The 119,600-nt window shown below is 40.3% G+C and overlaps 1 protein-coding gene across 1 annotated transcript; it reads right to left on the bottom strand.

Moving 5' to 3' along the window:
• Positions 1–6,979: 6,979 nt before the first annotated feature.
• On the bottom strand, positions 6,980–79,471 carry LOC310997354 (roundabout homolog 2-like; the record flags this gene model as incomplete). The annotated part of the gene is made up of 27 exons (XM_083987029.1): positions 79,375–79,471; positions 75,804–76,130; positions 38,318–38,475; positions 38,058–38,178; positions 37,771–37,909; positions 35,312–35,448; positions 33,617–33,628; positions 32,949–33,073; positions 31,917–32,088; positions 27,964–28,169; positions 24,733–24,814; positions 24,453–24,618; positions 23,928–24,094; positions 23,720–23,841; positions 21,668–21,899; positions 17,144–17,268; positions 16,864–17,035; positions 15,558–15,734; positions 14,574–14,600; positions 14,370–14,409; positions 12,646–12,773; positions 11,704–11,976; positions 10,683–10,845; positions 10,083–10,340; positions 9,078–9,286; positions 7,394–7,546; positions 6,980–7,254 (listed from the first exon to the last, which is right to left on the bottom strand). The coding sequence occupies exons 1-27, from the start codon at positions 79,427–79,429 to the stop codon at positions 6,980–6,982; spliced, it is 4,221 nt and encodes a 1,406-aa protein (XP_083843155.1). The 5' UTR covers positions 79,430–79,471.
• Between the last annotated feature and the right edge of the window lie 40,129 nt (positions 79,472–119,600).

Raw genomic sequence — 119,600 nt, 5'->3', positions numbered from 1 at the left:
TGTGGCTGAGTGCTGTGCGGCCAATGACAATGCCTCCTCTGACCTACTAGCTGAACTGCATCGCGTGCATTCTTGGTGTTCAATTTTCCCCCATTATCACACACCAAATGTTGAATCTTCGCATAATCCAAAATATTACTCTGCACTTGCTGTGGAAGAAGAACTGGCACACTATGGTCTTTTGAGCATGTACATGCAATCATTCAGGCAACAGGATTTTCAACATAATGAGGTTTATTGAGGATGAGCAGAAGCCAATGTTGCAGGAAAGAAGTCTGGAGGTGATGAAGACATTGATTAGCTTCGCAGCGGTGAATTAAACAGGTGCTGTCAGAGATAGGCAGCATTTCTCAGCTCCGAGATGCAATGTTTTCCTGTGTCATTGACGTCCCTGCAGGCAAGGAGGGCAGCAAGTTTGAGGACAAGGGGAAGAGGTGAGAGTGGTGTTGAGGAAGAAGTTTTGAGCTGAGGAAAGAGAAGTGGAGGGAGGGAGTAATTGGGGCACAAATTTATGATTTCAAATTTATTGGAGTTGTGTTTGAGGAAGATTACATTCTCTTAATGCAGGCAGTTGGCGAGGAATTAGGAGGTGTCAGAGATAATGAATGTGGTGATGAGGTGGAGCTCACTGCAGTGATGCTAAATTCAACTGTGTTTATGGAGATATCTCACTGTCTGTCACTGTAAAAGTTGACTGCAAATCAGGGTATGTGTCCTTCCTGTGATGATGAGAAGAGAACTCACGATGGCCGACATCAAAAGGTGCACTCAAGGCAAAGAGGATGATGTCAGGACTTTGGTTAGCATCAGGACAAAGGAAACAACCTTATCTTACCTAGTGAGATTTTCAACACAATGATAGAAATGAATGATACAAGGCCTATCAAAGATGATTTTCTGAAATAAAGGGGTATTTTGAGGTTGAATAATAAAGGTATTAAACTGGATGAGACACTGTTGTTTAAATGCAGTCAATAAACTCCACCATCATCACCTTCAGTGAGTGGTTTGTCATGTGGAGTTTTCATCACCTAACAATATGCCCATCATGTTTTAAGTCACTTAAAGAGAATCTGCTTTGCACTTAAATTGAGGTATTTCAAAATCCTGAATATTTTTCATCTTGCACCGAGGGTTTCAGATTTTCAGATTACACATGTGTAGCAGTTGTATATTTTGGACTATGATTGGTTTCCACACTTAACAAGGTTATGTAACAAAGTAACAATGAGCAAAACAGGCTTTTGACTTGGCCGGATGGTGTTGTTTCAGCTAAATTTGAATTTAAATTAAATTTCAGTCATTTCTTCTTAATTTAATAACTGGGTAGTAAATGCAGTGGCTGCCACTTTAGTTGGGATTGTTCTCTGATTGGTTTGAATTGGTTCAGTGAGAAGAAACTGTCGAAAACTACTTGGGCAATAGTGCAAAGAGAGGCTGTTTTAAGCACAGAGAGAGGCTAAACTAAACTCTCTTACTAAGGGGATTTCCAGTATCTACAGCTGGTTTTGGCTCTGGGATAAAGCAGCAGCTCAGGTCTGGAGTCAGATACAGCAGGTATGGATAAAGAAAAACATTAACATATAAATGCCCTGTATAAGAGACCTACATGAGAGGCCTGGCAGCTTCTATGTCAGTGGCACATTGTCAAGTGGTAACATAACAGAGGAACATGAGCCATTAGAGTGAAAAAGATGAAAATAAATTGGTCACACAGGGAGTTAAAGGCCAGGAGACCACTGGCCTTTAGCTTACCCTCAGGGTAGCTGAGCCAAAGAGTGGGACCTGCAGTCTCAGGTGGGGTGCACATACACCACCACACCATTTGAATGTTGCAATTAGTCATTTCCCAAATGTCATCAGTCACAAATCAGCCCTTCAAGGCAAGGTTACACATAATCATATTGAAAAGGTTGTCCACCACATGTTGGGAAAATCCTGTGCAAAACCAGTAGTTGATGCAGAATAGAGATCTAAAGGACGGATGGAAAAGAGAGTGAATAGCTCTCCTCCTTCCTCCATTACAGTAGCAATAATGAATATCTGCAGAGAAACAGTCCATGTAGCCTTGTGTGTAATAAATATAAAATCATCTTGTTATGTACAGTGTCAAAAGGCTAAACAGAATCCAGTATAATGAACGCAGTTCAGTTTCCTGCCTGATAATTATAAAGTGAAATATCCCTTAATAAATGGTCAACATTTCCTTTGAAAATCTATTATTCCAACACTTTGTGTACCTAGGCACTGCATATATAAATATCCCACATGCTAATATGAAGATTTTCAACTCTACAATGGCAAACTATCAAGCTATTTCTTGGTATGAACTATGCGGTTTTGTTGCTTGTGTTATCTGCCTCCAGAAGTTTCCTGGACATAATTCAACACTTACTCTATTCTTTGTTATGATTGTGGTTTATAATAAAACATTCAAACTGGCAAATCTGAAAAATACCCTGAAAGGTGAAACTGTCTTTTCCATTTCCACAGGAGTAAAAGGTTAGGGTCAGCTACAGAGCAGCGCTGCTCTTCCTGAGCTGGCTCACCCCAGGTCTTTTTCTGCATGAATATTACATTTAGACTGAAATGCTAACAAAAACACACACACAGACAAATAAACTAGGATATTGCACCTCATAATACAGCAGGCTCCAATCCTCCAACCCCACCGCAAGCCCTCGTTTAAATATTAACACCTTCAATTTTCAACTCAAATTATAATGATGAAAATCAATGATGTGTTCTGGTTTTGTGGCATTATAATTGCACCACCATAAAATGAATGCTCGTTGGTGCCTTTTTCAAAAACAACTGAATGAATGAGCCTTTTTGACTCTGGGTGCTTTTTGTTAAAAAAAAAGTTTGTGCGTTCCAAATATTTTCCAGTTGCTTTTAGCCGAGTCCAAAGTAGTGAAGCAGTCCGAGGCCAAATTGCTCTCTTGAGGGCTCAAAAACGTATTTCTGCAACAGATTTGTTACAGTAAACTGATTTCTCATCTTACCAAAACCCCAAGACCCTGTGAAGTTACCACACCACTCCAAGACCAGTACATTAAGCTATGTCTTTATAAGACAGAACTGCAGCTCTGATTGCAGGCGGAGCCTTGTAATTGGACTCTGTGGGCTCAGCTATGTATTTCTGTTCCTTCATTAAATTCACTTGTACTACCAGATGAGTAAATTGGGAGGAGCCTGTGTAAAACTTGGTCCTGGGATTGTGTCGGTGGGCCGGTCACTGTACTGTAATAGTGCTGTCAAATGGAGTTGAAGTGAGTACAGACGTGACTACATACCACCATTTATTCTCTGCCTCCAGAAACCCGACCAGTTGGATTTACAGTTTACATGGTGGATTGCACACTGTGCTCCTCATCTGAACAACAGCTGCAGACAATCCTAATCCCTGTCTACCTGTCTTCAGATACAAATATTGACAGGCTGTCCCACACAGAGCACAGCACCAATTGCATCATCACCCAAAGCTATCCTCCCCAGAACTGTCCTGATCTGTGCTAGCATTAGTGAGTTTATCTCCACGGAGCTGTCATGTTTCCCAGAGATAACGCTGATGCAATGAAGTTGAATCTGAGACTCTGGATCCATGAAGGAATCCATCCCTGACAAAGTTCAAGCAACGATTGAGACAAAATTTTTCTTTTTTGTTTTTATCTCCCACAATTCTCACATTCACAGGAAATGTAATATGAAAGTCAACACGCCCTTTACAGTGCGCTGGTGCATCTGTCAAATATAACTAAAGAAGTATATCGGTAACACGTGGTCTATTGAAGTGCATGCGCTGTCTTCTGGGTATAGTATCACACTGGATCAATATAGACCAACCCAGCCCAAATAAACTTTCATTAAGTCCTTAGCTCCTGTGTGACCAGATTTTTAAATTAATGTTCAGGCCTGATGGCGATGATTTATGAACTCCCTGGATGATTTCAGTGGAGAAAAAGTCACAGGAAATAGTACACATTACACATTCAGTGTAATGAGAAGTAAGACATACTTAAAGGCATACAAATCACTTGTAAATTACTGTAAGAAAGAATAAACACACTGTCTAATCTAAAAAAAAAAAAAAATCTGTAACATGAGAAATTTCAAAATTCCCCATTGAACCTTCAAAGATAAATGGAGACATGAAAGTAAAATGTGTGAGACTCACAGGCACTGGGAGGAGAAATCCAGTTCATTTTCACATACACGTTTTTATTTTGCATCAAAGTATTGAAAAACGGCCCTACTGTATGTGGCTGTGTATTCCTGAGGGCAAACCAATCTGGCAGGTAAAGATTCATCAAAGGGAGAACCATTCCCAGAACAATGATCACAACAGAACGATCCAAACAAGTGTAAAGACATTGCATCGTGAATCTCATTGGCAGGAAAAATGAATTGGCTAATTGGCCACTTTTTCAAACTTTTCCTCTTTAAAATTTAGCAGTCTTTCAAGTCTATAGATCTTTGTAAGATGATAGTGTAAATCCAGTGTAGTACATAGCAACAGATCTAGTATAATTTATTTGATGTTTAACATCAGATATAGTTGTCATTAAATCTCGCATCTTATTTGTCTTCAGGTGACATCAGGACATTTCAATGCATCCGTCTCTGCTCCACTAAGACTCAAAAACGTCCTGTGGCTCCCAACAACTCACTTACATCTTCTTATTTCCCTTTACTATCATATTGTCCTTTAATATTGCACTATCACCATCTCACTGTGTGTGTTGGAAAAGAAACAGATATATATATTATTAACATACTCTTTCAGGGAATGGCAAAGAAGTGACACACACCTATTTTCCTATGTCTTTGCTTTGGATATCACAACTGATGTGTTGCTTTGTTACCATAAAAAATGTTCTGGTAATCATTTGCTAAGAATCATTGTTAGTATAACGCATAATATGACTCCCAGAAACAAGTATGAAACACAGTTAGTTATTTTGGCATATTATTTCAAAGTATTTACCTGTGTTTTTTTTTCCTTGTGACTCTCCATATATGAGTATTTCTCAAAACAATTACAGCACAGCCAAGTTATATATCTTTTGTTTAGGTTCTGTTCAACATAGACGTCCCTCTTTGCCATTATGATTCTTCTCCTCAGCTCGGCTGACAATGGGTTTGTGCTTATTTTCACCAAAAACGCTCTGTGCAAAGTACAACAATACAGTAGCTTCATCAAAATAAGCTAACAGTTTGAGCATTAATGAAAAATGATTCACAGTAATAAAACACAAAAGAGACGACATTAGGTTTGGCTTGCATAGCAAAGCAAAAGAAAGAGTAAAACATTAAAAAATATATTTACAAATTATGCAAGTCCCTTTTTCATTTTAGTCATTTTGTGATTTTCTTCTTCATCTCCACTGTGTGAACTGTTGTACATCATGTGACAGAAAATAGAAGCGGTCAGTTAACATACTGTTTACTCTTTTAGAGATAGGGGAGGGGGATGAAAAAAAAAACAATGTGAGAGTGGTGTCTGTGTCTGTACATGACATTTACAGCTCTGCATTTTATCTCGCACTCCGTGTCTGTGTCTTCATTCTGTCTCGTCTCCGTCTTCCCGACATCATTCTGTGTCACTCGCAGAGAGAAAATCTCATAGCGCTTATAAACAAGGTGTCCTGGGACAGGCAGCAACTGCAGGGAACGATGCTTCACAAAGACTCTGAAAGACACACAGGCACACGGCACAATGTAAAGTCTGGATGACAGTGAATATTTCACTCTCTGCATCTTCATTTTTACACTGCCAGGGTGTGTCTCAGCTTAGATTCAAGTTAGAAATTGGTGGGATACAAGCAGATAATACGGATAAAGTTTGGAAGACTTTGTGCAATCCATATATCAAAACTGAGACGATAGTGGCATTTTCTGTAGCTACTAATCATCCACTGTATCTGCATGTCTTCACTTGGGATGGCCATGCTGGCTTAAAGCAAAGGGTCACTTAACCACTTTGAATTTTAACACCAGAAAAAAACAATCCAGAGTAATATGATAGTGATAGGTATCTGCTACACAGTGCATAGACATTTCATCAATAGCAATACGAAAAAAATCTAATAGTTTAATGGTTATGAACAAACCCAAAGCTTCCTCCCTGCCAAGCTCATAAACAGCCCAATCGCTATTGCCACAACTGACAGACAGCCAATCATGTAACAGTTGTTCTCACACTGACAACAACAGCAGTGCATGAGGTGAGACAATGGGTGCAGCCAGTGAAAATGGTGAGGAAATAAAAAAGATACTTTTTTACATCACTTTTGAATTATACAGTGTCGTCAGTTATGATCAACAACCACTATGTTTGAAGAGACACCCCACAGGGAGAGGTTCTCAGCAACACCCCATGGTAACCTGACTCATGCAGTGGTGTACTACTTTTCTCTTCCTGATATTAAAAAGGGGTAATTGAGGATTATCAAAAATAACTGATATCTAATGAGATGAAAATGTATATTGTGATTAATTCACAAATATCACACAGCTCAACTCCTGCCGTCAAATAAAAATTGATCTGAAACAGCAGCACAGTTTGGAATAACAGAGCTTTGTATTTTGATTCTTCTTTTATTTTCATGCCCTGTCATTACGTGTCTTTTATCTGTGTTCAGAAATACACAAATAACTGTACTTAAGTGCAGTCTCAACTGACAAAAAGGGAGACAAAACTGATTTGTCTGATTTTTGTTATTACGGTGACAGCGGCAAATTGGAGACAAGTGAAGTTCCACTCTTTTAATGCTGTTATTGAACATTTCGACATAAGTATAACAGCATGGCTTCTGATCTACACTTTGTCAGTCAGTTTATATCAGAGCAGAACTACAGAATGGGTTAATGAAAATGTAAATAAGGTGTGAGTAAAATCAGCATGTTGTTGCTCTCCACAGATGCCTGCTTGCATCAGGTTGTATCCATTATGAGTAATGTGCACATGGATTCCTCCTCATGAGGATAGACACTCACAGTGTTCCCTTTTCTCTGTGCTGTTTGTGGGAGGATGCCCGTTGTGGGAGGGATCTGTGCCAGGTCTCTTGTGGGAACCCCTACTCAGGGTGGCCCTGTTGGATGTTGTTGTGCCGCTCCAGGAAGCCATATGCTGCCGCTCCAGTGTCGACACGGTCACCATGCACTCCTCAGAGGGGTCTGAGCCTGCAGCTGCCCACGAGCTGTGCATGCGGGAGCCCACGCTGTGCAGGGACTTGATGGCCGGTGTGTGGGCTGTCGAGTGGAGGGGAGATAAGGATATTTGGCAAAGGACGCGATTGAGGCATCATGATATGGGCCCTTCTGGTTGGATTTACTCTAATTGAAGATTCTCTGACAAAGAATGGCTGAGAGTGTGAAAGACTTAACTTACTGTCTGTGTTGGTGTCTCTTCGTCTGGGCAGAGTCCCAACCTTTTCTGTTTGAGGTTTGAGGCCAGTTAGTGGTGCCCTCTTGTGGCCGAGGCTATGTGTGCCCTGGTCTGCCGTGCCCGAGCTTTCTGAGCGACCCTGCTGGGAGGTTTTACCTACAATGAGGAGCCGCAACAGAGAGTTAATGAAGCCAAGGTTGGCCTGGCTAAGCATTTAGCTCAATGACAGTGGACTGAGCCATACAGTACACTGAAGTGTGATGTGGATCAGGTCAAATCATAATAACTATGGATACACTGTGATCGCTCTTAGATGTTACTGAATTATTCAATCAGTCTCCTTTAAGAACCATTTTCTTTGCTGCAGGGATATGAGGACTTCGATCCGTAAAGGTTCGAAAGCTAGAGAAGTATATAAATGTTTTATTTGAATCAGGAGATTAAAGATGTATGAATAAACATGCCGTTTAAATCAATAAACCACAACTGTAACATGGCATCCCCTGTGGAAATGCTGCCACCATGCCGGCTTTCTTCATGCTTTGATTCACTGGACTGAAGATATTTCCTCAATCTCCTCGACTGCATTTCACACACAGCGACTTACAGTGTGTGACAGCTAAAAGCAAGCTGATAAAATGTTTGCATTGCTAATGTTTGTAAATATTTTTAGTCACACTGACCTGCATTTTGCCCTGTGGCGGGTTTTTAAGAGCGTTCAAGACACATATTCTCACCGCACCCTTAACCTATCAAACAATGGAGTCTATAAATGGTACAGTTGTGTCCCTGTGGGAGAAACTTTGAAGTTATTTCTTGAAATGTGAAACTGCTTTCAGACAGAACCCTATTTATAAATGCATCAAATTTTAAACGTTAGACATGTGACTTTTAAGTAGTGCCTTACTAAAGTTGGTGAGAGATTATATGTTGTGGTTTTGATGATACTTTGAATAGACTGACAGAACATCCCTTTGAAACAGAGTGAAAAAGGGCATCCTTCATTTACATTAGGATATCTGAATAAAATGAATTTGTGAGCTGATGAAGCTGTTTTATTTGACACAGGCTATTATTTCCACATCAGCTTTGAGTGTCAATCACTGTCCCTGTTGGTTCCATAAATGTGTTCCTGCTCTACGATGTAATTTCCCAAACTACAACCAGTACACTTGTGTGTGTGTGTGTGTGACTATTGTATTCCTTGGTGCTATGCAGCGTGTCCATAGGTGATAGTTCAGTCAGCCAACAGACTGCACAGTGTTTTCTGCCTCAGTGGTCCAAACCACACTGACAGGACAAATGTTGATGTTGGGTAATTCAGCAAAACCCTTGATTTTGTTAAAATATTACATCATTGATCAATTATTGCCAATGTTTTCAAAGACTGTTGTTAAAAATCAACATCTCAGCACATTAATATTTCCTTGCTACATTAAAAAAATATTTTCACATGTTTTAATCTGACATTCAATGATTATGAGAAGATGTTCTCTAAGCGCAGCTAACAATGTTTGTAAAACAGATAGCCATGAACTTAAATCTAGCATCATTTTAACATGAATAAATACAATTCAAATCAAAATACATTTTATGAAGGCTTATATCTTTGTGTAATTGAAGGTGTTTCACTTTGAGTGACAGGTTGGGTGGGCATTTGCATGAACCAAAGTCTTGGCAAACATACCTGAGCCCTCAAGGTTATCCACACTGTGACCAGGAGTGTATTCAAAGCCACACAAATTCTTTGACACCACAGCGTATCTTTCTTCCTCCTCCTCATCCTCATCGTCTTCGGAAAGGAGAGTGGCTCCCAGATCAGAGCCCAGTGTGCTGGACATGAAGTCCATGGGAGGGATGGGGGTCTTGGACACATTTGGACTGCCCTTCATGTGCCTAATTAATTGTTGGGAAATACTGTACATTAATGATCAAAACATATTTATTTTTTTAGAAAAAAAAACAGAGGTAAGATAATAAGCCCAAATACGGCAAAACAAGTTCCAGTATGCATAATCACTGCATATTCAGAAAGGTAGAGATGCAATGTGCAGATACTATGAATGCCTGCAGTGGTTTCACTGATTACTTTCTCTGCACTGGTGTGTGTTGTGCTAACACAATGGAGTTGTAATTGGACTGGATAAGGGATATCTGGATGGGCAGGGCTGTCACCAACATGCCTGTTATCTCCTCCACAGCTGTCCCCCATGATGGCTCACATCCCGCCATAGAAGAGATGCATGCATAATTACCAACTCTATTTACTGATGTCAGAACAGCATGTTAGACTAAACCCAGTCATTACCCTCCAACACATGTCGCCACTGACTTGTCAAGTTTTCCAATGCTCCATCAAAGGTGTAATCAATGGAGAGCTGTTTTTATCAGTCACAAGAAACATGGACCACAGGTTCCAGATGACACAAGTAAATACCAGCGTTACAGGACGTGCGCACGTAGGCTATTGATATGCAAAACGCAAACTATCAACTGAATAAAATGAATAAAATTACAGGTATTTCCCCTTTTGTGTCAAACACACATATTTGAAGAAAGTTCCGATGCGAACACGCACGACACATGACAATGACAGAGTTCGTTTTTTTTCGTAGGTCAGAAAGGACATTTAACGATATAGAATGAGGATGGTCTCAAGAAACAGTTAACTGAAGCTTTTATAGATCCTTACCACGCCTGCTTGGCCACCTCGTACTGGTAAGCTCTGGTCAGCTCGTCCAAGTGGGCCTGCAGAATCGACTGCATTTCCTCATGGTGGGCAGAGCTGAGAGAGGAGGACGAAGGCTGGCTGAAGGGAGCTGCTGCCGGAGAGGAGGATCTTCCTCTCAGAGGAGGAGTGGGACCTCTCTCGTCCTCTACCTCATTGTCCAAATTCTGGTGGTGGTAGGTCTGGACGGACATGGGTGGCGCCCAACTGTTGCTGTCATATCTGGCAACACGTACAGGAAATATGTAAGGATTTTTTCCCCAGGAAAAAATATTGGAACCACAAACTGGTTGTCACTATCTTAATATAAATCTGTGCAAACTGATTTCCATTTCTTCAATTTGCAATTTAAATGTGTAAATCAGCTTAACGCTGGAGCTGGGTTTGATAGGAAAAATACACAGCTTGAGGTCCATATGGGCTCTGATGAAAACAACACACACTCTGGCCACAGGTGCAGGATATTGTGACCTCTGTGTTTGCATGTGTTTCCTCTGTTGAGATGTAGTTTTGTTTGTTTGTGTGTTTCAGGGCAGAGATTGATGAGATATGAATGTATCTTACCCTCCTCCGTGGTTTTCCTGGGGGTAACGGTCAAGGTCAACCTCTGTACCAGGGAGTGGGTGCATGGGTGGTGGAGGCAGGGGCATGTTAGCCCAACACGTCCCATTTGATTTAGAGGTCTTCGTTCCACCCTTCACCTTCTTTTTCTTCCCAACCTTTGCACCTGAGGGTAGGCAGAGAGGAACAGAGGTTTAGCCTCTGATACACAACAGTAAGAAATCCCTGTGTGCTCACCACCGAATATTATTCCACACGGAATTCACACACACACACACACACACATACGCACTGCACTGATGTGAAAGCAATCTTTCTCTGGTATCTGAACTATTTCAAACCTGTCTCCCTCCCGAAGTTCATTATATCTCTTTTTCGTACGCTGACAGCACATTACGACATTTTCTAAATGTTCCACTCTAAGTTGCTTCCATGCACATTCCCCACTTGCTCCACTTTATCTCTGGAAAGCCTGACATTTAGCCAAGCACACAGCCTATTGTGCAAGACTACAAAAGTACAGGCAGAAATGCCTCCACGACTTTACCAAGTGTATATACGTTGCATAAATAACTCGAATAGTGAGGGATTTTCCGCCACCACTAATCAAGTTAACCCAAAGAAAAGCGTCACGATTGTGTGACATTTCTGGGCTAGATAAGCTCCCAGGGTAGAACTGTGATGAAGACAGAAGAGTAATTAAGAACATTATCCTAAGGGTCCATTTTCAGTGATTATGTAAATATAATATGTAAATAAAATCCTTTCCATTTTGCTCTTTCTCTAGTTTAGTTTGCCAGCACCCTTAAAGTACTTTTACTGAACAAAAACAACAAACAAAAACCTGGACATATTACCTGTCGTTTTACTGCATAAACATTTCTTTTACTGGGCATTCTGGCAATACTGCAGTCCTAGGAGACCCAGCATACATACACAGGAGTGCAAACATTGCACAAAAAAAAGAGTAAAAACACAAAGCAATGGGCTCTGTCTTGCACATTCTCATTACTTATTCTCTTACCACTGCCAGGGCGTCTGTCAGTTAGCGAGTAGCCCAGGTTTGCTATTTCCTGCTGGGCTTGGAGAGAAGCCTTCCAGCGGGGATCTGGCCTGTCCACCGCCAGCTCATGGAAACTGTTGGACTGGAGTATCTGAGTGGTGGCGTAGGGGGTGGGCTGAGTGCCTCGTGCTGGGCTGCTGTAGCCTGCCTTCCCCATGAAGTCAATACTGCTATAGATGGCACCATCAGACAGCATGGTGCCCGTCTTCTCCACCGCTGCAGACGGTAAAACATCTGAAACAATGGAGGAGAGTGACAAAGCGAGGAGGGAAAGGGATCATGGAGAGATAAGTTGACATGAAGTTAACGATCTTTAAGGTCATTAACACTCCCTGCTGCTCTGGCACTCCGTATTAGTTAAATACAGGTCTCAAATGGACTTGATATGAATGAAAGTGATTATCTACAACCATAATTAGCATGCAACAAGCTGTGGGAGCCCAGTGGAGTGCTCACAAGAGGAACACTCAAACGGCGCTAACCTTCAGGCTCTACTGTCTTGCACACATGAAGCCTGCAGCTCAATAGGGTTCCATTAAGCTTAGAGAACATGCAAACATACAAATACGCAGTGCAAGAAAAAAAAAACATATCCTTTGACTATCCACCTTAGACAACCTTGAAAAATGCTCAACGTCAGAGCATGAGATAGAATGACAGGCGACAAACACACATGCAAACACCACAATTTTAAGCCAAATATCAAGCCTGTCAAATCAAATTAGTAGAGTATGGCCCTCAAAGGCGCTTTTAATTTGTGTGTGTGTGTTTGTTTGTTTGTGTGTGTGTGATTAAGTCTGATGTCGTGTCACTGTGCTTCTCAAAGGATGAACATCAAAACCGTCCGACCAGGCATTGCTAAAGCTCTATCCTCCAACACCAGAGCCTGCTCATGTTTCTTACCTCCTCGGCCAAAGTTGTTGCCCCCCTTGGGACTCCCTAAGCCCCTGTTAGCCGGGAGGCTTGTGGAGGGCCAGGAGTCAGCCAGCCAGGGGAGGCCTGGGTCACCCGTCTTTAACAGCCCAGGGCGGCTGTTGAGAGGATGTTTGAAGAGAGACGAGGAGTGTGGGGAAAGACAGAGAAGTGGTGACATAGTTAAATACCCAGCCTGCACCTTAACAGTACCGCTCATTTTCTTCCTGCTGCATCAACAACAAATTGATGTGAAAACTCATTCAGCATATTCTCGCCCCTGGAGCAGCCCAATGCACAGGCAACAATAAACAACAGAGAGACATAAAATGGCAAGTCTATAAATCAGACTTCTGCCTCCCCTCAACTCCACCACCCCTAACTCTCCCTGGAGAGACAAGGCAGGCCTAAATACACACTAAATCCACTTTAGAGCCTTAGCACAACAGAAATTTACATTTTAAATTGAGAATCATGGACAGCCTCTGGCAGATCAGCTACACTGGTGCACTGTCTCCATGGCAACAGAGACAGCAAAAGCCCATTAGGTGGTTTAGGAAAGCTACCGTGTCATTTTGTCTTAGTGAAATACAACAGTCATGAATACAGGATTTGACTTCAAGGTAGGAAAGTTGTGGGCATCAATTCAGGGAGAAAAAAGAAGCACAGTTTAACAACCGCATTGTATCAGCTGCTATAAAAATGGCAAAACATTCACATGCCTCCTGCATCCGGTTTGCATATGTTTGCTTAATGTGCAGCCACACAGTGAATTTTCCACTGAGCCTGATTTGCCAAGTACCAGGGGAATTGTTCACAGCTGACTTGGTGATGGCTCAAAGGTGTTCAAACAATTATGTCAATAATTTCCCTTTAAAATACACAAGCACACACATACATTTGCATAGATTTACTGAGAAACACATGCGAGGGCCGACACATTGACACGTGTGCATATTCAGTGTGAGGAAACACACTCATGCACGCAAGAAACTGTTTATTTTTAGTCCGCAATTTGCAACATTTGTTCTTGCTCTGGGCTTATCTGCTTGCTAAGGTGTGACAACAAAAAAGGAAAGAGGGAACATGGAGGAATAAAAAGAAAAAATAAGAGGAGCTCCATTCTTCCACTTTCTGCAAATCAAATTCACCCCTTCTTCTTGTGGTCTCGCTACACTTTGATATTCAGTGGATGCAGAGGTAGGCTTCACCATGGGCATTTTGAGCAGGAAGGAGACTCTCATGGGCACCCGACTGAGTCTCAAGGTCCAATGCTTTGTTTCTGCATGCGCACATACGACCCCTCATGGCGTAATGTATGCCAAGCTTTTTAAGCAGCACATTCATCACCCCTCCCCTCCTCCCACGACCTCTCACTCTGCCAGCAACCTCAAATGAACTGAGATAGAGCCAGTGAATAAAACCGCAGCCACCTGCATTAATTGGTAGCACTCACTTCAAAGGCGTGATTAATGATTTCATCAAGTGTACATCATTGCAGATCATAGACTGATATGAGTAAGCAGTGGGGGAAAACACTGGAACATCTATGCAAATTATATTCATCATGGAAGAACTCTTCATTTCAGGTATTACAAAGGGCTGCTGTCATTGAAAAAGGCAGGGTTAACACTGCACCGCGGCCACCAAAATGTCAGTGGAAAAGCTTTAGTTGTATGGTTCCTTGGATTTTATAAGTTAATTTAAATTCTCACCTTCCATTTCTGATCAGGCCTCTGTCTCTTTGGAAAGTAACTGGTGGAGAAAAGAGAGTGGACGGAGAAAGAGAATGAGACAAATCATTTTGCCTTAAAATTGTGCTACCATCAGCTTGAGTGACTGATACATTATTGCTGTCAGAGTGTGGGCAGATAATTACTGTGATATTTTAAAGCATAATGCACAATGTAAAGGCATACCTGCACGGGTGAAGGTGAAGGACTGAACTGCAATTCAAAAAGACAGGGAAAGTGTTCATATGAAAGGGTAGATAACGTGTTCTGAATCACAAGTGAAAAGGTGCAGACATATTCTCATGCTAAGAAAAAAGCATGAAATCAGGTGTGAAAATAGGAATTAAGTCCTTTCGTTTTTGCTTTGTTTGCTCATCTATCACTGCTGAATGTCAGCACTGGTCAGGTTTTGATGGAGCTCCGTGTGGAAATGCATCACACCACTGCACTTCCAGCATTTTTTTTGGAAATTGCACTGCATGACCTGAGGGGTAAAGTTCAAATGAAGGTGTCACTGTTGACCTTTTACTCCCTTGAGCATCTTCATCATTATTTTATAGCCTCTACTTATTGAGTGGAAGTTTCTTAAAAAAACAGGGAGGATATTTTATATGTAAAGAAAGAAATTTTTGGAGTTGTGATGTTTTGGAATTGAACCCCTCAATTTGTTTTGAGAGAACGGATTAGAGAAGCAGCATTCAATCATGTAAATCCCTGTTGAATTAGAAAATCGCAGCTCCGTCTCCCCAAGTCACCACAATGAAAGCTGCCATACACATTATAATGATGGCACACAGCTATATGCTTGACTCATGGGATAAAAGAATATTTCATACCTAAACCTAGACACACCTCATGTTAATGTGCAAACAACACCAGCTATGGTCTGATAATGGAAGGGGATGTTAAATTACTTATCTCACATGAATGTATTAGGGTGTTGAGGTGCGGCGCTGATGGAACTCAGCACAGTTGATGCACATCAGTGCACAGTGAATTAAAGTAAATAGGGCCTATTTCCATCTGTGCCGAATATTTCCTTTGTTCTGCATTTTAGCCAGCTCAAATGGAGTGACATCTGTGATGACATCAGCTTTCACTGAAGGGACAGACCTTGCTGTGCTCTGAGATTCTGTGTTGATGCAGAACCATGTTAAATTGATTTTTTACCTGCATAGTTGCTGAGTCCCTTCCTCTTTTTTCTCCTCCAGTACAGCCAGGCACTGAAGCCCATGAGGACAATCCAGCAAGCCCCCCCTAAACCAGCAATGAAGGCCGGCTGCTTCACTACGTCTGAAATGCTATTGTTGCCCTCTGATCCCGTCATTACGTCCCTCAGTTCTGCACCTGGGGGCACAGCACACAAATACACACACGCATGCACACACGCATACCCAGGAAAGAAACAAGCGAATGGTTAAATGTCAATTTAGATACACGTGAATGAACAAATTAGAAATGAAAAATAATTTGAGCTAAAAATGAAGTAAGGACAAAACGTCACTTTAACATTGCTGTCCTCAGCTCACAATATGGCATGTCTGTATGCCATCAAAATAAATAAAAATTACGCTGAGGATAACGTGAATGAACACACAAACAAAAACAATACATTCAAACAGTGTTTGTCTAATTGTATGCATCGATTTAATTTTGGCTCAGATAAGGATATAAAGATAAGATCATTTAGGTGAAAATATAAAAAAAAGCATGGAATACTTTCATCAGACATCAGGCCACATGGACCACAGGAGCCAAAATGTGAGACCATGAATAAATGAAAAAACAACACACAAAGCAACTGTGAAAAAAACAAAAAAGAAAAGAAAACAGCATCAGTGCATCCAATATGTCGGCAGAGTTAATCAATTCAGCAGTGCACTTATCAACTTGAGCTGCAAGACACGAGATTGACAGAGCAGCTCTGACAGAGTTTGATTTTCTGTTGCGGCTACTGTGCTGTGAAATTAGATTCACAGTCTCCAGCAGGAAACTCCCCCCATCATTAAGCTTCAGTCCACATGCCTGTGTTTCCCCTTCTCTGTGCGTTAAGGGTGTTATTATCAGTCAAAAGTCATAGATGAAGAGCATCTGGCCAGGGCTCCCATATTGATTCTGGGCTTATATAAACCAGGCATCCTTTAGCTATTTGATAAGATGTGATAGGCTGATAAGCTCCAACAAAAACACTGTCTACACTGTCTTTGTTAGCACCAGCTGCCCACAGATTGAAGAGGATTATTGATATGGCTAACAGTACTTGGCACTGTGTTACCAGACTCTGCACTTAATGAACTGGTATTGATTTCTCAGTCGACGTCTGCGTTGTAAAGTGCAATCTTCTTTCTTCAAGTGCGATAAATTGATAAATCATTTTTCCAGACCCCCAATCTGTGATGGAGACCTGGGTCCCCATTATGAGGTCATTTCATTTGACTCCCAGTACGGTGCGTGTGAGAGTGGCTGAGTGGATTACCCAAGATGATGAGCTGGGGTTTGCTCTTGACCCCCACTCCTGCGCTGGTGCCCGCAGCCACCTCCACGCGGTACTGCACTCCAGTCTGCAGACCCCCGACAACCACTGAACGGATGGTTGCATCCACAGACTTATTGACATGAAACCGCGTTTCGTTGGCCAAACACCAGATCTGACAACGACAGAAGACATGCCAGACGGAATTCATTGGAAGGTGATACAGTACATTACTAAAACATTCAGGCTGGTATCGTGGAACAGGTGCAGGGTTTGATTCTACCTTGTACTCCTGGATGATGCCATTCTGTTGGTCGGAGGGAGGAGGGTCCCATGACACGCTGATGGATGTGCTGTTATGGCTCCCTACTGTCAACACTGTCACTTGCTGTGGAGGTGCACCGGGTGCTGATGGGTCAAAAAGGTGAGAATATTAAAGGAACATAGGGACTATATAAGAAATCAAAAATAAACTGATATAAAAGATAAGGGTGTGCCTCCTGTTTTTTTTTATGTCAAAGAAGGATTTGTCTCATCCAGTGCCTCGATTCATATTCATACAGCCAGTCATACAACAAGGTATTTTCTAAGCCAGCGTGACAGATGGCTACCAGAGCACTCCATATCCATTTCATTTTTTAATGGTAATTTTTTTTTCACAACTGGGATGCACTGGGACTGGAAAAAGTTCTTCCATTTTGTTGAATTTAACATAGCATTATATTACTGGCATTATGAGACACACCAAGCATTTGAGATCCAAACTGTGCTTTACTAATTGCACAAATGATAACCATTCCAAGCAGAGCAGAAAGTTTAGAAATGAGTGGAATTTCCCACTTCCATAACAGATTACTACCATTTTAAATGCTTCTGAGGTAGCTGTAATAAATTTTGCATGTCTCGATGATATGAAAATGGACAGTCTCCTGTAATGTTCTGTAATAAGTGTTTTGAGATGGTTTGTCTGTAGAGCTACGGCCTAACAGTGCCAATTTCAAAAACACCCACTGGAAGGGATGGTGTTTAAAAAATGTAGGAAATGGTCCTGATAACCTGCATACACAGATCAGAGATTTTAAGAGACTGCAGACAGCAGGAGGCAAACACCATATCAATGCAGCTGAGCAAAGCATGATCTCTAGTTTCTCATGATTCCCATTAAAACTATCATTATGCTGTGACTGAGTGGATGAAATAACCACTCTGAATCCAATTAAGGAGCTGCAAAATAATAATGTTATCTGCGGTGGATCCATGTTAGCAAGGAAATGGATGCCACAGGAATGCAGTAAAAAGGCAAAGCAGGTGGGCCATGATGGTAGTCTTGTTTGCCACCTGGCTGGAGAGGAACAAAAATACTATGACTTAAATTCTCCAGATGGACTCGTTCCTGCCAATGGCTGGTCAGAAAAGCAATAAACATGTGCACAGTGTGTTCAGCCATGTTCATAGTGCATGTATATTGGTGGGTATGATCTGATGAAGCCAGGCCATAATACTGGCACAGGTCCTTTATTGTACCGCTAATATTATTAGAGGTACAATAAAGGACCAGTGCCAGTTTTATAACATCTAAATAACTCCCAACATCTGGATCAGGTATCTCACATAATGATGATTTTTCTCTTTTAATCGGAAGATGAAACAAATCTCCCAGAATGATTTAACTTGTGCTTCAAAGAGATAATCTAAACAGATAGAGCACATCGGCAAAAATAGTTGACAGCCTGGCACTACAAAGGAATTAAATCAGCCATATGAGACACAGTTTATTTTTATTACATTTAACAAATTGACTCAACCTAGTTTGAGGGTATCTATATTCAGCCATTAAGACTGTATCGACTTTCCAAAACAATTACTGTAGAACCAAGTCTCACAGATGTGCCGTTACAGTATGATGATGACTTTTGAAAGTAAAATAAGGAGAAGCCAACTAAGATTAAAAACTAAAGAAAATATCCTATACCTACATTTTTGTGCCATAAATACAAATAACCTTAACTCCATACTTCAAACTCCACTTTTCAAAATGTCATTTCAATGTTGCTGCTTCAGCAAACTGATGGAGCTTGTCCAGTCAGTCGTAGGTTTACATTAGGAGAAGACAGAAGGCATCGAGTGTAGCACTGCAATTTCCGTATGTATGAAGGACAGGACATTCCCTGAGGATGAATAATGGCTATAATACCAGTAATGACTAAAGATAACATTAAAACAAATGGTCACAACAGATGAATGGGTCAAGAAGTAGGTTCTTAATAAAGTGACTAACACTGACAAATTCAGCCGAGAGAGAAGAATTTAAAGAATTTAATGCTTCTAATGCTGTTAATGTCCGGGGGAACGGTTCAGTTTTTACTCATCCTTGTGCATAAGATGTCAGGATATAAAACGGTAAAAAAACAAACAAAAAAAACAAAAACAAAAAAAAACGTTAAGCCCAAACTGCTGTCCAAATGGGATTGGGACCTTTAGAGAGTCCACAGGGCAAAAATGTGGTATTTTAACAATTTATTGACCACTGAACTGGAAATGTCCATGGTTTCGTTTCAGATATCTGGTCACCTTAGCAATGGTGGTTTCATAATTGGTCTCAAAGAAAACTCATCGAAGGGTTGTGGATATCATCAATCTTGGTACACAATTTTCAGCTGTTTTGACCTCAGAGACCCTTAAGATGCCCTCTCTGCTATTTGTCTTTGATTGATAATGAACGTGTTTTCTTGCAATTCTGCAGAGCAGCATATTTTCAGACTCTAAAGAATTAGTACATCAAGCCAGTTTTTCCTTTCCCATGATGCCTTGTCCCCAGGACCCCAAGTAACTAGAGCATGTGCCCCAGTCTGCAAAAACCTGCAGTGATCCTGTGTGGCGATTTTAATTGGACTCCAGTGTGGCGAGTTTCTCCTCTTCCACCAATTGCACCCCCTGTTCATAACCCCTTCCTCATGGTCTAAGTGGGAGGAAGATGCAGCACTCTGATGCTCTCATCATTAGACACTGAAGCTGTGGGCAAAAGTTTTCTCCTACATTAATGGCCGCATCATGACTTGCTCTCAGTGCAAGCCATCTTCCATACAGTCCAACTGATGCAACACCTGAATGTCGTTGCATGAGGAGTTCAATGTCCTCAGGGCAGATCGGAGGCTACAGTGGGTGGGATGGTACAGTGATGACACAGGCTGGGGCTACTGTAGCTGGTTAGCGTTCTAACTTGAGTGCAAGAAAAAACACGATAGAAACGAGAGTTGGCGTTGCTCTCCACCACTTGAGACGGCTCTATGTGAGTAATGGAATTAAGTTTGACACTGAATAGCCCCTTTAGGTAGAGGTTGTCTAATACTATTGATTCCTGTAGCCATTACAGATGACATTATACCGGCAGTTTATTCAACTACGGTCACAACGATGTTGTCTTTAGTTCACGGCTGTTAGTTAGTAGCTTTAACCAAATTAACTTTAAGTAGTTCCTGTAAAGAGCCCATGTATGCAACTATTACTTTGAGATGGAAGCAAACTTAAAGGGATAGTTCACCCTAGAATGATATTTCGCTCATTATCTACTCACCCTCATGTTGACTAAGGGCTGGAAGAATTATCAGAGTATATATTTTAAGCTTGTTTGTAGCGGAAGCTTCTCGTCTTCTTCTTCTTCTCCTCTTCCTGGTCCGTCCAAATATCGCGTGATTCGCAGTAACCGCACTGACGCCGGCGCAAATCACGCGATATTTGGACGGACCAGGAAGAGGAGAAGAAGAAGAAGACGAGAAGCTTCCGCTACAAACAAGCTTAAAATATAGACTTATTTAATTTTTTTTCGGGACAATTACGCAATTTGGGGCTTCAGCACAAGACGGACATTACATACGAGCATCATGGAGGTATTTGGATGTTTTTTTGTGTGTGTTTTTTTACGAAGAGCTCTGGTGTCCCTTTGCAACCGTTGCATTGAAATGCACTGCTACGCCGAGACCCCCTGTAACTCAGAGAAGGGACGGTGGACTCTGATAATTCTTCCAGCCCTTAGTCAACATGAGGGTGAGTAGATAATGAGCGAAATATCATTCTAGGGTGAACTATCCCTTTAAAGACATGATTATATTTAAGTTCAAGTGTATGAATGTATATCATATACTGTATTTGTCTTGGTTTTGCTTTTTGAGCTGAGAAGAGGGGAGTACATTTTTAAACATGGTGACTGTGAAGTTAACATATGAAATTACACTGCAAATTTCTCCACTTTGCAAATAAAGCTTGTCAAAAATAAATGTAGACAGTATTTCATTAATATATTCCATAAATGCTAAACCTTAGCAGTAACTGATCAATTGACTGGCACAATAGGAGGACAAGGAGGACACTACAGTAGGTGTTATCATTAATAAAGCTCATTGGAGATTGACTGTGTGTGTGAAGGCAGCAGGGGTCCACAGAGGAGCAGGGAAAGAGCAAAGAGCTGAGCGTAAGGAGACTGTTTCTGCCCCACCCCCCCTCTGCCCACCAACCCACAGAGACCTGGGCTTGTCACAGACCCCCACTGTGCTGTCTGGGAGACCTGTTTTCACACACAGGGGACGTGGCACTGCAGTAGTATGCGTGTGTGGGTGGGTGTACTTGAAATGCCATTATCCATTACTATCTAGCCATGAAGCCATTACCAGAGGCAGCTAAATATAAAAGTAGGTAGAATCATTTACACAAGAGCGTCTGCTCATGCATAAGTAACTAAATCTTACATTTCTTGCGACACAAACCCAGCAGACAAATTGATTTTTGTCAGAACTGTGAATTTGTCACTTACCCTCTTCCATGGTGCGCGCTGTCATGGATTCACTGTCTGCACCCTGGAACTCGTTGAAGTATGGCCGCACTTTAATCTCATAGACGATGCCTTTCTTCAGACCAGAGAGAGTTATGTCCCTCTCCGAGGCAACCTTCAAGTCCTGTATCTGCCAAGGCCCTGGGGAGGGCAGCCCTGATGTTTGTCGGTAAAGTACACGGTAGCCTTGAATAAACTGGGATGGATTCTCCACCTAAGGAGAGAGAAAGAGAGAGAGAGAAAGAGAGAGAGAGAGAGAGAGAGAGAGGGATGAAGACATCGTACATCTGTGTGAAAACTGCTTTGGAGCAGTGGATCAGCGTTTAGTTTATGCCCTCGGTCTGTGACAATGCACGCTTAGTTAATCATACAGTTTCATTAGCAGCAGCAGAGAGGCAAGGTACCATATGAAGACAGTTAGAGGATATTTGCCAAAGCTGAACACCACCCCCGAGTCAGACACCTCCAGCACAGTCTAGACTCAAAATATTGGATCAAAAGAGTCAGATTTTTCTTCTTCTTTTTTTTTCTTACAATTTTTTTTTAATCTATTTCGTTTTCATTGTTGCTAGTGGATTTCATGGGAAGCGTAAAATACATAACAGATATACAACTCCTACTATTGGCTTGTTCACAGGGACAGAAGCAAGAACAAAGCTTTTACAAGTGATATAAAGCAGCTGTTTATCATCAGGCCAGTCAAAATATATCAGGATACATCTCCCATCTTCTCTCTCTCTCTCCCCTTCTCTTTCATTAACAAAATGATTTGTGCATCTAAAAGCCTTATAAACAGAGGAAGTCGATCCATCCACATATTTTTTCCCGTATGTTACTTGAAACAGAATTTATGGTTGCGACTGTGAATCAAAATAAATTAGCCTCCACCGTGCTCACTTTCCTATTGTCTTAAAGGGTTGCTGCATCATTAATCAAGACCTGCAGTAGATCTACTGCACACTTCCCCTGCCATTCAGAGTGGCAAGATCTTGCAAAATCATACCAATCTTTTCATTATCAAACATGACATTAATAATGCTGGGCACATGATTGATTGATTGAATGATTGATTGATTGATGCAATAATTAAGTTGCTGAACCAGATTAACATTGTCGATTTACACCAATACTTAAAATATACAAATAAGTGTCTTATACAAATCAGTTTTGTTTTTTATATTTAGACAAAAATATTGCAATATCTCTTATTTCTTAAAACAGGAGGAATGACAAAGTCCCAGAAGTCTTATAGGAATCTCCCAGAAAAGCATACTTAGCTGTAATTAGTGAACACAGTCTGACAGGTAGTCTGTAGATTCTGAGTATAGGCAAGGATTAGGGTTTTTGAATTTGATATGACGTCTGGAATGAGGAGAAAAGGTACTTGTCATCTCTGTTTTATCCCCTGACACTGAGTGAGCATCACATTTAGTGAAATATAAAGTCAGACGCAGAAACTTTGTGCTGTCTATCAGAAAATGAATGCGTGTTTCTTCCACAAATGGAGCCAGGTCATCTCTGGACCCACTGGGATGGACCAAAAATACAGGTTTAACTTGTCACTGTGTCACTCTAATAGCAGCATCATAGTCAATAGTTGTACTGACAAGCATGTAATAGCAGACTGGTGTAAACCCAACCTTGGTGTGCCATTAACCTACAGCAGCTGGCAGCAGGGACACCTTGCCAACAGACAGGGATAACATTCCCCTGATAAAGGGCTGACTCCAAACAGACCACAGAAGTGACACATGTAGCACCTAATGGTGATGTATTTGTCCTCAACAGGAACATTACTCTTGATTCCTGCATCACCTCAACCCGTTCTAAACTAATGGAGCACCAGCTGTTCAGTCTATGAATGTTTAGCCGCTCCATAATGTTTAACGTGTGTGTGCCAGCTAATCCAAAACTAAATTAAAATTAAAAAATTCTCAAATAAGATTAGACAAGATTGGTTTGGCTGCTGTGAATGTAACAGTAGCACAATGACTATAAACCACAAAAAATGTTTGAAATAGAACGACTACTCACGGTCCATGTGACCTGCACTGAAGTGGAGCTGAGGACCACGGGGTTGTGCATACTGACCACCACATCCCCCAGCTCCTTCTGCACACGACGGTGGTCCACCCCCTGCGCAGTGGGACTGATGTCTGGGAGAGAGGAAGAGGGGCACTTAAGAGTAAAGTAGCGATGCTCATCGTTTAGGTTCCGTTACAAAACATTTTTATTTCTGTACCTTGTGTCCGCACAGGCTCGGACATGGGGCTGGGATCCCCAAGCCCTTGAGCATTAACTGCCCTGATGATGAAAAGATAGACAGTATTGGGTCGTAGATCCTTCACTGTGTACTCAGTGGTCTTCACATGGTCTGCCACTGTCTGCCAGCTGTTACTCACTGACTGACTGTAAAAAAAAAGAAAAAAAAGAAGAAGAAATGTAATCAGCTGGGAAGAATCTTTTCATGACTGGAGAAGAAGCTGTTTATTGGGGGCAACACTGGTGGCCTGTGCTCCTAGGGAGAATTATTTTCTCCTTAAGGTGAGTTTTCATTTTTACAAATAACTAGCTTTTAAATTTGACTATCAGAACATTTCTCATCCTAATTCATTGTAAGTGCAACTTGAATAGATAACATATCCAGAACATTGTGCTTGACATTGTCCTGGCTTGCTTGAATGCTCACAGAAATACCCACATCTGTTACTGCAATGAAAGTTTGGGGTCACTAAATGTAGCTGGAGGCCATAGGTCACAGACATACCCAAAGGCCTCAATGACATAGGAGGACACCGGGGAGCCTGCCTCTTGCCCGGGTTCCCATGACAACGAGATACTGCTCTTGGTAACATCGGTGACCTCTGGCTTGGAGGGCGGCCCTGGGAGGGCCGTCGCATTGTGAGACATGAAGTCTACGAGGTCAGTGGAGTCTGAGAAAGGAAGAAATGTAGAGAGACAAAATAAATACCCTCAAAAGCAAATGTTGTGATTAAAAAAAAAGCATCGTGTTAATTTTTTTTTAGATTATTTGTATTGAAGCAGACCTCTGACATCCAAGAAGGCACTCCATGAGGTCTCTCCACTGGAGCTGGTGGCCACACACGTGTACAACCCAGAGTCAGACATCTATGTGAGACAGATTAAGTCACCATCATTAACATTCAAACACACTATGCCAACTTCAAAACTCAAGTGTGATCTTCACTGTAACAGTTAACATGAACAGCTTACACTATTATCTGTATTCTTCGGGGCTTATTGCTTCAGCACATTCAACATGAGATAAAATAATGGATACTAAATTAAAATGTCACGCTTCAGCTTTAATTTGAGAAGGTTTAGGTTGACACTTAAAAGAACTGTGTGTGCAGTATTGCCCTTTAGCCCACACAGTGGTGGAACTGCAAGTGTCGAAAAGCAATTGGTTGCTAAATGTTTCTTGGTCAGCTGTGTATTGTTGATGAAGAGTAAGGACTTGCCAATTAGATAGAGGTGGAGTTATCTGTCAATATGAGGAATAATGAAGTGACCATGCAAGAGAGGAAGATAATAACGAGGCAAAAAAACAATCTATCACAGACATATCAGAGGTAGTTGGGCATATTGTAAAAAGCTACAGTAGAAAACTAAAGCGGCAGTGACCTGCTAGACTGGAGAACACAGGTTTTTTGGGGGGATGAGCAGAAAATCCTTTGCACAGTAGAGAAAAAGCCCTTTTGCACAACAAGCCAGTAATGCTCTGCAGGATGTAGCTGCACATGTTTCCTTGTTAATGATTAAGAGAAGACTTTATGGCCATAACCTCAGAGGATTCACCACAAGATGCAACACCCCTGTTAAGCCCTTCGAAAACAGAAAGGCCACACTCCGGTTCACAAGAAACATCCTAAAAAAAAAAAAAACTGTAAGAAAGTTCCATGGAGTGATGCAACAAAAATCAACCTCTGTCAAAATGATGGAAAGTGCCAAGTGTTTGGAGAAAAGGCAGAGCTCATGACCTAAAGCCACCACCTCATCTGTCAAGCATGTCAAGCATGGTGCTGGCTCTGTTTTGGCTTGGACTAGTGTGGCTGTAACCGGCGCTGGCACGGTGGAAATTTATTGACGATTTGACAAGTTGACGGAAGCCGCAGAATTAATGCAGAGGTGTATGGGAGCAGTCTGTGCTCAGATTCAGCCAAAAACATCAAAACTCATTGCATTGCATTTCATCATTCAGCAGGACAACGATCCTAAACATGCGGTCGTGGCAGCCAGAGAGGTTTTCATGGAGAAGTAGGTGGAATATGTTTGACTAAAGACTTGAATAGCCTCGAGCGTCCTTGAGCTGAATTCCACTTGCTGAAGATCAAACTCAAAGCAGAGAGACCCCACAACAAGCATGAGCTGAAAGTGGGCGCAGTGACGGCCTGGAGGAGCATCATGAGGATAGATAGTCTGCTGATGTGCATGGGTCAAAGACCTCAGGCAGTCAATGGCTACAAAAGATTTTCCACAAAATACTAAATATGATTTTGTTTATTTTGATTTATCTTTAAAAAAGTTTTGAACCAATAAACTTGAGTTGCTATTTGTACTATACTAGTATAGCATTTCTGACTGTCTGCAGAATCTGAAGAACTAAAGTATAACTGTTAAAACAAAGAGGTGATTCTGCTTCAGCGAATCTGGCCTATAAAGATTGTCTCTACTGAACCAAATAATACTACTAATACTCCTTTCAAGAGGCGGTCTATTACTGTGTTTGACTGAATCCAATAGCCTTTGTAACTCTGATCCCAGGTGGTTTCTACAAGCTCTTACGTCAGTCCGGGCTTTTGAAGAGGTTCACAGCTAGTAGTACAGTAAAAATGCATTAACCTCCACTGGCCTGCATTTGGCTTGAGAACAGCCCGAGAGTGGATGAGAGGAAATTCTAACACCAGCCAATGAAAAACAAAGAGCCCAGTAAGAGCTTACATTAATTTTCTTAATTGATTTCTTCCAATAATAGTCAGCCCACCCCACCCCATAACCGGAGCCATCAACATTATCATCATCAGTGCTGACGCAGGAAATAAGAGATATGACCATCTATTTCATATTGGCAGTGCCTCAGGAGTCACTCACAACTGTGCTATGTCTCTAGAGAGCGGGTGACAGAGAAAGAGAGAACACTTTGACACTGTGACAGGACACTGTATATTGCAGTTCCTCCATTATATTACCCCCTTTAAACTCTGCTTACTGGTCCCTGTCCTTGAGTCCTTGACTCTAACTGCTGCCGCAGAGATTCAGACTAAATTGCAGCATTTAACGACTTATAAAAGTCAATACTCACTATTCATCTTTTAAAAGGCAACCTGACTGCACTTGTCCATTTGAATTACATTCAGCAGACATCAGTCACCAGACGAAAGGATTTTGCTTTCCTCGTCTGCATGCAATGGAAGGGCAAGATGTACAACAAAAAACTTGACCCCTGGACATGTGTGTTTGAATGTTTGTGTTTGTACATGTGCACTGAGTGCACAATAACAATAAATGTGGTTCCATCTTTACAGACAAGGCATCCACCTGTCTATTGACAGTGCGTTGAAAGGAGAGTAATCAAACACAGACATACAGTAGAATGAGGAGCCTTAAGTAGAAGTAAATGTACATGGCACTGAATACATGTATAACTTGCATAATGTGAAATGGGTGAACAGTATGATTATTTACTGGTGTACATCTACAGGAGATTCAACTGATCTGATTTCCAGTTTGGTTTAAAAAGTTCTTTCAAATGTAATTTCATAATTCATATTTTGTTGCACTGGCTATAGCTTAACTCGAGATCAGTTAGTCAAATAATCATTCTGGTTTATTTCAGTATTGGATGGTGTAAATTTTCTACTAATATTACCAATGGGCACAATTGCTATTGGTAATAATGAGAGTGCACTCACCATCCACCGCTCCAGTTAATTGCCTAGATCTGAGAACACAGATGCTTGTTTAAAAATAAGATCTAATGAGAGTGTGAACATACATGTTTAAAACATGCGGGCTTGTTTGACACCTGGTTGTTTGTCTGACTGCAGTGGTGTCATGTTCCCAGGTCCCAGCAAGAGTATGCTAACTATGATGATGTCATATTTGCTACAAAATAAGGCTAAAAACTGTGAAAATAAATCATAACAAGGCAGAATTATCTTTGAATGGTGGTTCACTGTGCCACCTAATGTTACGTGCACGATCCCTGCATGCTTCGTATACTGTATGCATCTCTCTGTGATCCTCTGTAAACCCACCCTTGTATTCTGGATCTGAAGGCTTCCATGGTCAAGCAGAGAAAACCGCGGGTCCTTCCCGAGCAGACTGGCTCCATTCTTTCTCCAGGAGACCGTGGGCTCTGGCTCCCCAGATGCCTGACACCTGAGTAGGGTCACACCTCCTAATGCCTGTGTTTGGTTGGATGGACCCTGTCGGATGATGGGTGGTGGGCGGTCCTTCAGCGCTAAGGATAATAATCAAGGAACCGGTGTTATTATTTGAATACATTCTTAATAGTGTAATTTTGATGTCATGATCTTGGCAAAAAAAAAAAAAAAAAAAGATAACAAAAAGAAACAGAAAAAAACATGACCTTATCACAAGGTGTTAATTTGTGATTGCAGTAATTGCATTAGTGATTGCAGGCCCAATATGTTAGAGTTCAATCTGATGGATTTGTTGTGAGAGGAAGTGACTGTTTAGTGAGCCTTTTCCACAGTAGGGCAGTGCGCTCATGGCACTGCATCACACCTTTGAGCTTTAATTACTAGGTGAGGATTAACGACGCTTCACCCATGGTGCTAATTACCATACCTTCTTTATAACACCTCTCAACACATTCATGCCTGTCCTCTCTCACTACTCTGACTCAGGGCTGCACCTCCTCCCTCTTGGCATCTCTCACCCACCCAGACCCCCCCCCCCCCTCCACCTCCCATACACTAAACTAAACTCTGAATTAGCATGCCAACCAGGACAACAATACATCTCTTTTAAAGCTTTTTAAAGCATGTTATATCGCCCAGAAAACAGCCTCTGCACTCTGCAATAGTAATTTCTCGAGTGCTGAATCTCTCTCTAGGCCTTGTAACCAGCCCCCCGCTTTCAATTTCCTCACTGCTGCTCTCCACTGTTATCAGGTCTGTCTCCATTCGCACAAGTGTTTACAGCAGGTTCCTCCTGCCTTATCTTCCATCACACCTCCTTCAGCACAATGAGGAACACAGCAACACCGGCACAATGGGAGCAAAATCAGGTACAACTTGGTGAAGCAAAGAGTACAGTGAGGGGAGCCAAATGTGATCCTCTATTTTTATAGGAAGAGAATTGTTTGCATACATGTGGCGAAATAAACATTATTTGCTGCACATTATGCCGTTGAGAAGCATCTAATGGAACCTGACATATGACTGTTAGAAATGGCTTGCCATTTTTTTTAATATAATGTACTGTAGGTCTCCACACTTATTATAGACAGTGTGGTATAGCATTTTCAGGAAAACATCTACTGCACAGCAAGCAATCATTCTCCCAACTGACAGGAGAGCAAACACCAACACTATATTGCTGTTCCTGATTTAGTGGAAGTCTGGTAAAAAATGCAATCATGCTCTCCAGCTTTAGTGACAAAGGCAATAATAAAATGTTGTTTTGGAGATTGTTTGTCACTTCTCATGACCTATAGCTACCCAGGCGGCAAAATAAACTGAACTGTTTTACAGATTTTCAGGTAAAAGGATCCAGCTACTAACTGCACGCATGCCAAGTGAATGGTTATTTTAAGATATTACTGTAATTAGATGAGTTAACATAGAAAGATCACCAATTCCTGCAAATACCACCGCACCATGGCTCTAAGCTAGAGTTGAGAGGTAACTGTCAGGGTTCTGGTTGGTACTCTTTGATCAAGCATCACAGCAGTAGCCACCATTAGCCTCCAGGTATCCTCAGTGTCTGCAGGAATAGGTCAGACAGGTTCAAGCTCACCCAAAATCTATCTAGTATCAAAAACTCACCCCCTGTGGGCTTGAAATATGGCTTTGAAATATGTGCAGCTTGGAAAGCAGCGGCAGTGGTCATCTTGGATTCACTGCAGTTACAATGGGTTCTAACAGTGACCCAGTTTCACATCCACAGAAAATTGTCAGACCACTTCTGCGGTATCTCATCCGTCTGCGAGTATGCCCAGAAATCTCCAGCGACTTTCAGCAACACATGGCTGAATACAACGACTTTGTTTCAGTCCTCACACACAAGTTTTCTCAGCTCATGTGCTTGCTAGAGCATTTGGAGTGCACAACTCCTGGTTAGAACTGCATAAAGATTGATCTTTCATCTTCAAGTTCCTGTCAAGACATGTTTTGAACTGTGTAAAGAAAAATATTCTGCTGTGATTAACATTTTGTTTAACATGATTTCCTCCCCACATAAAAAGGGAAATAAATCAAAAGCTGGCACTGGAAGCACATCTTTGCTCACTTCATCAGTGAGAAATTCTGGATCAGGTCTTAAGCCCCACTCAAGGAGCAGCTCGCATCAAGATGAGGAAACATCACAGAGAGTCAGCATCTTTCACTTGTTTATCTTATTTTTGTTTTTTTTTAGCTTGCAAGTAGCAGTAGTTGATACGGTGTGAGTGGTTCTCCTTATGCAAACTCCTTCTCTTTACTGCCAAGGGTTTGGAGTTATTTTAACACATCCCCCACCACCACAAGTTGACAGGAGTGGTTTCTTAGGTTATATGGTTATATGAAATCCTGTCGGACTCAATCAGTTTTTATTGGACTCTCTGCAGGTGGAAATATATAGTCATGGTGTTGACTGCTATTTTTTCCTCTTGAAATATATTTAAAAACACATAATGTTGACGCTATCTGAGTTGAAACCTGACTTTTATCAGAGCCAGTCTTTCAGCTGATAAAGTGCCATTGCTTTAAGTCTAATTGGATGATTAATAAACTTGTTTGTCACACGCCCAATGGCAAGAGTGGAGCACATCAATATCTGCACCCTCCAAGGTTTTCTTCGTGTCACCCCAATGTGAAGCGATGTTCAAGCATCCAAAACTCCACTACACAAATCCCTATTCATCTTTGTTTATAGCCATCAATCACAGGCATTCCCCCATCCCCTGTGCTCTACACCAAACATTTGGATATTGATCCGTCTCCTCTGAGTGACAGAACAGAAGTCATTTCCTCTCCAAAAAAACACTTCAACAGATGTTAATTTAATAATGTGTGGGAGAAAAAGCCAAGAAACAAATGGAAAGAAGTGCATAAACAGCTCCCAGCTGGCAGTGGCTCAGCACTTAATGCTGACATTAAAGCTTTGTCAAAAAAAAGAAAAAGTGCAAAGTGTCTCTCCATCAAGGAGACAGCTTTATTCTATACAGTTTCAGTCTTTTCAGACCATTCACATTTGCCACAGTGAGGTGATAATAAAAAGGATGACTGTGGGTGACTGGCTTTTAGAACATACAGATGCATCTTCAGCTTTAAACGTGTGGGTAGATAAATAACCTGTGATATACTGGTATTGAATGTTTTATTAGGTCTGGATAATGCAACAAGCTTATGCCTGTGTGTTTTTCTAGATGATTCTAAAACACAGTATAAATAAACACAATATAAAAAAATGCACCAACATCAAATACAGAATTCCATTGACAGGGCTTTTAAAATATAATGCATGTTTTCGCTGACCCAGTTTGAACATTGCCCAAACAATGTGACTTCAAGCAGCTAAGTGAAAAATATGTTTTATGCTTCAAACATGTCTGAATGTTAAGTGAAAAACAGAAAGAGTGCTGCTCTAAAGAATCTCACAATATAACTTTTTAGTATCATCTACAAATCAAGTCTGCTGCAGACCAAAGTTTATACAAAAAGCTGTAGTGTTTGCTGTTTTTAGCTGTTTAGAGAAATCTGCCCAAATTATGAAAAAATGGCGTCATTCTGGCAAGATATGTACTGAGCCGTGCAATCATGCAATATTGTTTTGACTGTGCACTATGTGTATTCACCACTGTGATGTACAATGTACCTAACAGGGTGTTACAATAGAATCTGAGTATAAAAAATGTTGGCACATAACTGATACCAAGTAATATTGATGATGTTATGACATCATCTAAAAAAGGTAGTTTTTTTATATTTTAATATCTCACATTATTGATTTTATATTTTTAAGTGTATTTGTCCAGCCTTACCGTCTGCTACTTCAAGCTGTGCCTTGGCCATGATGCTGCCTGCTACAGTGAGAGCCTGGCAGATATAATATCCTGCATCAGAGCGCTGCACAGATGAAATCGTCAACTCTCCGTTCAGGGACACAGACACTCGGCTTTCACCCTGTATCGGCTGGTTGGGAAACAGAAGATCCTACAGAGGGTAAAAGTGGAAAGTACTGTTGAGTGATTGAGTGGGATTGAATTTGGAATCTTGACTTCAGAGACCGGTTATTTTTATTTCATTTTTCATTTTTATTAACATGCATATTTCCCATATGAATGTGAGAATCTCATAGCCGCCCTCTCCAATGTGTTGTCAGGAATTATTTTACCGAATGAACTGTTGATTGCTATAAAGATTATTTTGATGGGGGCAAACTGAGGTAATTGTATTTTATGTTACATCTTTGACCAATATAAATGACTTTGGAAGAAAAAAAAAACACACCATTGTGCTCAAGACATGCCTTCAACACGCTTACATATTCTGACAATTATGTGCAATTCGGTTAGAAAAGTGGGTCAATGTCTCTTTCCTACTAAGCCTGAATGGCAGTTTACCCCCAGAGTGATAATCTGTGCTGTGATAACCTGCAGTCATGGTCATGAAATTGAGGCATCAGCGTTCTCTCTCATTTCTGCACCCCAAGCAGACAAGCTGATGGGCAGCAAAGGACATTAGCCTGCTTTCATTATGTCTAATGACTCTAATGCAGCACATGACATTGTTTCTTGCTAAGTGATTTGGCTGGTCAGACTGGCGTCGATTGATGATGAATGACCACTTCATCTATATGTGGGACAGAACTATATCCTGCGGTCCCCTGCTTTGATCCTTTTAGTCAGCTCCTTGGCCATTATTCTATTTTACATATTTTATGTTTGATGTGCCTGCTGAATTCACATCTGAGAAATGCTTTATATTTTTTGATTAATAACTCCTCGGCATGAACAAATCCTCATAGACATACACACATACACAAGTATATTTGCCTGAATCAGTATCCTCACCTGGCTGCCCTCCCGTTGCCAGAAGACAGTGGGCTGAGGTTTCCCCCTGGTCTCGCAGGGAAAGGTAGCTGTTCGTCCTTGAGCCACAATCTGGTCCCGGGGTCGCACCACAAACTGGGGCGCCTCTGAGGTTAAAGGTAAAATAAACAATAACACAATAACAACACATTGGCACAGAGCTCTAAGTGTGTATTATACTGTAGCAGGACTGCTTTTAAAAAAACACTCTGGACATGAAGGTCCAGCTGCAAGCTAAAAGATTCATGCATTAGGTTTTAGTCATTTGATTTAGAGCTATTTCTTGATTATGCCAGTCACACAAGCCATTCATTCAGCTGCCACAACATCAGAATGAATGATACTAGCTAATTAGCAGGGTGCCTTGATGTCCTCAATTCAAGTTTTTCCTCTAAGGTGTATCATCCATATTTGGACCCCCATTTGGAAACGAAAAAAAAAAAAAAAGTGAGGTGGTAAATCCACTGCTGCTACTAAAGACTGCCAGGGGAAGTCAGGGGTTGATCGATCGTAACAATGTAGATATGCATGTCCAATATTAGTTTGATGAATGTGTTCGTGGAATGCCACAACAGTACATGCATACTGTATGTGTGATCTTAAACAGAAAGAGAGTCAACGCATGCACAATGGGATCAGCTCTTACTTACCAACGGGGCGAGCTGGTGACACAACAATGGTGTGGGTGAGATTAACACACGACACAGAGAGAAGGAGAGCAGAGGAGTAGAATAGAGGGACAGAAAAAGAAAAGAATGAAAATCAGAAATGAATGAGATGGAGTTGGGTTTCCATCCATGATGTTTCAAGGGGGAGGAGGGTAAATGCTCAAGTCACCAAAGGAGGTGAGTTCATGGGCCACAAGGAAATGGCACCTTGGCAATAGGGAGGAGGGAAACGATGCCAAAAGCCACGGAGCAGCTTGACTCATGTCATAAAAACAACACATTCACACAGATCTGTTTGTGTATCAAGTGCCTTACACCTGGCTGACCATTATATGTCATGTCACTGTCCTGTCTCAACACATCACAACAACACTAATATGTAATGTGATATATTTTGGTTAAGACCAATTTCTTTCCTTTGGCTAAGTTCACACTGCTAAGCTTTCTTTATAAGACTCTGAAAACAATCTGCATCCAGGCTGAGTGTCCTTACTAACGCACCTGAAACCACACATATAAATCACCATTCATGTACACCGGGCATGTACTGTAAGCAGGAAGCAGATTCTGCAGTTAATTAGTTACTGCGAACAGCACAACAGATGCTAGCAAAGACAACAAGGTCAGTAACGCTTGCACTTTGTTGTCTGTATTTCATTCACTACTGGTAGTTGAGGCTGTTGTGACAAGAATCGGAGATAAAACAGGGGTGTTTACATCATCGTTCCCATAGCTCTCCACTTTTGCCAATCCAGACTCCAACACGAGTCTGGAGTTTTCAAACTAAAATGGGGCCAGCAGCATTTCCAAAAGTCTAGGCATTTGAAAACTCTGGAGTAGTGGTGGTGTAAATGTAGAAAAAGTGATGTGTTTTAAAAATAAAAGGTAGTAGTGTGGACATAGCGTTATATATATATATATATATATATATTTTTTTTTTTGAAATACTGTGTTAGCACTATACAATTCTTAGAATATTTTACACACATACAATAACAGCCCTGGCTATAACTCAAAATGTGCCTTGACTCCAACACAAATCTTCTGGGTTTTTTCCAACATATGAGATAGCTCATGCATGAACAATAGGAACAAGTATAAAAATTTCATTATAATAAAGACAGAATGAACAGTTAATGTCGTGAGATCTATGATGTACAGTATGCATGGTGATGTATGAAACATTTATTCATACTGTATGTTAAGAATGCGTTACTGGTTGGTTCCAAGTGTTACTTAAGTTACATGAAAATGTTTTATATGACGGTTATGATGAGAACATACAGAGCAGAAGGCAGAGCGGAACATTTATTTGATTTTTATAATATGAACCTTTGATATGAAATAGCTTCCTCCCATTGATATGGTGTAAATATGAAGTGAGTGGGCTGCAGGGAGAATAAGACCCCCAGGAGAGGTCATAACAGTTCACTTAAAGCTGGTTAGATTGTTCATATCTGGGGCCTAGCTGGAGATCTAGGGCAATCAACTACATCAGCCCGATATATATGAAAGAAAAGCTGAGGCCAGGCCCAGCCTTTCAGCAGGGGGGCAATAACACTCGTAAAGTGGGCAATAAAGGACTGATTGTCCTGCGGCCTGCTTTGGGAGATACAAAAAAATATCAGGGATGGGTTATGAGCTTTACCACAAGTGAATCCACGAGCAGTTACCCACCTCTGATAGTCAGGTAGGCAGAGGCCTCCACTTTACCCACACGGTTCTCCGCCAGACAGGTGAAGGTTCCCTGATCACTGACGGATGCTTTTTTAATCTTCAGGAGGAAGTCTTCTTTTTCATATCTGATGTCATACCTGGCAACAAAGAGGAAGTGGAGTGACATTAAGTCAGGCAAAATGATCAAAAACAATTATGTGTGGATTAAAATTCACATTTGATAAACGTTTTTCTTTTCAAATATATATTTATATATTTTGATCAAGGAAATGCCTATAATAAACACTGGAATTAAATCAAGGGTGTGTAAACTTGTGTGATGTGTTTTTTTCTGTGCTTTTATAAAGGTTGTGTCATTTTTGATAGAACGAAGACAGACTTTCTAAGGCAATTAAGACTCTCTGCTGCACACACTGTGCTACGGAGGCAGAAAAAGGGGAGCAATTATGCTGAGATGAAGGCATGGCAAAATGAAAGGTGCTTTCAGCTGGAACCCTGACTGTTCCACTATTTCAATATTTATAAAGACGAGCCACCCACTGTGGTGCGGGCTGTGCACTATGCAATGCTATATGTGCATGTGTGAATGTGTTTGAATGTGTGTTTGTGTGTGTGTGTATATAAGAGCAAGCAAAAGGAAGGGTAGACGGAGACAGGAGGGGAGGAGGGGAGGACAAACACTCTGAGAGTAAGGGAGTGGCACAGTCTGACAAACTGAATTTGATGAATGAGCCAAGCAGTAAGGAATGACTTATTCATAGAGATGTTCCATGCATCAGTGTGTATCCACCAGTGCAGCGTACTGTAATGCAGCAGTGGTGCAGTTATATTGAGAGGAACATCTCAGCTACCAGAGTTTAGATAAGTGCCTCAGAGGGGCTACAAACAGTATGAGCATAGGAGGAGCAAGGAGTCGGGCTCGCCCTCTCTGGGGTCCCTTTTGGTTTGAGAGATCCTGTGAAATTGTCTAGCCAGCCATACTGATCCAGAGATGGAAGACAAGTCAGGCAGAGAAATGGCACAAGGGGTGAGAAAAAGTCACATTTGAAATAGATGTTCCAAAGGGTGTGGGCAGAATATCGACGGGGGTTTGTGGGGTCTGTCCGGAGTCTAGTGCGGACTCCATTCACAGCACATCTCTGACCCAGATACAGTCTTCCCCAGGAGACTGACGGGTTTAGGAAAAGAATGAAAGAAGTGGAAAGAGGGAAGTGAGGCGAGGCAGGTCTGAAAAGTAGGACATGTTTCTGGAGTCAAGGGGCACTAAGGTAGGGGGCACCAGACAGACAGACAGACAGACAGACACACACAGACAGTTACTATAATCTACATCGCAATTTATCCTACAACGTTGACACATCTGAGAAGGAGCCGTACTCCATCCTTAGAGCAGTAATGGCTTGTCACAGGTGTTTGTTAAACTCGTGGTAGCATAAATAAATGTGTCTCTTTTTGAGGTGACATTTTTCAGCTTCGCTTTTCACAGCTGAAGACTAATGTGAGAGAGATGACTCACCAGCATCACAGCTTCTCTGTTCAGTTGACACACTTGATATATTTGGTTTACCTGATAGCAATTCAAGTTCCAAAGTAATTACAACAATCTCCAAGAACTTCAATATATAATATGGTATATAATAAGTCTGGTTTATCATTCCATCGAGTTATGCATCTTGACTAGGTTTTTCACAGTTAGGTACCCAGGTTTTTTTTATTTTAACACATTAACCCACAGGAATATGTCATCTCCCTTGATGTGTGCCAAACAAAGAGGCCACTTAGGTTTATAATAACGCTTTATTTCATTTTATTTTCATTTTTACATCATCTAAATCTTCTCTGAGTGCAAGTGTAAGAGCATTTAATAATGTTGGGGGAGTAAACATACTGTAAGTTATGCACTGACAATGAACATAGTTTGTCATTTTAATCTTTAGATTTCAAACATCACAAAGAAATTGCTATTCAAAACCTAAACAAAAGCATTGAATTAAAAGGTTTGAATTGATGGCCATTCATGCATAATGAGACATGCGGCATTTAAAAGTCTCACCTGCTGAGCCTTAACTATTAAGACTGTAAAAACCCACATGGTGGACTGATAATGATTTAAAACTAAGTGTTCTAATGGGGTTAGAAAGCAATTATCACATGTCTACGGTATGGGTACACGCAGCACTATAAACTGGCCTTAGAAATGACCACAGAACTGAATCATCACCCTGCCAACCAACTGGACCCTTCATCATCAAACATCACGCAGTTCCTGATCCCTGCAGGGCTGATGTATTGGAGTGCTTTATATTAAACATATCTCTGGATCCTTTAGTACCTTAGTGCCTCGCTGGCTCTCCCTCACCATTTATCCACTTTCGCTTTCACTGTATTAATATGCACAGATGGAGACAAACACATACACACAGATATAGGCACAGCACACATTCACACACATTCCTCACCTGCCACGGGGAATCTCCACATCCTCCTTCTTCCAGCGCACCGTAGGCGGGGGGTCACCATGGACCTGACACCTGAACTCCACGCTCTCATCAACTAAGACCACCTGGTTCACAGGCCGCTGCACAAAAACTGGTCTTTCTGGATGTGGGCAGTATACATAAGATGGGTGCTAAATATACTTTCAACAGAGCGGTAAATGTGTGTTAGTGGGCAGTACTGTATGTAACTATGAAAAAGTCATGCTCTATTAGTTTCTGACACAGGCAAAGAGTTCATGTCTTCTTACCAAACACTGAGAACTGAGCTTTTTCACTCTCTCTCTCCCCGACCATGTTGACCGCCACACACACATAAATCCCTGCATCGCTCTTCTTGGTATTCGAGATGGTCAGCTTTCCTCCACGTACCTGACGGCATATGCATGTAATTAGAGCCAACCAGCTCAATTAGAAGGTCTTTACATTGTCGAAATGAATCACTTAGCATGTGATTGAGAGTAAGGGTCATGTCAAAGGCGCAGGAGTGGCCCCTAGGAGAGTAACCCACCGTGATCCTGTCATCCTTGAGGTTAAGAGACCCCAAGTCTTTCCTCCAGAATGTGGTGGGTTCTGGGTGCCCACGTGGAGGCTGACACTCCAGAGTGGCGGTCTCCCCGACTGCGACCACCACGTCCTGTGGGTTCTGTCTGAAGTCATCACGTAACACTATAAGAAAAAAAAGAGAGGGGAGAAGGGGCCGTTAGTCCTGTAAGTGTGCTAATTTTCTCATTCAGTTGATCAGATTTTTCTTTTAGTTTCAGCTCTATTATTTCAACCAGAAAGTTCCATGGCTGCACTGACGTGGGCTAACCATGACCGCTACCACCTTTGTCTAATATCAGAGTCTGAAAGATAATTCTTGAAGTAGACTGCCTCACAGGACCCTCAGCAATCTATCCGTCTTCAATAATACAGTTTTCCCCCTGAGGGTATAGGTACAGGCTTTCCTTTGATCTCAGTAGATAAACGTTAGAGGGTGTAAAGCCAGGTAGGATTAACAGTACAAGGTGCAGGAGAAAGACACCGAGAAGACAAGCAAGAAACATAAAAGCCGAGTAAAACTGCAGAAGCAACACAAATAGGGAGGTTGAGAACAATAAGTGAAAGATCTTCCATTAAAAATTCAAGCAACAATAAATCTGTAAAGCCCGACTACAGACTTCCTTCAGGCTATATCCAACAGTGTGAACATGCTGGATAAAACAAATATCCTGCTGATACTATACATCACTCCAAGACACACTGGTGGTATCGCACACAGTGCATGACTGGAGGGGATCATCCTCCGGGGAGCATGAATGAGATCATTGCAGCAAAGGGAATTCACCAAAACATTCAAATTCATCCATGCATCCATCCATTAGCTATACCACTCATCCTCTCAGGGTCACGGCAGGGGGTTGGGCTGTGAGCGGGGCTGGAGCCAAGTCTATCACAGAGCTGACATAAAGTGACAAAGAGCCGCCATTTGAATTCGTCCTCTGAGAAACTTGAACAGTCGTAGAGATTTCTGCAGCAGCACTTAATAAATTCAATGCAATGTAAGACAGAAAGTACAGACACTGTATCAGTATGAGTTTCACGGTTAGAATACAAATTCTTGCTAATAGTAAAAAACATATTTTATGGTGGTTATTTTCATGGGGGCCAGGGAAGATAAGTTGGTTTTGATGGCTGAAAACATCTCCTTGCAAAGGAACGATCAGGACCAAAGACTATTTAATAAGCCTGAGCCATCATTGTCTTTCCTTCAAAACTCATAAAACGCTGTGGTCGACTCTACAGCATCAAAGGCTGCACTGCAGTCTCTGTGACTTCTGGAAATGCAAGGGCGATACAGGTCAATGTGTTGTGAAGTTTCCGGAGCCGTTTCTTCGACTAATAAAACATCAGCTTGACTGAAAGCTTTGATGAAAAAAATGCCAGTTCAATGGCGGGCCTGAACTTTGTAGAAGACACAGGATCAGACCTTGGTTTTGGTATGAGAAAAAAGCTATGGCTAGTGTGGTATTGACTGAATCAGACAATCCTTTATGACATTTTTATTAAATGACAAAGGAAGATGTGCAAGGCTTCATTCAGCATCAAGTGTAAATTTGTTTTCAAATATCTCATGAACAGTTGCAACACTCCTCTTTGGGCGTTATTGTGTCACTTTTGAAACTAAAAAACATACTGTATACTGAGAGTCCTCCATACTTGAAATGAGTCAATACTATAGAGATACAGGGGACAGCAACCACTAATAAAAATGGCCCAGAATAAAGAAGCTGCTTGAAATGTACTGGGTGAAATATGCCACAATTACTTATTTTCATACCAAACATACACATTCTCAGGTCATTAGAATTTTATTTATAAGCGACTTTATATTCTGTTTTCTTCCACTGTTGGACAGATGCTTTAATTTCCCCATGGCAGGGCAGTCTGTACTGGTGTGTTCAAAGGAGTGAGAACATCAAGAATTTTCAAGCAATCCATGTAAAAGCCATACTCATGCATTTTGAACAGACATATGAGCTAGCTGCGGCTAAGTTAAAAGGTTATATCTTCAAAACTCCCTAATTCTGTCACAACTGTTATCCCAAATATCAATTCGAAAGCTGCTCTGCGCTGCGCTTCAAGTAGCTACAGGAGTGATTGTACTCTCAAGCCATCACTGGAATTATGTTTAAAAATAGAGACCGTGATTTGGATCCTGCGATGAGTTGTGTCCTCTTTGCATTAATAGCTTATGACGTGCTGTTTTTGTGGAAAAGCTTTACTCTAGGCAAGTTTTAAATAATAAAGTGGATTGTGTGACAACAGCCATGACTGTGAAAATAAAAGAAAAAGATGAAAAGAATCAATTAAGACTTTTTTTCTCCACGTGTGAATAAAAATTAGCTGCCGAGTGTCACTTTTGATCTCACGTTTCTCAAGAATGACTAATTAATGAAAATCTAGAGAGCTAATTTTATGATAATAATTCAGTCTTTCTGTAAATGTGTAACATTAGTTAAAACAATATCTGTGTTCTTTTTTCATTCAACCTATTAATGTTTAACAGCTAATAAAAATAAGTACGTGGTACAATACTGAGGCTATGACAATAGTTTGTAAAACTGAATAGACAAAGAAAACTGAAAAACACCAGCTTGGTGCTCAGTTTGCTTTTCATTCTCATTACAGCCATAAGCTGTTCTGCTGATGTACTGTAGCAGGAATTCCAAGTCCCAGAGGACACCTAGTGAAAAAGAAATTCAGGAAGGAGCCAAAGGCCCTTTGGCCCAGCTGTCAATCACATCCAGTCTGTGCCGGAGTAAATGAGTCTCAGTTGCAGACACTACTTTGGCACAGACATATGCCTGGCTGGCTGTCACATGGTACTATACGCTTAGTGACCCGTCCCAGCGAAGCCAACACTCAACTCATCCAGTAACACAACTACCTTCCTGTTTCTGTGTTGTCACATTAAAGATACTCCCCTAACATCAAAGCCCGTCTCAGGAGACTGTGAAACCCAGCCACACAGGAAAATCAGGAGTAAGTGGATAATTCAAGCCATGAAGTGAAAAACCCAATTATAGGAAAAGTAAAGAAGAGAAAAACACTGTCTCGTTTAACGCTGCTGATGGTGAAAACAGAACGGGAAAGTTTACGTACCATCGCTGTGCGGGTAACTGCTTTCTAAAAACACAAAAATAACTACATGGCATTTACAACAGAGTGATCGAGATGTCAACCATTATTAAAACTACATCAGTTAAATGTCAGAAAATTCTTGTCATATGTTTTGTGATTTTCAATTTTTGACAAATTTCCAATTTGCTCACTATCCCAAAATTAAATGCATGGGGATGTTTCTTTATGATTTATGGTGTACATAATAAATTGTGTCTGATTGAATGGGAAGTGAAGAACTCAACATCGTATATACAATCAGTTGGTAATAGGTTTCTGAAAATGTAAAAGGCTAAAGGGGGTGAGCTCTTTGCACAAATACATGAATACTGTTGGTAGTGTGGCTGTGATTTATTCAGCCTTGACAGTATATGACAGTTATCCCACACCCCCAACTCCCTTCTCACCGTGAGGGCTTTGCAGGTTTCTGTAGGTGGTGTTTATGAGGGAATGCAGGACACTGGTTGGGGGTGGTGTTGTTCTAATCTATTGGTCTCAAATGTGGAGCCCCCGTGGTGGCAGCACCCATGTGTAGTCTGCTGTCATATGTGTAATTATTTCAGATGGCGGTGCTGCTACCACTGCCTAATGTTGTCTGATTGAGTACTGCTCAATTATTCAAACAAGCCATTCAGAGGACTCACTTGTTCACCAGTTTCATTTAACAAATCAGAGGCAGAATGATTTGTAAATGGGCTTCATTTCATGACACAATGGGTGGTAAAATATGTGACAAGGTGGAAGTATCTGAATACAAATAACTATTCAGGGACTCATTATAAGATTAACAGGAGAAGGGGGAGTTGTGTGGTTGTTGTAAATTTTGATATATTCTATCTTAGCATCCTGATTTCTTGAGACCCTCTTCAACCACAGCAGCAATGTACAACCAAGTTTCATTTCACAATTGCACATCTTGAAGATCCCACTCAAGGTCCTGATGCATGTTGCTCATCTAACAAACTAAATATCATCTCCATTTTGTTTTGGAGTAGCTTGTTTATCCCTATTCAGTCTGTGATTTTTATTGGTCACTGTATCTAGTATCTTACAATTATGTAATGTTTTGTGAATTCCATTTGCATACACTCACTACAGTGTCTGTCTGTAGCATGTAAGTCAGTGTGGTTGAGTGTCAGTAGTATAAAGTAACTGTGATTTGTGATGCGTTTGTGTTGTAGTCGTCACAGCTCAGCTGAGGGATGGTGACGTTGGGTAGTATGCTAATGTGCTTAATGTATCAGTTTAATGCTAGGATGTTAAAATCAGTTGTTAACCTACTGGACGTTAACAGATAATGGCTTGCTAGCATGACATTGCTGTAAATGGCTTGAATTATTTGCTCTCTATTATTCATTAATCTAATTATTTAATTCTCTGGTGACCTCAGGTGGAAAATGTAGGCTGCATTTGTATAATGAAAGATTCTATTGCACTAAATATCATTGAAGGAGCTACATATCAACTTCACTGTCTACTGACTACGGTATTTCTCTAATGTTAGTCGCTAGTCCAGACTGTAATTCTCTCTCCAATGGATCAATGGATGTGATTATAATTTATTCTATGGAATATCTCAACTTGCATGATGGAATGGCACAACATATGGTCATTCATGGTTTTGGACCTGTATGCATGTTTATTCATGCATCTGTAAAAGAACCAGAAGAGACAGCGAGATACTAAATCAGAAGCAAATTAGGAGTTGCACTTTCTAATCATTGTTGACCTATTAATTTAGCACTAATTGAGTTGGTTCAGGGCATTAATCAATTGAAAACGACATTAATTCACTTCATAATGCAAAATGGTAAATAAACAAGGTGTGACAGACAGATGGTGATGGGGTGACCAAATTACAACCTAATTAACTCATGCAGCATTTTGTTTATTTTGTGGAGATCCGCTTGTTTGCATGTGTGTATGACCGTGCAAGCTGGCTGGTGGTCCTGCAGGAAAATACGCTGCATAACCTCACACCTTTCAGCCCCACCCAGAAGAAAGGGGAAGCACTGCAGAGGCGAAAAAGAAACGGAATTGTTTATGAGTAGAGCTGAAAGATGAAGACACTAGCACCTCGCCAGTCGTTGGGTGTAACAGATGGCTGTATCTCCATTCGAGAATCACAGATGCAGCGAAGAAGTGATGTGCTGCATGCAGACAAAGCTGCCAAACTAAGGTTTACATTGCAATCGGATAGGTTTTTTTTCATAGGAGTAGCAAGTCTTGTTCTATGTATACTTTAGGTCTACTGTCAGAAACTGTGATCCTAGTATAACCGTAACAGTATTGTGAAGTTCTCATGATCCAGTGTCAAAAAATGCATTACAGCAGCTACAGTAAGTGATTTCTTATGACAGTGGTCTGCTAAATTGCGGTTTGGAGTTTGCTGAAGATTCTTTTTGAACACGCAGGCCTGTAGGGGTGTGTCACATTCACGACGGCAGTCACAGATGTCCCATATCTGTCACATGTATAAAATGCACACTGACACGTTCGCGCAAACACAAACCCACACACATGCATAAATAAGCAAAAACAAACAAACAAACAAAAAAAACAGCTGTCCACTTCGTATATCACTAACTTTGCTGATGACCACAACGTTATCGTCCCTATCCAACAGACAGAAACAGACACAGAGACAGAAATGCCGACACACAATCAGGGGGAGGGGGAATCTGGCGGAGAGGGCTATTTGCATTGGGGATTTTTTTTGAATAAATAAACAACTTAACATGTCTCTGCCCTAAAAAAGTCATCAGCAATCAGTCAAGACTACAATCTGCGGGGAGATGAAGAGCGTTTACACAATGTCCCCTGAGGCCACAAGCTCTGCACAGATGTACTGTATATTACCTATTATAATTCTGCCTTCTTGACAGCAGGACACAAAAAAAGAGTTCATTTAAGGCACTTTCACAGAAGAAATGTACCAAATGGGAAATATATTTCAAGTATTTATTTAGGGTATCATCTCCAGACAATTAATGAATGAAAAAAGGACACAAAGTGAAAACCAGTGTTGGTTTGGAATGAGGAATAAATTGAATCTTTACAGTGATCTCTAAGTCTTATAATGCTATACTGTATAACTCATTGGTTGCATGTGTTTCCGTCCAATGTAAGAGCAAAAATGTGGTTAAAAAAGGCAAACTTTTCCCTATGGTTTCATGAGGGATAGGTACAGCACATATGACCCAAGTTCATTTCCATTTTTGAAACTCGACAAAATCTAATCTCAAAGGCAGTGTGAGATCAGAAGGGCCACGGTAACTGAACTCAGCAGTCTCCAAATTTGTAAAAGCAGGCAGCTAGAAAAACCTAGCACGGCTTTGCTTTGCTTTTTTGGCATCATTAGTGTCGAGTCCAATTAGCGTCAATATGAAGGTTGGAAATAGATGCACGGTGAAATGTGAGCACGCCTGTGGCAACACAAAATTTAGCTGACTTTTAGACGCAATTTAGTTTCTATAAGCTGGGAGGACAAGTATAGCTGCAGTAACAGACAGCATTTCAGGGTGAACGCGATCTCTGCTGCTATCCCAACATAGACATGTGTGCTACTTCTTATTTATTTATTTATTTTTTGTGCAAATTTTGTAGCACGCAAACCCGCAAGGCCCATGCTACCCATATCTTTACCCATAACCTCTGTTTCCACCACATATTTGAATGTGAATTCACACTTTGGGGTAGACTCATATTTGTTATGCATTCTTTGGCCTTTTGCGTCAGGAGACAAGTCAACCACCATGAAGGGTTAACAATAAAAATGCCCCACCATTGTCATGTTTAATTAACCTCCATTCCCTTGTCATGTAATGTAAATTGAAGTTGTGGATGGTATAGGAGGAGGGTTTCACCCCTCCCCCTGCTCTCCACGTCTCCCTCTCTCACTTGCCATGCCTCTAGTTACTGTAACAGCATTCCCTCGGACCATTTCCACATCTATAATTAATTACTCCTGTCTCCATGCATTTCTTCACAGGAACACATTCCTCTATCTCTCTGACTAGCCTACGTAAATCTTCTTCTGCTGCCTGCTCCTCAGCCTATCTCATCTATGTACACCTGTAAATCCCAAATGCATGTGTGTGTGTCATTATGCAAACATTTGTACATGACCTTAACTCACGATTGTGCTCCAGCTCTTCCTGGAGGAAAATGAGGAGTAATGCAAAAAAAAAAAAAAAAAAAAAAATGGAAGAAAGCAGGATATAGAAAAGCACATTTTTTTCTCAATACCATAGATATCATGGACCCTTACAGCAATATTGTGGAGATGTACAACATGAGCTGGAAAATGAGTCAGGGATCAGAATCTAGCCTTTTATACGCCTTGTTTCACTAAAGCAGTGGTCACCCAGGGAGAGAGAGCTTTCTAACATGCACTCGTCTTCTCTAACTGAAATTATGCATGCTGCTGTGTTTCAGTCATCATCATCATCATCATCGTCGTCATCACAGCATTGAACATTTATCTATAAAAAAAACAAAACCTCCTACATGTGGCCTCTTAGGATACACAGTGCAATAAGTATTGTGTTTTCCACCCTTCCTTATAATTATATCAACCACTTTTGCTTCAGTGCTGATGTATGGGAATTGTTGCTGTATATAGACTTGAGCATGCTATATTATATTTCTCCATTGCTTGTGGATTCTAATGGAAGAAAGTGATGCTAGAGGAAGCAGTGATTGCCTGGTCTGTCTGTGCATCTGCACCATCCAGCATGATCAAACACATCTCATGATGGCCACCAGAGATAGTGGTGCTAAGCAGTGTTTACCACAACATCCTGGTTATATCTTTCTTTGCATGGGTACATACAGATGGGCCACAATATGCGCATGTTTGGATAGTATATAGATATGTATGAATGCATCTGAATAAACGCTTGGAGCTATACAGCAGAGCACTGCTCTCTACCACGACTGCTGGCATTCGGCACAAAAGAAAACTAATTAATATGGTAATGTCACGCTATCACATTAACTGATAATATATGGCATGCTTTGTTGCTTTGATTACACTGATTTGACCTTTGCTCTTTAAATAAATGAATGAACTGACATGATCAAATATGAGTGTAGTACACAAGGTTCATCTGACCTGGAGGTGATGCCATATATAACCACACACACCTATCGACTATTAGGACTGACACTGGGATCAAGGAAGGTGGCATGACACACAAACAATGGAGGGGTTAAAGTTGTGTGAGGGTTTAAATTATTTTAATGAAAAATATGGAAAATCTAAAGAATAAACATGTATATGATTTTCTATGTCTGCACACCCCCCTAAAAGTTCAGTTCAGAGTAACAGCAATTGATCATAGCAAATTAATTGCACAGAGAATAACATTACCATTATTCATACATAGCATCTATTTACTGTAAATATTTCAAAACCAACTGAGTCAATAGGCTGCATAAGAAACACATCTCCAGGTGCAGTTATGCTAACAAATGACTGAGGAGAGAAAGGATGGACATCTGCTGCATCTGAAACAAAATGCATCATTTGAATAAAACTCCACAAAATAAGGTGTAATTAGCCTACACTCGTTATGCCACTGTGTTCATTTTCATTTTTTTTTTATTCTTAGTTTTGCAGTTTCGAGGGAGCCGGCACCAGCTGAGTATGGATAATGGTGCTTTTTGTGCTCTAATATTAATACCTCAGGTTACAGATTTCAATATATGAAATGCACAACATCTGTCACCTCAGTCTTAACATTAATATGCACACGCACGTATCCAGGGCAACCCCCCTCCTCTTACTGAAACGCCCACCCACATGCTTGCATTTGTTTATTAGCTGCCAATAATTTTGACCGACATACGGGCTGAATCCAAAGCGAGCCCATGTTGACACAGACACTGATTTGAAAAATCTTTGAGTTACACACTTGCATAACTAGTATGCTTGTGTGGACAGGCCCTACTCAGGCATTTAAAAGCCATTAAATCACCCTCCACCAGAGTGGAGATGCAGGTATATCTCTCAGTACCCCCGAGCCCCTCCCATCTCCACCCCAGCCCCCAACACCGCTGCTCCACTGAGCAGCTTAGATGCTTATTCACCCCCAAATCTCTGTTAATCACATCCATGCACCTCCCCTGGTGAGCCCAAGGCCACCCAGCACAGATCCTGTATGTACTGTACAGAGACTGGGATGGAGCAGCTGTTGGTGGCTGTTGCTGACCTGCTGCTCTGATCGCACCTTCCCACAGTCTCTTTCTTCTGCTTCCATCACATAAAGCGTCTACGCAGATTAAAATGCGCCATCCATCAGAAGAAAGACTGTGGTGCCACTTCAGAAAATGGCATCAATTTTTTATATTAGACATTTCCATAGAGAGATGGGTATGGAAACCCAGTCTAATCTTCCAGTGATCGCCCATCATGGGGTGATCAGTCTCCACCGAGAGAGCACGTAGTTCCCTGTGTGAACACACACATGCATATTCATGCACCTGCTGGAGAAGGTACACACTGACACACACAGAGGGAGGTACTGTACGTGTGCAAACACAATCACACATAACATCTCTTTCTCTCCCACACACACAGATAAGATAAAACTGCTCAATCCATCAACATGTTTATGCTGCAGCAATTCATATCTTAAGTTACTCATCTCTCTCTTTGTCCACTGTCAGTCTCCCTCTTTATTTTTTTTACCCGCATTTATCATATATTTGAAACAAAGAGCTGCCTTCTTCCAGCCTTTCAAACTGCTTGGTTCATCCACCTACATCTGTAAAATCCCAACTGTAATTCTCCACCGTAAAAATCTCTCCTGTCTAACCGTACCTCTCCTTGAAGATAAAAATAAATGCAGAGCTTTTTAGAATGAACCTAAAGCCATGGTCCAGTAACAAATCGAATTTCAACAGTTTCAAGGAATAATTCAAATGTAGCTGTTATTTGAGCAGCGTGTGTGGTGCACTGGTTGACAAAATAACTGTAAATACTGACATGGCTAATCTCAGCACAGCTGTTAGTATTAGGTCCTTTAATCCTGGTCCAGATCGGTGATGTGCTCACACTGGCTTGGGGACAGATGAGCAACAGCCACCAGGCTGCCAAGTGGGCTAAAGGCATCAGACTGGCCTGACGCTTCCTTTCAGACATGATAAGCTGTGAATCTGTGGGTCCTGGAGAGCAGCCTCCAACAGCACGGTCTTTGTGTTGCATCACACGGCCCTTTGACTGAATATGACTGACACCGCTGCAATCCCACAGCACAACAAATCTCTGAAATGTATTTTGTACTTTTTCCCCTTTTATCACAAAAAAATTGCAATGGCTGAGAAAAACACCAATGCAGAGGCTATGCACAGGATAGATACTGTATTTTTTATTTTCAAGCACTGCGATATACGTAAAGTTTGCAATCCTGCTACACCATAAACTCTAACAGTTTCTTTTCCTCGTTTTTGCAATATTGTGGTGAAATCTTAGCCTGACTCTCGCCAGACCCTTGTAGTTCCGCAAAGCTACGCTGAGCTCCACACAAGGGTCTGGGACTGCTCCATAGGCGATTCATTTCAGAAGGCGGGGCCTTGTAAAAAAAATCTTGTATGTGATTGGATAAACCACTTGTCCGTTATCTTGAATGACGTGCTACTTCAGCCACTCACTGCGAGCCGCCATTGTTGTTTGACTCAAACAGTCGCTTCAGCGCTACGTCACACCTCAGAAAGTCCCGCCCGGCGATCCTGATTGGTTCATTATTTTTTGCTCCGGGGAAGAAGTTTGCATTGGCCTCGAGTCCAGACCCTTGTGTGAAGCTGAGCGTAGCGCCTCTGGTGGAGCTTTGCGGAACTACAAGGGTCTGGCGAGAGTCAGGCTAGTGAAATCTATCAAGTTGTTTGAACGAGACAGTGCACCTGTGTCTAAATATGACTAAAGAAAACAACAAACAAAACTGAGCTTTTGCTATTGTATGAGCAAACATTTGTTCTGATTCATTAGCTGCTGTTCTCGCTCTCTTTAAAATCCGTTTAAGACTGACAGCTACGAGTGACATGCACCAGTACAGTTGGCTCAGATGTTCTCCATATACAGACGGATAAGACCCATTTGATTTTCTAGTCCCATGTCTTATCTGATTTTATCAAAATCAAATTGTATTTGTTGATGCTTTCATAACCTGTCAATCAGACCTGTAACTGATAAGCTATCACTCAACACAGAGAGTTCCCCTCTGATGAAATACAGTCCACAACACAGATGTTTTTTGTTTTTTTTCCTCCTCTTCTGTGGGCAGTGTAATAAGGCCTTAAATCATGGTAAAAATGACTGCTGAGAGAGGCTGACTCTGCAGTATGAAGTGCTGCACTTCTCTGCTGCTGACTTACTGAAGCCAGTCTGCATTGACTTTACTGTCTGATCTGCATACAACGCCATGAGCCAAACCAAATTGTCTGAGGTCAGATGAACAAGAAGAGAGGAAGAGACAAGACAACATCTGTGTCACGTATCAGGAAGGAGTAAGGAGAAAGGTCAGGAGTGTAAGACAGCCAATAAATGACTGACAGATGCAAGCATGGGCATGGATGCCAAACCATATTCTCTAGGTACGAGGCATAAGGAAACTGACAATCCTGTCTTAATCTTCTGGATAAGGAAAATCAACCAACACCCCCACAGCATACAAAGAGACAGTGCAAGAAAAATATACCCAGTTGGCTTCCACAGCTTGTTTTCTTTCAATTCACTTTCGAAACCCATAGATTATTCATCACACTCAAAATCGTGGCTTTCAAAAACTGGGAGGAGGTGGTTCTACTGAAATTTAAATGCATTTTAGATTTCTGAAAAAGGATGACACTGGATAACCCAAAGCTGAGCTCAGACAAATCGGTTTGTGTGTACGAGTGCCAAAATGCCTACACGATTTCAAACATTTATTTCACTGACTTTTACAAAGCATGAAGTTCTAAACAGACCAAAACAAATAGACAAGTTTTCCTTTCAGAGCTAATTATCAAATCTTCTAATCTTTTCGAAGCTCCCATGCTTTGAAGGCAGACTGACAGGGACCAGACTGTGACTTCATGTGATTTTTTTTTTTTTTTTGTCTTTTCATAACAATGAGTTGGTTGGCGGTGTTTTTCAAAGAGAAGTACAAAGACTGGGAGGGCAAAAGAGTTGAGAGACAGGAACAAAAGAGGAGGAAAGAGAGAAGGAAGGGGTCAATTAATAAAAGATAACTTTTTTACAGTTAATAAAGCTGCATTAAGCCAGTGCTCCCTACACTACAAAGACTGCACTTATGATTGTTAAGTTGCTCCAATTACTGGCTGGTGGAAGCATTTGAGGAAAGCACCATTAACCCCGGCATCCGAAGTAACAGAAAACAGCCGGGTGTTTTCTCTCAGGGAATGTAATTGATGAGACACTGTGGAACAACACACCCACTGGAGCATCCAGTCCCACAGCAAATTATTACTTGGCTTACAGTATGTGTGGAGTCTACCTGGATGTTGCTTTCATAATATTTGGTTCCTGAATATAGCCTAATATTCTGTTAGAGGGTACTCTGAATGAGAGATGTTGAATAAATAGAATGGTGTTAATGGCAAAAAAAAACCTCATTATTCAAAATAAAACTTCTTTTTTCTTCAAATATATGAATTGTGGAACGGTGCTTATGAGAGTAATAATTCACATTTTTGGAGTGAAGATTAACATGTGTCAATGTATGTGCATTTCAGAATTTCACTTCTTCCTGGCAGCAGTGATGTGAGTAAACACAGCTGCATTCAAAGCATGTTCAGTAGATAGTCTAATCCACACAGCAGCAGAGGAATCATCCTTCAGACGGAGTCTCAGTCTTGAGCCCACACACACACATCACTGCTGCTCCTTTCCAACTGCTCTGAATCCAAGGCTGCACATAAATAAGCTATTTCCTCTTCCTCCTTTTCTTCTCCAACGTGTGTGTGTATATTGAAATTTACGTCAAAGCCATGTGTGAAAAGTTTCCCTTGCTGAAAAGAAGAGGAGTAACAGGGCAGAGCGAACACTAAGTGGCAAACACGGAGCAGGTCACCGAGAAGCTCCTGGACTCGAATTGAGTTTGCATGTTCTCTGTGTTGGTCTCCTCTGGGTCCTCTGGTTTCCCACTGCAGACCAATGACACGGAGGTTAGGTGAATTGGAAACTCTAAATTGCCTGTAGGTGTGAATGTGTTTGTCAGTCCATATGTGTGTGTTACCCCAGAGAAAGACTTGCACCTCGTTCAGAGTAAATCCTGCTGGTGCTGATAGAGACTCCATCCTCTCACTCTGGCCAGTATGCAATTTAGAGCTACTCTAATGGTAGTAATAGAAAAATAACTCATTACATTACTGGACTACACATGCCTTTAGAGATGGGATTGTCAGTCCAACACTTAGGACCTGAAATATATTAACATACATTAGATGGATTTTGAACACACTCCACAGCCCCCACAGGACGACGCCTTCTGATTTTGCTGCTAATCCCGTCACTGTCAATCTATGGCACCTTGGATTCCCATGGAGTGTTTGATAAAATTTTTATGATCCTTGAGGGATGAATCATTGAGAGTTTCATGAACCTTTGACTTTCCCACCATTTCAATTATTGTAACCATGGAAACACAAAGTCCCCTGACCTTATACTTTTTAACCAAAACCACAGTCTTCTCTACAGCCTAACCAGGTAGTATCCTGTGCCAAAGCCTAACTGCATGTTTACTCGCCTGTTGATATGGTCAAGGTGAAAAATGTTAGAACACAAACAGGCTAAACACCCGCTCAACATCAACAATATTATCACTGCTAGTGTAGCCGATGTCGATCTGGCCCTCTGCGTTGTGTTTCTCACGGCCTGCCCTAGGTGGGGTTCGATCCCACAACCTCCCGCACCGGAGGCGACGATGCTAACCTCTTCGCCAAGAGGTTGACAACCGCTTGGCAAGTTGGTTAGCACGTCTTTTTTATGGGTGGAGTGAGTGCACATCCGTTACACTAGCATATTAGCATTCTGAAATTAGCATTCAGCTCAAACCACCGTTGTTTCCAAAAACAGCTTCATAGTGCTGCTAGCAGGGCTGTGTCCTGTTGTTGTCACACCGCTCCTTGTTAAATATGCTCTTTTGATGACTCAGATAACAGCCACAGACCACAACACACAAATTCTAACACTAAAGACAAAAAGTAGTTCAAACTAAATTAATATTACTGTCTGAAAGAGCCAGTTTACACAGATTGTCTATGAGTGAAAAATGCCTGTGAAGTATAGTCGATATACGGTAGTCTACTGTATATAATGTTTATCATGTACTGAATGTGTGTGCAGCCACTTTAAATTGTATCACATCTGTCATAATGTAACTAGGATTAAAAAAGGTTACTGGCAGCTGCCGATAAATTACATTACATCACATGATTTAATTGATAAGGAGTCAATATGATAAGTGAGTCCTTTTAAAAAAAGAACAGCGCACGTGGACATATAGGAATTTTTTATCAGCAAAAGTCAGGTGAAAACTATTCATGGATATGCTGCGGTGCAGGCAGATAGATTACCGTGGAGCTTAAAGGTCTCCAATATCTGGAATCACATCTCTGCCCCCATTGGCTTAATGGACTGAGTCCTATGGGAGCCTTCACTCCTGTGTCACTCTGCAGCACCACTGCTGGCACAACAAATTTTAAAAATATTACAGTCTAAAGGTGAGTGGACTCCACGTTCCCTTTCAAAAAGGCTATGATTTATCCTGTGAGTGCAAGAATCCTCTTTCAGAGCATACTTAAGAGCTTGAGGAATCTCATCCACCTCGTCAGCCATTTGGTGTAGGTATTAAACTACACCCCCCTCTACTTATGATCTCTGTGCATGGGAGATAGGGGCAAAACATAATCAGCTCAGATAACCAGGCTGTCACAGAAGTGTAGGCTTCCGTATCTATCATTTTTGAGTTACATTTTTTTTTTTTTAAAGGCACACTTTTTTCAGTAGGAATTTTTCACTTAGCTCATTTGTCTTCAGCCTATGGAGGCTGTCACAATTATTACAGAGCAAACAGGATTTCTTTGTTTCCTTATCATTTAATTGATCAGCAGAACGATCTGTAATAATGAATTGTTTCTAAGCAAATTCATAAATTACAGAGCGCAGCATGAAGTAACAACTTCATTAGCTGGGGCTTGAGGTTTTATCAGGATAAACGTTCATTATAGTGTAGGCTTACATTCGCATTCTATCTGCAGACCAATCAAAATGAGAGCAATATTTCACAAAAATTAACATATTTCATTGCAAGCAAATACAGCTGGATATATATTCTGTCCTAGACCGTGTGTACTCTTACTTCTTCGTTTGAGGGGTATGTATGAATTAATAATAAGCCCAGTGATCCCCCTGCTACTAAATAGGTTAGAGGAAAGAATATATTATTATGTATGAGCAAAGATGGGGGTTGTGAAATAGTTATAGAGAATTTAAAAAAAAAAAAAAAACTAAATGAAAAAAAAAACAATGGAGAATAGCAATATTACAGGGGATATGATGTAGGGAGTGTTTATTCTGGATGAGTAGCTGTATAGTTCCAGCCTTGGTGGGTGTGCTGTTGAGCACTGCATGGCTGAGTTGAGCTGCAGTGCAACTTGCTGTGGCTCACTATTGAAACCCTCACCCACAGAGAGTTCCCCAACTGTCACATGCCACTGAACCACAGTAAACAACACACACACGCGCGCACGCACACACTGCAGAGCCATTTTCATTAACAGAACCACTGGCACACTCAGCCCAGCTGGTCTCTGAGTCGACACTGGAACTGCACATCTGGTGTCAATGCTCTGTTAGAGGGAGGCCATCTGGTTGGATGGAAGAAGGGGGGAGACAGGGATGGAGACGGGGAGTCAAAAGAGTAGAGATTGGGGAGTCAACGCAAACGGGACTCTCATCGATATCGAACCGTTGTGTATGCACATAAAAAACTAGATCTGTTTTGTGGGACGTGCTGTATCCTCTGCGTGCATTAGTCCTCTTCTGAGTAAGAGGATTAGATGTCAATGTCAGGTTTGCTCTCTGAGCATTTGGAGCTAATGGCAATGAACAGATAGCATGTTTAATGGCTCCAACTCTAACAGCAAAACACGCATCTTCTCAACATGAATAACATTCCCTCTGCATTGTCCTCTGGCTTCCACCGTGAAGTTAATATTACATAACATTAATAATTCTAACATGTCTCCATGTGACTTTGCAGTACATTTTAACATCCCTGTTCTTCTTGCTGTAACGTTTTATGTTATTCAGTGTTGCAGTGCCTACCAGTCTGTTTGCATTAGAACACTGGCTGTTGAAGGCATGCCCGTATAGAAGCCATGCAACGCTCCAATTAACTCCGTTGAGCTGCATCACTGGAAACTATATATATGCAGAGCTGCGCAGCGCTTGATTGTACATGGCGTTCGACTGTGTTGCAGATACGCTCAATCTAAAGTGGCAAACATGAAGCCAATGTGTGGAAGCAAGAAAAAGCCATGACAGAATAATTCCAGTCACCTACTGATGCAGCGGCACAGGCTCAGAACAAGGCCCTGCAGTAAGCAGAGAGAGGACAGGTGCATAAACTGCCTCTACCCCATTCCGTTATTAATACATCACGATGTCCTCTTTCTAATTTGTGCTGACCACTGTTTCACCCCGACACTAATAGAGTCACGTGAAGCACACTTAGGTCCCACATTTGTGTCAATATGAGGCAAAAGTTCGGAAAATGACCACAAGAATGCTTGGACACACCCGCAGTAATGCACTCATACTGGAAGTTAAGGTGCATGTACGCTTACAAATGTCTGCAAACATACCCACACACACACACACACACACACACACACACACACACACACACACACACACACACACAGAAGTGCCTCCTGCTGCCAGTGGCCGACTGAATCATGCTCTTATTAAACCTTGATCGGAATTCAAGCTAGGGCATTATCCACTTAGAGTTATTAATGCTGCAGCTCTCTAGGGAGGACAGAGCAGGCAGCGAGGGAGGGATACATACCACACATGTGGATGCTGGCATTAAATCTCTACGACTGTAGGAAGGACTGTTTACATTACATGCATGGATGATCAATGACATGAAAATTGGTGCTCCTGTTGGGTGAGGAATTGGACAAATTCACATCCACTGTACAAACAGATACAAAAAGGCACCAGGCATAGAGTAATCCTTTAACAGACACATTATTATCAAACCAATCACGAAAGCGGCGAACACTCAGATATGATAACCCCGCACTAGATGCTTGATGAGACATAACAAAATTGCTCCCAAAATCCTAGCCTCGAGGGAGACAAAGAAATAAGAGATTCTCATTTTACTTTCCCAATAAAACCTCTGCGTCTGTTAATTAGAAATCCAAAGACATTCCATCTTTTGGCAAAGTTAATTAAAATGTGCACCCTTAACCACTAGTATGAAGAGGAATGTGGAAAGAAACATGAGAGTACAAGAAGACGGAATGAGAAGGAAAGGAAAGGGAATTAATGGACAGTTCACGTTGCGTGTGCATTAATGGCAGACAGGAAGGCAATTAGAGGAAGTTAAGTGGTTGGCTGATTGAAGGTCTGTAAGTTCTGAGAAAGAAAGAGGAGTGGCATTTAAAAAGAGATTTATTCAATATTCCTATATTATGCTATGGTACCAAACTGTGATGAATTTGCATTGCGTCCAGACACATGAGCTAAGAGCTGTGTCTAATAAAGACATCAAAATATGACAAAACATAGGGAAAATACTGGAGCCTATCTTAGTGATTATATTGTGACAATAGCCTTAAATCTTATTCTCAGTTTTTGTGTTTAACATCAGATCTGAAAGTGTAAGTTGATTGATGAACCTGAATCTGGTTGTTGACGATTCACCTTCCTAGTTTTTATGTGTTATAGCTAACTGGGATACAACAGATTGTAATGAAGATGTCAACTTGGATGTGTTTTTCATTATTAGCGGACATTTTATACAACAAATAATTAATCTCTTGGCTGAAAAATAATTAACAGTCATGGAAAATAATAATTAATTGCAACCCCATCTGACGCAAATGAGCATAGCAATGTCACCTTGTAAACTAAATTCAACAACACCAGTATTGGCCATTGAAGGAGATTTAAAGCACACATAAAGACTTTATTAGAGCTCTTGCTATGTCTTGTTTTTTTCACTATAAATGCTATATTTTCATTCACACAATCAGATAATTAGCTGCTCTTTTTAGTTTTGCTTTAGATTTGTGGTTTTAATTAAACGGTCCATTGCCTTTAACTTGTGCTGTTGTCTGTGAGGGGTTTCGTTTGCAACAAAGGGCAAACGGGAAGGACTGCAAACCAAATTAAATTGTTGCCACCTACACAGATGGCTTTTAATTAGAAAGGTCTAAAGTGTGTGTTTTTGTTGTTTTTAGGGGGAAAATCATTTTCAATGTAATGTTGTCCTTGTCATACCAGTCACAAGAGGACTGTGTTCAAGCCGTCAGCCAATGGATAGGGACAGAACCATCTTCTACTCTTAGCAGCTACATGTTTCAGTCAGTGTCTTCCTCTCATTTTACACACACATGTTGTGTTTTTGTTTATTCATAGGAGGCATTGCACATTAATCACTGCTGACTTTCTAAGATATGATCTGATGTGTTCCCATCCGGTGCCACTAACTTTAAGCTCTTAGCAGTTTGTCATCCTTCCTAATCCTTAATAGTCCTTCCAAGAGTTACAGCACCTGTATGTACATCCGCCAAGCCGCATGAATTTTCCTCCCAGGGATGGTAATGATACCAGCAAGGTCTGACTGCCTGGACAACACAGTGATACAGCACAAGGGGAGTGGTGGCTGTTGAACGGGAGCCAGACCAGCTAGACAGGGGGAGGGGAGCGCATACAGGGAAGGGGAAGCGACAACTGTGGCTGAATCTGGCTTTGATGAGGAGGCATGAGAGGAGGGAAGGCTCAGTCTTCGACGGAAGCAGGTGTGTGAGGAGGTGATAAGAACGCCGTGGCAGGCACTATACACAAGTAACACACACACACACACACAAACAAATAAACATGCACATACACACACATACCACTTACTGAAACTGTTCATTCAAGTTTAACACTAAATTTAAATGGCATCCCTTCAAATAACTGAGCTTGCACCGGTGCAATCCCTGACTCTTTCTGTTTCCGTGCATCACAGAAGACAGGCCGAGAATTACAGTAGAAGAAAAGAAAAAAATGTAGGAGCTGAATAAAGATGATGAGAAAGGGAAAAATGAGGAAAAAGGTTGATTCAAGAAGCTAATATTGTGGCGAATACTTATTTTCTGGGAAGGGAGAGGTTGTGTAATACAGTGTGTGTGTGTTAACTGTAAGTGTTTCGCCTTGCACAAATATATCACACGCATATACATTAATGTGCAGGAGTTAAAGCGTCCCTCGGGAGTGCTTTGTGGCAATGTGTGGTGCGGAACAGTGAAAAGTAATTTATGGATAAGATATTTGTTTGGCTGGTTTATTTCAGAATCCATTAAGATTAATTAAGTGTTGCTAAATGTGGTGCTATAGAGTTCAGATTTTGCAGATGCATTCTAATCATTAGCACAGTTTTTTTTTTCAGCCTGCTTAACAGCTGCTATTAGCCTGAGTGAAGCCAGACCAGAGTGTTCTAATGGCTGGAGAACAGCAAGTATGACGACTGGGCTGGCGAATGGTGAATTAGTAATTGAGAAACGTCTAGCGTTAATGTATAAACCATGGTGTGTGAATGTAAATCTGAACCCCCACATACATCAGCATGGTTCACACCTGTCCATGCTTGTTAATCAAAGGCAAGGAGAGTAAGTGAGACAGAAAGGAGGCAATTAGACACTCCGTCATCAAATGTTTGGTTTGTCTGGCAGGAAGACTGCATTAAAGAGCGAAGGAGGCACAGCCAGGCACACTCAGCCTACTTCATATCCACTGTTGTTTCAGATAGACTTTGCACAAGCAATTAGCTCCAATCAGGGATTAATTGAGCTAACACAGAAGGAGAGGGATGGTTTTGGAATTGTTCTGCTTTAGCATTTGTTCTAACTCAAATTAAAACATCATTTCATTGATTGCCTGACTGTTCACTATTTGTGCATTTGTCACCACAGGCGTGGATGTATGTGAGAGTATGTTTGCTTATGCGGTCGCAAGTGCCTATACGATTTCAATCTAATTCATCATGCGAACATCTGCAGTTCGATGGAGACTGGCGAAGCTCGGTCGGCTGATCAGGACTCAGCGTAACATCACAGAAAGCTTCACGACAAGCGAACAGAGGAAGAGACCTTGAGTCGAGATTGTTCTGGCAACTGCTGTTTGCAAGGTCAAGAATTGAACACAGTCACGTTTGCAGCTCTACACACAGTTTGTCTCGTTTTTTTTGCTGCACTGCATCAGAAAAAAAAAAGTTCCGTTTTGGTTACTGTTGGCAACTTGAGTGTCATTAAATCAGATTTCATAATGAGCAAACGAGCTGTGGCTGATGACGTGAGGCTGTTTTGATGTGCCAATCGAATCTGAGAAACACAGAAGCTGCTAGACTGAAATAACCAAGCCTGAAAAATTATTAGTAAAATCAGGTCACACCAAATGACATAAATGATCTTAATAACCCACTTCTCTGCATATAATAGAAGATAACGACTTCAAGCGCATTCCACGCCAAAGTTAAACTAAATATGTCAAGTGAAAAGAGCTATTTTAGTTCCTTGTCCTATTGAGCCTGAGCAAAATTATAAATGAACCCAATTGAACAGGAGAGCTGAATATTTATTTTCTTTTCTTTTTGTGGCAGCGTGACACAGGGAACTCAACTTAGCACAGTCATAAAAAATCAAATATTGTAAATACTTGATGAAAACATGAATTAATTCTATAAAATATGCAAAACAGACAAGAAAATTGTCCATATTTGATGCTGAAGAAGATTCTTTGTAGATGACTGCACAAGGATGGACTGCAACTCAGCCATGGTAAGAGCTGGTGATGGGAGGCAGTGCAAGCTAAGCTGTCTGGGAAAGAAAACTGACTTTTTTTTTTTTACCTCTGCACCCACACAAACATGAACCCAGAATTTCAGATTTTGAAAAATGAGTACAGGCTTCTGTCTGCAACACTGAGTCTATTTTTTTCCTTCTTACACTATAGCCACATCAATTCCCCTGTGAACCACAATCAACTCTAGATTTAGTTTTCTTTTCAGCAACACAAACATAAATTCAAAAGCAGAGAAACGTTGCTATCTTCATCTTCACCCCCCTTTTTTATTCATTTCTTTGCTTTACCTATTGTTGTATTGACAGGTTACTGGAAACACCACATGAATCGGCACAAACAATGCTTTTTGGCTCAGCAAATCACATGAATGGACTCATTTTGTTAATCTTCTCTTCCATTTTCCACTCAACAAGTGGCACACCTCAAAATAAAAATTAATTATGCTAAAAGCCCCAAAACACTATCTGTGTTCCTTCCACATAATAGACCAGCACGGAAAAAAAAAAAAATTGCTTCCACACATGGATGGATTATTCTTTATTTCAATCTGTTTTAAAAAGCCTTAGTACTTAAACATATGACTCTGAAGTCAGTTAATCAAGTTTGAGCGGACACTCTCAAAGTTTAATAAGTATGATTACTAATGCTTCAACTGCTTTTTTTCATTACACTAGATCAAGCAAGGAGATGCTTCATTTCAAATCAACAGAACAGGCGGGTCAAGTGTTAATACTGTAATTGTCTCGCAGTTGAATGAGAACTGGTTTCATATTCAAAACACTACCATATTTTTCTCCTATGTAATTGTCCTTGAGTAAGCCCTTGCTCGTAAGAATTAGCTCTCAGAATGTCTAAAAAGAACTTCATAATTTCATTTATTCATTCATCCTTGTTTCATTACAATTCATCAAGCTTTGAGTCCCACAATACAAACCACAGAACGTCATAAAAGTGGTGTATCGAGTAAGAGACATTGTTACGATTATTGTCAAAAACATTGCAGAAACAAGGCAGGAAGTAGCTCTGCAGATCCAAACACATTTAAATAAGCAACACAATTCTTGGCCCATTATCTAGAATGGCAAGGTAGAACTCCTCGTGAAATACTGCACCAATCATGTTCCCTAGGAATGGTGTTGGGATTGTTTTCCCAATTGCATTGTATGTGCTGACAACATAATTGCTGGCGAGATTGCATTCAGAAAAGGGGCGTCAAGACATACCAGTATTAATGACTGTGTTATTTTATGACGGATGTATTCATGTTGTTGTTTTTTGACGAGAAGTAGGATATTACCATGATGGCAGATATTAGAACATGTGGATCTTTTGTTGTCGACTCATCTGGCTGCCTTTTTATTGGACCTTAACTGTAATTGTTCTTTTTTTTGCACTTTTGTGCAATTACAGTTACAGACTCTCTTTCTCTGCCTCCTTACACTCATGTCGCCAAATTCATTCATTGCAATATCATTATCATGAATTTGTTGTAATGAACAACAAAAAAAACACACACACACAGCAAGTGCTATCAGAATCTAAACACACTGTAACTGCAAAAATGTGAAGCAATCATCAGATATTTTGGTGGAAAACTAACGCGCTGTCTGTGAACATCTTACTCATTTTCTCAGTATCAACATATTTGCAGATTTACCAAGTATGCTAATTACCAACATGTCCACAGCAAACATAATCTGGCCTAAATCAAATTTCCAATAGAACATATTTTCTGTTGCAAACATAATTTCTAGGAGACAGGGTCGGCTGCAAAGAGTAGAATTGATGTTACAACACACTATCTTGAATGATTGGAAACAAAATTACATCATCCAAGAAGAGGTCAATTTGAAAATCACAGAAGGGAATTGTTGTTCTCAAGCTTTCAATATTTTCTGTTTATTTTACATAATATTACAAGTAACTTTAGTTTGACAAATCACGGGAATACATGAACTCTGCAATACACTGGCTCATGTGCTGTAGATACTGTGAAGTGAACTGTCAGGCTGCTATTGGACATTTAATTTTTGCTTCAGTGATGAGTCCTTTATTCACCAGTTGTTACGCTGTAATCTGCTTAAGTGCAACCAAAACCCTGAAACCTTATCTCCAGCTGTGATTTGATACTCGGAATGCGAATGTGCAGTCTATTGTGGTGGCCAGGAGCTGTAGAAATGCTGCTATGCGAAAACTCTGCTTTCAGAGCATATTTCTAAGCACACTTGAATGAGGTTAGGAGAATAATTTGGATTTAAGTTAAGTTTGGACAGAGCTTGGCAACCGCTTTCATAAACAGTTGAATACCCCGCGGTACATATTCCGGGAGAATTATTTACAACAGCTCTGGCAGTTACAGTGAGTGACAGAGACAAAAAAAAACTGACTGTCACCCCTTTGTCATTGGTATTTGTATAAGATCCAGATCACAGTCATAGCCTGCAGCAAGGCTGAGAGAGCACTGCTGACCATAAATTACTTCACTGGGGCGTCTGTGGCTCAGGAGGTAGAGCGGGTTGTCCACTAATTAGACAGTCGGTGGTTTGATCCCTGACTCCTCCAGGCCGCATTTCGAAGTGTCCACGGGCAAGATACTGAACCTCACGTTGGCCCTGATGAGTGTGTGTGTGGATGTGATGTATGGATGTGTGAGTATTGTAAAGCACTTTGGCTTTGAGTAAGACTAGAAAAGCACCGTCGGCTATTGAAGTGACTGTTCGCCAATAGTGAGCGGATGTAGGAAGGCAACATAACCCAACAAACTGATTGTTTCAGGGGCCTCACAAACCCCCTGTGACAGCTGCTTCCCCCCCAACATCCATCATGGGAAATGATGATGGTGTATGTTTGTCTCTAATTCATATGCATTTTTTTTGCACACTCTGACAGAAAGCTGTCAGCTGTGGGGCTGGACTGATTTTCCACTGGCATCCATGGAGAAAATCCTGGTTGGATTCGGAGCCGCCTGGCTTTTCTGATGTGTAAGAGTGCTGGAGACAGGCCTAGCAGGTTTAAGCAGATTAATTAGGGTGTAGCAAAGACTGTGAAGAAATCTCTCTTCCAAAGATGCTATATCCACTGACACAGTTTTGCATACCGGCAAGTCCCTGAAATGTGCACACTACCACCCGCATCCCACTCTTAACTCTGTCATAGACACGCACAAACATACTGCACGCACACACACAGTGGAGACATTGCTGGAGGGCCAAAAGTCTGCCATGGCCCTCACTCATCCTCTCTCTCCAGGGTTAGTCCAATAATCGCACCCCCCCTCCCCTCTTTCCCTGAATGTGTTTATCCTCCCTGCCTCCCTCTCACTCTGTTTTTGCTTGGAAACACATTTCCCCTTGTTAGCGTACTTGCAAGGAAAATGCTATGCTATTAGGGATGATTTTCACTTCCTGCCTCCTCGTCGGAACATGGTGTTCATGTAAGCAAGGCTGCCCAGAAGGAGCACAAAAAAAAGACATAAGAACAAACAACCCCGGGATTAGTAGATGAGAAAGTGTTGCTGGTGGTTCACAGGGTGCTGCTTTAGAGAGATGGAAAGTGAAAATGAACCCATCCAAACTCAAACTTGAACTTGTTTATTCCCTCTATACTTTTGCGAACACCCATTATGTCCCATCTTATCTCATTGCACTGATTGATATTGAAGAAAAGACAAGGGCAGAAAATAGAAGCACCCCCCCTCCTCCTCCCTCACATTCCTCCTGCCCCTCCCTGAATCCTCATCACCATCATCATTTTCATCATTACATGAAATATGACCGAGAGCAGAATCCCACAATGCCGTGCAAATGTCGACGTGAGTTAGCATCAAGAAGACACAAGAGATATGCATGCATCATCTGGCCAGGAGAACATCACTTGTGGTGAGACAGCCAGAGGCCCTAAGGAGGAGAAGTGGAGAGGAGGGTGGTGGGGGTAGAGGGGGGGTGAAGAAGAGAGAATGAAAGAGAGAAGTGGAGGGTGCAGAACAACAGAGGGGAATTGAGAGGAAAGTAAAAAAGAATGCGGTACAATAGGAAGGGGGGGGGGCTGAAATGAGTGGGATATTCACTATAGCACAGGCGGGAAATAAAACAGGGAGGCAATCAGAGAAAATGGAGGCATAATAACCCAGTGCTGCTTAATCTCCACAGATTCAAGCATAATGCATAATCTCTACAGGTTCAACAATACACCATGTGCCCTAATTCTGAGCCAATTACAAAGTGTGTGCCGTTTGGATGGTTTGCATGTGTCCGTGGATATGGATTTGACTGGGAGGAACTTCAATGTGGGAGAGAATTTGGGAGAGGATTTGTAAGAGGGGGGTTGGGGATGAGAGAGGAGAACGGGGATGGGCATCGGTTTGGTTGTGGGTGGGGGTGTCTTCAGAGGTGACAGCTGGGGACCCAATGCATGCAGCATCCCTTCCCCTTTGCCTTCTATATACTCTAATGCCCTTCACTGACCAGATTAAGGCCCAAATGACAAATGCACAAAGGCTGGAAACATCTGTTCTGGAACACACTGTCCATCCCTCCCCATGCTGAGCTCTGTTGGTCACTCCTCAGTTCCAGTCCCCATGCGGACAACATCTGCAGCAATGGACTAGTGCACATTAACTACTGGAGCATGAGACTAAGCTAAGCCACTAACCATGAGAGCATCGTCCTTTACACAGCAATATAAACGCTGTATAAAAACGGCTTGCCGGTGTTGCCATGCACATTATCAAATACTGTATATGTTCTTTGTGTACTTTAAACCAAAATGTGTGTTTTGTCTTTGTTTAAAATCTAATGTGTGATAACCACTGAATCACAGTTGCCATGACTTTCCTCATTTTTAATGGCCAAATGAGATGATGCATATGAATTTGGTGTCAGTATTTCTGTTGTCGTGTGCCATCTTCCCCTCCCTGGCACTCAGCCTGGAGAATAAAGGCTTGGAAAAGGTAGAGAGAAGAAATAGCAGAGCATTGCGGCTCTTTTGATCTAGCAAAATGCTGCTATTGTCCAACACCCACTTAGGTTGGTTGTGTCTGCTTCACATTTACACCCAATTCAGCCTACAATAATTCTTTCCCCTACAATGTAGAGTGGCAGGACTGTCTCTTGTGTGACTAAAACACATTGGTGTGAATGGAAAAGATCCTCTTAGAAAGAGTCTTTGAAAAAAAAAGGAAAGAAAAACTTGGGGGACAAATGCAATTACACGGCATGCCATCTTTCATTGTGAACTAGTGTAAAGTGTCTTAAAGTATGAAGCTAAGCCATCACACACCCTGTGGCTCATGACATGTGTTTCCTATCACTTTTAATTCAGATAAAGGATTTTTACAGCTGCAGTGAAGGACTTATGAGTCCCCACACCACACAGTAAATGGATCATAGTAGCAGTGTGCAAAAATGAGATGAGGTGGGAGGCTCAGGAGGATTCATAAAAACAACCTAGAGACTCAGCGCGCTTGTAGATTCTGCAAAATGTGAAAAGCTACGGCATCATAGATCAGGTCTGTGGGTTGAGAAAATGAAGGACATCAAGTGCTGTGATGTTTTGATGGTTGGAGATGACGGGGGCATTCAAAATAACTTAATGAGCAGAATGTAAAGTGAGAAAAACAAGTGTTGCAAGATAATAGGAGCTCAAGGCCGGAAAAACTAAAGCACATTGAGATTCTGATTACAAAGGCATGCAGTGCAGGGCTGGTTAGCAGCTGTATTATCAGATAACCCCCTGGTGCACCGTCTCTGACTCTGCCATTCAGTCCACCCTTCTGCCCCCCGCCACAACACCAACAGTATCTGTTGCTTGCTTTACACAAACAGACACTTGTCAGATGGGACAGAGTCATATTTGCTGCCTTGTTCCAATTACAGCCCGTACAGCAGTGGAAAAATGAATTGACACACATTTGGAGTGCAGGCATAAAAGCCACTGACAGTGCTCACTCTTTCTTGTGTAGAGCTTTTATTTATGATTTGACCTCACCCAGGTAAAAAGTGCATGAGGAAATAGACGGTAGAGTGTGTGTGCTTGGGGGTCGGATAAAAGACAAGATACCACATTCTGTGGATTTCATGAATTAATCAAACTTCCGGATATTCCCTTTTCCTTTTTACTCGCCAAGATGCCTGCTGGGGAAGTCTGATGTCATTTTATTGTTGCCTTATTGCCCCGGCACTCTCCGCTTCTTGTGAATCAGAGGATGCAGTGGATGGGCTTGTTGACGATTCGCGGGTAAAATGATGTGATGGAGGTGAATGAATGGGCAAGGGGACGTCTGGAATGTAACATTTAGCAGTTATAACAGGGCTTTGGCCTAGATTGGGTGGAATGCTGGGTAGGCCACATGAATAATAAACCAACTACAGAGGCCCTCTGGCTGGCTGGTGATGTTCTTCACTCTCATCACCCCAGCCTGACTGGAGACCACTGAAGGGAGCGGATAAGCTTACTCAAATTAGTGGTATTACACCAGGAAAAGACAGATAGTTTTACACAATGACTTGCTTCCAGTCCTGTTTAATATACCAGAAGAGAATGAAGATAATAAATTCTAATACTACTGCTTGTGCTTGGGTGTTTCTGTGTGAAGCATTATCATTTTGCTCAAGACTTAGTTCTGTCACACACGAGTAAAGGCATTCATGCCCCACACACAGACGCACGGGCGGAGGTATGAGCACACGGGCATGCTCGGAGTCTGTCTAAACATTACTAATGTGATTTTACTTTGTTTCATCATAATCCCTTCTGGACATCCCAGTGTTGACAGCTGACTTTATGGAACGGCTCTAAAACATGGCTCTGTGTGTGGCGTCCTGAAATCACAAGGCAACACCCAGCTGCAGCTTCCATAGATGACAGCAGCAATAAGTTACAGCTGTATCAGTAATAGTGTGAAGGCCTCATTCAAGGTCTACTAATGCAGTAGCTTAAGCCAGTGCCAACTCATCCAAAAGGAGATGTATGGCCATATTTCAAATTCAAATGTAGAAACATGACTGCATTAAATTATAGCCAATAATGTACTGTGTACGGCATTGTGATATATAACCTTGAAAGGTAGACAGCGGCGCGTAATGAATCATTTTGTGATCCGTCATATTGAAAATGGATTGTGCTGCATGGTCTAAATCCCAGTCCAAACATACGAAACAAAATGATCAAATAGTCAAATGTACGTTTAGTACAGGTGAATGTGACAGAGAGTAATATATATTATTTCTCTTTCTGTATATAAACTATACACATCTGCTCTATATTACCAAAAAGGCTTATCTCGGACTAGAGCAACTTGTGCATTAAAACTTGAGGCTACTTTTACAGATTGGAAAAAAAAAAAAATCAGTCAGATAGGGACAGAGTAGATGGGAGCTGCACCCTTCCACAGTGTTTTTTTTTTTTTTGCTGGAGGATTTTCAATCTGTGGGCAGGAAACCTCAGGCAGACAGACATATTTGGTTTATTCATAACAGATATCCTCAGTCACAGGCTATGACAGGAGCAGCTTGACCCAATATGACCTTTACCTGAGTTTTGCCTAAAACTTCCAAACACAACCACTGTTATACTGAGAGATGGCACTGACTGCTGCAGTCAATGGGCGACTGTAGATAGAGCGCATGCTCCCCCAAAACTGCTATACTCTAATAAACACTTCTTGGTTTATTTATACATTTTACTGTTTATTGTCATTACAGGAAAAAAACCAAATCATACAGTAAATATCATATCTTCTTTGACAAAATTTGCATTTCCTCATTATGGAGCAGGATATGCACTCTAATGCTGAGTTGGTATGTTGGTATTCAAATTAAAACTCAATATGTATATCAAATGAAAAAGAGGTATGCAATAATTCATACAAATATTAGTGCTAAGTACTGACTTAAATTGAATATAAATTTCAAGTTTAAGTTGCTGATTGTCAAAGCATCACCACCCACTTTTAATTGATGTTAGATATTAAGATTTGGGGAAATGGCAAAACTAGCTGAAACATTTATCAGGGTATACTGTTATATGTTTCATTTGGCTGACTGAAACAGCTCAAAACCTTTGTGGAAAATGCTAAATCTATTAAAATGGCACAAATTTATCGTAAAATGTAACATGTTGAACCATATCTTGAATTTACACACGTGTACAGTACAGCTGCTCCTTAAAAGAATTAGAAAGCTAAAACAAGCTTCAACACAGCAAATCCAGTTTGCATGCTTCCTCACACCAGGCATATGTTTCTTCCAACCAACTGTAAGAAAGTGCACCAGAGCTCTTAAAGGTGTTTGCATGGTCCAATTAACAACAGATGCTAGCCCTTAGCTAACTTACCGAACATCATAATGCACAGACCTCCAAGGAGTGAGCATGGTCCAGTTAGCACCAGATGCTAGCCCCTTATCACACCGTCTTCAGCCAAAAATTATGCATAAATTAGTTCCACTTCTCTGCCCTGGCCACCTCTACATTTGCACTGTTGAGTATGAGGCCACATGAGGCCACCTTAAACGTAGAAAAATAAATCTCCAATATGGTATAAAACGAAGACTAAGACCAGATTGCAAATAATAGAGAAATGTGGAGCCATTGGACAGGGTGTATGGCCATTTCATCGGCCATATTACAGTCAAATATGCCACTATAATAAACTACTGTACTGGATAGTAATTGCTGTCATTGAGATTCAAAGAAAAAAGGGAATATCCGGGTCATTGAGATTCAACCACTGAGGTAAGAACACAATCAAGTGTGCATTAAAGCAGGATTAAGGCTATTGTGAAAACAACATTCAAGCCTGTAAAAATTAAAACCACAGCTCTGATAAATGTACTGTAAGTTCTCTCTCAAATCGTGAATTCTCCATCAACAAACCCAATTAAGTCTAATAAAATGAAATAGGATTAAAAACATTCTAGGCATTCATGTGACTCTAAACAAGAGCTCAGGGGTTAGCCTTTTCAAGTGGACTGTAGTAAAGACCGGTGCTTGTTACTGACCACCTGGAGAAACTGAAATCTGCTTTTAGAAAAAGGCACAATAGACTGAAAAGTCAATTTAACAGTTTTGGTCAATTTTTATGTTTGTGTTTACTGCTGTGTTTTGATTGCCTTCATTTAGCTGCTGCAAATAGTTGTGAAGCTCACATGCACACAAGTAATTGATAGCTGATTATGTGCTACCTAGCAACAGCAAGATGCCCCCCTCTCCCCACTACAAAGACTGCCTCGGTGTGGCTGGGATAACAGATATGAATGGGGGGGCATAGCTTTTTCAAGTGTAATCTTTGCCTTAGGCTTTTAAAGAAGTACAGTCTTGTTACACAGATACAGGTTTTTGACAGATTTAAACACCTTGGTTGTGGCTTCAAGAATAAAAATAATTTCAATACACTTCTCCATTTTTATACATAATATTTTTCAATTACTGGTGGTGCTTCTCTGTACATTTGTCCCCTCATGTGTCCCACTGTCAGTATTATTATTGCAACATCTCTAAAATTTCACTGATTTGGTTCAAGGGGCCTTCACAGTGTTAGCTCTTTCATGCGTCATGCACTGTAACACCATTATTCTGATTCTGGTGAAACAGCAGAATAATGTACTGCATCTTCCCAGTATATTTGGCTTATTAGAACAAACTGATCAGAGGAGACCGCCACCCAAGACAACATGTGGCTGTATTCCTGTTGCATCATGATGCCCAAATTATGAACTAATTAATACAACTTAATTTGATCAGTATGATTTAATGTGAAAGACGACAGCTATTGGTGAAGGCATATGCTAATTGCACTGATATCAAAAACAAAAACTTATTTTCACCTCAACAGCTGAGGAAGATCAGTTTTGATAAGCTGGGTTCACAAAACTCAGCGCCGAGTACCAGCTTAATGCGAGCAAGGCAGAGGAAGGCAAACAGGGGATAAGTACACATGAGGGCTGTTAGACTGGCAACAGATGGTGCAATGCGCCCAACCTATCTACTCACAGAAAACATTGACAGTCTGCCTGGGAACACACACACTAACTTTGGATGTTGTCAATGGGTGAGAATGAAAAGCAATGATTAATGGTGACTTCCCGCTTTTCCAAAACACAAGCCATCGCCTCCCACTGGAACGCCTACTGAACCTTAAGTGATGCGCCGCATTCACAGAATACAACCACCACCAGAAACTAGGCCCTATATCAACAACTGAACACAACCTCATTTCTTGTATGACAACAAACATCTCACCCATATCCCATTGCCTGGATCTACTGGACGCTTGAACAAATACAAGTACTTTCTAATCCACGTACCAGTGTGGTGTACATCAGTCGTTAAGCTCGAATATGGAAGTGGGGATATATGATTTCTTCCATGTGATTTGCTTTGCGAGAGAACACTATTTCATGCCTGGAGAAATCATGCCTTTTACCATCAAATTATGCCAATTAGGCTAATGTTGTTGACTAGAGGCTGTACAGTGGCGAATGGTTCAGAGGAATTCCCATCACTGAAGACAACACAGTGACAAGGACACAGAGAGTGAGGCCAGGGAAGAGACACAACACACACAGAGGTCAAATTAACACAATTATTTAACCACCTTTCCAGTCTAAAAGACGAACCATGTTGAGTAGAGATCCCTGAGTAGATGTTTTCCTTCTTCACTGAGGGATTTTAGGTGTAGTGATTAACAATGATGACCAGTGTTTACTGCAGTACCTACACAAAACACTTCCATCTTCAATGCTGTTCCTTAGGCATTTGGGGAAAGTAAAGCCTGGGACAGATGGAACAATGACATTCCCATCACTTTTAGGATACAGTTTGTAAGCAACTGCTATTTTGCTTTTGGTGAATTGTTTTCCCTGCCATCTGCCTTGGGTTGGACTGAAATAGCTGGCTCCATTTAGGATCCCAGGTTTCCACTCTTACATGGTCCATGAATGGGTCATAATTACGTGTTTATTTTGATTGCAGAGATGTGTGAAAAATGAACAAGAGGAAACAAAGAGGAAACAAATCACTGGTATGACGGTGAAAACTCTTCTGCTTGCTGTTAATAACTAGTTGAAATAATCAAACTATGTTCTAAAAATCTAATCCCCCTGCTTTTTTTTTATTGGCAAACAAGAATGCACAAAATACTCAGATAGACCTTCATTTCTAGGTGGAGAGGACATTTGTCAGTTGAAGTGACTGATATTTGTTTGTACCAGAATACATCAGCTCTAGCTAAAAATTCATTTTGCCGTTAACTTTCCATTAGATTGTGTATTTTTGTAGTTCAACAGATACAGTACAGAAGTCATTTTTAGAGAAATTACTGTATAGACTGTGCTTAAAATGCTCATGAACTCACAATCTAACCTATCTATGGGCAATTTAGAGTCAACCTGAAGCTGGAGAACTGAAGAGAACCCACACAGGCACAAGGACAACAGGCAAACTCCTCCCAGGAACGCCCCAGGCCCGGCAACTGACAGCACCACACCACCATGCCGCCACCCACATGCTAAACAAAGATTCTGAAATTATATCTGTCAAGCATCATAATGTTAGTGTTGTAATTATGAGCATGCCACCAGTTTCAATAAGTCTGTAGCCTGTACTGGTTCAGCTCCAACTAAAAATTGCATTACTCTCTGTTTGCATGGAAAACATTTTGTGACAAGTTCTCAAGTTATTTGTTACACATCACAGGCTCCTTTTTCAGAATCCACAAACTTCAGTGTTGAAGAATTGCAATCTTTGTGCTAAGATTTAAAAAACTAATAATACAGTCTATTCTGTCATTGTGGCTGCTTATTTTGTTGGCTGTGACAGGACAGATTTAATTGATGACTGTCTGAGTGAGTGAGTGACAAAACTTGTAATTCACTTGGCACAGTCAAACAGAGGGGGGGCTCGTCTTGTTCTGGAGTTTTGTACTAATGAACAGTCTTGCATCTGCCGCCCCTCCACCCACACCTCCCTTCAACACATCGCTGTTTATGTTTTTCTGTCCTTTCTTAATCGTTTGAGGGAGCTGCTCTAATTCCATCAACAGCCACTCACTCTGATGATTAGTGCCAGTCCACTGGTGGCCTGGAGGTCGCACAGTTGTTTGTTGAAGTCGCTCTTGAAGTAGTGCTCAGCTGCAGCATCTGACTAAACAAACTGAACATGTGAAAAGCCGACTCAGTGGCTGGCCGGGCTCGATTGTACACACTGACAGCAGGTGATTCTTGATTATTAAAATTACATACTTGGATATGTGAAACAAGTGACATGCTGCAACTGTACCAGAAACACAATGAGTCTTGTTTATCAAGAAAAAAAAACACAAGACCTTCTAATAATAAACAGACATGGCCTCATTTCTCGGTGAAATGGCTGATGTTATCATTTGTGTCAAATATGCACCCAACAAGACTGTTCAGGAAATAGAATTTCAACAAGGTTGCAACTGCTCCAGATTTGTGCCCAGTGATGGTGTAACAGTTGATATAATACAGTACATGTTCCCTCGACAGCCTTGGATCACACTTCTATTCTGTGTCTTCCATTTGGTTTCCTTGGTCCCACTCTGCACTGGGTTTATTCACTCATTTCCAGCTAAAGCAAGCTACGTGTTGAATGTTAACCATCTCATCTGTCAATTCATTGTGTACAATAAGCTGCAAGATTTAGAAAGATGAAATAAATGCATGATGGAAAGAGAAACGTGTTAATACAATCTCAATGTAAGAAAGAAGGAGGAAAGAACTTGTGTTAGTGGATAATGAAGTAAGCAAGACAATCAATATGTGGTGAATAAATCTAATCATTCACTAGATTTTAGAAAAAGAGACATTTTGCTTGTTTTCCAGTCTGCTTTCTTCCCATCATATCTGCTGTCAGGTAAGAAGACCAACACCAGCACACGACAGAAAATATGATTGTGCCATGTTACTGTGTATTGATTCTTTGTCACATGCCCTATCATACAACATGTACAACTGCATTGGAATGAGTCTGTGCTTTTTTAGTAAGGCCTCGCCAATTTATAACACAAACAATTATTATGAGGTATTTTATTTATTTTTGCCAGGCTGCCAACTCTATATTTATCTGGCATATCTGCATAATTTACATATTTAAAGCCTTGCTGCCATCTGAAACAGCTGAAGTGTTTGCATCACATGGAATGAATAATGCCCCTTTAAATTTCAGTCAGACTGAAGCTCATAAAATGCACGACGAACCACCAAAATTGAGCTTGTACAGCACAAATGCACCCGAGGGAGCAGCACCCCTCTACTTAGCTATATTTTCTAAACCACTGGTTGAGATACAAAGCTACAGCCCATTAGAAAATTTGAGGATGTGTGTGGACTCCTAAGGAAACAAACCATTTTGAGCTGGGCTCATTGTCAGAGCATCCCCACAGCACTTTCATCTACCCGCTTGCTCCCACCCGCAGCACTGCATGACAACTTTGGCTGCAGCAATACTGGCAGGATCCTCCAGCCCCCTGAAGGAGTCATGCGATTATTCAGTCCTGCAGCCACGATATTCTGAATTACACAAAAACAACCAGAGGCGGCCTTGGTCATTGTGTCAGAAAAACAACGTATTGATGCTGTCAATGTAAAAAGGAGACAATATCGAACCAGCATTGAAATATACAGTGGGCCTGAGAGCTCAATACACTGCAACTTCAGAAAACACATACAAATACAATACAAATAGAAAATGCTGCCATTTCAGAAAACATTTTCATCAACTCGACATCACATGAGCTGCAAACTCTCACAACACAATGGAAGTGTTTCCAAGGGACATTGAAACGTAATGAACCTGACTCACACTATGTTGTTCAATGCCCATTTGTAACTTTTGCAGTTAAAAGTATACAACGCCAACAACAACAACAACAACAACTGTATTCCATCTAGGTTCTCCACTGTTTTCTTTTAAAAAATATTTTTGAAGACCCCCTCCCAACCCCATGTCTGTCTGTTTTTCCATCCAGGTTTAAAAGACACCTGCTAAACACACAACTGAAAACCTCACAGGGTTCCACAACAACTCCACAGTCAAACAGAAGGTACTTGAGATGTAATGTGCACTGGAAATTTGGGGGTGGTGGGGGGGTTTACAGCAGGTCCTGTGTTTGGGCTGCACAGCTATATAGCAGGAATACAGAGACATATTGAAGTATGAGGTGCACTCCACTGTACACACACTGCTCCCTCAGGGTTTCCCCATTGTCTACAACAAGATGGTACCATTCCCCATCCACACGGCAAATTATAAACAGATTCATGAAGAAACTTAAACAAGGCTTCAAGAATGATAAAGTGTGCTACAATACATTGTTAGATACTAATGTGACAGCATCTCAAGGACCATTAAAGCTACCTCCGGATGAAAACATACGAATATTCCCTATTTACTTTCTGATATTTAGATTTAACTCCTGTATGCACAGTATTTGATCTTTGTTGCTGTTGTGTATTGTGTGTTATTTCAGCCCACATAATGTATGTGTTGCTGATCCATAAGTAGCCTACCTCTTCTCTAACAATAGAGAAGAAAAAATGATTTCTTATAGTAATTGCAGCTCCTGCATTAACAATGAATGTGACAATTAACTCAGAAAATGAATTCAGAATGACTGTTTGAGCTGCAAAATACAAATGAGCTTTATTGTATTTTAAGGAGAACCACAAAATCCCCACAAAATCACTCTGACACAGTCATTGTGTTCATAAAGTCGGCCTCTATTCAGTCAAGAGAGTCAGTGGAGCAGCTATAACATTTGTCTCTTGACACTGTAAAGACAGTTTTGGGTCTCTGGTTTTGTTATGAGAGAGAATTATTCTCTATCTTCAAACACAAACGTGCTGCTCAAGATAATGTACAGTAAATGTCATGTATAGCACAGAATAAATTCTGATTAGAGTGGCACAGGGATGATGTTTTAGTATGGCTCTCAGCTATAGATAGTAATCAGCTGAAAATCAAACACTGGGATGTCTCATTTTAGACATTTAAACTAATGCTGTATCCTGCTACACAATATACTTTACACACACACACGCACATGCACACACACATTTCTGTTTAAAAGCAGATTTCCAGGTCCTCTCAAATACACAGCATCTTCTGAAGCATTAGTATTTCCAGGACAATTCCCCACTATTGATTTGTGAGAGAGGAGAGGAACCAGCACCAGTAAAAGGAGACAATAGAAATACAAGTGTCTAATATGGAAAAGGTAATAAGACAAAGGGAAGATGTTGTGCACAGAAAGAAACAAAGATCTCTGATAATGTCTCGACAGAGCTGCTATTAGGTTCACGACTCTTATCTCAGTTATTTTTTCTCTCTACCTACTCCATGATTTCCCAAAGCAAACCTGCACAAGTTAAAACAGCACCATAAAGAGTATAATTAGATTGGGGCAGAGTCCCTTTTATTAATTTTTCGTATAACAAATTACAATATGCAATACATTACATTAAGTTTAAAATTTCCCAAATACTTTGTAAATGTAATCTTTTCCTGGAGTTCTCTAATTTCTGTTTGTCTGCTACATCTGTGTGAGAGTGAGAAACACAGAGCAACGGGAGACAGTTTGGGTGTTTGTGTGTGCATGCATGTAGATCTGTGTGTGCGTCCGAGCGTGTGTGCATCTTGTTCATGGCAAGAAATCCGCTCAGTTTAGCACATAATGGAAATGTGAATAGCCTAGAGCGCCTATCTCCCACACAGGGAGAGAACTGGCTGGGAGCAGGCTGCATCTTTCCAAATCCAAACAGTGAAAGGGAGTTAGCTAGGTTAAAATCCTGCCCTCGTTCTCTCTCCCTCCCTGGAGCAATTCACAGCTCTGCCCATACATTACTCAAACAGGTCATCCAAACAGGTCTCACTAGCAGTCTGAAAACATATTCACACACATATGCGCACACAAGCTGGGCACGCACAGACACACACTCATGCACACTTGTAGGTTCAGTGGATAGGTGACGTTGCTCATATTATGACAGATGACATCTTATATATGGATGCCTTAGCACAACAGCCCCCAAAATGTTATGCTTAATTTAACATAAACTCTACCTTTTTCAAATGTGACATAAACACATATTCATACACCCTACAAAAGGTTACCAAGCTTAATGCATGCTGAATAGCAATTTTTCCATCTTTCAGTCATGCAGAAGTGAGACTCCTTTAAGCAGGGCATTACCTTTGCGCCCACAGGGACATGATGAAAAGTCAGACTTACGTGCTACTTCTAGAGATGCGTTCCGGCTTACGGCCTCTCCCAGATAGTTTCGGGCCACGCACACGTAGCTGCCATCATCGGGCTTGCTCCGTCGCCCATGGACGATACGCAGGAAGAAGAGGGAGCCGCTGGGCAGCAGCATACGGTGGGAGCGGGGGTTGTCACGGTCCGTCTCAACACGCTCCCCATCTTTGTACCATTCCACAGTGGGGGTTGGACGGCCCTCTGCCTTACAGTTGAGAGTGGCTGGTTCCCCTTTGGACACAATGAGGTCAGAGGGGTGCTCCACGATGCGGGGAGGGAAGTCTTCCTGGCGAAGACGAGACCCTGGAGGTTTAGAAGAGAGTAGAGAAATCCTCTTAAAGTAATAGCTAAAGCAATATTTACGCACACATTAATAATGGAGGACAGGATTTTCATGTTTCTGCAGAAGCAACAGAAGTATGTTTGGGAATCAACTGTGTTAACTATTTAGAATGAGCAGCAGGAGCAACAGAAAAGCTATTCACAGCATCATCGAAACAAAAACAATAAATGAGAAGGGAGCTGCTAATTACTATGCAACTGTTGAAGATTGACAATGGATGAGGTAATGTTGAGCCATTCTGAAAACAATAAATAAATGGCCTGTGGTATTCATCTCTCACTAACTTTTCAACAGATTTGGTTGAGTAAAACATATCAAATTTGTAGTAATTAAATTGATGTTGCTGACTAGAAATGTCTGGTTCTTACAGTACAAGCAGCACTATATGCTACGAAACTACACCCATGCTGCCATGTTTACTCTCACAGACAGAAGCTGAGGAGTCATTACATCTCATTAGTTTTTCATTAACACATTCCATCAAACACTGACATCATCAAACATGTTGTCTCAGTGGGTGTATTAACAGTGACTGCTACATTGTTTCTTTTTCACTTTGTATTGTAATTGCATGGATTTGCAAAGTTAATAATTCTCCGTCCTCCTTAAAGGCCAGCTTACTATATTAACAAGCATAATATTTAGATTGCAACCTCAGCGTTTGATAGTCAGTCCTCAGCAAATGTCGTGACAATGCCTGAGCCTCACTACCCTGATAAGAATAATGTCATAATTTGTGTAGCAACCTTCACTTTGCTCATTCTTTCCATTTCTTTGGCCATGTGAACAACTCAGCTCCATTCAGCGCTGTTCCATAAATTCCTCCTTTAAAGGTCACAGAGGAGTGACCCCAATGTAGTGTCACTGTGTTTGTTTACAGACATGACAGCATCAGAACTCTCATCTCTTTCATGGTGTATGAGCACATTATAATATACATTTTAAAAGGTCTTCTGCTGCTGTAGTGTGCACGCAAACAAACCAAGGGTTTGATGTTTCAGTCAGTACAACAGACTTTTTGGACGTGTCCACTGAAAGGTAAAGAAATAAATAAGCTATAAATGAATACAAATTATGTTATAGTCTCTTGTGACTTGTTATTTTTTTTGCCTTTGATGGTGACAAATTGCAAAAGCAGCCATGATGATTGGCTGCTGCACAGGGACTGGGATAAAGCTGCAAATGTGAGTACAATTGATGCAACAGTCTATAATGTTAAGAGGTTTGTTGACAAAAAAGAATTCCATTAGCTGGCTCTACCACACCAATCCCCAGTGATGGATTAGGTTTTTAACATGCTTTTAAAACCCTATACATATGTTTCTAATGTATATAAGATTTGTGTGGATCCACAGTAATGCACAAATAAAAAACAGAGTTTGTACAGTATGGAATATTAATTGGTTGTCCAATTATCCATTCTCCACTGTGCTAATGTTGAGTTTCATGCTGTCAAAAAAACAGAATTTAAATTAGATCATTTAAGTTGTGGGTGGCACATTGGCTCAGTTGTTGGTGCTGTCATAACAACAAGAAGGTCCTGCGGGGTCCTGTCAGTCTGTTAGCCCTATGATGGACTGGCAACCCGTCCAGGGGGTTTGTCCGGTTTTTGCTCAGAGCAAGCTCCAGCAACCCATGTCCTTGAATACCAATAAGTTTGGCAGAATATGAATGATTTAAAAGACTTGTTTGACATTTTAACAGCTGAATAATCCTGCACTGATAACTGTACAGGTTATCAATCCAGTGATTAATTTGACTGAAATTAAAGCTTCTTGTTAACAATGCATTTTGAACACTGTTTTTGTCTAGAACTGCTTCAGACTGCAATGCATCAAATCCTTTCTGTTTATGAAGCTCTATCCATGGTGCTGAAACAGAAACTCAATGTGTACTGGTCAGGGACTTGTTAGGGTTTGTTAAAGGGCACTTATGAAAGTCACTTGGTGTTACATCTTTCTACCAGTAGAGTCTAGAGGAACACAGTTCAAGTTTGTAACCTTCAGATTCATTGAATGTGTCAAATATAAGAAGGCAAGTCGTCTGTCATTTAGATGTTATTGAATCAAGACAGGGCATACAAAACATTAGAAGTAGCTACTGGTCAGTGGCAGCTCATCACAATCCAAAAATCTCCACAATTACCTGAGAATTTAAGTAACAACACCCTGAGATAATGTCAACAAAAACAGAGACGTTGCACTGCTTCACAACAAGAATGTGGTGTACCAAATTACACCAAGTAGCTCCAATGTCCTGAAACCACCCATATCCACACCTACTTTAAGTTTACTCCACTGACACAGATTTGTGGTCTGTGGGCTGAAGAGGGGAGAAAGCAGTGCAAAACTCCTCCTGATTAGGACAGCACTTCCTGTCAAGCATAGATCTGATACTGTACGTCTCTTAGCAGGTCCCTGTAATGTATGAGTAACCTCTAGACACCAACGGTCAAGGGTGGATTTCCAGACAATATGAGTAAGCATATTCTCTATGGCACATTAGACAATTCAGCTGTACCTACAGTAGCTCCATCATCTGTTACAGCAACCTGAGCATGAGGCCACAGAGATTATGACAAATAGATATAATGGAAGCAAACAGAAGAATCGGATAAAACATAGTTTTGTAACACTTTTGATGCACTTGAAGTACAAGACAAGCAGCCTTTGAGATTTTAAGAATCCAACTTGGAAAAAAAAAACATTAAAGGCTTATTTCTTTTGAGGAAATGCAGAAAAGTTGAGTGCAGCTATCAGGACTCAAATTAGAAACTCATATTTCAAACATATTTCATTATCCCTGGCAAAAGAAACTGGCAATTTCAAATGCTGTCAGAGATTATATTCATGTAACAAATGTGTTCAATTAAGGCAGCCCTTATGAATAAAAGAACAACTTCCGTCTACCATGCCATTACATATTTGGCCTGGCTCAATGTCTAGACTTGAATTAACCAACTATGATATGGCGCACTTGCATGGTGCATTTTGTGATCAGGCATACGAATTCAAGGGGAACAGTAAATTCACTGTAAATCATGTGGGATACCATACTCCGTGTCTTCTTGGTGCGCTTCAGCTGATGAGAGCATGGGGTCGAACACGCTTCAGGTCACAGCCCAGCGTGCTTTTCTAATGCTTAATGTGGGACAAGAACACTTTCAACCACAACATTTAGTTAGAGATGCATTCATCAACTTACCGTCGGTTTGGGTGTACAGAAGTCCACAGAGAAATAAATACTGTAGAGGACCCATTCTGGCATATTGGCCCCGTGAGCTATCGGCGCATGAATTCCTCCTCAAGCGAAAAAAACAACAATCAATTAATCAATCAATCAGTTCCGTTTTCACTTGCGCCACTTAGTGACAATTTGCCGTTCGAAGTTAGTGAACTAAAACAGCCAAAGCAGTTTATATCAGCCGCTCGGAGCAGATCATTCTCATTCACATGTCCGTTCTTCCTCTCCAAGAGCGCACCAGTGAGCAGTGGTCTGTCGACTCGCCGACACGTTGGAAATTTCTGCAGTCACCAATTGAAAACATCACCGACGCCCAAAGACGCTCCAGTTACTGACGGTTCCCCCGTCCGACTGCATTCTTCTGACACTTTACCGGCTCCGACCGCGGGGAAACGCATCCCTCCTCACGCGGGACAAGTTGCGAGATGAAAGGTGGAGATGGGATTCAGTCAAGAGGTGAGGAGCTCCAACGGTGCAGCCCAGCTCAGCCCCTCCTCTCCCCTCCGCTGCCCTGGGAGAAACTAACCCGGCGGATATAACATAGCCTGCACAATAGATCTGAATACTAAAACTCACTGTAGTCTCTAAACAACTGGATGGGGATACATACAGATGTTCATTAGTGTTTCTTTCCCTTGTTTGCGGGCGGCAATTGTACACATTATGTTAATATATTCATCCGCAGACACAGTCTGGACTGCATGAGCAGCACTATGTGTTTATGTGAAAGTATTCTGCTCTATCCGTTGTATTGTTTAAATTTTAATATATTCATTTTACTATATCTTTTGTGTGCAGATTAGGTAGGCTATATTGAAATCTTCCATGGTGGATTTTATCAATCTTGTTTAAGTGGATGGAAGTTCCTGATCAATTTACAAATAACAAGAGAACTCTTTAAATGTCCCTTTCTCCTGAAAAACTGTTTCTGTGTTTTGCCTCCTCTTATCTGCTCTTAGCTTCTATTACCATGGTGTACAAGGACACATGTACCCTGCACAAATTATTGCCAGTGAGGTTTACTTTTGTCCAATAAACAAACCATCCACCTCTCTCTGCTCTCACATAATTGATGGATCATATCTGTATTAATAGGCTATGTATTTTCAGTCCTATAAATCCTCACCCCTTATGCTCCATGGGTAGGTTTACACCATCCTGCCAAAACCCACAATGGATGTTGAGTAAAATAATTTAAACAAAAGCCTCCAGTTTTACTGGCTGCGATTTTATTTATTTATTTTATATTTATGGTTGAAAAGGCTATTACAAAGGTGTACAGCTGTGAAGAAATGGCACTTCATTCCTGCTCACCGCCTGAGGTGCTTACCCTGCTTTTCGTCAATACTGCTCAATATTGTCAATAGTATTATAAATGCAGCCCCTCACTGTGAGATGGGAATGAGATGGGCTGTATCAGGTGCTATTGATCCAGAGGGTGAAATTAAACCATTTTTGGCACTGTGTTTGCAGCAGTAGATCAAATAATAATTGTGGACGATGGCTAAATCGAGTCCATATGAAGGGGGTGTAAAGTGAACGCAATCATATAAATTGGATAGATCTCATCCATCAGATAATGATGTTTTTAGTCGAATTTTCCTGTCAGGTTGTTCTTATGGCAGCAACTCAATTCATAACGACACACTGCTTTCCTCTCCATAACATGTTGGTTGTGCCTCAATAGTGCAAGCTTTTAACAAAAATGAAGTGCAGCAACAGTGAAGTGGCATTTTTCGTTAAAAAAAAAAAAGCTGTCCATCCCAGAAACACAACAGTACAGTGGAGGCTTTTGAATATCTTGTGACCCGATAACTGTTTTTCTCAGATCTTTCGCTGATGTGACCTTAACCCACTGCACGTCCTATCTTTCAGAATTGCAAGGAGGAGATAATAAATAGGCTTTTCGAGGAAATTAATAACCTCACTACATCTATCAAGGTGAACTTTAATGATGTGAGAAGGAAACTTGAAGAACATGGTTACTGCTAATTGTACCAAATGACTTGATGTACAGTAATGCTCCTATTCATTATTAGAACTTACTATTAAAGTCATTACTTCGTCTCATATCTCTTCTCATAGAGAATCCAGAGGAAAACTATGATGGAGCTAATGCATAAATAGTCATATCAACACTTAAATATAAACATTGGGTTGTATGTTGTTGAGTCATAACAATGGCACATGTGATGATTATTGAACATCACCAAATTAAGTTGTGATCATATTTAAGTTATAGATGCAAAGTGTGATAGAGTAAGTCTGTGAGAAAAACATGCAATTATGAAAACACTGAAATTGTACATTGTTTTAAGACTTTAAGGCTTGTTATTTAGGTCCAGTGAATTTATTGCATACAGTTACAACCTGTTTATGATACATAAGTTATAAGGTTCTCATCTATCATTTTCTTCACAACTGACCACAACACATTATGTAAGTGTATTGGCCTATCACTGATATTAAAATGTTGTCATGCAAAGAAAATACTTGAAAGGCTCCTTTACAGGTCCACTGAAAAGCCCCGATTTGACTTATTAAGTAAAATGTTATGTGTCAGACTGTATGTATGCAAATTGTAATAATCTGACGAATCACTGAATTACAGAAATGAATTATGCCTGAAAAATGCAGATCAGTTTTGACACAGCCAGTCTTATCATATATTGTATTATATTTGTGAAATGGGTTTAATGCATCTGGAAAAGGTACTTTCACATATTTGGTTGTGTGACTGAGGCGAGACACAGGAGAAAATGGCACATGGATTAAGTAATAACATAATGGCATTTGATGTCGCACATAAGGTCAGAAAAAGACAATGTACAGTGCGTTTATTGAGTGAGATGATTTGATGTTAATCTTTGAAGTAGAATAAGATAAGGGAGGCAGAGAAAGACTCCATCGCACATCACACACAGAGACAGACATGTTTCCAGGCAACGTGGGATTCCGCTGCCTTTTCTCACACAAACCAAAATCAAAAGGGCCACTGAATCTCATCAATCTACCTCTCCCTCTCTCTGCTGATCACACATAGGAGACAGTGTCAAGGTCACAAGTTTTGTCCGCACCATTACCTACTCATAACCATGTTTGTCCAAGCCAGGAGTGTTGGAGGTAACAGATGGTGTGTGTGACAGTGTGTTCAACACAAGGCATGCTCAGCCTTAGCGAGAGTAGACAGAGTAGACATGTGTCCTGACCACAAAGCCCAAACCTGCACTCAAGTGACAAACCTCTGTCTAACAGCTCCGGCTGCTCAGTGCAGTGAAACAGCGCCTTGAAATTTAAACCAGCAATCTTGGTATTATCATGGTACTGTATGTACAAACAGTTAAGACACAGCGATGACTTCATCACACAACATTTTAAATTGCAGCATCAACATATTTGAGTACTTTTTGGTTTATATAGGGAAGCTAATGCAATGCATAAAACAACAATAAAGGAGGTTTTAAAGTGTGTTTCTTTTACCTTGCTAATGTTATGACGAACAGCATGGCACACTCAAATTGATGTTTTCATATTTTTGAAGACCCCTGACCTTCATCTCTTCTTCTCCATTCTCCTGTTTCAACACAGAAAGCAATCAAATGAAGAACAGAGAAAAACCACTGCCTGAAGCTGCACCCAGCAAAACTTTTCACATGAACATTAAAACCATTTAACTGAAGGATTGAGAGGGTCACTGGTCCTACTGAGAACCAACACCTGAGGCTGCTGGTTTCAGCTCTTCATTTTGACTCACAGATCACTGAGTCATCCTGGCTCTCAAACGGCCCTACATAATACATTAAGTAGTATAGTACAGTAAGAGCTAAATTCATATCAATTATGATGTGATGTTTTAATGTATTTTACGATCTACCAGAAGCAATAAGCTTGGACTTTGCTGGCTGTGGTTGGTGTCTACCTTGCTCATCGCCCCTATTGTTCACATTGGCAGAGTTCCACGAGTAATTAGGATAATGTGTGGGTGTGATTTCATGGCTGTCAGGGAAACATGTGATCTGTGATTCCTTACGAATACAGCATGAGGTTGTCAGTAGCTGCAAGGTGACTGCAGAAGTTGGGAAGGTCCAGCTGACTATTCAAGGGGCAAATCCCTTTGGGCGATTTTCTGCTTGAACAGTTGCAGCACAACAGTGCACTGCAGACTTTGAACCAAGCCATGAAAATTGATGGTCAAATGGTAGGTGACTGTACTTGGACTATGATACTGTAAAGCTTAAAAGTATGCTCATTATATTTCCACGTGGTACTTTACAGGCTGTATGGTTGCAATCTAACTGAGTACTATTTTCCATCATGCACTAATGGCCTGTTTGATGGACTTGGAGATAATGAAATTATGTTTTTCTTGTTTAAAGAGGATTAGAAAGACAGGCAAAGGGCATTAACATTGCATTAAGTAATGTTCCTTTTGATTATAGCTACGTCCTATTTTCTATTATTCACTGAATACATTTGAGTTTTCACGACAATGAATTACGGAGATCATAAAGTAGGCTGTGTATTTGTTTGTGAGTACCTACAGTAGAAAAAAAGGTTGTGCCAACTACCACAGGTGTAGCGAGATCACTGTAAGCCACACCACCTGTTATAGGACAGAGGGCATTGCCCCTCGCCCTGAAATGTTGCCCTTTGTCTCTTTGAGTTTGTGAAGGCAGGAAGTATCCTCTACACCCTACAGGAGGTAGACATGACAAGTGAATATCTGCGCAAACCAAAGCAACAACCATGCTATAAATTCTACCCCTAAAAAAGCCATTTGAAAAGGTTATTTTAAAAGATATAGTTAAGAATTGTCTGTATGATATGGGTTATTTCAAGCTCTTGTGTTTCTGTGGTTTTCTGGATCAAAGCGGTTCTTTAAATCTCAAACTGTACCGCTCCTTGTGGGACACTTTTGAAGTAATGCGCAAAGGACTCTTAAAATCAAATCCAGGCATCACAAGATATGTCTTCACAAGAGATGGAGTTTTCTCTCTTGGAGATGAGTGGTGTTGTCAATGCATTACTATCACTTTATTCTCTTGCGGTGGACACAGTGCTTCGTCTGTATACCTTCACGCTCCACAAAACACTGTTGAACTCCTGATACACCTTGCTAGAGTGGGGAGAGAAGGGCCCAATCCTTCCAACTCCATTTAAATGCTTTCAAGGTGAAAAAGGCCCCATTCAGCTTCTGGAAGAGGTACTTTGGGGAGGGGGGGCGGGGGGGACTAGCAAGATATTGCTCTAGTGATATAGATGTGGAGGAAAAAGAAAGGGTTTGTGTTTAATCAGGCAGAAGGACATTTACACCATTTGTTTTTTCTCTGGATGAGCACAGGGAGAAAAATAGAAAAACAAGGAAGGAAATGCTGAGAGCAATATGAGGGAGAAACCCCAGGAAGAACTGTGCTCTTAACATTTTCAAAATGGCAGATAATAGACTTCTACCAAGCGTGTAAACATTGCATTTCCATAGAAATGGCCTCTTTCCGGGTCTCAAACGGGTAGTCATGGGTGAGAGAATTATGTGGCACTCACCTCTTAATCTTGTTAGATGTTTTTTTTTTTTTTTTTTAATGGCAGACGCTCTGTGGTCTAAGGAGGACATACTGTAGGAAAAAATGCAGGAGGAATCTAGAGGAGAGCAAATGGTAGTGTTGAATTCTGCTTCAACCATTATGGTACTTCCAATCAATCCATCAGATATGCGCTATTTTAATGTGATTTCTCTGTTGATAGATGTGGCATCAGGCCACAGGCTGGTGTCATGTTATTTCCTTTTATTATAGCATACTTTTCCATTGTTCAAATTTATGCAGTGCATTTTCATTTTAAGTGCAAATGTAAATCCAAAATATAAATCCAAAAATATCCAGCTTCTTCAACAAATTTGCTGTAATTTTATTTCCTAAACCACTTCCTTTGTGCTATATGCACTCAAGAAATAGTAACATGTAAGCTGCCATGACCCCTGTGGCTTGATTATACATGTTAATGTATCAAAGATAAAGTATTTGGTCAATGAAATTGTATTTTCGAAACTGATTTGTTTTAGTGTTACTAAGCACATCAGAAACATCCTGAGGCTAAATCTCAAACAGGATCACAATGTCATGCCTGGGTTTTCCATGGAGTTTTTTCTCAGTCGATGTGAGGGTCTAAGGAGGGTCTAAGGGTCTAAGGACAGAGGATGTTGTTACGATGCCATGTACATGTAAAGCCCTTTGAGACAAACTGTTTGTAAAAACGGGCTATACAAATAAAATTGCCTTGCCTTGCCTTGCCTATTACATATCAAATATTTTTATATTTTGAAAATTGTTTTAAACTGATAGAGGGAAATATTTTGAATATGATATTGACTGTGACTGAGTGGTGTTGAGATAATTTATGAAAGTGATAATAGTGACAAGAAAGTTTCCCAGTCATTTCACCTCCTAAGAGGTGTTGAAGAAAACTCGATGATATTGTAGTTGTGTGGTACTAAGTGAGAAATGACTGATACATATTTGTGTTTAATTTCAGCACACTTGTGAGACTCCGTGCATTTGTCTGCGTGGGCACAGTCTTGAAAGCATAACTCAAGAACAATACATGGCAGAAATGTAATACACCGCAGGTTTACCCTTGAAACCTGCCATTCACCCCTCTATAGTAGGTGATCTGATTAGATTTTGGAGGACTTTTGCCAGACACATTTGCATTTCTGTGAGGAAAACCACATTCATTTTCAACAACTGTCAGACAGAGACAGCACCTCAATTTCTGAAGACGTGGTTCTGTCACAGAGAAATGGTGGTCAGCCCCACTAATAAGTTTATCTGATCCAAGTCGAAGAGTTCAGGGAATGGGAAAAAAGGGACAGTGAGGTTGACTGCAGATTTTGTGCATCAGTTGAAGCTCCTGGTTGGTCTGGTCAGGTCTTCTCTTTGGCCCTAACCCACGGTCACAAGGTTTCTGGGCAGTGACCGGGAGAATGAGATTGTGGACACAAGTGACAGAGGGTTTATGGCCTGTCTCTGTGTGACATTGTGAGGAGTTTAGTGATCCAGAAGGACCTTTGTATCATTGCTGCTCCTTCAGGAAAAGCTAAGGTAGTTGAGGCTGGCCCCCAGGGACGTCATGAAATCCACTGGGGAATGTAGTGAAAATGCTTTTTCCTTCAATAAAATATATTCCTTTGTTGAAGGCTTTTGTTCTTACTTTAACAGTTTGCTTCATGTTGGAGATTATGGGGAGAACAACCTTCTGTTCTTTCAAGCGGTTGATGAGAAGATTGATACCACTGACATGTCTGTAAAATAAATAGCCACAGCCAGAAGCTGGCTGGTATAGCTTAGCACAAAGACAACAACTAGCCTGGCTCAGTCCAAGGACAAATAAATCAACCTACCAGAACCTCTGAGACTCACTAATTAGAAAATTACACATGATTATTTAATCCAAAGGGTTATGTGCCAGACTGCTTCTCCGCCAGGTGAAGTAACATGTTTGAGTTCTGGACAACAGTTCCTTTACTTTTCTAAACATGTTACTTTGTGTTCTTTTACTTTGTGTAATATATGTTTATGAAGACAACACACAAAACATTATATATGCTTATATACAAGTTTCCTGATTTACCATTATCTTTCCATTCTAAGAAAGCAGTCTCAGACTGTATAAGCCTATGTAGTATCAAGATATACTGGCTTTGGCACACACAAATAAATGTGCTTTTATTTTATGTGCATACATTTCATATAATGAAATGTAATGTATGTACACATTTGTATATGGGAAGTTAGTTTTCATTGATTGCTTATACACCATGATTTTCCTGTCAGTGTAAAAGCAATTACTGTTACAGAGCATTGGGCAATTTACTATTGATGGCCAACAATCATTGTTAAACTAATTCCGATGCACTGAACAGATGTAAAGTACAGTATAAGTGGTGGCTTTTATCAACTGGATGTCATCTAATTTGCACAAAGGTGTCAAAATTAAGATACCTATTAGAGCTACTTCAATTGAGTGCATTTAAACCAGGTTGAAGGGTTATACTATTGCAGTACATGAAATTGGTAGCTATGGTCTATGTGGGTCCATTGACATATCACCATATGTTTTGTTTGGCACAGTGTTAAGTTCACACTAGTCTTTTTTAAGATAGCATCCTGGTGCAACAGATTTACAAGTTAGTCTTCTTGTCCCTAGTGATGACACAGACACAGAAATGAGATGGAGCTGATTTTGCAAATGACACTGACTGTGGAAAATTCAATACTTCAGATTTTCAACCTTAAAAAAAGAGAGAAAAAAGAACACACAGTTGTACAATGTTGTGTTCTGTGACACAAATGGCAACCTGCAAAAAACTACTCCACACATCTACACTACCTTGACATTACTCAGACACTTACATGGAACCCTGTCATTTCTGATCTCTCCGTCAATCTCAACAAAACAGAGTGATTGTGTTCCAACAGCAGTGGGGAAGATGTATGACACACCATGCTAAAGTAGCTTTGTGGTGGTTTCATGTACAACATAATGATACACATACCGTTCAAACCAGCCCAACAACATCTGACATCTGGAAGGTTATCAGCAGTGCTACTTCAAACTTTTTCAATATGCAGTAAGTCTGATGTAACCTTGAGCACTATCACACAAAGTCACTAGTGTACTGTATTACTGCAAATCATAATGATTCACTTTTTGCTGTTGGTGATTGGGATAAGCAACACAATTAAGAATGGTTTTAGAATTAAATGTTTTTTCGCACAATCACTGGTGATTTTATGGTTCATTTTCAGAACAATTCAAGTTAAGCAAAACACTCGATGTGAGGTAAGATTTCTTTAAAATAACTCAAACCCTTGCACTGCAGCAGTCAAACATGATATATCAAACTTCACAGCAGTGTAGTTGGAAGCTACTCATGAAACCAGACCTTGACAAACCACCACTCCCACCAAGCAGCCTAAAATGTAATACACAGTGAAGCACTATATTTTATTTAAAAGCTCCTGTTTTTAATTTAACAACTACCTTGTATTTAAAAGTGAACCTGGCTGCTGGTCCCTGCTGTCTGACATCAAAATGATCCTTGCAGATTTTGCAATATACATGGTGGTTGGGCGGCCAGGGACGGCAATTTCAACTAAAAGTAAAGAAACAGCATGAAGCTCTCTCTTGTGCCTGTCATCCTCCTATGATTCTCTGTCAGTTTTATCATCAGACATATTTTTTACTCTAGAATATATGAAAGAAAGATACATGATACATGTATTTTCAAGATCACACTGACACCCTTATACATATATGTATATATATATATATATATATATATATATATATATATATATATATATATATATGTTTGTTTGTTTCTGTTGTGCTCTGTTTGTTTTAGTTTAGTTTTGTTTTGTAATTCTCTTTTTCTCTCCTCTAATGCTATAAGCATTTAAATACATACATTCAAGAATAGCTACTGTCTTGTAAGCCCATGTGGGCTGGGCACAAAAAATGTGCATGACACGTAAATAAAAATAATCAATCATATACATTTACATTTGCTGGATGAATGATGTTCGTTCAATAAAATGAAAGTTTTCAAGTTTGTTTACATGTTCATCCTTACCCTAAATGCCAATCTCTTATATTGCCACCTAGGAACTACATTGAACCAATACCAGAAACAGATAGCCAGAAAACAATTTGGCTAATAACCTATGGAACTAATCCCACCAAGTTTGCTACAGTAGGACAGAGGCCTGGAAAAATAAACCCAAAACCATGTCAGTAGGCCTACAGAAAGCAGTACTACCACTGTCATCATGTTAGCCATGGCTAGTTGCAAGCTAGCAAACAGATGCTAACTAGGCTAACCATCCCAATAAGTTTGCACATCGCCGATTCGTCATCTGAGTCTGGGTCTGACTGAGGCTCAAACATATGCCTGCGTTTCTCTCATGTTTCCTCCAACAGTACCCATCCTGACATCCTGCTCTTTTAACAGTCGTGGAAACCTTGTCAATACAGGGAGAAAAGCTTTCACTTATCATGTGGGAAAACGATGTTAACCAGAATATTATTCATATCAGAGTATTTATAGATTTTATTTAGAGTATACTCCACAGTATGAAGACTGACTATATTTCACAATAAGACTTCACATTGTGCATTGCCTCTGTCAGTCCTCCTCAGTAAATCCATGTCCTATCTGACATCATGGATCCGATTCCTGCAAGGAAATGTAGAGTGGAGCTCAATAGAGCTGGGCCGTGAAACAGCTCAAGGGTGGTGGACAGTCAAAAGCGATTAGACAGGACCTGGTAGGTCTTCATTAGAGAGATCAATGTTCAAGTACAAGCTCATTATTTGTTCCTAAATCAGGAAATAAACTTGGATTGATGAGTGAAGTTTAGGGAAAAGGGCAGTTGGTAGAATGACAGAAAACACACACATGAACCCAAGACAATTAACAGGGCAGAAAGAGGCCCGCCATGCCTCCACTGATAAGGAAAGCCAAATCCGTGATTTAATCTTTGCCCGTAACTGAGTTAATATTATAACTTGATTCGTGTACAATAATAGTAGACTTAGCTGTGTGTATAGTGATGCCCCAGCAGTGACTGGGGGAAACAGCCTTCTACAGCTGGCCTCGGTGATAGAGAACACTGTCAAGTATTGTTAATGTTACATGCCATCCCTAATACTGATTAAATACTGGCTGAGTGAGTTCTTGTAATAAATGAGAGCTTCCATACAATTTTAAGACTGTTGAGTTGTATGATGAGTGATGAGTGGTGTAGGTTATGTTTGTGAGAGATGATGATAATACAAACAGGCAGATGGATTATCTCTGCTGCTGTCATTAGGACTAATGTTGCATTGCTGTTTTAAATTCAAATGACACAGAAGCAACTACCTGGAAAACAGAGCAAACTCTGCGCTCTGTGTATAGCTACACTCTTATTTTAAATCACGGTAAAAATTAATTAGAATAGTGAGAGATAACAGAGTGTGTGTGATGTTTCAAAGGTTAGATGTTCAGGCCATTCAGCTTAACTGTTTTGCTAACCCTAACCCTCACATTAGCAATCGAAAAATAACTGTTGCTGAATAGATATTGTTGTAGATTAGTTTAAGTTACTGTTAAATATATATATTGTACATATTATATAGCACAAGTCAAATGCTCAGAATTTTTGATGCAGACAAATAAAGTAGACCTACTAAATTCCTATTTTGATTAATAACGAATTAGTTATTAAGTAGTCTTTTAAGTGATACAACCATAATATTTCTTAAATAATTTATCAATCGATAGATTTCCATAACTCTGCTTATACGGAGGCAGCTACCCCTTTAACATCTCTCAGGCCAGAGATGCTGTGGGCAATGAGCATTGGTAATATTGAATTAGCCAAAGACAGACAGGCCTACTATAAATCTTTCAATAACATCTTCCACACACAGTGAACGATACATTCAGAAACATCTTCCTACTGTTTAATAAAATTATGATGCAATATGCTTTTTTTTCCTAGCCCTCGGCAATACTACTGTGATGCTCTTGAGCACAGATTTCAAGTCCAACTGCTTCAACATCCCTGGTATGATCTGTGCAGCTTCCAGTTGTGAATGTGTATCACTGTAAAAGAGAAACTGACCTCGATATGTAGAGGTTAAAAAATAACACAGGCTCTTAATTTGAAACATGGCCAAAAAGGAAGCAATCTGAGAAACTACTACAGTATGTAGAGGTAAATTGTACAATACTGTTTATCACCAAGTGAAACTGCTGCTGTGGCCGTTTCACCCTGAGAAACTGTGGCCCTTCTTGTCACCCTGAATGCCCGCAACCCTCTGTGAGGCTCCGATGATTACTCCTATCACCAGGGTGAATGGTAGGGGAGGAGATGTGCACCCTCCAATGATACCAATTCCCGGTTGTTGGCATGCTGTGCTAAATTCCACCATTTTGAAGCATATTTGTGCATGCTGGAAATAGGCCTTATGCAGATTTATTATGACAGCTGGTACTCTTAAGATTGAAATGCTACACACACAGATCTGTGGGCCAATTTTTTTAAGCCTTGAAAAACATACCCAGCTGAAAATACTGAACTGAAAATACTTCTCCTCTATTGTTTTGAAAATTGATTTGTGACCTATAAAAATGTTTGAGTGTAATATATGTGCCTGTTTTTCTTTACTTAAATGTATTTGAGTGACTAATCACCTCATACTGCAATGTACATGAGAAATTACATCATAAATCATGTTTTTCAAATGCTGCATGACTGAATCCACCCTCTTATGCACCAGATGGTAATCTTGCTGTTGTCTCCATTTTGGACAGTGTACCTGTTTTTGCTTGAATTGTGTCGTAGTAGCTAATCATTGTCTACCCTGGAGGCACCAATTGCAGGACTGCACTCTGTGTCTGTATTGGTGTGCTTGTTGTCGTGAACAGGTCACCAATCTCTGGAGGCTGACTTCATGGATGAAAGGTTTATTTTCCACTCAGACTGGATTTTAAGTCTTGGCAGTACTGATACTGGTCACCCTAAAACACTGTTTGATGACTAAAAGGTAGAGTGGGTGTAGGTTTTTTTTCTCCTTGTTGTTACTATTATTGATTTATACTTTTGTTTGAGTTTTGATGATGAGAGTTTGGTTAAAACTGTGATTAAAACTTGATTTCCATTTGATTGGAGGAGATAAACTAATACTGAAGTAGCTGTTGGGCCTTATTACAACGCCTGGCTTGTCAACTAATGCTAAATCCATAGAACTCTTTTTTCTGATTCAAATGGACATCGTAAAGTTTAAAAAGATGTCAATCATGTCAGCCTTCATTTTGCAGAAAGGTTTCACTCAGTGTCAATGAGGAGCTGAAACAAACTGTCATGTGTGACATTGTCAGTGTGGATAGAGATGATTTTTATCCGAGGTAAACAAAGACTGGTGACTATATCATGGCAAGTTTGATGCTGTGGTGTCACTAATTACACCATTTCATCATAATTACAGCAACACACTGTATTGTTTCTGTTTTAGATAATTGTATCATTTGGCCAGACTAGACCAGATTTCCATTTTATTTCCCCCAGATTAAACTGACTGGCACTGACTCATGTTTGTTGACCTGATGGAAAAGGGTTTGGTTTTCTTGGCTCTCTAAACCCTGTTCACTGCAGCTGAAACAAACAGTTACCCCTCTGCTTGCCCACCACTTGCCTTTCCACAGTCTATCTGACATCAGATCTACCAATCAATCCACCATCAACAACTTGCCTCTCCTGCTGTAATGGCATCTGCTCTGGAAAATCTGTGGAACACTTTTGGTGTCACAAATGTTATGGATGTGCTTTCACAAAACCATTATATCACAAATCATCAGTATAGGAAACACTCTTTGTGGGAAATGGATTATGTGTGACAAAATGATCACCACCAGACATGTCACAGCAGCCACCACTTGTGACTCTGAAATTAGCAAATTCCCCAATTCCTTGATGAAAAGGTGAAAACCTAATAAGGACTCCTGAGCATCAGTCTGCATTTAACAGCTCTGTTAACAGATTTTAACAGATTTATCTGTTACATCAGTTTCACACAAGTGCTGAAAAGTGAGGACTTCTGGCCCCCAGTGTATATGGAAGACCCCTTATGACACCTGTGAAACTAGTTTTGACTTAACCTTTGACCTCATCTTTGATCCTCACCATCACTATCGTTGCCAGATGAGCCAGATGTTACTGTCCGTTAAGGACATGGCTGAATCAAATTACCTCATCAACTTTTGCCTACAGAGCCATTTATAGACTTTACATACTAGTCTTAGAACTAAACTTTTGGTTTACATTAAATCCCCTTGTGCAAGACATGCAATTCACCAGAGATATTTGATGATATGCAGCATCTGTTTGACTGTCAGGTGTATCACTTATCCAGAACTGAGACATGTCAACATAATCTGAACAATGTCTAGGAGATGCCACAGGGGATTTGATCTACATATTTCTTTAGAGGTCCAGCCTGAAGTAGTTACCTCTTGTTGATGTTTTTATTTTATTTTGTGTATTTAGTTAGTTAGTTTTTGGAAAGGAATAAAAAAGTATCCCACATCCTGACACAAATAAGCTTGACACAGGATGGTATTTCACGCTGCATTCTCTGCATTCTTTCCCCAACTTTCTTCAGCAACTATTTGCTGAATCCCAACATAACAAATTAAAAACTGCATGACCAACCTTACTGAGAAAAAGAACCAAGCTTGAGGACCACAGAACTGTTTTACATCCATCTCAAGTGTTTGTGCACATGCAATCATGCTGCTGTAGCAGTCCAAGTTGGTACATGGTGGTGCTGAGGGGGCCAGATCAGCTCTGGATGCTGCACTTGGGTATTAAACAGCAGGGAGGGAGATTCTCTTTTTCCCTAAAGACTTGATTTATTGCCCAGAGAAATAATCTTTTTGGTCAGTGCCAGTGCTCCCAGAAGTCTAAGGGACTGGCAGGCCTACGGCACAGTGAGCACCCTTTACATTTCTGTTAATCTGACCATGAATTTTAATACTTTATTTTGATCTCCTTGGTTTACGTTTCTGGCCGGAAATGTGGTAAATTGATAAAACTGAGTTGTTTGAGGGGGTTTGAAGGAAGTTACTTCAATCTGTGGATAACTTGCACTAACTACTACATCTTACATTGTGATGATGTATGTTTGTTTTTTTTAACACATCACTGTATAAAATATCCCAGAATCCAGAGATCTAGTTGCTTATACTATACTGTAACCCCATATAAGTAGAAATCTGGACTGGATATGGGTCAGATAATGACATATGTCATATCAAAAATTGTCAAAATAAATAACAAATACAAGCCAGATTCTTGCACAGACCTACAGTAGCTACAACAGGATTTTTCTGGAATCTTGAGGTTTTGACACAGTGGATTATACACAAAAAACATTAATGGAAACTGTAATTGAGAGATGAATTGATAATGTTAATAATTGTTGCAGCTCTGCTTCTTTGCCATATTTGGGAAATTGTCTTACCTTGTTGGTGGTATTTGTGTGTTAAGGTAGATGATCATTTGCAGCACCAACTGGGCAAGCACAACATGGCAAAACCTTCAGCATGACAATACAAAGGATGTGGAATCACAGTTCCGGGTTGGACATTTTATGTTTGTGTGCATTTATTGGAAGAAAATCAGTTACAATCTAGATCTTGGTCAGCATGCTGTTCTGTCTCACTAATACAGTAACACTGAATTTACTATGTACAGTTAGAATTGGTTGGGAATGGCCTTCTGCCACCAGCATGTTGAAAAACACGAGAGCTGTAGGAGGTAATCAGTGAATGTGGCACAGCTGCAGATGCTGAGCAGCTGTTAATAGATGGACTTTAAATATTTGTGATCAGTATTTCTTTTTCTTCAGTGATCAGAGCAAATCTCATCACAAATCTTTTGCTTTGCTTTAGCAAAGCATTTCAACTGTTCGGTTGCATAGACTGTAGGCTATGCACTCTGTTTATGCAGCCTCTGCCACAGGCATCTGCCTCGTCCTCCTCTGCTGTTTTGATGATCATCTTTCCAGCACCACAATTAACACATGTCTGTACTGCACTGCTGCCCCCTGCTTATGGACTGTGGTAAACAAAACCATATTGGCAGCCTTATTGTCAATGCAGGAGGTGAGAAAGACATCTGCTTCTCCAAAAGCTACACATCTCGCTTCACAATCACTAAGTTGTACAAAATATTTTGTAGACTTAGTTTGCAGTTTTTACATATTCAAGACTTCAAACACATCTTATCATTTCCATAAAAATCATCTATTCTATTCCAAACAATGTACAAAAGTAAAAATGACAGAAGCTGTCAGTGTCTCCTGCAGCCTCTAGACACTTGTTCATTCAGCGCTGTTGTTTTGAGTGTCAAACAGACAGGAGAAAAGTCGACACATAATATACAATAGATGGCACTCTCAAGACTGCAAAGATACAAAGGAATATATCCAACACATTTGCATTCATTCCCAGGGGAGGTGCTCCTCACAGCACATCTAGGCAGAAAAACAGCCTATTCTTAGATTATTCAGAAGAAGATGTGCTTTTTCACATACATAAAATATGTTGTTCAAAATAAAAAATATTCACCTGCTTTAATCTCACCTCCAATAGTGAAACATTTTTATGGAAAAGAATCTACAATTGAATGGGCAGCTTGTGGTATTGATAAAATAAACCACATTTTACTTTGGTCAACTGTTTGGATTTGACTGAAAGCTGTATTTGAAGAACACACATGCTGGGCAAACAATCAGCATGATCTTCTCACATATAACCATCACGCTCTGGTTTTAAGTATGTAGCTCCATGACGGGGGGAGGGAGTTTAAGGGGTCTGCTTGAAGTGATCAGTGCACATGGTTGTATCAAAGGTAAATAGTTGGGTGGCAAAGCCAGGGAAGTAGGGGAGTAGTCTGCTGGATCTACACAGCAGCCAATACTAATAAGGAATAGCTAAGCCTTCAGTGAGACTTAAAGCAGCTTACAGATGAAGAGAGTCTCAATTTGGCTGCAATACCCCCACCCCCCCACCAAAAAAAAAAAAAAAAAAAAAACTAAAATCTTATGAGGCTTAGTAATTTCTTCACATATACTGTACGCCAGACAGAATGAAAATAAATCCAGCTCTGTTGAAATGCATCCTCTACTGCCTACAGCTTAGGTTGAGCACTTAATATGTAATAAAGGGAGCTTAATTGGAAAGGAGATGTAGACACTTTCATTCCTGGCTGATGAAATTTTATACAATGTTAACATTAATGCAAGAGTACCATCCATATCCAGCCCTGTCTTCATGAGATTTAATTTCCTCTAGGTGATATATATTTGAATTCAGATGGAAGTTGGCACTTAAGCTTGGTTCAAAGCTTCAGATGAGCAGTACACCTGCAGAAACATCCCATCACAGTGACAGGAAATGTTGTTAAACTGTGTGTGCGGAGTATTTAACTTTCTGATAAAGTTATGTTACTTTTTTTAGTTTTCTTTTCAAGTGTAATCCATAACACGCTCTTGTCTGGAACAAGACCTGAATACCTCAGTGGTGCAGATCTGATCTGCTCACTGTGTAGAAAGCAGCGCTGTTACAGTAGCATGTAGTCCTCATGTTTACAGTAGTCAACTTCACTATCTAATATCATTCTGACCCCCAATTAAAAAGTGGGCCATCCAAATGCATCCATAAATGGAATGAAGCTTTCAAAACGAATTGTTTTTTTGGGGAAAAAAATACTTAATCTTAATCTTTTCATCCCAAACCCAAGCAAAATAAAAGTGGTAGAATTTGTTATGTTATCAAAAATTCATGGTAACCCAAATTTGATATTTACAGTTACATCCAGACATTTGGATGGGTCTAAATTGTCTCTCCCTTTGCTAATACCAGCTGTTTACATTCTTCTAATCATTCAGCTTTGCTGTATTTTGCCGCATCTCCACAACCACAAATTTGAATATCTAAACAGAACAGGCAGATTAAAGATCTGTCATCTTAACCGAGCTGCTCATCATTTCCTCTAAGTGTCTCTGACTAAACCAGGTAAATTCCATCTCTCTCCTTTCCTCTTTGTTTTTGTGATGCTCGCATACAATCATCCCAGAACTTTCATTTCCTGTAGATATGTATTCTCCACTTTTTATTTTGATTACATTTGTCCCCATGGGCATGAAGCAAACTGCACCTGAGAATTGCAGAACAGTTTGTATCAAATAATCCCTGGAGTTACAGCCATAAGGATGTACTTTCCATTCCTTTTTGTTTACATTTTAGCATAGTCGAGAAAACTATTTTGGGTTAATATTGAAACTTTCTGGGTCACTGAGTCAGGGCTAGAATATGAAAAATGTATTCAGTCAGTCAGTTGCAAGCTGCAGAGGGAAGAGGTAGAATTTCACTGAGTCTCTCCTCTCTGTTTACTGTCCTTGCATGGCTCTAGGGATGGCAGTGGCAGTCAGCCAGTCCGTTCAATACTTAGGACACCGAGTGAAATGTATTGGCAGCCACTGAATAGACTGCCATGAAATTTGGAAAAAGTATTCATGCTCCCCATGGGATGCACCAGTGATCCTCTGACTTTTTACCTGCACATTTGACATGTCTATATTGCAATTTGGTCAAACATTTGATTTTTTTCCCCTGCCTTTACAAAACATCTATAATGACATTATCCCCATAGTTTGTATGTTGTGGTAACACTAGCTTGCTGCATGGAAAACATGAAAAATACAAGCTGCACATCAGTACATTACATTGCCACTGTCAATATAATTGTGTGATCTGTCTGACAGAGTTATGGCTTCAGACACATTTTACCTTGGACATCTTCGAGCCTGCAAAAAGAAAAAAAAATCATAAAGGATTTTGGTCAAGTCTTTGTAATCTGTTAAGGCCAACAGTATTTTTTGAATGTGCTGTTTTGTGGTAGCTCAGTTTGGGTTTACGCACACAGCGCTCTTAAAGGTGGAAATACTGTGTAATGGGAAATGGGGTTTCCAAAAGGCCCAGGGACAAACAAAAGAGAGCATTGGAAGGACCTTGCTTGAAAAATGGATTTTTTTTTAAGAGTATGATGAGCAGAAATCACACACAGGAAGAAAAGGCAAGTAGATGCTGTAATGTACATGCAGATGTAGTATCAAGCAGCAGCATAGGGACATATAAATGATGAAAACAGGGGAAATGACTCTAGACTAGCTTACCTGAGACAGATCACCATATAGAAAAAATATATCTGAACAGAAATAGAAAAATACAAAGGAGGATTTGCCATTAATAAAATCCAGCATTTACCAACCTCCACCAGAGTGTTTCCCTTGTTTCAGACACTGCCAATTTGACTCTCCCATCAAGCGTGACAAGCTGCTGGATATATACTATCAAAAAGTTGAACTCATGTGACCTGGTCTCCCTAAGCATGAAGTACTGTAGCACCCTTCCAAGATCACTTAGAAGCACGAGATAAAGCACTCAACGCACCCTTCATGGCAGGACACACCACAGTGCTCTCGTTCCCCACAGCAACAGCCCCACTGCTTAATCTAATCAGTTCAAATTAACCTTAATACACACTGTGCCCCAGGCTTTTGACTCTGCTGTATCTCGCTGACACACCTTGTACAACTTCACCATGTTCCCCGCTGAATGACAGCCACGGAGCCTAACTTGAGTTGACACCGAGAGCTGGAGAAAAGTTAATTTGCAGATAATTTCGACAAAAGTGAAATGAGAGCAATAAAGAATCACTTAGATAGAAAATAGTGACATACTCTTACCAGCAAGATATCAAATAAACGTTTTTGGAAGGATCACTTGTTACACTTTGTCCTCCTACTGCTTTTTCTCATTTAAAAATTGCTAACAGAACAAATTCTCACTGTGAAATAACATGTTTTCCGCAACCACATGGGAACAAGGCTAAGGAGCAAGATTAAGTCATGAAGAGACAAATTGGTGGCCTTAAAATGCCTACAGGCTGCCCACTTGGAGATGTCAACAGCTAAAAACATTCACTGAGGAGGACACTAGGTACATAATTACATTATATTACACCCATGTTGCACCAGACTGGACACCCCCATGACCCGAGAACAGCCTGACATCTTTAGGGCATGGATTCATCTAATTATCCCTGCCAAAGCACTGCTTAGATAGTAGCAGGATGCTGCTCATTTTATACAGTGGCAGGGTCACCTCACCACATGCTACAACATTCATAATGAAATGGTCATTGTCGCTCAGTACGCAGTGTTCTGCTTAAAAGTTGGCCAGCGGGCTGCCTCTAGTCCTCATAACACTGATGGTGACTGTCTCCACAACATGCTGTTTACCATTTCAAACAGTGCTGTCTGCTGGATTTCTCACTGCTCCGCTGAATAAGAAAGACACCCACACTCAACATACTACGAGTACAACGTACAGCGGGTACTCAAAAGCAGAGGAACAAACATCAGTTAGGGTCTGACGGTTTTTTAAAGCAATTTGTTTTTGTTTGACACTTTGATTTTCCATGAAATAAGCTAGCATACACCATCACTGACACAGTGGTAAACATACACATGCTGATTTGCTATTCTGCTCTCAAAGTGGTGTGTACTTCACATTTTCACTGACTTTTCTTCTATCACAACTATTGTCTGTTAATGAATAGCAGTTACAGGAGTCTTAAATAGTGTCTTCTTTGATGCACTGTGACATGATTGTGACATTATTTCATCTGTATAGATAAAGTAAAGAGTCTATGTGTGACCTACTTTTTAAATATTTTAAAAGAATAACTCTTTCTGATTGTGAACATGGGTAATGAGCAATTTTTCACGGCACAGGCAATTGCAATTTTTATCACAGAGGCTTATGCAGATGTCCACAGTTACACTGCCATCAAGTGGTGAAAAATAGAAACCAGTGTTTAGGATGAATGTCAATCCTTCTGACAAACCCATTGTTCTCTCTGCCTGCATTCGATAAATGTCATGTTCCTCCCATCACGTTATTTTTCCATCAGCTGACAGCAACCTTCAGGTCTTTGGCTTAAACATGATTGTAGGGTTTTATAAAAATGGAGAAGAATTCCACCAGGGCAGAGCAGAAAATATATTATGACAATTTACTTGGATTCATGTGTATGATTTCTATTTTCATTGTGTGTGTATGTGTATGGTAGTAACAGATGATTCATTGGGGTTCAGAGATAAACTGGAATAGAATGGAGGAGGGTAAATAATCGGGTAAAGGCTGATGTGTTCTGAGTTGTCATACTGATAAAATGTGAAAATTGAAAATTGGTCCATGTAAATGTGTGTGTCTACATGGAGAGAATCAGACCAACGTGCAGTGTGCACCATGTACGACTCTGAGTTGAGGCATTTGGTTAAATGCATAATAAGTGAATAAACAATGGGGAAACCAACCTGCCATCACACACCCACACCAGTCACAGAAACAAAAAAAAAAACAATTACTTTGTCACTGAAACTAAGTTTTGCTGCCATCTTCTGGTAACAAGGTCTCATTGCATTATTTACATCAAACCTTCCTTAACTGTTTCTGTTTTACATAAGCAAAACAACAGAAAATTAAAGACAAAAATCCACTTTTATGTTTTGGTTGAGGAATTAAGATTTTTTTCCCCCTCAGATTTCTCTAAGATAGTCCAAAATTCAAATGGCTTCAGTGAGCTACTAAAAAAACACCAGTTTAGCTCTGATTTAAACTGTGGTTTTGGGGGTTAAAGGTGACTTCATTAACACATAATCAACCGTTACAAGCTCTACACTTTGTCACCTGTTCATTAGCAGTATATGCCACTCAAAATCCAGTATTAATACTGAAAGCACACCACAGCTTAACATAGGTCCTCTCACATTAAGGCTCCCAGGCAGCATACACACAAACAGGGGTTTTTTGTCCATCAGCTTGAGCCATTGTTTAATTCTGGGCTAAGCTAACCTTGCAGCAGAGACTCGTTGATTTCTGCACAGATGTTAGATTTTTTTTTTTTTTTTTTTTAAGATTTTTACTGCCCACATAGTTTAAATTATTTCAACTCAAAACTAAAAAACAGCTTAAACCTGAAAATGTTTGCCAAACTGTGTACTAAAACAAGCTTGAAGGACTTTCCTACTGCTGTTATGTCAAACTTCACTGTCACCACTCTCATTCATGCCACCAACATGGCCCACCCAGAGCCACTGTTAGGCTTTTTTAGGCTGTTTTAATTTCATTTAGAGATTAACGCCAAGTGCTTATTCTGTCACTGAGCGAGCAAACTACAAGGCAAGTAAATGCACCACAGCCATCGGATGTCAGGAAGCCAATATATCATTGCACAGCCTTCCCAAGGACACACAAACATTAAAAACCAGTGGCTAAAGTTCATTTTGTCTGAAAAACCAGTGCATTTTTCCTTAGCAGCACAGCCATGAACCACTCCACCAATTTCTTCTTATATGGATATAAAAACCCTGCAGAAATGTAAAATAATGGGACCTTTAATCTTGTGTCTCTGTAATCAACATGTTTGGTAAAGGTTGTTGAAAACATGGAGGAATTTTAGAAATAAATAAATAAATGCAGGACAGTTTGCCAGAGGGCCACGTTCATAACTAGGAGGTTGTAAATCTTGACCTGCCTAATATTTCTGTTGAATGTCACGATGACTGAAATATTGTTAACTTGTTTTGCAGACAGAGAGGAATCCATCAAAATCAATGCAATGCCTTGTACAGCTTTCATTGATGTTGATACCCAAGGACTAGACACCCTGAGCCACCTCAGCCCAGTTTCTGTCACTGAAATGTTAAATATATTATCCGACATGAAGATGTTCTCTTGCTCATTCGATACAATGCCAACAGAGATTTTAATTGGTGTAATTGAAACAGTTGGGTCCAGGTTGCACTCAGCTTTGAACAGCTCCCTGTCTCTGGGATGCATCCAAGACTCGAATCTGCTACTGTTCACTGCCACTCCTCAAAAATAGCCAAGTGGTTCTTGAAAATTACAGACCTGTGTCAAAAAAACTACCCTTTATCTCCAAACTACTTGTTACTACTAATCAAAGCTAAGCAATGTGGTGCTGCTGTGGAAGAAAACAGACATTTCAAAGCAGCCCAATCAGGTTTCTGTCAGTTTTACAGCACAAAGACCCCCCCCCCCCCCCCCTTTAAGTATCTAATGACCTTTTAATCATGCATGATTCTGGTATGAGTTGTATTGTATTATTGTTTTTTGCTTCAACTAATTGCTGCCTTTGATACCATCAAGCAGGGCATGCAGGTTCTGCTCTGAGTTGGATTTTTCAGAAAGAAAATCCTGTGTCCATTAACAACCATTTGTCTTCATTTGCTACAATCAAGTATGGGGCATCTCAAGGGCTAATCTTCTCAACCAAATTTATTCTATCTTTATCCTCTCACAGTATTGCCTTTCACTGTTTTACTGACAACATACACTTGTACGTATGCTAAGCCCGCTCACCTCAGTATGCTGAGTTCTCTGCAGGAGATGTATGTAAGGCATTGACTGAGAATCATCTGCAGCTGAACTAAACCACAACACATACTTGCTATTAGCTGGAGCAACACAAACATACAAATACGGCCATCTACTGGATCCCTCTCTGAATACATACAGCCTCCTGATAGAAATCTGAGCATGCTGTTTGACTATAGCCTAAGCTTTGATTAGTTTTATAACTAATACCAACATTTTTGATCAATAACTTAACTTTGCCAGCTCTGACCTATGTTAAGCTTTACAATAACTAAGAATATTTTACATGCTTTCATCTCATCGCATCTGGATTACTGGGGCTTTTTTATATAAAAAGTTCAACTTTAGACCAACAGAAACTTAACCGAACACATTCCCCAGTTTTGACCTACTTACAGTGACTTCCTTACCATTTGTTTTAACATAATTTTAAATATTTGCAAGCCATATACCACATCTATAGTATATCCTCAGATACTTTGAAATAACAGCCTTGAGGCTCAAATATACACAACTGGAGGAGATGCAGCAAGCTTAGTGTGTGGATTTGTTTAAATCTAGGTACAGAGTATGTTTTTTTTTTTTTGTTTTTTTCATATGAGCTTAACTGATTTCATCTGACTGTTTTTATGTTTTTTCCTTCTCCTTTTTGTGGTTTCTTTAATATGCATTCTCTTATGGCTTTGCTTTAATGCATTTCCAGTTTCTATGTGGTTCTTTCTTGCTAAGTGAAGCACTTTCCAAAAAAGCCTTGGTGCTATATTATTATCATCATTATTTTGTGTGTATGTTTTTGCCGTTGTTGTGTACATGTCTTGTTGTTTAATTGCCTTACTACTCATGTTGGACACAGAAGGTAATTGTTTAGATGCAAAGATGACCAGATGGGAGGAGGTAGCAACTGGAACTGACAACTTATAAACTGCCCTGTTTAAAATATTAGACTAGTATACAGAGTACAACAGAATAATATAAATACTTCATGAAAGCACCACAGATAAACCACCACTTCTGCTGTTGGCAATAGATGATTTGGCCTTTTTTGGAGCTCTATCTATTGGCTCATGTTGCTTTGCAAACACTGTTTGGCAGTCCTCTTTTTATACTTATATAACATTTGCCAATTGTCATTCAACCTAATAAGATTCATGTTTGCTGCAAATGTTTTACAATTGAGGTCTTTGTCCTTGAGGCTTTTCCTATGGCATGCAACCCCTGGATTGCATTTAGCGTCCAACGCGAACCAATTAAATCATATTTCTTTAATTAAATTAACATCAATTAAGGACATAGTTAAATTGAAAATCTACATCATGCAATGATAATAATAATAATGTGCTTCAAAGTAAGCAAAGCATCATCTGAACAATCAGCTATTAAAACTGAAGATTTGCACAGCTGACTCCCATTAAGTCCCACAGCCCACTCGGCAAGATTCATTAACCGTATTGAATCACAACAAGCAAATTAAGAAATGTGCCAGAGCATTGATGACACCAATGTGAGGCTATCAGTTAAATGAAAGTTTTCTTGATAATGGTTTCTACCAACATTTATGTTGAAATTAAGATAGTTAGCAATCATGATACATTAATATTTGTAATTATACTCTCTCTCTCTCTCTCGTGGGCAATGTTAAGGAAAAGATGGGTCACACACGCTGCTTCCTAATGCAAAAATTACTCTTTTCCAACATCTCTATTCAAAAATAATATCCTACTTTGAGAATAGTTTCAGTAAGAAGTGAGCTCTGCTTCCACATATAGACCCCTGCACCTATATGCACAGTATACGGTTACATAATGTTTTATTGAACATGCAGGTGACTGTTGGAGAATAGCTGTCAACGTGCTATTATGTTATTTATATCTGTCAATGTGCAATGTTACTGACACAACAAGTGTTTGCCACTGGAGTGAATGCAGTAGAAACAGGTATAGGTAAACAGGTATACACAGTACTTGTCTGGGAAGAGATGTTTACACTGGTCACAATGAGAGATTGACAAAGCCGTCACTTCACTTAACAGAAATGACTTGTGGACAAAGGCCTTCCATATAGGTTCAAAAACTAAATCACAACGTACAAATAAACAAGTCTTTACATTCCCTGTTCTTCAAATCTGTACTGTACACCAAAGACATAGTAAACTGAGCTATTTAATCCTATTTTTAAATATCTATTTATCTATTTTCATCCAGTCATTTTTGTATTGATATTGGACAGGTAAAGGAAAGAATAATAACCCAATCAACGTCATTATGCATGCAGGAAACCATTGTGTTTTACCTGTATGAGTGGCCTGCAGCTGATTTTTTTAATCATTAATGCTCATTCAGTCACAATATGTATGTGATAGGCACAAACAGTGACTTTTGCATATGAGCATTCAAGGGTAATCATTATTGGTGGTTATGCATGTGATACTGTATACACTGTACTGGCTCACCGGGCTTTCTGAACAGTACTCTTTTTTTTCCAGGTCACAAGCCATTTGACAAACTGTGACATTTTCATGTCTTTGTGGTCGCCCATATCACAACTGCCTATAAATCCCAAACTCTGTTACTCAGCCTACTGTAAACAACCAGCATTGGAGGCAAAGAGATGCTATTGTGCTGTCTCAGCATTTACCAAAGGACAGTGCTACCCTTAGGTCTTATACTTAAATGTCATACTGTAAAGAAGGATGCTCCCACTGTTATGTCTACGTATGACAAACTGATATCAACCTTTAGCTTTTGTGGCATGACTGATCACTGCTGTTTGGAAATTTGAATTCCACACTTTGCTTGATTGTATTTTATTGATTAAACAGGAAAAAAGAGGATTTGTTTCAAAACTCCACTCTCATAGCTATTGTTAATGTCCAACTATATGATAATTAGACAACAAGATAAGATATTAAAGCACAGTCTCTGATATGTATAAGAAAGATAACTGAATCTATTGAGGATCGCTTCTTTAAAATGCCCTACATGTCCTGTAACTGCTGATAAACATGTCTCATTAATTTATAGTAGGACTGTCTAATGGCTTTTAAGGGTTGTAAACATCAGGCTGTTATCCTTTTGGAGACAGTGTCATAGAGCAGGTTTAGAAGAGGGTCAAGAGGACAGCGAGGCACACTTTATTGACAAGATGATTTCCAAGGTAGTCTGCAGGTTCCTGGGTCGCTCTTGTAATTAAGCACATACTCTCAACTCAAAAGCCTAGACTGAAAAAAATATTCTATTAATAAGCTGAAGCTTTGAAGCTTTGGTGTCGTCCTTCACCTATAAGCTGCTCTGGATGAAAGCGTCTGCTGAACGAGTAAATATAACTAATGTATAAGGAATTGTTCTGAAGACAAAAGGGAGAAAACATGCCCAACAACACAACATTGTTTAGCTGTGACCACAACCACTGTGATTTGATGCAGGACATTCTGCCTTCCAAAAAAATTAAGATATTTCCAGAAAAAGTGTAAATGCATGATTCAATAAATTACCCATAAGCACACAACAAATACAAACAACAAAAATGTGTTTACTTAATAGGTGTTGCTGAATCCCTGTGATGATCGGCTGTTATAGGGAAAAGGTGCTTTTTATCTCCAGCTTGTTTCTCCAGCTGCAAGACAGTGTGGACATAACTAGGGGCAATTTGATATGATAAACAACAATTTAATGACAGGTTTTATTTTTTTGTCTGAGGAGGAACCTCTGCGACAGACTGACGTCTAATAAAAGCCAAATATTGGTCATACTGTGATAAAAACATAGCCAGAGAAATGGAGTAGCCCTTAATGAGGGGAAATGAAGCATACATTCCTTTCACGGTCAGACAAGTGCTGAAATCAGTTTGTTAAAAACTTAAGACAAGCATGACTACAAATGACAGGGGGAGTTTAACCAAAGCACCTTTTATGGTCCACTGATACAGAGGATACAGTGCTGCCCTGCTGGGGTCTCATTCCAAGCAGCATAAGCCACACAAAGGCTTCTTCAGCCATGCTCAAATATCTCTGCTCTCCTAGGGTCCGGCTTCCTTCTCTTCCAATTGTCTTGCGTACAATTGTCTTGTATAAGCTCGTGCGCTGAGAGCGGCAGCCCACTATCAGCTCTGAATTAATTTTCATGGAAAGTCTGCAGGGGGGTTTGACACCTAGAAAGGAAGTATTTTAATGATGAATGGTAAATATTTTCATAAAAAGATGGGAAAAAGAGTGACTCCTAGTATTTGTTAGTATGTGAACTTGCAGAATACAAGATAAAAGTTACAAATATGAGCCCAATGCAAAATGTGATACAGTAAGTGTGGATATGATTCTATTTGTATTGTATTTCAGTGACTGTAAGATCATAATGGAAGAAGTCCTCCAATCCTTTCAATCATTTCAATCATTTACCAATCATAATTAAAAATACAATATTAAAAGCATCAATAGATAAACTCAAAGGTTTAGTTGAGTTAGATATTATCAGTGACTGATATTATGTTACATAATGAAGTTGAGCCTGTCAATATTAGCACATCAATACAGCAGCATCCCACTGGTGTGGGTCATCAGGGTCGAGCTCATTTCATGTAAAGTTATGTACTTTGTCAAGTTATTCCAAACCACAGGCACAAAAAGGTCACAAACTTCATCTGAAGGGATGTGGGAGGTTTAGGGGAGGGTTTTCACTTATTTTTATTGCATTTTGTTTTTGGTTTGGGTTATGACTGAATGATATGTTATAATATCAATATCTGTGACTGTATGAAGTGACATTGTACATCTGATAAATCTCAGTTAAAAATCAGGTGGGAATGGATATCTATGACAGTGCATTTAAAAAGCAACCGTCAAAAGATGTGTACAAAGTAATAAACATCATTACTACCACACACTGAAATTAGTCATTTAAGATTTTCAGCTTACTTCAAAACATAATGAATATTAATTCAAATAAATTAATTACTTGTTTAAATCAATTAATTATAATAAAACATTTGGCATTTGCAGCAGTCATAAGAAATCATAAATACTGCACCAGGACACAGATTGCCACCCTGTCTCTTAAATAGTACATTCATATAACTCATTTGCAACAGCAAATACAAATTGTCGGAAATTCAATTGCAATTAGTGGATTATGTTTTCTATTAACTTAATGAGGAACTGTTGTTAATGTAGCCTTCTTATTTGTTGTCACTTGTCCTACAATTAAAAATTAGAAAACATACAGAAAACTTCATTTTGTACGACATTAACCACTTCTTGTGATTATAGCGCTGCTAAACCTTTTTTTTTATAGCTATGCTGAGGCACTCACAGCTCTCGGTTAAGACTGGGGATAAATTGTAGTGTGGTTTAATGCAGAAAGTGCTCACAGTGAAAAAGTACTGCCACTTCTGTTTGGCCTCAGTGTTTTGCACTGTTGGAGGAGATCAGTCCACGGTATATCCAGACCAAAACTTAATTCTTCATAATGACGTGGCTATTTGGTGTCTTTTATTATCAGCGCATATGCCTGAATTAAACAATTTGTTCAAGATATTTGTTTACACTGTCATGCCACTTCCTTTCCTTGGTTTAGGCATCTCTCACATTCTTGATGAACACTGAGCAAACAGAACATCAAAAAATTACAGAGCGGCATTAACACTGACTAACACAGCATGGCGAAAAATGGGAGAAAGAATTGCCTCTCAGCACTTTCACAGCCCTAGGAGATTTAAATAATAAAAAGCACTGGGCCTCTGAACAAATAGGATAATTATGGCCTACAGTCTTCCTGTCGCTCGTCTGGCACGGCCAAGCGGAAAGAAACATGTTATTACCACTCAAAGGTTCTGCAAGGAGAATTAGGAGAAATAAATGTTTCATGTAGAAGGATGGCTTGACGGTGAATCCCTCTGACCAAATCAACAGCCATGCTTTATTGCGTTCATTTATTCTATAGTGGTCCTATGGCAGTGACAGAAAGGTCCAGTGTGACACACCCACACACACATATACACATTAAAAAAACATTGTTAGCTTGGAGTGGCTTAGGTACGCTTCACTGTATTTGTAATATATTTAAATGATACCATATGTTTTATTTGGTTAATCACATCCTCATGGTGCAAAAAAAATATTAATGCTTCCATATAATTGTTTACTGCCTTTGATTCTGCACTTCAGTCAATGAAATCCAATATTAAAGCATCTAAAAACACTGCTCATTTCCAATCAGGCCGAGGATTCAAAGGACTTCCACTGATCAGTTCAGCTAATTGGACCTTTGTGGTGAAATAACTGGTTCTGTCAGGTCTTCAGAGCACAGGGACTCGGACCTTTCTGTCTGGTTTCTAGGTCTCACTCCAACATGTGTGCAGCTGCCAGCAGTACTGTTCAGTGGAACAGATGGTGTTGTAATGGAAAGAGCTTGTCTCCATTAGCTGCCCTGCCTTTCTGTAACACAGTCATTCAAGGCAGCCATCGCTTTCAGATTGGCACACTTTTCAAAACATAACAACGGCAGCACAGCACTATATGACCTTTATGTCTGATGCTACACAATGTGCCGCAAATGCAACTCTTCACATTTGATCCATTCCTCTTTTTTTCCCCCTTCTCCACTTTTTACAACATCAAGGACAGTGAATACACTGAAATAAAACACTTACTGATTTGTTTACGAATTCAGAGCTTGCTATGTGAATGAGGAGCACTGGCCTTTTGAAAGAAGAAAGAATTTCTGCAAGTCTTGGCTAACTTTTAACAGCTTTGGGGGTTTTAGACCAATATGTGGTGTGAGATACATGATCAAAAAATGCTTCAGACTAAAAAATCCTGATGTTTGTAATGAGGTTTTATGATCATCTAAATGACTTTCTGTCCTTTACATTTAGTGGCAAGGCTGTGCACAGAAAAATCACTTCTGGCCCTTCTACTTCAAATTTAATGAAAGCAGCGTGCTCTAATTCAGATGTCATATTCCTGCATGCCAAATTTACATCTTTCTTTTTTTTATAAATTTAGCTGGGGTAATGCAGACAGACCTTTCAATCAAAAAGCCACCTTCCACCAGACTTTGTGTATTAATTATGAATATGCTTTCAGGGCAAGGCCATCCAGATGTCTTGTGGCATCTGGAAAACCTTTTTGCGTCTTATTTCTGAATTCAGATTGTAGAATTCCCCAATGAAATGCAGGAGGATGTTTCCACAGTCCAATTAGCATCTTAAGCAATTAGAGAAGAGAAGAAGCCCATGGTAATTTTCAGTGCAGGCAATTTGAACCTAGGGTTAAAGCACACTGTGCAGTGGAATGCTTGCAGCGAGAGGGCGAACATGCTACCAAAAAACAAAACATTTTCATTTGTGCTGAGGAAGAGAACCACTGAAAAATAATATCATTGCAAGTCTTTCATAGTCTTGCACTCTGTTTCCTGTTAAAGCAAAAAAAAAAAAAAAAAGGAGACGTACAGTGGTGTAGCAATAATCCTGTCTCCTCTATCACATTTTCCTCCATACTTTTGATTTTATTGCTTGTTGTGTATTAACAGCTTTGTCATTTTCTCTGACGTTTGCTTTGCAAGCATAATCGTGTTTAAACTGTACACTCGCTCATATCCAACATCCTGCACATAATGTTCTCAAAGGCAACCCACACTTACACATGTCACAGCAACTCTCAAAGGCCAATAATGCTGCATATTTCAACTATGGTGTTTTAGCAGCACACCGCTGAAAAACAGCTCCATGCGGCTGGATAACAATGCAGATGTATTGAATAAAGGGAAAGGGGGTTTTAGTCATATATATAATGGTTTCTCAAATCTGCAATCAATGTCTGCATTGTGCAATGATGGTGAATGCAAGTTGTGCAAGTGCTTAATGAGAGATATACAATCAAGCACCCACACAGTTTATGGTGTCTTCATAGAAACAACACATTCATAAGAGGGGTAGATTTCTGTAATGATAATCACTAAATAATTATAACTTAGTTCATAGTCTCACGCTCGCAATCTGAAAACAACTATATTTCACTTTGTTTGACGATAATTACTTTTCTGATGGCCCTCCAGCAGTGCACAAATAGTCCGTAGTAAAGCAAAGCAAAGACGAGTTGTTGTAGCTAAATAGGTTTTTCTTTTTGATTCAACAAGCAAAGACATGACAGAAACACAGATTTCCATACACGCAGATAAGGACATGAGAATTCCAGCTCCTTCTTTTAACGGAGGTGATAACGCTTGATAAATGACCCAGCTGTTACCACAACACCACTGTGTTTCCTTTAACCAGCTTCAGAAACCTTTGTTAAAATCCTTGCACAGCACCTGAGGTGTTTCTTAAGCCTTAAGTCATCTGCTGCCTTAAATCAACAGTCCTCCATGCTACAAATTTCACTTCTACAACACTGCCTCGGTGTTTAAATCAAAAGATTGAGGGCACGAGAGGAAAATATTTAATTCTTTTTAACATCTGCTGCACACAGAGCATAGCCTATAAGACATCCGCTCTGATCTATATATCTGAGGCATAACTTGCCCAAAGACACCTGTGCTGGCTAGGATGCGCTGTCTTTATGTGCCCTATTTTATGCCAATTAAAAGATTCCTCCTGGATCTTGTCATATCTTGCATAAAGGACCAGAATCACCCAAAACTCTCCAGAAGAGATTACTTCACTTGAAGCATTTCGCTACCAAATGCTATCTAGGGGGGTGTTCCATATACCGCAAAAGATATTTCACATCTCCACACATGATTACAAAAACACATAAGATGCCAGGCAAGGAATGTACTGCTTGGTCCCTTGCCACTAAATAAGCCTTTTCTTTTTGCCAAATAATGCTCATCTTGCATCTTCTTGCAGAGGTCTGCAAAAACGCTTGGAAGCACTTGTGAAAATAATAATGCTTACAGAAGCTACCGGGTGACGGACATATGAGGTATTTTTGATTGGCCAGGTTCTCAAAATCACGTTTAAGGAGGATGTCCTGTAAGCGTATGCTTAACTATATCCAAAAGCTCATGGGAAAAAGTTAGGTAGTGTTTGAAATCCATAACTACAGTACGGGTTGAAATGCACATGGAATTCTTGGGAGACGGACTAATCCTTTACAGAAACATTTGTGCAATTAAATATTTGGCTCACTTGCTTTGCTTTCCCTTGTGAGTCTCCACTCACTGCAGGTTCTCAAAGGTAGGACTTGCTCATGGAAAATAATCCCTCCACCTTTTAGATTACTCAATTAACTGATTAATATGTGAGGAAGGATTATTAAAAGCAAAGTGCAATATATCTCATACCATGTATTGTAAGGCTGTCATGCGCTGTACTGGTTTGGTTATTGTATGAAGAGAGAGACCTTCTGCGCCTTGTAATCGAAAAGTCATATTACATCTTCCGTTGGTGGGTGTAGTAGAGTATCGGTTGTGTTTAGTCCTGCTATAAATAGATAGTGTGTGTGTGTGGATGTGAGTGTGTTTCATCAGATAAAAAAATGCTAAATTAAGAGTGAGTGCTGAAATGATGGATGTAAGTGGCTTAGATGGGGAATGCAGATGGCATTCTCTCCACCCCACCTCCGTCCCTTATTCTCTGTCCATCCCGCACCATGTTGCTCTCACACTACATTTCCTGCCACTGTCCTCTAAAACAGCCTGTACTATTCAGAGAAAGAAGCTTTTAATTGCATTTTCATGTAGGTGTTTTCTGAGGGTGTCGTTCCCCAGGCAGGGGGAAGAGTGCTCTGAGACGAGCTTTACATGCTCACTAGTGCAGTCAAGCCCCACCAGGGGAAGTGCGTCAGAGTGGAGAGGTGCTGGAAGTGCAGACAGCCCTGTAGGGACACTTGAAAAAGCCATAACAGCCAGTGTATAAATAAATGCATGGGAAAAAGCATTTTTCCTCGTGGATGAAAAGCCTTTAACCTTTTGGTCCACATAAGAGCAGAAATTGTTCTGTGACATTTAACTTGCATATTCCTCTTTTCTTTCTGGACAGATAATTTTGAGCTTTTATAGGTGAATCAGCAGAGACTTATTGGATTCCAGCAGCCTATTAAACATCCTCAATCTAGCCTCATGCGAGTGAATTTGAATAAATTTGGATGTTCCAGGGGAACACCTGTGAATTTTCACACGCGGTCCTTTTGCCCTTGGACAGTTTGTTCAGCTTTTACTGAAGCCTCACCGCTTTCTCCTCCTGTGCAGACAAAAATTGTCAAAAGACAGTTTGTTTCAGGCCCTAAATCTGAGATACCACACTGATGCATAATTGATTTGGAAAAGGACAGAAAAGGAAACTGTGACATAACCAGAACAGTGTTTGATGTTTAAGGGTAGGTTTACTGGTTTGAACAGATTTCTCAAATAATACTGAAAAGATGTTATTGCTCATAAGAACAGTGTAAAAATGGTCTGCAGTGAGAAATGTGGACAAGTGACTGTGAAATTGTTCATTTGGATCTCAAAACCTGCTGCAAATGCTGAAAGAAATGGATGAAAAACCCTTTTTTTTCGCAGATGTAGTGCCTTCATCAACACTCTAAAATGGTACGGAGTGAAATTAGATGTTTGAGATACCTTCGTCTGACAGCTGTGTTTAGTGGTGCATAACTAACGAGACAGCATAACCCGACACAAAAAGGCCCAATGAGTTATTTATGACCACATGATGCACAGGTATTTTCACACACTGGTGGTGCGTTTATAGTGTTATTGATGCAAATAATCCTTTGATACAAGCAAGCAGGCATGAAAAGGTTCAGTTGTTGTCTAGTTTTGGTTTTAAAAGATTCGTCAATCACTCTGACAGTGCTAACAGTTTCTGAGATTTTGACATTTGATGGTGGGTCAATCATTTTGCTCAGACTCGAATAACAAATTGTGCCTCCAAAATGCTACAGCGGTTAAGTGCAGAGGCTGACTGATCAATAGTATCATGCCACTGTACTGTATGTTTCTACCAAACGGCCGAGGGAATCGAGTACAGTCGCGCTGAACACAGGCATGTGTGCTTATCCAGGTTTCGTTGGATAAATAATGGTTAAAAAATCCACCTAGCCAGTTTCCCATCCACTGAAGTAGAAGAACAGCTTGGGGCTGTACATCACTGTGACATGACAGATCATAGACGTGGATCTCTGAGGGCTCATTTATAAAGCTGCTATACACTGAAGATACACCCTAAAAACTGTGCACAGCAGCTTCCAATTTCAGGCGAAGAAGAAGATTGAGAGAACAGGAATGTAGCCAAATGTGTCTAGAGAGGGAATAACACTTCTATACTAAATACAAAGAAAGAGCATTCACACCTAGGGCTACTTGCCAAGTTGCCAATTAACCTAATGAGCATGTCTTTGGACTGGGAGAGGAAGCTGGACATGGAAACTTCACACAGAAACATCCCGAGTCCAGAGTGCAAACGGAGCCCCCCCCTGCGAGGCCACAGTGCTACCCACTATATCACTACACTGCTGCAAAGATATACTGTAAGGAAATTAGGCTAACATGTAATTGCATCATTTACAGTAGGCTTGAGCATACTGGAGTGCATTATAATCGACCCTATTGGCCGGCATAGAAGGCACATCTATGAAGAAGGCTCTCCTTAGTCCAGCAGAGTACAAGAGAACACAATTGTCTCAAATGCTCAGGTCTATAGCATAATATATGATACACATAATAATTTAGTGCACACATTTTTCATTTATGATATGCAAGGCAATATATAAAAGGCTGCAGTTATCACCCTTAACATTTATTTTATATTATACCCTGAACTAGTAAGTCTTCTTACTTTCTGCCTTTATTGGACAGTTTTATAGTGTAGACCAACAGGAAATGAAACCACACATGGTATGTGCTCTAACCTCGCCTCCACCAGGATGCCCACAATCAAATTTTAATACAAAGAGTAATTTTTAAAGTAATTTAAATGAAACTAGTAGCATGCTGAGCAGTGAGAGAATACTGACGTATAAGGAGTAGTAATAATGTCTTCACACTGCATGTTAAGGTTGCTTAGACAAAGAGAAATGTGGTTATTATGGCTGAGCTACTACAGCATTAGAGAATATTTGTCTGGATGGTAAATTATAAATGTGTTCAACTACTGCAGCACTGTTAGAAAAAACACCAAACAAGTGTTTATTGTCGTTGAGTCTTTGTTACAACTTAAAGTTGTTTTGTATCTTAATGGTGCACGCTTGTGCTGAACTGCACACAGTTTATTTATGCTTCCTTTGATTATACTATTAAATAAACCGCATTAATAGTTAATGCCTGATTTATCTGCGCACTAAAGGCTTTTTCAACCCCCCATCTTCATTTCTTTATTTGTTTAGAGGTGTTAAGAAATAATATTTATTTTATATTTTTATTTTACCTTTATTTTACCAGGTTGTCTCTGGTAAATATATATATATATATATATCTTCTTGCGTCTTCAAGACATTCTAAAACATTTTTAGTAATAACAAGATTTCATATGGGGGACAAATTTATATTGAAATATTTTATTTATAAATTGTTCTTGAAAACTAAAGGCTCCAATGGGATTCTGTGACAAACAAAGGCATATTCAACATTTAGCAGATACATAAGTGCTTTATGACTAATTGGGCGACACCTAAAGTCATTGGGCCAAGCAGCTAGGTGTCTGACAAGGACGCTGCTGTATGCTGCACATGGATAGTGGTTTGATTTGGGACACTGTGCAATATGCAGATACCTTGTAAAGAAAACACACTGTAACTTCTCACTATCAAAGTGAAATGGCACTTCTATATCAAAATAAGATTAACTTAAAGGTGGAGTATAGGAGATCCTGGAAAAACGTTTCGAGCATGCTGCATTTAAATAATACACAATCCAAAAGACCAAGCCCATTTCTTCAGACTTTTCTCTGAAGCCACGCCTCCAGGACACAAGAACGCTCAATCCTTGTTTCAAAGGAGGTTAAATCGAAAGCAACTGGACTTAGTTATTTGTCTAGGAAGACGTTTCACCTCTCATCCAAGAGGCTTCATCAGTTCATGTACGCAGCTGACCAGGCTGGGACTGGTCCAACTATCTGGTGTGGAGACTCACTATTTAACCTCTTGTGTGGGCGTTTCACAAGGGTGATGATGTCACTGGTTCCCTTTTGTGCTCCAAGTGCCAACGACAGTCGTTGGAGTAACAGTCGTTGGTGGGAAGTTGGTTTCGACTTCGTTAGTGCCCTATTGTGTTCTAACGACAGTCGTTGGAGTCACTTGCCACTTGTGAACAGTGGTTGTTCTTTGAGGCTAGATGGTTGAGTCTCCTGGGAAGGGATCGATTTAACCTCCTTTGAAATACTATGACCTGGACAAATGAGAATATGCACCGGCTCAATCCTTGCTTTTTTTTTTTTTTTGCCATAATGGTACAACTGTCTTGTTGAATTTAGCAAGCTCGCATAAGCTCTTGCATTGTCTTTTCTGTAAACTGTTGATGACTCTGAGCATGTGCGATTAGTGTACGGAGAGGGGTAGGTGCAGAGGGGTGAGAAATAATGATAGATGTATTACAACTGAATTCATTTGTGGCGTTCAAAATGATTGGATGGTGTTTTTACAGGATTGTCTGTTCCACAGGTGACTGACATTTTTCATTTTGGGGAAAAAGCACTTAATCAGTTGCAATCTGGATTTCATGCAATTAAAGGGACAACGAGGAGTTTTAGAAAAGTGACGCGTTTTCACACTACATTTATGAGCCTCCGCGCACACCGTACATTTCTTTGACCGGCGCAAGACAGACTCATGTTTTCATTCATCAAGAATTAAAGTCAGAGGTTCGAAGACGATCACATACCGTCGTAGTTCCGACCATAAACGGCGATTCTGCGGTGTTATTCTCATGACTCGCCACGAAACCGAAAGTAAGGAAACGTTGGTCGGCTCGACCAGCATTTCCGCCACCACTAATAATAACAAAATAACGATAGAGACAAAACGATATATTTATCGAAAATGGAGCCATTAACAAGTGTGGGTAGCGTAGATTCATCCACATTAACGTGAGACTTTTTTATAACCAAATAGAAACTCCTCGTTGTCCCTTTAAGTAAAAGATGCTCCAGAAAAAGATCTCCTCCCCAACCTCTAACTAAAGTGCAACAACATACAGGACATACTGTACAGTGTAAGAAGAAGTTGTAGGAGAATGCGAGTAATGAGAGTAAAACAAGATAACATCTAAGTAATTTCCCTCCCCTTCTGGTTAAGTTTCAGTTATGGAATTTGCAAAGTTTGAAATTGTAACCTTGAAATTAGATGTCCCCACAAGGCACATAAGTGTACACTATTGCCAGAACACAGTGCCAAAAAAAAAAAAATCATCATCCCTTCTGCTTTAATCAAAATCACAACGTTACTGTTGGAGTGATTAAGTTAAACTTTTGAATAAATTTAGCCTGTGTGTTTTCTGTTGTTTTGGGTTTTAAAAAAAAAAATATTTATAGTAACAATACACTGCATTGCCCATACTTCATCTTAGCACTGACTTTCTTTATGTCTTCCCTTCCCATGTATAGATTGCTGTAACGACAGCAAGAGGTATCTATGGCACTTACAACTTTTTGCCCCAACTCTAGGCATTAATATCACTGAGCCACTGAATAATATATTAAATTGGATGGCTCAGCTCAACTGAGCTTAAACTGCAAATATATCAATGTCCAGAGATTGTGCTACAGCCGAGTCTATACAGATCTAAGTGTACTGGCAACTTCGCTAACACAAAGGGAGTGCTCAGGACAAACACAATTACTTCCTGCCTACCTCTGGGAATGACTTCCCTTCTGGCTGGTTGCTCGCCAAAAAAAGTGGTTGATCAGCCACATTCACAGGAATTAATCATGAATCAAATGAACCAGTCCAGAGTATATTCACTGCAGCTGAACAGCTCGCATGAATTAAAAGAGTCATCTTCTCCCTCTCATTGCAGTTACTGGGGTTTCAAAGAAAAGGAAACTTTTATCATCACAGCCACCTCCATCAGACAATACACAAGTAAAGTTGCATTCACTAGACTTGTGTTCTATTTCCTCAGACCTTTACTGCAAAATTCAAGAGAAAGTACAATGAATCTCTCTGAATATTAAATTATTAACTAGTCATCATTAACATCATATCTTATTTACAAAGCAATAATAAAACTAAAGGTTTCTCTTTTCTTATTTTTGGCGATAAAAGTAGGCCAAACATCTAGTGCCTGTGCACCCTTCCACAAGCTATTCATACTAAATGAGTTGTCCCTGATAAAGAAAATAAAGACAAGCTATTAAATTCACTGATGATGTTTTTCCATCCATATAATGATCAGCATAAAAAACAAAAACACCCTGCACTCTGCACTGGATGCTAGACAGTTTGAAGTATTGAGTGCCTCAGACTCTATTGAAGTGACAGCTAGTGATAAAATAATATCTTCAAGTCACATGGCCAGGGCTCTGTATGTCTCTGTGGCTTTGATGCAGAGTGAAATGTGGCCATTTGGTGATACACAACTGCAGGTAATCCAGAATCTATGTCCTCTGTAGTCTATGAAGTTAATTTAAGTTAACAAAATGGCAGTGAGTGACATTTTGGTATTGTTGATTATGATGCAGTGGTTAACGATGTCTAACAACAACGACAACAACAACAACAAGGTACTGGGTTTATATTCGGGGCCTTTCTGTGTGGAGTTTGCATGTTCTCCCTGTACCTGTGTGGGTACCATCTGCCTTCCTACCACAAAAGACATGCACATTACAGTAAGTTAACTGACGATTCTTAAGTGTCCATAGTGTGAATGTAAGCATGACTGGTTGTTTGTCACTATATGTCAGCCCTGTTATAGACTGTCTACCATCAGTGTCAGCTGGGATCGACTCCAGCTCACCCACATCCACATAAGGATAAGAGGTATTGCTAATGGATGGTTATGATGACAATATAATTGAGAGTCTTCTGAAAAACTGAGGGTGTCAGTCTTGCATCAAATAGTGAATTGGACCATATACATAATGTTACATGCAGGTCTGCACAGTGTTTTCAGTCTCTATGGGCCCCCAAATCCCTGGCAGTGCTCTTGATCATACTTGGTGTTAGATGCCGGCAAGTTTTCATCAGTAACTCACTTCACAGTTCCTTACATTCATAGAATTCTTCAAATCAGTCGCCTGTGAGAAAAGCTGTTTTTTGGGGGGTTATTTTGTTGTTATAAGCACAATACGGGAGTCTACTATCCAATTTTATTCAGGACATTTAAGGAAGAAGTGCAATGTGTACACTCTTGGACTCTGAGGAACACTGCAAGGTATGCCTCATTAAATGTACTTTTAGTTTCAGCTTACTTGGACATAAACAGATGTACATTGATATAAGTAACATTTCCATTTTGTCATCAGTCTGCATCACTAAACACTTCCTGTCAGTCAGAATGGATTGCCTTGGGGAGGAAATTGCGGAGAATAATGTGTAAACATCAGCGACATGCTCTATTTGATAATATGAGCCTCCTGGTCACTTACTTTCTCTGTAATGCTCTCTTTCTTTCCTCTCTTTCTAACATCCCCTGCCTCCCCTGGGATGCCTGTATTGACAGGCTCAATACGATTCCCCTACAATTTATTTTACTGTTTTGATCTTGCACTTGCTATGAATTACCCATGTATGTTGCAGAAAATGTCACAGGAGTGGGCTGTGTGAAATAACAATGCAGTTCACAGTGTACAGTGTTTGCTGTTCTACCCCTCTTGTTGCCTGGCTCTCATTGTGTCTGTTTCTCTCTTTGATGCCTCTGCACTGAAAAACACTAAGACATAAATTTGTTGTGTTTCTGTGCTTAGAAAGAATGCAGATTTTTCAAAGAATGCATATTTCCCCCTCTATGTTAGAAGGGAACAACACTTACTCTGTGTCAAACAAATAATAATAAATGTGCTTCTTTATCACCAGATATTGTAAACAAGTCACAGTACAATCATAACATTGGGATCTTTCCAATATTTCTCCAGCTCCACCACTGTAGTGGTTATAAGAGGCCATGTTGGAAGAGACAACTGCACAAGTAATCTTCCGGAAAACCTAAATAGCCAGCAGGCATATTTGCGTGAAATAGTCCTCAAGTTC

Source organism: Trachurus trachurus, assembly GCF_905171665.1.
Source record: "Trachurus trachurus genome assembly, chromosome: 14".
NCBI lineage: Eukaryota > Metazoa > Chordata > Actinopteri > Carangiformes > Carangidae > Trachurus > Trachurus trachurus.
Note: the sequence above shows the minus strand (reverse complement) of the source record. Positions and strands in the feature narration are given on the sequence as shown.